This window comes from Mobula birostris, chromosome 1, assembly GCF_030028105.1.
Source record: "Mobula birostris isolate sMobBir1 chromosome 1, sMobBir1.hap1, whole genome shotgun sequence".
Taxonomy (NCBI): Eukaryota; Metazoa; Chordata; class Chondrichthyes; order Myliobatiformes; family Myliobatidae; genus Mobula; species Mobula birostris.
Window position 1 is genome coordinate 234,644,539 of NC_092370.1, and position 144,179 is coordinate 234,788,717.

A 144,179-nucleotide genomic window follows, 5' to 3' on the forward strand; every position below is an offset into this window, starting at 1 on the left:
TATCCCCAGGTATTTGCAATCCTCCACCATGTCCACACTGAGCCCCTGGATGGAAACAGGGGTCACCGGTACCTTAGCTCTCCTCAGGTCTACGACCAACTCCGTAGTCTTTTTCACATTAAGCTGCAGATAATTCTGCTCACACCATGTGACAAAGTTTCCTACCGTAGCTCTGTACTCAGCCTCATCTCCCTTGCTGATGCATCCAACTATGGCAGAGTCATCAGAAAACTTCTGAAGATGACAAGACTCTGTGCAGCAGTTGAAGTCCGAGGTGTAAGTGGTGAAGAGAAAGGGAGACAAGACAGTCCCCTGTGGAGCCCCAGTGCTGCTGATCACTCTGTCAGACACACAGTGTTGCAAGCACACGTACTGTGGTCTGCCAGTCAGGTAATCAAGAATCCATGACACCAGGAAAGCATCCACCTGCATTGCTGTGCTGCGGAGGGAGGAGTAGGGACCTCTCTGCCGTGTTTACCTCAAGGGATCCAATAATCTGCACAAACGTTTTCGGAGAATATCATAATGCAAAAAGTAAAAAAAAATGAATATTTCTGAGAATAGGAGTCCCAGAGTTCTTGAAAGTGAGACTTTTGGTGGTGGAATCAGTTCAGGTGAGTGAAGTTATCCGTACCAGTTCAGCAGCCTGATGGCTGTAGGGTAATAAGTGTTCCTGAACCAGATGGTGTGGGAGCTAAGGCTCCTGTAGCTCTTACCCGAAGGTAGTAGCGAGGGAAGAGCATGACCTGGACACTGAAGGTCCTTGATGATGGATGCTGCTTTCTTTTGGCAGCGCTCCTTGTAGATGTGCTCAGTGGTGGGGAGGGGTTTGCCTGTGACGGACTGGGCTGTGTCCAGCACTTTCTGTAGGACTTTACATACTGGGGCATTGTTGCTTTCATACCAGGCCATGATAATCTCTACTTTGCATCTATAGAGGACCCAGAGGAAACCCACACGGCCACAAGGAGACTAAAAATCCCTTACAGACAGTGGTGGTTACAGATGCTAGTGCTGTAATAGTGTTGTGCTAGCAACCATACTACCAAAAGTTTTGGCGTGGATTGAAACCTGAATTCTATTGATGAAGAACTCTCTACATTGTACCTACCTGCACCATCGGTTCATCAGTGAGATGTCAGTGAAGAAATTAATTGGTTACAAAGATTGGTATTAGTGTTCATTTAAGGTCACCAATTAACTCCACCTCTCTCACCAAAGATGCTCCTTATTATGCTAAGCATCTCCAAGACCTAGTATTTTAGATCTTTAGCTTCCACATTATTTTGTTTTTGCTGTTGCTGTGGCAGGATTCTAGAGTTTCCAGTCCTCCTTGATTGTCCCCACATCTCCAGGAATTGAGTATTAACTTCTTGGAATGTGTGTGAGGCAACGCCAGGAGGAAAATTAAAAAAAAACCATTGTGAAATTGCTGTTGAAAGACTTAGCACTCATCTCATTCTTGTTCAACTTTTCCGTTGTTGTATAAAAGTATTTCAGTTGAGGAACCAAACCAACAAGCCAAGAATGATCCAATCAGGACACAAGGCATTGGAAGGTGAAGCTCTGTTAGATAGAAGGGTTGAGAAATGCCTTCCAGTAAGATTTTGCAACTTGGTCTACCTGTATATCGCCAGATATTGGAAGATACCACCAATGCTATCTCTGCAAAATCCTCCAAGTTGGAAGGAGAAGTGTCTTCTCATAGGCCAACAATGTACTGAGGCTCTGGTTATACTCAGGTGGTTTGTGGTCAGGGCCCATCATTTCCTGACCAACACCACACTCCTGAAAATCTCTCTCCACTGACTTCTGTCACAGGAAGCAATCACCAGGCAGACAGAAGAAGAGATTATACCAATGCTATGCTCAAATGTGCTCAAAAGCTCCTGCAAAAGATCAAATATTTCTCCTGACTCCAGGAAAGCTCCACCCTAGGAGAACTCAAAGTGAAGAAGGAGCTTGTGGGATGATGTTGGGAACCTTGGATCAGGATTAGACAGAAACCCTACATAAACGGCAGATGGATTGGGCATACCGCCCGCCTGCCAAATCCATCAGGCTTCTTCTGCCCCATCCATGGAAGAGTTCCCATGTATTTCTCAGTCAGAATCCACAAAACCGGAGTGGGAGCAGGTCATCCTCAATCCTGCTGGACTGCTGGAGGAAGAACGGTTGGCCAGCCAGTAGCAGGATACCAGACACTCATGGTCATATGATGGCATCTCAAAGTATGTCCAATCAGATTTATCAAGCCTACTGTGGGTGTAGTTTGACAAAGTCAGAATTAACTGGGACTCAGTGGATATGCACGAATGTATGAAGTTGCAGAAAGTAATGGATTCAGCCCAGTCTATCATAGACACATCCTACCCCACCATTGGTAGTATCTATCGGAGGTGCTGCCCCAAGACAATATCATCAGAAATCCCATCCTTCCCAGCCATGACATCTACTTGCAGCTACCATTGGGCAGGAGGTACAGAAACGAAGTCCCACACCACCAGCTTCAAGAACTGTTACTTCCCCTCAACTGTTCAGTTCTTGAATCAACCTGTGCCATGCTAATTGCTACCCGGTACAGTAACACTATGACCACGTTCCACTACATGGGCTATTTTTTTGTTTTAATTGTGTCCTTTCTTGTATAATTTATGTTTAAATTTTGCTTTTCCTGTGAGTGTTGTGTATCAGGTGCTATGTGTCTGTGATACTGCTGCAAAAGGTTTTTCATTGTTCCTGAACGTACAAGTACTTTTGCATTTGACAATGAACTCGACTTTGACTTCTTGGAGGTTCAGGGTTCATGTCCCATTCCAAGAGAGTAGAATACAATTCACCTCAGCCACATGGTGCTGTAGGGGTGCTGCACAGTCCGGGGAGCTGCCCGTAGAGCAGATGTGAAAGGGAGCCTCATTCAAGAGTGAATGGAAAAGATGGCATGGTGCTACAGAAGAGAGTGCAATCTCTATTATTCCCACCACTGCCCCGAAAAACTGACTCTTTATTTCTTTCACCTGTGGTCCCTCAACACTACCTCTTTTGTCAAGAAAACACTGCATCATCTCCACTTCCTGAGGAGACTGAGGCAAGCAAAGTCCCGTCCCCCTCATCTATTCTAACCATTTTGGACAGGAGCACCATCGAGAACGTCCTGACCAGCTGTATCACTGTCTGGCAGGGGAATTGCAAGGCATCTGGCCGCAAGACCCTATGAAGGACTGTAAGGAGCATTGAGTGGATCATTGGGACATCCCTTCCATCCATCTGGGATATCTATCAGGAGCGCTGCATATCCAGGGCCCTTAACATTGTCAATGATTCCTCCCATCTATCCAACAATCTCTTTGACCACCCCCCACCCCCACCAATAGGCAGAAGGTACTGGGAAACAGCTTATTCTCCCAGGCTATGAGACTACTGAACGTCCTGTCACCATTAAGATCTCATCATGTATGAAGCGACCATGGTGTTATGCTGTTTATTTTTTAACTTGTGTTGTAAATGCACCTTATTACTTGTTAACTTATTTATGGTAATATTACTTTATGCGTTGTGCATATAAGTATTATGTACGATGCTGTGCACCTTGGTCTGGAGGAACGTTGTTTCGTTTGGTGGTGTACACGTGTACGGTTGAATGACTTGAACTTCAACTTGATCTATATTATTCACCACATGCTGGTTGATTCAAGTTTTGAAACCACTCCTGCTCCAGCCTACATACAGTACCAAGCCTGACCTTTCATGTCTTGATGAAGGATATCAACCAGAAACATCGACTGTTTATTCCCTTCCATGGACGCTGCCTGACCTGCAGAGTTCCTCCAGCGTTTTGTGTGTGTGGCGCTGCCACTACTAACATCCCAGGCTAACAACTGAAATCAGGCGAGATGGCCTCCATCACTTCTGTAGAATGTGTTGGCAGCATTTCCTCCATTAAACGAGCAATATACTTCAAATCTACATCATCAGCTGTAAAGTGCCTAGCACATCCTGCATGTGCTATAGAAAGACAAAATCCATTTTGGTGCTGACTGACCTTCACTGTTCTCCAATCACTTAACACCTTGCTTCACTCCTTCCCACCCCTTACACCCCCAGCCGACAAAGTCTCCATGATCCTCTCAACAGGTGTGTGCTTCCCCTTCTCTGCTCCTTCTACTGGTCAAGGAGATGCTTGTGAGAAGCTGTGTGATGGGACTAGAGGAGGTGGCAGCATTAAATGCCTTTAATGCTGACGGAGACCTCCACTAATGCACATGCTTTCCAGGGCTCTGCTCTCATTGCAGTTTGCATTGAATGATGCTTGGGAAAATCACCAGGAGAGGCCTAGAAGTCTGACTCATTAACACGCCAATGGGAATCACTTGTGTCAACGGTGACTGAACTGCTTGCGCTCTGAATCAGTTAAATCCAGTCCCTGCAACAGTATCTTCCTATAATTAATGCAAGATTGTAGTGAAGAATACCAGGCAGATTAATACTCAGTGGAAGACACTAATCTCCAGTTGACTTCCTCCTGTCTTCTCTCGTGGCTGTACTGCAGCAGAGGTCACGCTTGATGCTCTATGTAGATTGAATGAGGAGTAGTTTCAAAACTCGAGTCGACCAGCCCATGATTAATCATATAAAGATTTCCAGCTGCAGACGACGAGAGAAACGGAGAGCCAGTTTTAAAAATGAATTTCATTTTACCTATCCCCATTAACACTGGGTAGGGTTTGTGTTCAGGGAGAGAGATTGGCTTTATTTGTCCCATGCAGTAGTGTTACAATCACGGACTCTGCAGCGGGGACTACACACCTGCGCAGGCGAGCTGCACAACGGATTTGACAATTACTCTTGGGAGTGTGCACATTCCAGCTAATTACTGGCAGTATTTAACTCATTTCCTTTTGTTTTAGTCTTGTCGAGCCTTGACCAAAAGCACGGCAACATTTGTACTTCCTGCTTACCCTCGTACTTGTTCGGGCAAGAGGACTAGCATTTCGACAGATTCTGTAATGGGACGGTATTGGTTTAGTATTTTGGCATTGCTTCCAGCTGTGGTGTTGGCAGTTAACTCTCACTTTGAGATTTTTAGTTAATGGCCCTGTTGGCCTAGTGCTTGCTGTTAAAATCCTGCAACAGATCTCATTGAAGTCAGTGAACTGCCGACCCACTTCAGTGTCTCCGTCTCTGCACTTGGGCCGTATCTGAACGTTCTGACATTTACGGTGAAATGTGTCATTTGTGTCAATAACCCAACACCGTTTGAGGATGTCACAGACATAAGAAAGTTTGCAGATGCTGGAAATCCAAAGTAACACACACAAAATGCTGGAGGAACTCAGCAGGCCAGGCAGCACCTCTGGGAAAGAGTAAACAGTCAATGTTTCGGGTCGAGACCCTTCAGTGGGACTGAAAAGGAAGGGGAGATGTCAGAATAAGAAGGTGGGGGGATGGTAGGAAGTAGTACAAGGTGGCAGGTGATAGGTGAAAGGGGAGGGGGAGGGGTGAATTAAAAAGCTAGAATGTTGATTGGTGAAAGGGATAAAGGGCTGGAGGAGGGGAATACAGTTGTCTAAGGACTGGACATCCATAGTGAGGGTAAGTCCAGGCTAAAGGAAATGGTCAAAATGGTGCAGTGGACGCAGGGTGTCCTGGACGTGGGTCCATTGACGCATACAGATGACTTTACCAGTGAGGTTAATTTCTAGCTGAAGTTCAATCCATCGGGAAATTGAGGAACTCCCGTCACATTTGCCTGGTGTCATTAATATGCCTAATGGCATCACCAGTCAGGCAGTTGTGATTGTATACTCTGCATGGATCAATTCAGCAGCACCTCCATCTACAAGTTTGCAGATGACCCCACACCAGTGGGCTAGACCTCAAACAATGACAAGACAGAGTACAGGAAGGAGATAGAGAGCCTAGTGACACGGTGCCATGACAACAACCTTTCCCACAACGTCAGCAAAACCAAACGCCTGATCCTTGGCTTTAGCCAGCGGAACACGTACCCCTGTTTGCTGAGGCAGACATTCAGGTTTATTTATCACATGTACGTTGAAACATACAGTGAAATGTGTCGTTTGTGTTTACTAACACAACTTAAGGATGTGCAGGGGGTAGTCCCCAAGTGTCGCCACACATTCTGGCACCTACATCGCAAGCCATCGATGCTTGGCAGAAGAACACAGAGCACAACAAAATAGACCACAACAAGCAACAAAACCACAACAAAACAAGCTCCTTTCCTCCCTCCCATCTGCCCACACACATGGACAGAACCTCAAATCCAGGACAGACTTCCAGGCCTCCAGCCTCCAGCAGACTCGCAAACTCGATCTGTAAAAATATCACCAATAATTTCTCCTAATCCATCCATATGGACACACGGAAGCTCACTAGCATCTCAGCTTTCTCAGCCAGTCAGGTTTCCTCCATTTTAGACAGATGCTGGAAATCTTGGGCAACTGGCAGAAAATGCTGGAGGAACTCCACAGGTCAGGCAGTGCCTATGGAGGGGAATAAACGGTCAACATTTCATCTCGGTCTGAAGTGCTTGAATGATAGTGAGATGAACTTGCAGGGAATGTAGAGATATGGGCCATGGACAGGCAGAAGGGATTTAGTTTAAATTGGCATTATGCTGTCATTGTAGGCTGAAGAGCCTTTCCCATGTCATAGACTTCTATGTGTGTGTGTGTGAGAGAGAAAGAGAGACAGGGAAAGAAAGATAGAGGGAAAGAGAGATAGAGAGAAAGCAAGAGAAGAGAGAGAGTAGAGAGATAGAATGTTTGCTTCTGTATCTATATAGCTATTGCTTAGAAACATTAATACTCCCTCTACCCAAGACCAACAAGAGAGTGGAATCTTCTGCCGCCTGACCTACACAGTATTTCTGACATTAATATTTTTAAAGATAGACTCAATCAAATCGATTTAGGGGATCTAGTCAAAAAAGGTTATTTTACAATTTAACTCCCATGCCATTCACACCAACTGCGCGTTATAACAGCCGTCTGGCAGTGCTTGCGCAGTACCAAGCAGAAGCAGAAGAAGAGGAAACATTAATACATAGAGGCTGTTTATTCTCCTCCATGGATATTCCCTGACCTGCTGAATTCCTTCATCATTTTGTGTGTGCTGTTGTACATTAATATAATGCAGGGGAGACATTGACCTCCTGTTCAGGACAACAGGTCCTTCCTGTCCACTATCTTGTTCCATTATACTCAACTGAATTTCTCTTCAGTTTCCCCTGTTCCAACACAACCAGTGCTTTCTCTTGGCCAACATCCTCCGGTGTTTGTAACATCCAAGCAAGCGTTCTCTGTATCCTCAGAACTCTCCGGGTTGTAACGTTGCCAGGTGAGGCCCTCTTGTGGTTGGCCATGGATCTTGCAACCTAGTTGTTGGTGCAGTGCCGTCTGTGTCTGACCAGACCAATGCGAGAGTGGCTGCCTCTGTTGCAAAGGCTGCATCTATAAGTGCTCTCAGCTCTGCTGGAGATGCAGCGTTCCGTTCTATGGACTGTTCGTCTTCTCCCACTTGCAAGAATTTTTTTTCTCCTGGCGTAAGGTGTTATTTCAGGATTTTTCTCCACCTGGTGCGGTTGGCTTCAGGTTCCTCTCAGCACTCAGTGTTAATGTCCAGTGCCTTCATGTCCTGCTTGCAGACATCTTTGTAGCACAGTTGCAATCTTTGTAGGCCAGTAGTTCTCTTGCCTGAAGGCAGATCACAGTAGAGGATGTCTTTTGGGAAACAGCTGTCTGACATTCAGCAGATACGGCCCAGCCAGTGCAGCCTAACACTGCTTGAGCAGAGTGTACATAATAGAGAGGCCAGCGTGAAAGAACCACAGCACTTGGTGCTCTGTCTCTCCAGGAGATGCCCCAGATGGGATGAAGGCACCTTAAATGGAAGGTGTTGCGCCTTCTCTCCAGCTTAGCGTATGTTCTCCAGGTCGCGCTGCTGTGCGGCGTTGTGCTGGTAACACAAGTGTTGTACACTGCCATCTTTGTTTTGACTGAGAGTTTGGAGTTCTCCCAGACTCGTGTGGTGAGGCAGGCAAGAACTGTTGTAGCCTTCCCGATGCGCTTGTCGATTTCTACATCCAAGGAGAGGTTGTCACTGAGGATGGCCCCCAGGTGTATGAACTGGTGAACAACATCCAGTTTGTGGTTATCATTGGTAATGATTGATGGTGCCTCCACGTCTTGCCCCAAGACATTTGTCTTTTTCAGCCTGACAGTCAGACCGAATTTCTTGCAGGCCTGGGAGAAGTGAGCCATTAAGCTCTGGAGATGCTGAGGAGTGTGGGTTGTGACGACTGAATCATTAGCAAGCAGCATATCTTAGATCATAACCTGATGCACTTTGATTTTGGCTGTTAGGTGGATAAGGTTAAAGAGTGTGCCATCTGATCTACTGTGGAATAAGAGCGATCAACTCTGAGACTGGAATGTGGGAATGTTCGAGCAATGATGACTGGCCTCTCTGATAGCCTTAAGGCATCGGTGATGTGAGGAAGACTGCTGTAATAAATGAAGAGCTCAAATAATTTCATGAGGACGTAGCCACTCTCCAGGAGATGGGTCTGGCTGACTCAGGCACACTAAAGGAGAAAGGCTGCACCTTTCTCTGGTAAAGGAAGGGCCCTGATGAGCCCAGAGAGCATGGAGTAGACTTTGCAGTGAGAACACGTTGTCAGTGTGTACACTCCCACGCTGTGCTCCACATCTGAGGCAAAGGAACCTCGCAGCCACTATCAGGAATACCCCGAGCAAGGAACACTTGTTTTCATTGCTAGAGTGGGTGCAGATCATGACTCCTGACCCTTCTGTCTCGGTCACTTTGGCGTGGGCAAGATGAACAATAGCGGACAGCAATTGTGGGGTTCTGTACCTACCATAATCAACGTATCACCAACTTATACTTCCAGTCCAAGTTTCAACACAAGGTTTCCTGGAGACACTCTCACTCCGGACACTAGCACCAGCTCGACATGATCCTTGTCGGGCCCTCCTTCCTCGGTAGTGTGCTTTTCACACGTTCCTGCCATAGCACAGACTATGGCACAGGCTACTCGCTGATGTATTGCACATGCAGACTGCAGTCAAAGAAATTCCATTGCACTAAACAAGAAGGGAACCCTTGCAGGGGAGCCAGTAAGTTGTCTCACCTAGATCTGCAAAGTTCGTCGAGAAAGCACTGAGTGCCCAGCAGCCTGGAAACTGACACAGGGAAATGGGAACTTCTGCAGAATACCATCTATTGTTCAGGACAGCCTTAGCTACCTTTGGGATAAAGACCTCAAAAACAAATGACTGGCTTGAAGCCAAACCCAATGAGATGGCCCCTGGCATTGAAGCCAATCGTGCTGCCCTAGCCAAGTATAAGTATTCTCCAACTGAGAGGAATCTACAGATCCTCAGAGCTACTAGAGGTGAAGTTCAGCAGCCTGCCAGACGCTGTGCCAGTGACTACTGGGTCCAGCTCAGTGGAGACATCCAGACCACTGCACTGACAGGCAATATCAGGCGTATGTATGAAGGCATCAAAAAAGCCCTCGGCCCGTCTCAGAGCAGGATTGCTCCCCTCAAATCCATCAATGGGGAAGTAATCACAGACAGGGGCAAACAGGTGGAGAGATGGGTAGAACATTTCTCTGACTTCCAGAGTGAGCACTGTCACCACCTCAGCCCTGGATGCCGTTGAGTGCCTGCCAACGGTGGAAGAACAGGATGGAGAGCTGCTGCGACAGGAGCTCAGCAAGGCCAAAGGCCTTTTGTCCTCAGGGAAGGCACCAGGCAATGACAGGATTTCCCCAGACGTGATAAGCACTGCATGACCACTTTACCACACCACTGCATGAAGTCCTCTGTCAGTGCTGGCAGGAAGGAGCACGGACAGCAAGGCCAGCCAGCAATTTCTAATCCCACTTCTGACACCAATGGGGTGAGCATCTGGTCCGTGATGACAGACGAGAAGAGCTCGTTTATCTCAACTGCCATTTTATTGCACCAAGCACAATAACGGACAGAGCACTGTCGCTCGGAGAGGACCAGCTCAGTCGCATGCAGATGGGGGATGTGATTATTACACACCCCAGTTACAGTCAGGGTGACTCACAAACACACAAGCTAACAACTGTCCGGGTGTCCTCCCCAACACGGACCAGCCATTCCGGCCTGGGTGGACGACGACCCGCTGTAAGAGGTGCTCGACACATCTCCGATGCGCTGCACCGGATGTGGTTCCCTGGGTGGCAGAAGGCAGTCGTGCTGTCCCGCTGGGGTGGGGGGGGAGCCTGCGTGGAGGTGCCAGGGGCAGCACTGTACCTTGGCACTGAAGCCATGGCTCTCCAGCAGGGCAGCTCCAGAAAGCGGACTCGGTGGGGACAGCAACAGCCACCACCGGTCTCCCGGCAGCCCGCGGCTGTGCAGCACGCCCCGCAGCGGCCCAGCGCAACACGGCAGAACCAGGGGCAAGTGGCGGGGCTGCGCTTCAGGTGGCAGCTGCTGACGAGGTAGGCGTCCCCACTTTTGATCACCAGCGGCTGTGCAGCAAAGAGGAGCGTGAGCCTGTGCTGGCCCGGGTGAGGGGGTGGCTGGGCGTGAGACAATGGCCAGAGCAGGCAGAGGTTTCCAGCCTGGATCCAGAGACCAAGGCCCCCCAATCTCTCAGTGTGGCACGCTGGAGGTGCGCAAAGGTTTGCTGTTCTGGTGATGGCGGATTTCCAAAGGCAGCAGACGTCTCCGGCAGCTGGCGGTCCCCTAGGGGCTTCGCATGGGCGGTCGGAGCAGAGGCTGGTGGGGGCCAGCAATTTCAGAGTCACAAAGACTTCGGGCAAACTGTGCCAAATCTTCTATCGGCCTGAGGACAGGCAGGACGTGGAGCTATTCATGCACATCCCAGGAGGGGCTGGGCCGCTAGTCCAGGGCGCCAATATAACAGTACCTGGTGGGGGCCCCAGTATGGGTCTATGGCCCCAGCAAGAAAAGAGGGACTATCTCTAAGATTGGAAGACACTGGATGGGGCTGGAAGAGGTCCTCGACCACATCTCTGATGTGGTATACCGGATGAGATTTCCTGGGTGGTGGAAGGCAGTTGTGCTGCACCGGATCAGCTGGAAGCCACCATTGACCCAGCGAGGCTGAAGGAAGTGACACTCTGGGTGCTCTGCCTCTTGCCTCACCGAACTGTGCTTCCCCTGGGCGGGGGGTGGGGAGGCGGGGTGCTACAGTCACAATCCAGACCCCAGGAGGCAGCGTCAAACTCCACCAGGACTTTTGTCTGGGGTTGTTGGGTTCAGCTGACCTCTCAGGTAGTGACAGTGTGGTGTGGTCGACAGCTCGCCCCAGCATTCCTAGCGGCCAATGCTGTTTATTGTTCTTGTTTTAAAATGTATTCTGGTTATACAGTTGTTCGCTTGTGTGTTTGTGGATCACCCTGCCTGTAACCAGGATGTGTAGTAATCACCTTCCCCGTCTGCACTTGACTGGCTCGGTTCTCAGCAAGCGATAGTGCTCTGTCTGTTATTGCGCTTGTTGCAATAAAAACAGCAGTTGAGATAAATGAGTTCCTCTCGTTTGTCATCATGGACTGAATGTTCACCACAATAAAGTCTATACGTATATGTATGGATGGATGAAAATTAAACAAATTGAACTAGAACTTAGCTTTACTCTGTACTTTGTGGGCACATTATACTGTGCATGGCCCTGGTAGAGAGGAACTGACCAAGTCAAATGCCTCAGTGACATCAATAAACACAATGTAGAGGGACTTCTATCTCTGTACTTCTGTTGGCGGAGAGAAAAAAATCATGCCCACAGTTGACGTTCCAGATCGGACGCTACTCTGTGACCCCGGGTAGACACATTCAACCAACCTCTGTAGACCATTGTCCAGATCAGTGTCCCACATATGGCAAAATTTGCAATGGCTGCGGCAAGATTAATCATTTTTCACGCTGTTGTAAAAGTAGAAAGAAGGAAAATAAATTGAAACAAGTAAAGGGTGTGCTTGAAGATGAGCGTGAGGAATTTTATATCGATGTGCTTTGTAAAAATAAACAAAATAAGAATGACTGGACTATTCCGTTGCAAGTGAATCAAAACAATATTCTGTTTAAACTTGATACTGGAGCGCAAGTAAATTTTCTTGCAGAATCTGAGTTTAATGCTTTAAAGCCAAGACCGAAGTTACATCAGACAAATATAAAAGTGACTGGGTATTCAGATGCAGACATTCCAGTTAAAGGAACATGCGTGGCAATGGTATCATACAAAAATATTGTGCACACGCTTTCGTTTGTGGTCGTGCCAAAAAATGTACAGTCAATTCTGGGTTTATCTGCTTGAAGACTTAATTTGGTGAAAAGAATTTTACTCCTGGATAGCAACACAGAGTCAGAATACAGTGACTTGAAAGAGTATGAAGACTTGTTTAAAGGGCTTGGTTGTTTTCCAGGAGAGCACTCGGTTAAAATTGGCAATACAGTGCAACCTGTAATATATCCATGCAGAAAAGTACCTTTTCCATTAAGTCATCTACTGAAAACAGAGCTAGACAGAATGGAAAGGCTAGGAGTCATAAAAAAAAATTGATGAACCAACTGAATGGGTCAATTTGCTTGTCATTCTTGATAAGAAAAATGGAAAACTGAGGATTTGTTTAGATCCAAGAGAATTAAATCGGGCCATTAAAAGAGAGCATTTCAAATTGCCTACTCGTGAAGAAATTATGTCACAGTTTGCTAATGCAAAGTACTTTAGTAAATTAAATGCATCCTCTGGATTCTGGCAACTCAAATTAGATGAACCGAGTTCAAAGTTGTGTACCTTTAACACTCCTATTGTCAGATATTATTTTCTTGGGCTTCTGTTGGAATTGCTCCTGAAGTGTACCATAAAACCATTCACATGCTGTATGAGCACATTGAGGGCGTGGATACCTCCATGGACAATATTATTGTTTGGGGAGGGGATCATCTAAACAAGAGCATGATGCCAGACTCAGACAAGTCTTTGAGGCAACACGCAAGGCAAACCTGAAATTGAATAAAGACAAATGTCAGCTAGGAGTGACTGAACTTACCTTTGTGGGTGGTATCGTCAGCAAAGAGGGTGTGCTTCCTGGTCCATTGAAGGTTTCTGCTGTTGAGAACATGCCAAGACTGCAATGTAAAAAGGATGTTCAGAGGTTTATGGGAATGGTTAACTACATGGGAAAATTCATACCCAATCTTTCAGAGCAGCTTGCTCCATTGAGGCAGCTATCAAAAGGGAGAAATGAATGGAGCTGGAACTACGAACAGGACAAGGCATGGCAAAATCTCAAGAAAGTGCTCACTAAAGAACTTGTGTTGAAATTTTATGATGCTGAGAGACCCATCAAAATCTCATGTGATGCATCTCAGGCAGGCTTAGAGGCAGTATTATTCCAAAAACATGATCAGGAACGGCTACCAGTGGCATACGCATCTCGTTCATTATCTGATCCAGAAGCAAGGTATGCCCAAGTTGAAAAAGAATTGCTCAGCATTATGTTTGCTTGTGAGAGATTTCATCAGTTTGTGTCAGGGCAATCTATTGATGTTGAAACCGATCATAAGCCATTGATTGCATTCTTTAACAAACCTTTAAGTGACTGTCCTTTGCGAATTCAACGAATGATGATCAAATTGCAAAGATATGCTTTGAATGTGTCATACACACCTGGAAAATTCATGTACACAGCTGACACACTTTCCAGAGCTGTGGATCCAACAACAAAAGACAGTCACAGGGACACTGTTGATGTTCAGGTAGTTGCTCCCAAAAAGTTGGAACTGCTGCGTCTTGAGATAGAGAAGAACAAAATTCTCAGTCAGGTAGTACAAGTGGTGTTGAATGGATGGCCAGATAATAGACATGACTGTACCTCAGTAGTACAAGATTATTGGAACCACAGATTAGAACTGTCTGTTGTGGATGGGATATTGTACAAAGGTAGTAGAATTGTTATACCTAAAAGTCTCCGTAAAGAAATGCTTGATAAAATTCATGAAGGCCACCTAGGCATTGAAAAATGTAAGAGAAGGGCACGGGAAGTGATGTTTAGGCCCAGGATGAATCAAGACATTGCAGAATTGGTGTCTTCTTGTCAAATATGCCTTAACTACCAACCTAGCAACCCTAAGGAGCCACTGCTTCCACATCCTGGTCCTCAGAGACCTTATCAGAAGGTAGGCGTTGATCTCTTTATAATTAACAACAAAGACTATCTATTAATTACAGATTACTACTCATTGTATCCTGAAGTGTGTTGTCTGGGAAGAATGACTGCAGAGAATGTAATTACATGCATGAAATTGGTTTTTTCAAGACATGGTGTACCTGATGAAGTTTTCACAGACAATGGCCCACAATTCAAAGGTGAATGCATGAAACATTTTGCTCGTGAATGGGGCTTTGTTCATACAACATCTAGTCTATTTTTCCCTCAGTCTAATGGATTAGTTGAGAAATCGGCAGGAATTGTCAAGAAACTGATGCACAAAGCAAAAGATAGTGGAAGTGATTTTTATAAAGCCTTGTTAACCTACCGCAGTACTCCACTTGAATGTGGATTTTCACCTGCTCAGCTCTTGATGGGACGCTATTTGAGATCCAATCTGCCAATAGATGAGAGCCTTCTGAGAACAGAGGAAGGTGAACAAGTGAAAAGATGGAAAGATGAACACAAAGCAAAGCAGAAAGTATACTTTGATAGAGGTTCTCGTCATTACCTGAACTGCACCAAGGAGATGAAGTAAGGATGCAAGACTAAATGAACACATGGACACAGAAAGCTACAGAACTTGATGAAGTACAACCCAGATCACACATGGTCCAAACAGAGGAGGGAGCAGTGGTAAGAAGAAATCGCAAAGACCTCAAGAAAGAGCCATCTTCAGAGATTCAGTTAACTGATGCAGATGAGACAAAACATGTAAATAATAACAAGGAAATACAAGATCTGTGTGTACCACTTAGAAGGTCTACTCGTGTTCATAAACCCACAGAGAGACTGACAGAGGTTTGTTGAATTATGTATTTGCTTTGATTAACATTTTTAATTGTTTTTCTTTTTAAGGAAAGGAAGATGCGGTGATATCATGCGCAATGATGTGCCAGTACATGATTGGACAGAGCACTGAGCATGCATGGGATTGCCAGAATCTTCCAGCACGTGGCTAGGTTAAGACGTGTTTGTTTATTACTGTAAATAAAAGTTCTCTAATTCTTCCAGAATATGATTCTTTACTGTTAACCCATGGTACGTTTAAACAAAAGTAACTTAACAAGTGTCAGCGCCGTTGATCGGAAAATTAGGGCTCAATTCCCGCTGCTGCCTGTTTGTATCTTCTCCCTGTGCCCGCACAGATTTCCTCTGGGTGCTCTGGCCTCCTCCCACATTTCAAAGACCCACAGGTTAGGGTTAGTGAGTTGTGGGCATGTTATGTCGACACCAGAAGTATGATGACACTTCCGGACTCCCCACGGCACATCCTCAGACTGTGCTAGTCGTTGACACAAAGGATACATTTCACTGTTTCAATGTACATGCGACAAATCAAACTAATCCTTGGTTCAGTCCTTTCCCACCGACATCCACAACACTTTGAGAGTGAGCATTTTAAAGTTCCTGGGGCCATGATCTCTGAGGATCTAATCTGGTCCCAACATATTGATGCAGCTCTAATGAAGGCAAGACAGCAGCTATATTCCATGAGGAGTTTGAAGAGAATTGTTTTGTCAGCTGAAACACTTGAAAACTTCTATAGATGTACTGTGGAGAGCAAAATCCTGACAGAAAGCCTTAAAATTAGTTAGCTCCATCTTGGGTACTAGCCTCCATAGTACCCAAGACATCTTCAAGACAGGTGCCTTAGAAAGGTGACATCCATTACTAAGGACCTCCATCACCCAGGGCATCCCCTCTTCTCACTGTTGCCATCAGGAAGAAGGTACGGAAACCTAAAGGCACACACTCAGCAGTTCAGGAGCAGCTTCTTCCTCTCTGCTAGACGATTCATGAATGGATATTGAACCGAAGAACACTACCTCACTTTTTAAAAAATATTTATTATTCCTGTTTCTGTACTATTTTCAATTTAACTATTCAACATACAGTGCTTATAAAAATTCCCCCCCCCCCGGAAGTTTTCATGTTTTTTTGTTTTACGACATTGAATTGTAGATGATTTAATTTGGCTTTTCATTGCCATTGATCAACAGAAAAAGACTCTTTCATGTCAAAGTGAAAACAGATCACTACAAAGTGAAATAAATTAATTACAAATATAAAACACAGAATAATTTATTGCATAAGCATTCACCCCCTTTAATAAGACATGCCAAATCATCACTGGTGCAGCCAATTGGTTTTAGAAATCATATAACTAGTTAAATGGAGATCGCCATGTACAGTTAAGGTGTTTCGATTGATTGTAGTAAAAATACACCTGTATCTGGAAGGTCCAACTGCTGGTGAGTCAGCATCCTGGCAAAAACTCCACCATGAAGACATAAGAATTCTCCAAGCACCTCTTTGAAAAGGTTATTGAAAAGCACAAGTCAGGAGATGGCTACAAGAAAATTGCCAAGTTGCTGAATATCCCTTGGAGTACAGTTAAGTCAATCATCAAGAAATGGAAAGAATATGGCACAGGTGTAAATCTACTTAGAAAAGGCCATCCTCAAAAACTGAGTGACCGTGCATGAAAGGGACGAGTGAGAGAGGCTACCAAGAGACCTGTGACAACTCTGGAGGAGTTACAAACTTCATTGGCTGAGATGGGAGACTGTGCATACAACAACACTGCCTGGGTTAATTACAAATATAAAACATGGAATAATTTATTGCATAAGCATTCACCCTCTTTAATAAGACACACCAAATCATCACTTGTGCAGCCAATTGGTTTTAGAAATCATATAACTAGTTAAATGGAGATCACCACCTCCCCCCCCCATGCAAAGGTACGGCAGAGACCGATACAGTTTGGGCACCAACAGTGTCACAGGATTTGCCAACCAACACTGATCATTGAACTTAATGTCAGACTGCCTTAGGGACTCCAGCTCCTGTCTTTTCCCTCGGTGTTCACTCCCAAAGCCTTCCCCACAAGTGGATATAGCCAGAAGGCAGTGGAGGTTTGAGATCAGAGTTTTCCTTCTCCTGGGTGAGCTGCCAACTGCAGCTGAGAAGCCCCATCTGCCTGAAGTGACTAGTTTTAAGGCGCCTGTAACCTAACTTTGCCCCTTCTGCCAGTAGAAACAGTTCCCCCGGGCATAGTAGCTAAGCCTCATGTGATGGCCAGGAGCTGGTTGTCAGAGGCTAGTTGAGATGCAGGCCATCTGGAGCATTTAATAGGTAGTGGGAGCTTGTCCCCATTACCACCCCCCGGCAAAAACAACCTTAAGGAACATTTTTATAGGCACTGTACATATATCTACTTATGTTATTTATTTTTCTTTCTATATTACCATGTGTTACATTGAACTGCTGCTGCTAAGTTAACAAATTTCATGGCACACGGCGGTGATAATAAATCTGATTCTGACTCTGACACTTCTGATGCCTCAATCTTCTCAGTGACATTCAATTCCCTGGCCCTGACCGCCTTGTCTTCACCATGGATGTTCAGTCCCTATACACTTCTATTCCCCACCAGGAAGGCCTCTTTCTTGACAAAAGAACCATCCAATTCCCCTCCACCACCACCCTCCTCCGTCTGGCAGAACTGGTCCTCACCCTAAATAATTTTTCCCTCAGCCCCTTCCACTATCTCCAAACCCGACGGGTAGGCATGGGCACTCGCATTGGCACAAGCTATGCCCGCCTCTTCATCTTCAGTCTCTGTTCAAAGCTTTCTCCGGTTATACTCCCTAACTCTTCCTCAACGTCAATGATGACGACATTGGCACTGTTTCATGCACCCGTGCTGAGCTTGTCAGTTTTATCAATTTTGCCTCTAACTTCCACCCTGTCCTTAAATTTACTTGGTCCATCTCTGACACCTCTCTCGCCTTTTGTGACCTCTCTGTCTCCATCTCTGGAGGCAAACTGTGAACCGACATCTTTTATAAGCTTATCAGATTATCCTGCCCTATCTCTTCCCACCCTATCTCCTTATCTGCAAGTGGCCCAACTGCTACAGCTGCCCATACATCTCCTCCCTCAACTCCATTCAGAGCCCCAGACAGTCCTCTCAGGTGAGGCAACACTTCACCTTCGAATCTGCTGGTATCTTCTATTGTGTCTGGTGCTCCTGACGAGGTGAGGCTCATCGTAAATTGGGAGACAGCTTTGTCGAACACCTCCACACCAACTGCCACAAGTGGGACATCCTGGTGGCCAAACATTTTAATTCTGATTCCCTTTCCCATTCCGATTTGTCGATCCATGGCCTCCTCTTGTGTCAAGATGCGGCCACCCTAAGGATGAAGGAGCAGCACCTTATATTCCATCTGTGTAGTGTTGGCGTGTGGCCAAGTGGTTAAGGCATTGGTCTAGTGATCTGAAGGTCGCTAGTTTGAGCCTCAGCTGAGGCAGCGTGTTGTGTCCTTGAGCAAGGCACTTAACCACACATTGCTCTGCGACACCGGTGCCAAGCTGTATCGGCCCTAGTGCCCTTCCCTTGGACAACATCGGTGGTGTGGAGAGGGGAGACTTGCAGCATGGGCAACTGCTGGTCTTCCATGTAACCTTGCCTAGGCCTGCGCCCTGGAAACCTTCCAAGCCGCAAATCCATGGTCTCACGAGACTAACGGATGCCTATGATGTAGCACCCTCCAACCTGATGGCAGAATATTGATTTCTCCTTCTGGTGAACAAATTCCACCCCCTCTTCCTCTGTTCCCCACTCTCTGTTCACTTCTCACCTGTCTATTGCTTCCCCCGGGTCCCCTCCTCCTTTCCTTTCTCCTATTGTCCTCTCCTATCAGATTCCTTCTTCTCCAGCCCTTGAACTTTCCCATCCACCTGACTTCACCTATCACCTTCTGGCTAGCCTCTTTCCCCTCCCCGCCCACCTTTTTATTCCGGCATCTTCCCCCTTCCGTCTTGAGCCTGAAGAAGGGTCTTGGCCAGAAACGTCGACTGTTCATTCCTAACAATGCTGCCTGTCCTGCTGAGTTCCTCCAGTTTTCTGTGTGTGTGGTTATTCTTTAACTGATTTTTATTTTTAATGATAGACCTGTATGTGACTGGGGCCTTCTGTGACTATCTTTTACTGCTTATTCCCCCGACTGCCAGGGAATGAGTCCACCAATGTGACAAAAATATATACAGTATCCTTGTTCCATGGCAGTGACAAGTAATTCAGCAGGCATCAATCACACCTCCTGCCTTCTCAGCAGGATTCAAAGCAATAAATTATTCCAAAAGTTTAAACTTTAAATCATCTATAAAATGAACAGATTCAACCAGCATTTCAATAGCATAACTCCACATTTATAAGTAAAAACAGAAACATATCCTTAATAATGTGAGATTAAGCAGTTCCTAATTCAATGTGTAAATGTTTACCCTATCTTTTTGCGTAACAGAGCAGGGTTTGGATTCTCACAGGTAACTTTTGCCTAGCTGGTGTACAGTCCAGAGCACTTGAAAGTGGTTAACTTTTAATTGTTACTTCCGCTCTAAAATATGATATTAAAACAGTGATATACCAGCACTATAATAAAGTACAATTAACTGTATTTAATCGGTTTCAGCCGACTGATTCCTCAGTTGAAAAAAACTGCTTGAACTGCTTTCCAAAGTGTAAATTAGCTATGAATAATTGTTTAACAGCTAGTAATTATTTCTGGGTTTCCAGAGTTGATGTGGATCTCTGCCCACACAGGACCTCATTCACTTAAAATCTCCCCCTCACAGGGGTCCCCTCCATTAAACACCGGCACTGGAGTTACATTGAGCAAGGATGAGCTTGTGTGTGTGATTCTTTTACCTACTTCAGTGGAAGCTTTAGGATATAGAGATTTCAAATGATTTAAACTAATAAGGCTTTAATAAAGTTTAATGCAGCCTCTATATTGAGAGGCCACCAGCAGAACATTGATATGAACTTAGTCCACAAGTGTGACCTTGAGTTTGCTGGTCATTTTAAACACAAGTAGTTCTGCAGATGCTGGAAATCCAGAGGAACACACACAAAATGCTGGAGGAGCGCAGCAGGTCGGGCAGCGTCTATGGAGAGGAATAAAGAGTCAATGTTTTGGGCCATGACCCTTCATCAGTCCTGAGTTACTTCTGTCATTTTAATGCTTTGCTCCACTCTCTGCACAATGTGTTTCTCGTGTTCCAGTGCAGTTCAACTTGAGCTCATGTTCCAGCATCTTATCTTTCCACAGTTGCCAACAGCAAAGAGAAAGACATTGAGGCATACAGTAGGTAGAGCAAACAGTGAGCAAAAATATTGAGAGGTCATTTCATGGGCTCATTATCTGTTCAAAAACCTTATGGTAGAGGGGAAGAAGCAGTTTCTAAAATGTTCTTGTATCTCCTGTCTTTCTTTTTAGAAATGGGTGAGGTCCCAGAGGTCTGGAGAGTAACCAATGTTATTCTTCTGTTAAAGAAGGGCAGAAGAGCCAAATCAGAACATCTATTCTTGGGCTACAGTTCAGCATTCAACACCATAATTCCCCCCCCCCCCCCCCAGGCTCGACAAGAAGCTGTGAGACCTCAGCCTGCACCCCATCTTGTACAGCTGGATCCTGGACTTTCTGTCGGATTGCCGGCAGGTGATAAGGATGGACTCCCTCATCTCTGCCCCTCTGACCCTGAACACAGGAGCCCCCCAAGGCTGTGTCCTGAGCCTTCTCCTCTACTCCTTATACACTCACGACCCTGTTGCCATGTCCAGCTCCAATCTGCTGATCAAATTTGCGGATGACACAACATTGATAGGCCTTACTTCCAACAATAATGAGACAGCCTACAGAGGAAAGGTCAACGCTCTGTCACAGTGGTGCCATGAAAACAACCTCTCCCTCAACGTTGATAAAACAAAGGAGTTGATCATGGATTACAGGAGGAATGGAGACAGGCTAACCCCTATTGATATCAATGGGACAGCAGTTGAGAGGGAGAGTAGTTTCAGGTTCCTCGGTGTACACATCATTCAGGATCTCAGCTGGACTGTACATACCAGCTGTGTGATGAAAAAAATGCACAACAGCGTCTCTTTCAAAACTGACGGTTGAAGAAGTTCAGACTTTCTGCAGGGGCAACATGGTTAGCAATCTGCCTGTGTCACTGCCTGGTATGGGAACTGTACCACCCTCAGCTGCAGGACTCTGCAGAGAGTGGTGCCGACAGTCCGGTGAATCTGTGGATGTGAACTTTCCTCTGTTCAGGACATTTACAGCAGCAGGTGCGTAAAAGGGGCCCAGAGGATCATCATGGACTCCATCCACCCCAACCACAAACTGTTTCAGCCGCTACCGCCTGGTAAACGGTACCACAGCATTAAAGCCAGGACCAATAGGCTCTGGGACAGTTTCTTTCACCAGGCTATCGGATTCATCAATACACATTGATCGGATTACATATCTGACTGTACATTGTATCTGACTGTACATACATGTTTACAAAGCAATTAAGTATACAATCTTAGTGTTTGGGCAATTTCCTCCCACACTTTCTTCTTATTGTTTGTACATTACGACGGAGACGCAACGTAAAGATTTTTACTCCCTTGGATGTAAGAATATATAAATAAAAATAAAATGAGCCTTACGTGAGGGATAGGAAGATTATAAGTAATGATTCTTATGGATAGAACCTACTGACTTCTGGAAAGTACAGACATGTGCAAGGGAGGTTGCAATGTACAAGCAATATAGAGAGGAAGGTATTGCTCAAACACTAAGATTGTATACATAATTGTCTCATAAACCTGAAGAGTTTCTTAAGGACGTGACAAAGATTATGATGAGTGTACGGAAGTGGACAATGTAAACATGGTCCTGATGAAGGGTCTTGCCTAAAACGTCAACCGTTTATTCCCCTCCATAGATGCTGCCTGGCTTGCTCAGCTCCTCCAGCATTTTATGTGTGTTGCTCAAGATTTCAAGCACCTGTAGAATCTCTTGTGTTTACTGTGAGCATGAACCATGATAAAGCTGTCGACTTGGTTCCTCATGTTAGACTGATGCAGAAAATTATGGTGCATGGATCAATGGACCCTTGGACAAGATGGTGCCGGTGAACTAAGTTTCCTTAGGTGACATCCTGCAGATAGTCCACAGACCTGTCCATTTCACTTCTTCTATGTCTTCTTTTAGTTTTAAGTGTGTTTCTGGTACTGCTGGGACCTGCGATTGAATGAGTGATCTAGTGCTTTGCTGTCTCTGAGAAAGTTCCGGGAGATGAGCGGACTCGAGGTGAAGAAGTGCAAGCACATGATCGATTCCATTTCTCTCCGATTAAAGCATCCAGGGTTATTGAAACATTGAGGTGAATGTGGAAGGCGAGTGAGTATTCATCGCTGACTACCTGCCTCTAGCTCGCCGCTGCCGGAGATGATGTCTGTATGTGATGTCTCACTCACTCCTAAGGCAAGGCCTCTGCATTCGAGGGGTGTCTCTCTCCCTTGAAACTGTCAGAGGATGTTACCGATATTCTGCGATTTATGAATTGGATTGTGGATTGCAGTTCAAATTGTTCTCTTTCATATTTATGTTTTTATATTCTGGGTTTTTGCTCATTCTTTCTTGCTGCTGTTTGTGCAATTTGTTAGTTTTTTTGTGTGGGGTGGGCTTTGGCGTTTGATGTTCTCATTGCCGTTTGCGTGATTTTTTTGTGTATGGGGGGTTGATTATTGTGTTACCATTGCATGATTTGTTTGTTTTTCGAGTGTGTGGGGGTTGATGTTTCTCCTTGAATGGCCTCCATAGTTTTCTTTGTTTCATGACTATCTGGAGAAGACAAATATCGGAGTTGTATACTGCACACAGGCTTTGATAATAAATGTACCTTTGAACCTTTGGTAGACTGGATTCAAAATTAGCTTGGAGATAAAAGACAGAGGATAATGCTGAACAGGTGTCATTCTGACTGAAGATTTGGGTTCGTGACCAGTGGTGTCCCACAATAATCAGTGTTGGAACGTCTGTTGTTTGTCAAACCATTTGGATAAAAATGTAGGTAGTCTGGTTAGGAAGTTTGCAGACAACATGAAAGTTAGTGGAGTTGCAGACAACATGAAAGTTATGGGCAGAGAAGTGGAAGATGGAGTTTATTCTGGGCAAGTATGCGGAGCTGTGCTTTGGAAAGTTACAATTTAAGTGGAAAATATAAAAGGCAGCATCAATGTATGGGAAGGTCTTTGTTTGCAAGTCCATAGCTGGCTGAAAATAGTCAAGGTGCTGGGTATGAAATTTCAGAAGCCGCATTGCAGTTATATCAAACTTTGGTGAGGCCACATTTATAGTATTGCATGCAGTTCTGGTCACTGTATTACGTGAAGGACGTGGAGGCTTTGGGGAGGCTGCAGAAGAGATTCACCAGCACATGGGCTGGATTAGAGATTTATTTAGCATTACAGCACGAGAAGGCGCTTCTGGGCCTTCAAGCCGTGCTGCACCGATAAACTCCAACAACCCCGATTTAATCCTAACCTAATCACGGAACGATTTCAATGACCAATTAACCAACCTGGTTCGTCTTTGGACTGTGGGAGGAAAACACACGCATTTCACGAAAAGGATGTACAAACTCCTTACAGAGAATGGCAGAATCGAACTCTGAACTCCGACGCCCTGAGCTGTAATAGCGTCGTGCTGACGGCTACGCTACCGTGGCACAGAGAGTTTGGACAAACGTGGATTGTTTTCTCTGGAGCACCAGAGGTTGAGGGGAAGCCTGACTGAAATTTATAACATTGCGAGAGAAGCAGGTGGGGCAAGATAGTCAGAGTTTTATTAACGAGGATGGAGAAGCCAAACACTAGAGGGCATAGCTTGAAAAAAAGAGGGGGAAGGTTTAAGAGAGATTTATATGACACGTTTTTAACATGCAGAGTGGTGGGTGCCTGGGATGTTCTTCCTGCAGGGTGGGGTAAGCAGATATGCTAACAACATTTAGGAATTAGTTAGACAGCCATGTGTACAGGGAGGGAACAGAGGGGTATGGACTATGTGCAGGCAGTTGTGCAATTTAAATTGGCATCATGGTCAGCACAGGCATTGTGGGCCGAAGGGCCTGTTCCTGTGCTGTACTGTCCTGTGCTGTCTGCAGCTTCCCAGACTCAGCAGTACGTCAGATCCTATCCATTGTTTCTATCTGTGCAAAGTGGAAGCTGGTATTGCTTTTGCTGTTTTCACCTCTCCTCACCTCCTTACTATTCCCTACCCCAGTTTTGTTTTGTGCTCTCGTCCCTTATGCCTGTTTGACCCTCGCCTAAGCAGGGACCTTCTCCTTTCCCATTCTCTTCTCTGTACTTGTTTAAAACGTTGACCTGTAGCCCCTGATGAAATTCCAGAAACTTGAAGCATCAGACTGTGCTTGACTTGGTATTGGGAAATGAACATGGTCAGGTGGGAGAGCATTTTGGAGATACTGGTCATAATTCTATCACCTTTACAATAGCATTGGAGAGAGATAGGAACAGACAAGTTAGAAAAGCATTTAATTGGAGTAAGGGGAATTATGAGGCTATCAGGAAGGAAACTGGAAGCTTAAATTGGGAACAGATGTTCTCAGGGAAAAGTATGGAAGAAATGTGGCAAATGTTCAGGGGATATTCATGTGGAGGTCTGCATTGGTACGTTCCAATGAGACAGGGAAGTTGTGTTAGGGTGCAGGAACCGTGGTGTACAAAGGCCTGTAATAAATCTAGTCAAGATGAAAAAAAAGCTTACAAAAGGTTATGTTAGAGATCTATAAGATTATAAGGCTAACCCGAAGGAGTCTAAAAAGGAAATTAGGAGAGCCAGAAGGGGCCATGAGAAGGCCTTGGCGGGCAGGATTAAGAAAAACCCCAAGGCATTCTACAAGTATGTGAAGAGCAAGAGGATAAGACGTGAAAGAATAAGACCTATCAAGTGTGACAGTGGGAAAGTGTGTATGGAACCGGAGGAAATAGCAGAGGTACTTAATGAATACTTTACTTCAGTATTCACTATGGAAAAGGATCTTGGTGATTGTAGTGATGACTTGCAGCAGACTGAAAAGCTTGAGCATGTAGATATTAAGAAAGAGGATGTGCTGGAGCTTTTGGAAACCTTCAAGTTGGATAAGTTGCCGGGACTGGTTGAGATGTACCCCAGGCTACTGTGGGAGGTGAGGGAGGAGATTGCTGAGCCTCTGGCGATGACCTTTGCATCATCAATGGGGACGGGAGAGGTTCTGGAGGATTGGAGGGTTGCGGATCTTGTTCCTTTATTCAAGAAAGGGAGTAGAGATAGCCCAGGAAATTCTAGACTAGTGAGTCTTACTTCAGTGGTTGGTAAGCTGAAGGAGAAGGTCCTGAGATGCAGGATTTATGAGCATTTGGAGAGGTATAATATGATTAGGAATAGTTAGCATGGCTTTGTCAAAGGCAGGTTGCGCCTTATGAGCCTGATTGAATTTTTTGAGGATGTGACTAAACACATTGATGAAGGTAGAGCAGTAGATGTAGTGTATATGGATTTCAGCAAGGCATTTGATAAGGTACCCCATGCAAGGCTTATTGAGAAAGTAAGGATGCATGGGATCCAAGGGGGCATTGCTTTGTGGATCCAGAAATGGGTTGCCCACAGAAGGCAAAAAGTGGTTGTAGACGGGTCATATTCTACATGGAGGCTGGTGACCAGTAGAGTGCCTCAGGGATCTGTTCTGGGACCCTTACTCTTCGTGATTTTTATAAATGACCTGGATGAGGAAGCGGAGGGATGGGTTAGTAAGTTTGCTGATGACACAAAGGTTGGAGGTGTTGAGGATAGTGTGGAGGGCAGTCAGAGGTTACAATGGGACATTGATAGGATGCAAAACTGGGCTGAGAAGTTGCAGGTGGGGTTCAACCTAGATAAGTGTGAAGTGGTTCATTTTGGTAGGTCAAATATGATGGAAGAATATAGTATTAATTGTAAGACTCTTGGCATTGTGGAGGATCAGAGGGATCTTGGGGTCCGAGTCCATAGGACGCTCAAAGCAGCAGCGCAGGTTGACTCTGTGGTTAAGAAGGCATATGGTGTATTGGCCTTCATTGATCGTGAAATTGAATTTAGGAGCCGGGAGGTAATGTTGCAGCTATCTCGGACCCTGGTCAGATCCCACTTGGAGTACTGTGCTCAATTCTGGTCGCCTCACTACAAGAAGGATGTGGAAGCCATAGAAAGGGTTCAGAGGAGATTTACAAGGGTGTTGCCTGGATTAGGGAGCAGGCCTTATGAAAACAAGTTGAGTGAATTCGGCCTTTTCTCCTTGGAGCGACGGAAGATGAGAGGTGACCTGATAGAGGTATATAAGATGATGAGAGGCATTGATCGTGTGAATCGCCAGAGGATTTTTCCCAGGGATGAAATGGCTGCCACAAGTGGACACAGGTTTAAGGTGCTGGGGAGTAGGACAGAGGAGATGTCAGGGGTAAGTTTTTTTACGCAGAGAGTGGTGAGTGTGTGGAATGGGCTGCTGGCAACAGTGATGGAGGCGGAAATGATAGGGTCTTTTAAGAGACTTTTGGATAGGTACATGGAGCTTAGAAAAATAGAGGGCTATGGGTAAACCTAGTAATTTCTAAGGTTGGGACATGTTCGGCACAACTTTGTGGGCCGAAGAGCCTGTATTGAGCTGTAGGTTTTCTATGTTTCTATGTTTCACCACGGCTGCTGTCTGATATGCTGGCTATTTCCCAGCAGATTCATTTCCAATTATTACATCTGAAAGGTTAATGCCACTGTTACAGAGAATCGGACTGTGAATAAACATGTTCTCTAACCTCCAAAGGACCTTGTATTTTAGAATTACTGAACTCATCCACCTTGCCTCAACTTCAATCCATCTCTCCTGTTGAACAATCATTTTCAATGACTCTCTCTCCCTCTCCCTCATCTGAACACTTCATTGTAAACTGGATTTAACAGCTCTAATTTATCCATGCAGGGTCACTAATAATTTCCATTGATCAATTCTTCAGACAGATGTCGTACACAACTGAGCTTGTATACTGTACTCCCACTGTCAACCTAATATAATTATCTCCATTACTATGCTTCACTGCAAATACATTTTTATTACATTTTCTGTACAGCAACTGTTAACCTTAAATGCATCGCAGAATGATGACACTTATCAATTACTTCTGTAGCTCAAAAACATTATTTTTCTAGTGCATCATTAAACACCATGAATTCAACTGCAGTAACTTCGAAAATAAAAACTGAAAACGTGGAAGCACTCTGCAGGTTAATGCACTGTCTGACCTGTTGGGTGGTTAGAACACTGCTTATATTCCAGATATTTTAGCGTCTGCAGCTTTTTGTAGTTGTTTGTGGTTTGTGGTTGGACTCTGCAGTTCATGTTATATGTGTTTCTAGTTTCTGGTTACTCCTTTTTTTATTGCTATTTTGTGCAATTTCGATTGGAGCAGACTAGCTCTGTGGCCTGCAGTCAATAAGCGACACAGCACTATATTGAACTGAACTAAATTGAACATTCCTAGACTGTTTAAATGACTCTATGGCTTGATGTTTAATATTCTGTGTTTTTCACTCCTTTTTTGCCGTTTGCGTGATTTGTTCTTTGTTTTGTGCATTGGGTGTTGGATGTTTTCTTTGAAAAGGTTCCATGGTGTTTCTTCGTCAGGACTAACTGAAAGGAGAGCTAGTAAGAGATTTGAAAGTGGGAGGGGGAGGGGGAGATCCAAAATGATAGGAGAAGACAGGAGGGGGAGGGATGGAGCCAAGAGCTGGACAGGTGATTGGCAAACACGTTCCAAGAAAGGATATATGGCTGTGATAGCGAGTCTGAGTCAAAATGTGGTCGAAAAGTTGAAGAGCCAAAGAAATTACAGGTGGGGAGCAGTGAGCAATGGTTTCACTGATCTCCCGTTGAAGAGAAGATTTAAACTTCTTCAGTGTAGGCGTCACCAGGAGAGGCTTCGCAGTAGTGAATTTAAAAACGCAAACACAAGGAAATCTGCAGATGCTGGAAATTCAAGCAACACACATCAAAGTTGCTGGTGAACGCAGCAGGCCAGGCAGCATCTCTAGGAAGAAGTACAGTTGACGTTTCAGGCCGAGGCCATCTCGCACTGCTCCCCATCTGTAATTTCTTTGGCTCTTCAACTTTTCAACCACATTTTGACTCAGACTCGCTATCACAGCCATATATCCTTTCTTGGAACGTGTTTACCAATCACCTGTCCAGCTCTTGGCTCCATCCCTCCCCCTCCTGTCTTCTCCTATCATTTTGGATCTCCCCCTCCCCCTTCCACTTTCAAACCTCTTGCTAGCTCTTCTTTCAGTTAGTCCTGACGAAGGGTCTCGGCCCGAAACTTCGACTGTACCCCTTCCTAGAGATGCTGCCTGGCCTTCTGTGTTCACCAGCAACTTTGATGTGTGTTGCTTGAAATTCCAGCATCTGCAGATTTCCTCGTGATGGCGTTTCTTTGTTGCATGGCTGTCAGTGGGAAGATGACTCTCAGGGCTGTATACTGCATATATGCTTTGATAATAAATGTACTTTGAACTTTCTGATTTGTAACAGAATCTTCTTAGCTTGCTTCCTCATACCTCCTTGCTGTGTCACTTCCTGATGACTCCAAAGTAGACACCGAAGCATTTTCCCCTTTTCCTGCTGTCCCTTTGAAGTCATGGGCTCAACTGTTCCTCTCCAGTGCCTGCAATGCTGCCAGGACAGTTTCCAATCACTGTGTAATTGGAGTATGAAAACAGAGTGGTTTGACGTCGTTAAATCCATGCTGACGGTGACACCTCTCACAGGGTCTTCAGAACATCTGAACCTCCACGGATGGGTCATGCAGTTCCCTCTCTTAAAGTAACCTGCTCCATCCTGTTTCGTTTCACACCTCATCACAATACCACTGGATGATAGTCATTAAGGTAGGTTACCACATTCTTCATGGGCACTGGTATGGCTGTAGCCTGCTTGAAGCTGGTAGGTACCAAAGTGAGAGATTAAAGATGTTAGAAACATTCCAGCCAGTTGGTTACAGATCTTTAGTCCTTGGCCAGGTACACCGCCTGGGCCAGGTGCTTTCTGTGGATTCACTCTCCTGAAGGATGCTCTTGTGTGGGCTCAGAAAATGAAATCACAGGATTGTTGGGGGCTGAGGGAGTTCGTAAAGGTGCCTCCATGTTCTGTTGGCTAAAGTGAGTATAAAAGGCATTGAGCTCATCTGGGATCTGCTATTGAGTACATCGGCAAGGTGTGCTGCTACAGGAAAGCAACATTCATCGTCAAGGACACCCACCATCCAGGCCATGCTCTCCTCTTGCTGCTACCATTACGAAGGAGGTACGGGAGCTTTAGGTTCCACACCACCAGCTTCAGGAACAGTTATTACCCCTCAGCTATAAGGTTATAGTTACCCCTCAACTATCCTGAACCAGTGAGGATAACTTCACCCACCTCAGCACTGAACGAACCCACAACCTCTGAACTCACTTTCAAGGACTCTGCAATTCACGTTCTCAGTATTATTTATTTACTTATTCATTATTATTTTTTGTATTTGCAAAGTTTGTCTTCTTTTGCACATTGGTTGTTTGTCCGTCTTTGTGTGTAGTTTTCATTGATTCTATTGTATTTCTTTGTTCTGTTGTGAATGCCTGCAGGAAAATGAATCTCAGAATAGTATATGTCGACATGCTGTGTACTTCGACAATAAATTTACTTTGAACTTTGAAAAAAATGTCGGCATGCTGGTGGCATAGTGGTTAAGATGGACTTTTGGTCTCAAAACTTACCACATTATGATCTTGTAATTTATTACTTCCCTGCACTGCTCTTTTTTAGTAGGTTTTACAGTTTAGGATCAAGAATCAACTTTATTTGCTGTATACATTTACGTTTACGGTATTAGGAATTTGCTGTGGTGTGTTGGCACGACATGCAACATATATTCTGCATTGGCACTATTTTACCTCATTCTAGCTCAATGTACTATGTAATGATCTGATCTGTATGAACAATGTGCAAGACAAGTTTTTCACTGTATCTCAGTGCATGTGACATTAATAAACCAGTACCAATACCAACAATCCAGAGAACTGAGTTCAAATCCCATCATTATAGGTCTGGAATTTAAATTTAACCATTCAATTGGTAATGACTGTTAACTAAGTCAATGTATCCAAAGGTGATGTGCCAGGAAAGTAGAGAAAAGATCTAAATATCATGAAATTGTAGGGTTTGAGAATGAGAAGAAGGTTGGATACGGTAAAACCCTAAGTGGTTAAATCTGCTGTCTGTTTTTACTTGATCTGGCCTACAAATACCTCTTGTACTGGTTAACTCTCAAATTATCTCTAAAAATGACAAATGTTGGTTTTGAAGTCTAGACCATCAAAAAATGCCTAAATTGCCCATATGAGGATAGGGGCAGGAAGGTGCAGATTCAACCAGTCTTATTGAATTGCAGAATATAATCAAGGATTGTGCTGCGTTTGGGTTTCTTGTACAGGGCCTTGAAGAGACCAGACCTTGTGTACTGTGTGCAGGCTTGGTCTCTACATCTGAGGGAGGAATTGCTTTCTGTAGAGAGAGTGTGGCAAAGTTTCCCCAGGCTGAATCTTAAACTGGCACTGATACTCCCCACCATTGAGACATCTTCAAGAGCTGGTGTCTCAGGAAGGTGGCATTCATCACTAAGGAACTTCATCATCTAGGCCATGCCCTCTTCCATCAGGAAGGATGTCTGGATGCCTGAAGACCCACCCTCAATGATTCAGAAACAGTTTCTTCTCCATCATTAGATTTCTGAATGGTCAATAAACCATGGAACATTATCTCTTATTCCTTTTTTTCACTATCTGTTTATTTTGTAATTTATAATAGTTTTATGTCTTGGCATTGTGCTTCAGCCACAAAACAACACATTTAAAACAGTGATAATGACATGTGGACAAACTGGTTTACATTGACAAGGACTTAGAAGAAAGCGAGGGAATCTGATTGAAACCTGTTAAAACTAGGTGAGACTGGGCAGACAAGATACAGGAAGATTGTTCCCATTGGTGGGGAAGTTTGCAACCACTTGTCATGGTTATAGAGCCCTTGTGCATGGAAACAGGTTCTTCAGCTCAATGGATCTTTGTTGGGAGAGAATCCATCTAAGCTAGTCCCATTTGCCCACATTGACCCATATCCCTCTAAACCAGGGGTTCCCAACCTCTTTCATGCCATGGACTTGTGCCACTAACCAAGGGGTCTGTGGACAACAGGTTGTGAACCCCTGATCTAAAGCTTTCCTATCCATGCACCTCTCCAATTCCCAAGTTATGGAAAAGTTTTTGAGTAACTCCTAGTGGTGAGGAAGTTGCCTGCAGGATCACAAATACATCCACAGGCTGCTTTCAACACAGAACCTACTGTAGAACATTACAGCATAGTACAGGCTCTTCAGCTCTCAGTGTTCTGCTGACCTTTTAATCTACTCTAAGATCCATCTAATACTTTTTTGCCACATAGACCTCCATTTTTATTTCCTGCCTATGTAAGAAACATAGAAACATAGAAAATAGGTGCAGGAGTAGGCCATTTGGCCCTTCGAGCCTGAACTGCCATTCAGTATGATCATGGCTGATCATCCAACTCAGAACCCTGTACCTGCCTTCTCTCCATACCCCCTGATCCCTTTAGCCACAAGGGCCGTATCTAACTCCCTCGTAACTATAGCCAATGAACTGGCCTTAAGAGTCTCCTAAATCACCTCTACCACCATACCTGGCAGTGCATTTCATGCATTATCACCCTGTGTGTGTAAAGAACAATTCTGACGTCCTCCCATACTTTCTTCCAATCACCTTAAAATTATACATTCTTGTACTATCCATTTCTGCCCTGAGAAAAAGACACTGGTTGTCCACTCTATGTATGGTTCTTATCATCTTACAGATTTCCATCAATTCATCTCTCATCTTCTTTCACTCTGAGAAAAGCCCTAGCTCTTTCAACCTATCCTCAAAAGGCATTCTCTTGGTAAATCTCCACAGCACTCTCTGCAAAGCTTCCACATCCTTTCTATACTGAGGCAACCTGAAATGAACATAATACTCCATTTAACCAGAGTTTGTAAAGCTGCAACATTACACCCAATCCCCCGATGTGCACCACATGCCTCTTAACCATCCTATCAACTTGCGCAACAACTTCGAAGGATTTATGAATGTGGACCCAAGATCTCTTTGTTCCTCCACACTGCTAAGAATCTTGTCATTAACCTTGCACTCCACTTTCAAGTTCATCTTTCCAGTGTATATCACTTCACACTTTTTGGGATTGAACTATTGAACTCCATCTGCCACTTCTCAGCCCAGCCTTGTACTCTGTTTTTTTTAACAGAAGTTCAAACACAACAATACATTATACAATAATCAGGTCTTCATAAACTATTAACAGTTTCAAATTAAAATAGGATTATTACCAGAATTTCAAAGTTCAAAGTACATTTTATTATGTATACTTTACAACCTTGAGATTATATTACATATAGATAAAACCATATACAACACTTTCTAGCCCTGTGCTGCTCATGAAACCAGCCAAGTTCTAATACGATGAATTGAAAATTGAAGGTAATTGTGAATATTCAGCAGGCTTGTTGCAGACATTTAAGAAAAGGCATGGCATTAAATTTTCAAAGATTTAAAAATTTTAAAGATAAAACTACTGCTGATCACGAAGCAGCGGAGAAATTCATTGATAAGTTTACAAAGTTCTTCGCGATGACAATCTAGCACCAGAGCAAGTCTAGAATGCTGTTTGTTTTTACATCTTGCGTAAAACCTAAAAAAAGGAGAATACAAATACAGTGTACTGTGACCTTTTAATCAAAACATGGCATCGTAGGTGAAGACTGAAAGTTTGCCGTTGTTTGTGTTGTTCAACAGCTGATTCAGGTGTTCTGATGTTGCTGTTACTGCTTTTGTTACCTTGCACACATTATATTTTCATTATATTAATGGTATGTAACAATTAAGTTAAGTACATATGTGTAGCAACACACATCAAAGTTGCTAGTGAATGCAGCAGGCCAGGCAGCATCTCTAGGAAGCGGTACAGTCGAAGTTTTAGGCCGAGACCCTTCGTCAGTCCTGACAAAGGGTCTCGGCTTGAAACGTCGACTGTACCTCTTCCTAGAGATGCTGCCTGGCCTGCTGCGTTTACCAGCAACTTTGATGTATGTTGCTTGAATTTCCAGCATCTGCAGAATTCCTGTTGTTTGCGTTTTTAAGGTACATATGTGTGATGAGCAAGTGTAAGATAAAGATTCCTTACTGGTAGCACATAAAGTCAGTCGGAAATGATGGCGATCCCAAGCTATCTTGTTATATGTTCCAAAATCCGAAGCATTTCCAGCCCCAAGCATTTTGGATAAGGGGTACTCAACCTGTACCACTCTCCCTCCTCTTTTACCTCCCTCCCTGTCCCTTTTGAAACATCTAAACTCCGGAAGATCCAGCAGCCATTCCTGCTATGTCTCAGTAAGGGCGACAATATCGTAGGTCCAAATACTGACCAATGCTCTGAGTTCACCAACCTTGCCCTGTTCCTTCTCGCATTAAAGCAGACGCATTTCAACCCATCCAGCTAACTGTATTTGGGCCCTATCCACTGTCTATTCTTCCTCACAGTTTCTCTGCACATTGCATCTATCTTTACAGCAACTGGTCTATTCTCTCACTTGCCACTCTGGTTTCCATTCCTCTGTCAATCTAGTTTAAACTCTCTCCGACAGCTCTAGGAAACCTGCCCGCAAGGACATTATTCTCCCTTGAGATCTTCAGAAAACATGACTGGATTGTTTAAACAGTATTAGAATAAGGGGAGCAATGATGGGCCGGAGAGTAAAGTAGCTATGAATAATTATGATGCCAATTTGTTAGTGAAATGCATTATTCTTACTCAAACAGCTAAACTGATGAGTAATTAATGTCAGTGAAAAGTTTTCAATGAGTATTTAAATTAGACAAATAGAGCAGATACCTGGTTGATTGAAATTCAGAGTGACAGTGGATCTCTAGGTAGTATTGAGGACCAGCTGTCAATGTTTTTTCCTTGCTGAGGAGAGCTAGATTTCCTCTTTACAATATTATTATCTTAATTTTGGTTACTATGTCCGGCATCATCCTGAGCTGGTAACAGCTTTGAGGGAATCTAAATCTGAAGGGGTTACCAAGTGAAAATAAAGTGGGATCCATTCAAGACAGAGGTGAGGAGGGTCATGAAGCTCTGGAATTCTCTTGCTCCAAGAGCTGTGGGCAGTGTGTCACTGACCATATTTAAGGCAGATGCGAATATTGGGAGCTGGGTGGGTGATCCCAGGGAAGGGTCTTGAATGACTCACTGGGGGTGTGAGATGAAAGACCTCTTGTTCTCATCCCATCAGAAACAAAAATCAAAAGTTGCCGAGCACTGTGCACATGGCTGCCAGCACTTGTCCTTTAAGGGTCATCAGTTGGGCCACTCAGCACTTAGTATCAAATGGTGAAGAGATTGCAAGTGTGCTTCATGGCCTTGTACTTGATCTCCACTGTCAGAATGTGTGGTGATAGACGTATTCCTACTTTGCTCATCTGACCCCATCGTTTCATAAAGTGAAATGCTGTAGATTTTCCAAGTTAATACCTAAGCATTATTGGTTGACAAGCCCTAAGGAACTATTGTAGATGAGCACAAGAGGTCAACTTCCAAGGTGAGGTGAGAGTCATCATCCTGCCTTCAAAGGAATTTGGCATCGAAGAGCCTTGGTAGAACTGACCAATGGAGATCAGGGGCCGGAGGCTGGGAAACTAGTTAGCGTGACACCTCACACAGAGGGAAATGGTTATGTTCTGTTGGAAGTCAACCCTGGAATGACACAAGAGGAGTTCCTCAAGAGATGGACCCAGGTTAAATACAAGCAGCTGCTTTATCAGTGGATTTCTTTCTATTGTTAGCTCAGAAACGGGAATGGGCACTGATCGTGGTACATTCTCCACTTCCATCCTGAGCTCATGTTTTAATGGTATCGGTTTACTGTTGTCACACGTACCAAGGGACAAGAAAACCTTTTGTGATGCATGCCATCCAGACAGATTATGCCATAGTGTTGTAGGTGTAGCGGCCAATTCTAACAAACCAATTGCTGCTGCAGGCGACCCCCATGGATTTGTTATCATTCTATGATGCATCTTTCAAACACTCCAGTAATGATGTTCCACAAAGTCAAGCAAATGTATTCAATCCTTTATTGGCAACTAGTGAAACAAACAATCTGGAAACAATGAAACCTAAGTGTGCTTAAGTGTAAGTAAGCGCAACTAGGTGGTCAATAAAAGATATGACATGTCAGTCCCTAGCTCCAAATTGCCCAGAACAAAGCACAAATACGTAACTTAATCCCTTTGCTTTCATCATTCCCTCACTCGTGTGACTAGATATCATAATACATGTAATAAATGCACACACAGAACACAATGCAGATAGAAAACAGAGGCAGTAGAAAGCCAAATGAAGTTCAAGGGGCACAGCTAGGTAGTTTGGGAGAACAGAGTCGATCTTTAGTGTATGAGGGGTCCATTCAAGAGTCTGATAACAGCAGGACAGAAGCTCTGCTTGAGTCTTGTGGTCAGTGTTTTCGGGCTTTTGTACCTTCTCCTACACACACACAAAATGCCGGAGGAACACAGCAGGTCAGGCAGCATCTATGGAAATGAATAAACAGTCAATGTTTCAGGCTGAGACCATTCACCGTGACTAGAAAGGAAGGGGGAAGATGCCAGAATTAAAAGGTGGGGGGGGGAGGAGAAGGAGGATCACCAGAAGGTGATAGGTGAAGCCGGAGGTGCGGGAGTGGGGGCGAAAAGTTGGAAGGCAGCAGAGACCACAGAGAGGGAGCATGTTCACTCCACTCTCTGCTGCACTGAGGCTGAGGCCTGCTCTGCTGCTCTCGGCTGAGGATGCGTTTTCATTCTAAATACACTTTGCTTGCTTTTATTTTTTGCACAACTTGTTTTATTTCTCTCTGCACATTGGGTGTTTGACGATATTCTTGATTTCTTTGTTCTGTGCCTGCCTGTAAGGAGATGAGTCCCAAGTTTATATAATGTATACTTACCTTGATAATAAACGTACTTTGAATTTTGAGCCTGTGAGTCTGCAGGAGATGGGAGAAGAGAGAACGATCAGGGTCAGACGTGTCAATAATTATGTTGGCAGTGGTAGACCGAGTCAATGGAGAGGAAGCCGGTTTGTGTGATGGACTTGGCGTGTATAACAACTCTCTGCAATTTCTTGTGTTCTTGAGCCATCCGGGCAAAATGCTTTCTGTGGTTCATTGATAAAAATTGATGAGGCTTCGGGAACATGCCAAATTTCCTTAGTGGTATTTTAGTATAATAGTATCTTACCTTACTGACAAAGCTGTGAGACTACTGAACTCTCTGCCAGGTCCCACCAAGTATGACAGCACGAGTACTGCATACTGTTACTTTTAGACTTTTAAATGCACCTTATTATTTGTTAATTTATTTATGCTGATTTTACCTTTCTGTTGTGGTTCCTTAAGGTTGTTACAACTGGGGTGGTAATTGGGATAAGTCCCCATGACCTAGTAAATGCTCGAACAGCCTCTGACAACCCAGTCCAGCTCCTGCCCCTCACCTGTGGCTGAGACACTAAGCTCAGCAGAACCATTTCTACTGACAGGAGAAGAGGCAAAGGTGCGTTACTGGCAGATGGGGCCTGTCAGCCCCGGTTAGCAGCTCATCTAGGAGAAGGAAAACTCTGATCTCAAACCTCCGCTGCCTTGCGCCAATACCCACTCACGGGGAAGGCTTCGGGAGTAAACCCCGAGGGAAAAATCTGGAGCTGGAGTCCCCAAGGCAGTCCTACATTGTGTTCAATACTGACCGGCAACTCCTGTGACGCCACTGGTGCCAAACTGTATTTTGGTCTCCGCCATTCCTTTGTGCTGAACAGATGCGTGCAGAGGTGGGGCCTGCTGAATGGACACAGCTTGTTCTCTGTACTGTACTGCCCTGGCTTGTGTATCTAGACAGCTAGGACCCAACATCCAAGGTCGACCTCGGCCTGTGGAGGCCTACCACTACTACTACCACCTTTCTGTTGTGTGTGAGTTATATGTACTGTGTTGTGCACTTCGGTCCGGATGAACACTGTTTCGTTTGGTGGTATACATTATATGGCTGAATGACAATGAACTTGAACTTGAAGGAGTTATCTTGCACTTTTGACAGCATGTGTGTGTTAGAACTGTAGGGCACTGTACAGCCATGAGGGTCCCAGTGAGAGCAACAATGCAGAAGAAATCTGTTTTGCCTTTGTTGGCGACGCTTTCCTCTTTAAGAACTGGTTAGGGGCTCCTCAGCAGCCAAGTGCCGACGGCTGTTTGATCTTAGTCATTGTGGCATGGTGCTGGCCACAAGCTCCATCACCTACACTTTGGAGGCTTGATTGACAGCTGGAGGGGTGTTAGTGAGCACTTGGTTTGCAGTGGGCGGGAGGAAATCTGCTCGGCCTCCCTCGTCTCCTGTGTTAGCGCAGAAGAAATGCTCTTGACAAATTACAGGGCTGTCAGGGCTTACTGGGACAAGTGAAAACAAAATTACACAATCTGAGTTTAACACAGAAAGAAAATGAACATAAAACCACGAGGAGCTTGTCACTAATTGAGATTAAAAGTTAAAATTGTGATTCGCAGCAATTTAGTTGGAAGGGCTATGCCTGACTTGTCAACTTTTATTCCTTCACACTCACTGCCTAATCTGGAATCATACAGAAAGAGACAGCAGAGAAGGAGGCCAATATGTCCATCATCCCTGTGCTGGCTCTGCAGCCAAGTTGTCAAATTCACCCTGCTGCCTGCTTGTTTGCACACAGCCCTGTAAAGTTCTTATTCCTTGTCAACCATTTACCTCATTCCATTTAGAAAGTTGCTATAGAATTTGCTTTAAATTTGTAAGTTGTTTCTTATTGTCACATGTACTGATATATAATTGAAATGTTTTATTTTTATTTTATTTTGAGATACAGCATGCACGCTGATCGTTGCACAGTACATCAAGATCGTACAAAAATAAATAATTTAAAAAAAAATAAGAAATAGGAGCAGGAGTAGGCCATCCAGCCCATTGGGCCTGCCCTGCCATTCAACAAGATCATGGCTGATCTGTCCGTAAACTCAGCTCCACCTACCTGCCTTTTCCCCATAACCCTTAATTCCCCTACTATGTAAAAACCTATCTAACTGTATCTTAAATATATTTAGTGAAGCAGCCTCACTGCTTCCCTGGGCAGAGAATTCCATAGATTCACTGCTCTCTGGGAAAATAATTTCTCCTCATCTACATCCTAAATCTTCTCCTCTGAATCTTGAGGCAATGTCCTCTAGTTCTAGTCTCACCTACTAATGGAAACAACTTTCCTACTTCTATCTTATCAATAGACAATAGGTGCAGGAGTAGGCCATTCGGCCCTTCGAGCCAGCATCACCATTCACTGTGATCATGGCTGATCATCCACAATCAGTATCCAGTTCCTGCCTTATCCCCATAACCTTTGATTCCGCTATCTTTAAGAGCTCTATCCATCTCCTTCTTGAAAGCATCCAGAGACCTGGTCTCCCCTACCTTCTGGGCCAGAGCATTCCACAAATCCACTACTCTCTTATCTATCCCTTTCAAAAGTGTGCAAACTTAAAGCACACGGTATTGGGGGTAAGGTATTGATGTGGATGGAGAATTGGTTAGCAGACAGGAAGCAAAGAGTGGGAATAAACGGGACCTTTTCAGAATGGCAGGCAGTGACTAGTGGGGTACCGCAAGGCTCAGTGCTGGGACCCCAGTTGTTTACAATATATATTAATGACTTGGATGAGGGAATTAAATGCAGCATCTCCAAGTTTGCGGATGACATGAAGCTGGGCGGCAGTGTTAGCTGTGGGGAAGATGCTAAGAGGATGCAGGGTGACTTGGATAGGTTGGGTGAGTGGGCAAATTCATGGCAGATGCAATTTAATGTGGATAAATGTGAAGTTATCCACTTTGGTGGCAAAAATAGGAAAACAGATTATTATCTGAATGGTGGCCGATTAGGAAAAGGGGAGGTGCAACGAGACGTGGGTGTCATTATACACCAGTCATTGAAAGTGGGCATGCAGGTACAGCAGGCGGTGAAAAAGGCGAATGGTATGCTGGCATTTATAGCGAGAGGATTCGAGTACAGGAGCAGGGAGGTACTACTGCAGTTGTACAAGGCCTTGGTGAGACCACACCTGGAGTATTGTGTGCAGTTTTGGTCCCCTAATCTGAGGAAAGACATCCTTGCCATAGAGGGAGTACAAAGAAGGTTCACCAGATTGATTCCTGGGATGGCAGGACTTTCATATGAAGAAAGACTGGATGAACTAGGCTTGTACTCGCTGGAATTTAGAAGATTGAGGGGGGATCTGATTGAAACGTATAAAATCCTAAAGGGATTGGACAGGCTAGATGCAGGAAGATTGTTCCCGATGTTGGGGAAGTCCAGAACGAGGGGTCACGGTTTGAGGATAAAGGGGAAGCCTTTTAGGACTGAGATTAGGAAAAACTTCTTCACACAGAGAGTGGTGAATCTGTGGAATTCTCTGCCACAGGAAACAGTTGAGGCCAGTTCATTGGCTATATTTAAGAGGGAGTTAGATAAGGCCCTTGTGGCTAAAAGGGTCAGGGGGTATGGAGAGAAGGCAGATACAGGGTTCTGAGTGGATGATCAGCCATGATCATAATAAATGGCAGTGCAGGCTCGAAGGGCCGAATGGCCTACTCCTGCACCTATTTTCTATGTTTCTATGTCTCTAGAAGATCTCCTCTCATTCTTCTGAATTACAGAGAGTATCGTCCCAGGCGACTCAATCTCTCCTCATAGGTTAACCCCTTCATCCCTGGAATCAACCTGGTGAACCTCCTCTGCACTACCTCCAAAGCCAGTATATCCTTCCTCAAGTCAGGAGACCAGAACTGCACACAGTACTCCAGATGCGGCCTCACCAGTACCCTGTATAGTTGCAGCATAACCTCACTGCTCTTGAATTCAATCCCTCTAGCAATGAAGACCAACATTCTGTTTGCCTTCTTAATAACCTGTTGTACCCGCAAGCCAACTTTTTGCGATTCATGCACAAGCACTCCCAAGTCCCTCTGCACAACAGCATGCTGCAATCTTTCACCATTTAAATAATAATCTGCTCTTCTATTATTCCTTCCAAAGTGGATGATCTCGCATTTACCAACGTTGTATTCCATCTGCCAGACCTTGGCCCATTCACTTAACCTATCTATATCCCTCTGCAGACTCTCCACATCCTCTAAAATTTGCGTTTCCACTCAGTTTAGTGTCATCAGCAAATTTTGCTACGCTGCACTCAGTCCCCTCTTCCAAATCATCAGTGTAAATGGTAAACAGCTGCGGGCCCAGCACCGACCCCTGTGGCACCCCACTCACCACAGACTGCCAACAGGAGAAACACCCATTTATACCAACTCTCTGCCTTCTATTGGTTAACCAATCCACTATCCATGCCAATACACTTCCTCCAACTCCATGCATCCGTATCTTATTTATAAGTCTCTTGTGTGGCACCTTATTGAATGCCTTCTGGAAATCCAAGTATATGATATCCACTTGTTCCCCTCTATCCACTGCACTCATTATGTCCTCAAAGAACTCCAGTAAGTTTGCCAAACAGGACCTGCCCTTTCTGAATCCATGCTGCGTCTGTCTAATGGAACCACTCCTTTCTAAATGTTTTGCTATTTCTTCCTTAATGACAGCTTCAAGCATTTTCCTGACTACAGATGTTAAGCTAACTGGCCTATAGTTGCCCGTCTTTGCCTACATCCTTTTTTAAAAAGTGGGGTGGCATTTGCTGTCTTCCATTGCCCAGAGTCTAGGGAGTTTTGATAAATGATTACCAACACATCTACTATAACCTCCGCCAATTCCTTCAGCACCCTGAGGCCCTCTAGTTTGCTCATCAATATCCCTTTAGTGACAGTGATTTTATCGAGGTCCTTACTTCCCATTTCATTCATAACATCCTTCTTTGGCATATTAGATGTATCCTCCACCGTGAAGTCTGACACAAAATAGTCGTTAATGCCTCAGCCATTTCCTTATCATCCAATATCAATTTCCCCTTCCCGTCTTCCAAGGGACGTACGTTGACTTTAGCCATCCTCTTCCGCTTTATATATTTATAAAAACTTTTGATATCTGTTTTTATATTTTGTGCTAATTTACTTTAATACTCTATCTTCCCTTTCCCATTTCTTGTTTAGTTGTTCTCTGTTGCTTTTTAAAGTTTTCCCAATCCTCCAGTCTCCTACTACTCTTTGTGACTTTGTACACATGAGCTTTTAATTTGACAATATCTTTTATTTCCTTAGTTATCCAAGGCTGGCTCTCTCCACACTTACTGTCCTTACTTTTGACTGGAATATACTTTTTTTGAGCACTGTGAAAAATCTCTTTGAAAGTATTCCACTGTTCCTCAACTGTCCTACCAAATAACCTGTGCTCCCAATTCACATTAGCCAACTCCTCCCTCATCTCGTTGTAGTCTCCCTTGTCTCAGCATAATACACTAGTTTTAGATCTAACTACTTCATCCTCCATCTGAATGTGAAATTCAATCGTACTATGATCACTCTTTCCAAGAGGATCCCTGACTACAAGATCGTTAATCTTACCTGTCTCATTGCACTAGACTAGATCTAAGATGGCATTTTCCCTTGTAGGTTCACTAACATGCTGCTGAAGAAAGCCATCACGGATGCATTCTATGAAGTCCTCCTCAAGACTTCCTTGACCAACCTGATTCATCCAATCTATGTGGAAGTTAAAATCCCCCATGACAACTGCCGTTCCATTCTTACAAGCCTCCATTATCTCTTGGTTAATCACCTCTGCCACTGCAATACTTTTATTAGGTGCCCTATAGACAACACCCACCAGTGATTTTTTTCCTTTACTATTCTAAACCTCTACCCAGACGGACTCAACATTCTGCTCCATAGATCTTATATCGTCTCTCACGATGGCCCTGATCTCATCCCTAACCAAGAGCACCACCCCACCTCCTCCGCCTTCCTGCCTATCTTTCCGTATTGCATGGTACCCTTGGATATTTAATTCCCAGTCATCTCCACCTTGCAACCAGGTTTCTGTAGTAGCCACGAAATCATATGCCTTGGTACTGATCTGTGCCACAAGTTCACTAACCTTGTTTCTAATACTACGGCCATTTAGATAAAGTGCCCTTATACTCGTTGTCCTTTTAGAATCTAGTGACCTATGGGACTTTTGCTTTTTACTTTTATGCACTCTACTCTTACTATTTTCTTCACTAACTCTAGCTTTGGTCTCTGCATCACTTCCCTCTTCTCTTCTGTGTGGGTTCCCACCCCCTGCCATATTAGCTTAAAGCCTCCCCAACAGCACTAGCGAACAATCTCCCTAGGACATTGATCCCGGCCCTGCCCAGATGTAGACTGTCCGGATGGTACTGGTCCCACCTCCCCCAGAAGCAGTTCCAACGCCCCAAGAATCTGAAACCCTCCCTCCTGCACCACCGCTCAAGCCACATATTCATTCTAGCTATCCTGCTATTCCAACTCTGGCTAACACGTGGCACTGGTAATAATCCTGAGATTATTACCTTTGAGGTCCTACTCTTTAATTTATCTCCTAGCTCCTTAAATTCAGCTTGTGGGACCTCATCCCGCTTTCTTCCTATACCGTTAGTACCTACATGCACCATGACAGCTGGCTGCTCACCTTCCCCTTTCAGAATGCCCCGCAGCCTCTCTGAGACACCTCTGACCCTTGCACCCGGAAGGCAACACACCAAACGGGAGTCCTGTTTGCGGCCACAGAAGATCCTCCCTATTCCCGTTACCATGGAATCCCTACCACAACAGCTCCACCACTCTTTTTCTTGCCCTCATGCGCAGCAGAGCCACGCACAGTGCCGTGATCCTGGCTACTGCTACTCCTGGATCCTGGCTATCCTGACCGCAGGATACTCCTGTACTGCCTTCCTGCTACTACTCTTCCTGTTGGTCACCCATTCCCTATCTTTCCTTAGATCCTTAAACTGCGGTGTGGCCAACTCACTAAATTTGCTATCCGCAACTTTCTCAGCATCTCGGATGCTCCAAAGTGAGTCCGTGCACAGCTCCAGTGCCACCATGCAGTCTATCAGGAGCTGCAGCTGGACACACTTCCTGCACACATAGTCTTCAGGGACACTGTCAGCCTCCCTGAGTTCCCACATGTCACAGGAGGAGCATGGCACGGGTCTGAGCTCACCTGCCATGTCAGAGCAACGGATGTTAGTGGGAGAGGACCACGAGAGAAAGGGAAGAGCCCACTGGGGAAGTCGAAGACTGTTATTTGTGAATCTCAGCGTATCAGTTCTTTGCCAAAGCCCCGTTTCAGCCAAAGCCCTCTCACTCTGCTACACTCTCTCTCCACTGCCCGCTCCAAAGGCTGCCCGCTGTATATGGTGATCTTCTTTTTAAACTCTTCCTGCTCTCTACTAGCTGACGTCACGCGCCTGCGCAGTTTTGCTTCTCTGTACCCTGAGTAGTAAAATAACTTTTCTCTGAAAATCCTTTTAGGCGTTCCACTTGGAGCCTTCTTAGAAATAGAAAGTGCCTACACAGGTTGATAGTGTGGTAGAGAAGGCATATAATTTCCTTGCCTTTAATCTCCTTCCCTGCAAACTTAAAGAAACTGAGTTCAAGAGTTAGGAGGTTTTGTGAAGCTTTATAAAACTCTGGAGTAGAGGTTCCCAACCATAGACCCCTTGCTTAATGGCATCATGGCATCAAAAAGGTTGGGAAACCCTGCTGTACAGCAACACACACAAAATGCTGGAAGAACTCAGCAGGTCAGGCAGCATCTATGGAAATGAATGAACAGCCAACGTAAAGATGTGTTTGGTGGTAGGGTCCCGTTGAACATGGCAACCATTGCAGAGGATGATGTGCCAGATGTGGAGGATTATGGAGTGATATGTGAGGACCAGGGGAACTCTATCTCAGTTAAGGTGGTGGGAAAATGGAATGAGGGTGGTTGTCCAGCATCCGCAGAACCTCTTGTGTTTGTAAAACTCTAGTTAGGCCCCACATGGAGTATTGCACTCAGTTCTGGACACCCCTTTGTAGGAAAGGTGTCAAGACTTTTGAGAGGGGTGCAGAAGAGGTTTACCAGGACGCTGGCTGGATTAGAAGGCATGTGCTATAAGGAGAGGTTGCACAAATTTGTGCTGTTTTCTTGGGGTGGCAGAAAGTGTGGGGAGATCTGAAGGAAGTTTATAAGGTTATGAGTGACATAGATAGAGTAGACAGCCGGTATCTGTCTCCCAGGTTTGAAATGTCTGATGCTGTAGGGCATGCATTCAAGGCAAGAGGGGGCAAATTCAAAGGAGATGTGCAGGCAAGTTATTCTTTTTATGTAAAGTATACTGAGAGTGGTGGCTGCCTGGAAGATGCAGTCAGGGTAGTGGAGGCAAATATGATTGAGGAGTTCAAGAGGCTCCCAGTTAGACATATGGTTGTGCAGGAAGTGAAAGGTTAGACATATGTAGTCAGAAGGGATTAGCTTAGCAGGGCATTTGATTACTAATTTAGTTAGGAACAACATTGAGGGCCAAAGGGCCCATTGTTGTTCTGTACTGTTCTATGCTCCATGTTATTGTGAGTCTTCAGGTTACTGAAGTGTTTCAGCTGCTTGAAATATTTGATGTAATGTTGAAACATTTGTAAATGCAAAAAATGAAGCAAAAAATTTTACTTCAACTCAACTCCCTGCGCAGCAGAGAGAACTCATTAATTATTCATGCTGTTTTAAAGGCTTTTGTTTCTGGTGTCAGTTCAATGAGCAGCAAACGACAGTACTCTGTCCTGATAATAAATCTCCGACTCTTTCCTTCCAAACCCTGGCCTGGCAGCTCACTTTGAGAGGTAGTAATATTGGTTCAAAGCACGTCAATCACTCAATCATCCAATTGGCAAACACGCCCTGCCAAGGCAGCAGACTTTTCAAATAAACTGCACTTGGAACATTCCTGTCATAATAGGGAAATTAACTTGAACAGTTCTCTCATTTGGGTACAGTGAGTGGGTATGGGGCAGTAAATAAGACACTGGGTTATTTATCCCAGGTTTAGATCTGCTCAGACACCTGTTCCCAGTAAGAGTTGTGTGCGTTGGATTTCTTCATCTGATCCTACATTCTTCTCTGAGATCGTCACCTCCTCAAGGCTTGTGAGTTCCTGAGATCATGAGAGTGATGTTGTTTGGAGCTAAGCTGCTGGTGGGGCCACCCATGGTGGTAAGGTCAAGGAGGTTCTAGACAAACAGCAAACCAACCAAGACCTCAACAAGTATACCTGCAAGAAAATGAATCTCAGGGTTATATATGGTTACATATACTGTTTGCATTTTGATAATAAATGTACTTTGAACTTTGAAAAAGCATCAGAAAAACAAAACTACAAAATTATATGAGAAAGTACACTCTCTTCTAAAGAAAGCATAAAAACTATTCTCAACCAACTAGATGACATTCTATTCTAGCTCTTGGTGGGTACTGCACCTGACTGAGGTGGCAAATTCTCACTACTATCTGCTCCTTTGTGCCTTGTAGGAAAGTTAGCTCCAGTTTCCCAGCCAAATATTTAGCCATATATCAACAAGCCATTTAAAAAAAGGCTGCAATTACACTCCAGCCAGCCACAGTGTGGATGGTTGGGTGATTCCACTGTCAATCCAAGCTGGTGACTAAGCTGCTGAAAGTGACTGAGACTTCTGTTTTGTAAGTATATTGTATATTACTTTCTCTGTAGAAATTATCCTACTTTTACTGGGAGAGGTTGCTGTACTTTGTTCTCCTTGTTCTATGAATGGACTGCTTACACCGGACATCAAAGATTTTGCTTCCTGAATTCTTTTAGAGCATAGAATAGTACAGCACAGTACAGACCCTTCAGCCCACAATGTTGTACTGACCCTTAAACCCTGCCTCCCATATAAAACCCCACCCTAAATTCCTCCGTATACCTGTCTAGTAGTCTCTTAAACTTCACTAGTGTATCTGCCTCCACCACTGACTCAGGCAGTGCATTCCATGCATCAACCACTCTCTGAGTAAAAAACCTTCCTGTAATATCCCCCTTGAACTTCCCACCCCTTACCTTAAAGCCATGTCCTCTTGTATTGAGCAGTGGTGCCCTGGGGAAGAGGCACTGGCTGTTCACTCTATCGATTCCTCTTATTATCTTGTACACCTCTATCATGTCTCCTCTCATCCTCCTTCTCTCCAAAGAGTAAAGCCCTAGCTCCCTTAATATCTGATCATAATGGACAGGTATGTGGAGGAATTAGACAGGTATATGGAGGAATCTAAGGTGGGAGCTTATATGGGAGGCAGGGTTTGAGGGTTGGCACAACATTGTGGGCCGAAGGGCCTGTACTGTGCTGTACTATTCTATGTTCTATGTTCTATGTTCATACTCTCTAAACCAGGTGGCATCCTGGTAAATCTCCTCTGTACCCTTTCCAATGCTTCCACATCCTCCCTATAGTGAGGCGACTAGAACTGGACACAGTACTCCAAGTGTGGGCTAACCAGAACTTATAGAGCTGCATCATTACCCCGCGACTCTTAAACTCTATCCCTTGACTTAGGAAAGCTAACATCCCATAAGCTTTCTTAACTACCCTAACTACCTGTGAGGCAACTTTCAGGGATCTGTGGACAAGTACCACCAGATCTCTCTGCTCCTCCACACTACCAAGTATTCTGCCATTTACTTTGTGCTCTGCCTTGGAGTTTGTCCTTCCAAAGTGTACCACCTCACACCTCTCTGGGTTGAACTCCATCTGCCACTTCTCAGCCCACTTCTGCATCCTATCAATGTCTCTCTGCAATCTTCGACAATCCTCTACACTATCCACAACACCACCAACCTTTGTGTTGTCTGCAAACTTGCCAACCCACCCTGCTATCCCCACATCCAGGTTGTTAATAAAAATCACGAAAAGTAGAGGTCTCAGAACCAATCCTTGTGGGACACCATTAGTCACAACCCTCTAATCTGAATGTACTCCCTCCACCATGACCCTCTGCTTTCTGCAGGCAAGCCAATTCTGAATCCACCTGACTAAACTTCGCTGGATCCCATGCCTTCTGACTTTCTGAATAAACCTACCATGTGGAATCTTGTCAAATGCCTTACTAAAATCCACGTAGAACACATCCACTGCACTATCCTCATCTATATGCCTGGTCACCTCCTCAAAGAACTCTATCAGGCTTGTTAGACATAATCTGCCCTTCACAAAGCCATGCTGACTGTCCCTGATCAGACCATGATTCTCTAAATGCCCATAGATCCTATCTCTAAGAATCTTTTCCAACAGTTTTCCCACCACAGACGTAAGGCTCACTGGTCTATAATTACCCGACTATCCCTACTACCTTTTTTGAACAAGGGGACAACATTCGCCTCCCTCCAGTCCTCCGGTACCATTCCTGTGGACAAGGAGGACATAAAGATCCTAACCAGAGGCTCAGCAATCTCTTCCCTCGCCTCATGAAGCAGCCTGGGGAATATTCCGTCAGGTCCTGGGGACATCCGTCCTAATGTAGCTTAACAAGTCCAACACCTCCTCTCCCTTAATATCAACATGCTCCAGAACATCAACCTCACTCATATTGTCCTCACCGTCATCAAGTTCCCTCTCATTGGTGAATACCGAAGAGAAGAATTCATTGAGGACCTCGCTCACTTCCACAGCCTCCAGGCACATCTTCCCAGCTTTATCTCTAATCGGTCCTACCTTCACTCTTGTCATCTTTTTGTTCTTTACGTAATTGAAGAATGCCTTGGGGTTTTCCTTTACCCTAGTTGGCAAGGCCTTCTCATGCCCCCTTCTTGCTCTCCTTAGCCCCTTCTTAAACTCCTTTCTTGCTACCCTATATTCCTCAATAGACCCATCTGATCCTTGCTTCCTAAACCTCATGTGTGCTGCCTTCTTCCACCTGACTAGATTTTCCACCTCAGTTGTCACCCATGGTTCCTTCACCCTACCATTCTTTATCTTCCTCACCGGGTGTACTTTATGGACTTTGGGCTGCTAATCATGAAAATAACCATGAAATTTCCCTATTATGCACCATTTTTATGAAATTGCCAATAGTTGTTATTTCAATTCTTAATTCAAGTTGGAATAACTGATGCCAAGATTAAGGAAGGCATTTTTGTTCATACACAAATCAAACAGGTCATTAATGACAGGGAATTCAAAGAACTTCTAGTGAGACTGGACAAAATCGCATAGGAGGTATTTAAGGATGTTGTTGAAAATTTTCTTGGCAACTACAGAGCACCAAGCTACATGCAGCTGCTTGACAACACACTTCAAACATACAAAACCATGAACACATCACTAAAGATTTAATTTCTGCATTCCCATTTAGACTTCTTCCCTGCAAATCTTGGCACTGTCAGTGATGAACATTGTGAAAGATTTTACCAGGACATTGCGGCCATGGAGAAATGGTATCAGGGCAAATGGAATCCTTCAATGTTGGCTGATTATTGTTCGACACTTAAGGAAGAAACATCAGACGCTGAGTACCAATGAAAACTATCAACAAAACATTTTAGCTTAGTTGAACTATTGCAAAGCATCTGCACTGTTAGGCAATTAAACACATTCTATTCAATAAAATTAATTTCTTGTTTCTCCAGATTCCTACAGGATATAAGTAGTCCAAAATTATATTTGTGTCCAGCTTCAAGGTCTATCATAAACAAAAAAACATTTTCTGAGGAATTTTGAAAAAATTTGTTGGCTGGTGTAATCCTTCACATGTGCTTTGGCGAAGGCTGTGCGGACTTGCTCAGGCATTTGTTGCATGAAGAATTCTTTAAAAATAAAACAAGGGTGGTTATTTCCCAGGAGAGACTGCAGGTGGTCCATTAGCTCCAAGGGCCTAGCATTCCCTATGCTGGGCAAGGAGAGCAACTGTTTGCCATCCTCGGCTCTGATAGACCAAAGGTCTGTAATAGTTGAGTTTGCAGCATACCATGCTGATTGCGTTCAGACAGGTGTTGAAGCAGACTCACAACTCTCGCTGCTGTGGAACTACTGAGTGACGCTACTACATAGTAACATCTGGCATCGACCGTGGAGATTTCTCGCTGTGCAGATTGGCTTCGGCTTGTACAAACTAAGTGACGGCATTTTGCTCCCCAAACTCTGGCAGTTTCAAAGTGACTGTGTTGGCCGCCGTGTTGAATAACTCTGGAATCATCCTAGAGCATCGGATCACCAATGTAGGTTTTTGTAAGTAAAATGGCAGAGCCGTTTTAAGTTTAAGGAAAACTGTAACAGCTCCTTTATTGTCAACAAAACACAGAACATAAAGCACGGTAAAAAAACTTCATGTCATGATGACGTTACATCAGGCCAGCTGTTTACAGTGAACTCCAACTCCATGTCAGTGGTTGTAAATTATGCATATGTTTCCACCCATTACATTACCCTACAAAAGTACTGCCTCCAACATGTTCTCGGGCTGTACATTCCCGACTCAAACTATACTCTGGGAAAAAATGTTCTTCCTCTAATCCTTCTCGCCCTCTTGGCCAAGCCTATGCACTGTGAATCTCCAATTCAAGCTCCTGCTGAAACCCTCTGTAATCAGTTTCTCTTTGTGCCTGCAAGTCTCTTAATTATACTCAGTGCTGTTGTGTGAAAGAGATTCCACAAGAAAATCACACGGATGATCTCAAAGGCTCAAGAAAAATCGAAACAAGGAAAATCACAGACACAAGGGTTTCTGCAGATCCTGGAAATCCAGGGCAACCTGATGACTGGCAAACCATCTCTGGGGCCCAAATCCCACAGCTCTTCCAGTTAGCCTCAGAGAAGGAGAAGCAGATTTCAGTCAAACTCATTGATTGGCCAAAGGCAAATAAATAGTCTTTCAGTCCTTCTCCCTTCCTTTCTGAATGTCCAGAAATCATTTTCCTGTTCTTCCTCAGCAGTGCCTAAGATAGACAGATATTTTCAGTGAATGGTGAGAATTGATTTCTAGCCTATTTGTTTTTCGTTTTGCAAATTTGTTTTATAGAAATGTTTAATGGGAACATGAGGGAAAACTTCTTCACTGGTGAGAGGGTGGATTAGCTGCCAGCGAAAGTAATGGATCCAGCTTTAATTTTCAGCACTTGAAAGGTATTTTGAATAAGTACGTTTGTACATGGATTCGAAGGGTGCAGGTGCAGGTCAATGGGACTAGGTTGGCATGGACTAGATGGGCTGCAGGGCCCGTTCCTGTGTTTAAGACTGTGACTTGTCAGAGTTTGCTGTGAGCAGAGTGGTTGTGAAGCCTTTGGATTGCCAGAGTGACATGACAAAAGGCTGGAGTTGAGCCCAATAATAACTAATAAACTGGTTTCTCCCCCGTTTTCATAGCTAAATGAGAAATGGCAGTGAGCAAAACAACCTTTTAGTCAGGTAACAGGGTGGTTGGGCAGTCTTCGTTGTCATAGTGTTAGATTTTATTCTGGTCCAGATACAGCAGAAACTTTCCACCTGAAAGAAATGAAGAGTCTCGAATGAGTTGGCTCAGTGGCCTAAGATTTGTTCATCTGGGTTGGAGCTTTATAAACTTAAGGATCTGACAACAGATTGATTGATTGTTTATTTAAAGATACAGTGTCTGGCCCATAGAGCCATGGTGCTCACCTATTTCAACACCAGCCTAATCACAGGGCAGTTTACATTGACCAATTAGCCTACTAACCAGTATGTTATTTTTTTGAATTGAATTAAATTGACTTTATTTCTAACATCCTTCACATACATGAGGAGTGAAAATCTTTACGTTACGTCTCCATCTAAATGTGCAATGTGCAATCATAGTAATTTATAATAAATAGAACAGTCAATGTAATATAGAGTACACTCAAATCAACGTGAGTACATCAGTCTGATGGCCTGGTGGAAGAAGCTGTCCCGGAGCCTGTTGGTCCTGGCTTTTATGCTGTGGTACCGCTTCCCGGATGGTAGCAGCTGGAATAGATTGTGGTTGGGATGGCTTGGGCCCCCAGTGATCCTTCGGGCCCTTTTTTCACACCTGTCATTGTAAATGTCCTGGATCATGGGAAGTTCACAACTACAGATGCGCTGGGCTGTCCGACAACTCTCTGCTGTGTCCTGCGATTAAGGGAGGTACAGTTCCCATACCAGGCAGTGATGCAGCCAGTCAGGATGCTCTCAGTTGTGCCCCTGTAGAAAGTTCTTAGGGTTTGGGGGCCCATACCAAACTTCCTCAACTGTCTGAGGTGAGAGAGGTGCTGTTGTGTCTTTTTCACCACACAGCTGGTGTTTACAGACCACGTGAGATCCTCAGTCATGTGTATGCCGTTTGAAGTTCGAGCATCCAGAGGGAAACCCACATGGTCACAGGGAGAATGTATAAACTCCTTACAGACAGGTGGAATTGAACTCTGAACTTCGACGCCCCGAAGTTCAGAGTATTGCGCTAACCACTTTCCTACCATAGTGCCCATAGTGCTCATATCTGTATCTGTACCAGTGACAAAGGTGAGATAATGTATTGCAAAGACCCAGCGAGCCAGAATCGCTCAGGTCAAATAACTGACAACAAAGTCGATTGTATAGTGTGTTGATATTTACTCAATAACACTGGACAACAAAATTTTTTAAAAAGTGTTGTTTCCTCAGAATTTTTTTTCTTTGTGATAGACCACTTGAAGCTAAACACAAATATAATTTCAGACTACTTGTATCATGAATGAATTTGGAGAAACAAGAAATGAACTTTTATTGAATATAATGCATTTAATCGCATAACGGTACTGACGCCTTGCAATAATTCAATGATGTTAAAATTGTTTTGCTGATGATTTTCATTTATACTCAATTCTGAGGCTTTCTCACTTAAGTGTCCAACAATAGTCAGCCAGCATTTGTCATTTTTTCAGCCCATTTCACCAGATGGTCCAGATGGTTGCAAGCTTTGATAGTCTTCCTCACTGTCAACTACACCCTAAATCTTGGTGTCATCACAGATGTGCTGATCCAGTTTACCACATTAAGGATGTTGATCTAGATGACAAACAGTGACAGACCCAGCTTCGATTCCTGCAGCATCACAGGTCTCCAGTAACCATCTACAAACACTCTTTGGCTTCTTCCACAAAGCCAATGCCTGTTCCAATTTACGACCTCATCTTGAATGCCAAGCGACTGAACCTTCCTGACCAACCTCCCATACAGGACCTTGTCAAAGGCCTTGCTAAAGTTCATGTAGACAATATCTGCTGCTTTCCTCTCCTCAACTTTTCTGGTCACTTCCTAAAAACTCTGTAAGATTGGTTAGACATAACTTACCATGCACAAAGCCAAGTTGATTATCACTAATCGTCCCTGTCTATCTATATCCGGTCTCTCACAATATCTTCCAATAACTTTCCCACTGCTGATGTCAGGTTCACAGGCCGATAATTTCCTGGCTTATTCTTAGACGTTTTCTTAAAAAAAGGAAGAACATTAGTTATCCTCCAGTCTTCCAGCACCTCACCTGGGGCTAAGCATGTTTTAAGTATCTCTGCTTGGGCCCTGCAATTTCTGTACCAGACTCCCACATGGTCTGAGGGAACACATTGTCAGGCCCTGTGGATTTATCCACCCTAATTTGCCTCAAGAAAGCAAGTACCTCCTCTTCTGTAATCTGTAAAAGGTCCATGACCTCAGTGCTGTATCCCCTCACTTCTATAGACTCCATGTCCGTATCCCATGGACGTAGAGTCTATAGAAGAGGATTGCAAGGGACAAAATTGGCCCTCGCAAGGTCAGAATGGTAATCCATGTGTGGAGCCAAAAGAGATTGGGCAGTTCTTAAATGCAATTTTTGCATCTGTATGTACTCAGGAGATAGACTCAGAGTCTAGTATATTAGTAAGACAAAGCAGCATCAACTTTATAGACTCTATACAGATTACAGAAGAGGAGATGTTTGCTGTCTTGAGGCAAATTAAGGTGGATAAATCCCCAGGGCCTGACAAGGTGTTCCCTTGGACCCTGTTGGAGGCAAATGCAGGAAGTTTCAGTAACTTGGAGAGATATTTAACTCAATCTTCGCGATAAGTGAGGTGCCAGAGGTTTGGAAGATAGGCAATGTGGTTCCGCTGTTTAAGAAAGTTTTTAAACCAGGAAACTATCGGCCGGTGAGTCTGACAGCAGTAGTGGGAAAGTTATTGGAAGGTATACTAAGGGACTGGATATTTGAGTATTTGGATGGATAGGGACTGATTAAGGATAATCAGCGTGGCTTCGTGTCTGGTCGTGTGGGACCTCCTGCGCGATGGCAGCAGCGAGAAGAGAGCATGGCCTGGATGGAGTGTTCTTGATGATGGATACTGCTTTCTTGTGGCCGCGATCTTGGAAGCGTGCTCAATGGCGGGGAGAGCTTTGCCTGTGATGTTCTGAGCTGTATCCACCACTTTTGCAAACCTAGCAATTCAAGAGCTGAGCAATCTTTTTGGATTCTGTGGCAGTCCCTGCTTCCTGCAGCCCTGGGCCACGTGCACCAGAATCCTACACCCTGTCGAAGAAAACATTCTTCCTCAGATGCCCTGTAACCATCCTGCCCTCTAGTTTCAGACTGTTCGGTGAGAATAACTTTTCTTTTAACCACCTATCCCATCCCTGTCCAGTCCCTGCCACAGAGGACATCAGTCACTGACATGACTTGGGCATCAGTCTAATTGCAGCACTTATTGTCCGTCCCTGTTTGCCCATGAATATAGGGGATAGTTAAGAGTTAACTACAACCCGTCGGCTGCCACAGTAACATAGCGGTTAGTGCGATGCTATTACAGCTTGGGGTGTCAGAGTTCAGAGTTCAGTTCCGGCACTTTCTCTGAGGAGTTTGTACTTTCCCCCTGAGAACCATGTGGGATTCCTCCAGGTGCTCTGATTTCCTCCCACAGTCCAAAGATGTTCTGATTAGTAGTTAATTGGTCATTGCAAATTGCCCTGTGATTAGGCTGGTGTTTATTAGGTGGCTGCAGCTCACTGGGGCAGAAGGCTTGTATCTCTAAATAAATATAGTGGTGAATCTGGTGACGTGTGTAGGTTAGAGCAGGTAAGATTTCTTTTGTTGAAGGGTATCAGTGAACCTGGTGGTTTTGTTTACAATAATGATTACTCTTCCAGAGTACAGGATTTCCTAAATATTTCACACTCATTCCATATTGATCCATTGAATTCATGCTCCCCAGCTGCTGCTGTGAACTGGCTTCTGTCTCTGTATCAATAGGCCAGGACGTAAGTAGTGAGTAACTTTAACTCCCTGCCCCTAGCCTCGAGCATCTAGGGTTAGAAGTGCTGGCATTGGAATGGGTCCAGTGGAGGCTTATGAAAATGATCCCAAGAGTTAATGTATGAGGAGCATTTGATGGTACTGGACCTATACATGCTTGCTGGAGTTTAGAAGAATGAGGAAGGAATCTCATTGATCATCATTCACAACACGCTGGAGGAACTCAGCAGGTTGGGCAGCGTCCGTGGAAACGATCAGTCAACGTTTTGGGCCGGAACCCTGGCTCGATGATGTTTTCCTCATTCTTTGTTGACTGGTCGTTTCCACGGATGCTGCCCGACCTGCTGAGTTCCTCCAGTGTGTTGTGAGTGTTGCTTTGACCCCAGCATCTGCAGATTATTTTGTGTCATTGATCATCATCATAGCTTGTCACACCAGACAGCCAGCCACTCTAGTGTTGTGTGGTCGATGTTGAGCAGGCCAGTGTCAGCTAACTCAGGTGAGAGTGGGCAGTTGCGCAGAACGTGTTCAATGTTCTGCAGCCTTTCGCCACACTCACAGGATTTGCTGGTCTTCAAACCCCACTTCACCATATTGTCTCCCGTCCTACAAACTCCCGCTCTCGCTCTGTTGAGAGTGCACCACTTCCGTCTGTCAAGCAGCGCCTCGTCTGGCAACATTTCTGTGGGGTCTTGCACTGTATTTTTTGGTGGGGTTCTGGTTTCTGTTTGTTGCCGGAGGCCAATCCTGTGTGTTTGGGGGGATGTTCCGTGCGGTAGTTCCTCCGCTGTAGCAAAGCTTTTCCTCCATTTCAGGCGGTTGGAACCTGGCACATGATGGTTTAGTGGGTGCCGTGGATCCGAGTTCTGTTTACCTTTTTCAATTTTTGTTGTAGTGTGTCTTCGGCTCTCTGGGGGAGCAATGTCTGCAAGTCTGTAAACCATTTTAGTGGGTGTGGGGAGCAGTGTGGCCATGATTATTCGGCAGGCTTCGTTAAGCAATGGGTCAATTTTCTTTGCATGGGCTGATCTGCCCCACACAGGTGCACAGTATCCTGCAGGTGCATAGCAGAGTGCTAGGGCAGTTGATCTAAGTGTGTGAGCACTAGCTCCCCATTTTATGCCTGCTAATTTTTTCAAGAGAGAATTGCGAGAGCCAACTTTCCCTCGGAGCTTTTGGATGTGGGTGGCAAATGAGAGCATCCTATCCAGTGTCACGCCCAGATAAATTGGAGTCAAATGGTGTTTGAGCTCCTTCCCACACCAGAAGATCTTGAGTTTCCAAGCTGCTTCTCAATTCCTCAGGTGGAATGCACACACTTGAGTTTTTGATGGATTTGGGTTCAGAGACCATTTTTCATAATACTACTTCATTGCTTCGAGGACTGCTGTAAGTCATGCTTCAACTTCTTGGAAGGAGTTAGCTTGTGTTGCTATGCATAGGTCGTCTGCATAGATAAACATGCGTGCGTTAGGAAAACTTGGTTGGTCGCTTGTGTAAACATTAAATAGTAGAGGTGCCAAGACCGATCCTTGTGGTAGTCCGTTCTTTTGTGGATGCCACCTACTCTTAATTCCATTCATTTCTACATAAAATCTGTGATTTTCTAGGAGGCTTCTTATTACTTTTACTGTGGTTTCATTCTTTAACATTTTAGAGTCAAGTACACAGACACCTGTCATCTCTGGGAGGGAAGTCACATGCTTCTTCATAAGCTATCTTGAAGGGGGCCAGGATGGCAACGCTTGGTTGTTGGTAGGTAGGGTTAATACCTGACTTTCAAGAGCACTTGTGAGTTATGTTCCGACTGGACTTAGTCTTTAAACTGCTGGAGAACAGTGTGGAAAGAACAGGTGCTGTTTTCTCCCGGTAGGGAATAGTTTTTAGTTCCAAGTGCTACTGCCATGTTTTGTCACCCTGCAACCTTATCCTTCAATCCCTTTGAATTATGGAGGACAGCATGTGTATAAATGTCTCTCTCCAGCAGACTTCATCATGATTCCAGTATTTCTATTATTTTTTAATGATTCTTAATTGTACATATGATTTTTTTGTGTTCTATCACTGAGCAGAGTTCTCTTTGGGAACTAGCTGACTTGATCAGCATTTCTGATCTGGCTATTGTTCATGATTGCACTTAATAAAAAAAAAAAGATAATTTCAGTAGAAGGCCTCTGTGATTCACAGTGTCGTATGCTGCTGATAAGTCAATGAATAATGCCCCTGTAATTTGTTGCATTTCAAAGTCATCCTTAATATACTGGGTTAAGCTCAGGACTTGACTGCAGCAAGAGCAGCCTGGCCTGAACCCGGCTTGGTCTAGTATTAGAAGATCTTTGACTAAGGGGGATATTCTTTTCAGTATGAGTCTCTCGTAAAGTTTATAGAGGGTGCAGAGCAAGGAAATCGGTCTGTAATTTTAGGAATGTTGGGGTCTTTACTGGGTTTTAGGAGAGCAACAACTTTGGCTCTTCTCCACTTTTTAGGTATTTTTAATGATCTTAGGCAACAGTTAAAAAGGGACAGAAGCCAGTGGAGTGCTATAGTTCCAAGGTGTTTAAGGAATTCATTAAGAATCCAATCTATGCCAGCAGCTTTGTTGGATTTTAGCTGAGAGGCTAGGGTGAGAGGTGGGAAGTTGTTATTCCCGTTTGAGAGAGCTGACTCCATCTCTTGATTTTGCTTTTTCCTTTGTCCCCGTTCCTTGTTATTTGGTCGACCATTTGGTATTAGTTGGTGGGCGACCTGATTGGGTGTTACGGCAGCAATTCTCTGTGGTGGTCTATTGTCTGAGTTGAGTTTCCAAGCAGTTGCCCATGCCTTCTTACTGTTCTTGGTCATGTCTGTGTTTTCTATCAGTTCCTGGCAACGCTGTTGCCTCTCTTGGCTCAGTAGGGACAGAACTGACTCTCCCATTTCAATTGTGTTTTGACCAAACGGGTCTTGGTCATATAAGTTGACATACTCATCATAACTTTGCTTGATATCACTAGTCAATCCCTGAATATATTTGGTTCTGCAGCCTCTAGGTATGTTCTGCTGCGCTACTTTCCAGATTAGTCGGACAAATTCATCATAATGATCAGGTTCTGGTGGTATGGTATCGATATGTCGATCAAGGGATTCTGCGAAAGATGTTCAATTCGCAGGTTAAATCTTAGTAGGTACTTTGACGGTACAGGTCTCAGAACTGGAAGGGATTCTACCTGGACTGGATGGTGTTGGGATTTGGGTATATGTTAGAGAAATATTCGTGTGAAGAGTTTGGAGCTTGCTGAAGTAACAAGGCAAGGTCTAGGTTGTATCCTTTTCTCTATCTGGCACTTGTGAAGGCAGGGGTGTCCTTTGACTCGTATAGTAGCTCAAGGCTGTTGCTTAGAGCCCATGATACAACTTCTTCTCCATTTGCATCGTCATCTTCGTATCCCCAGTTGGTGTTATGGCTATTAAGGTCACCAATAATGAGGTACATTTTGTCCTGGAGGTCTAGGTTAGGTGGCCACATGAATGGTTCATTAGGGGGTTTGTAGACCCTACCAAATATTGAAAGGTCTACAATGAGCCGATATGCAGAAGATGTTTCCGATAGTGGGTGAGTTTAGAACCACAGGGCAGAGCCTCAACATACAAGGACATCCCTTTAGAAAAGAATTGGAAAGGAATTTCTTTAGCCAGAGGATGGTGAGTCTGTAGAATTCATTGCCACAGATGGTGGAGGTTGTCATTGGGTATATTTGAAGCAGGGGTTAATAGGTTCTCAATCAGTAAAGGTGTCAAAGGTTACAGGGGGAAGGCAGGAGAATGGGGTTGAGAACAAAATGATGGAACAGACTCAATGGTTCGAATGGCCCAATTCTTCTCTATGTCTTATGGTCTTACAGAGCTCTGTATGGCTGGAGAAGATTACTGACGGAGCTTGGGATACGGCAATGGGATATGATAAGGTTTAAAGTTGAGATGCTGGTGACTGCGAGTCAATAGTTGTCAGTGAGCTAATGGATGAAGGGAATGGAATCTGGAGCCAGTAAAACTGTATCCATGGAGTAGATAAGAAAGAATGTCACACATCACTGCTGTTTCAGTGAAGTTAAAGCTTCACCAGTGGTGATTGCATGGTAGTGTGACCAGTACATTTGCTGGGATAATGGGGAGAGGGTTCTGGTAATTATGCTAACCCACTTTTATCTTCAATCCACAGAATTGCCTTAAGGTGGGCAGTTCCAGGAAGGAGAACTCAAGCTTATTTACAAGCTGGGCTGTGATCACTTCTGTTCTAAATTGACCTGTGAACTCGTCATACTTCAGCCTCTGCCAGTGTACCAGCTCATCTTGTCCGTGTCTGACTGAAATCATGAATTCTCATAAAACGAAAGAAACACTTGCTTCACCTGCTGTGATTACTGTGGAATTTCAGCTCCAAAGCTCCTTCTCCTTCTCCTTAGCAGAGATCACAGTATAATCTCAAGGCAAACCTTCATCTTCATCCACCTCAGACATCTGTCTCAATGGTGCAGAAAATCTATTGGCTGCCGATTTAATTGGTGCTGACTAAGTCACAGCAGAGTGTCTTTGTGTCTTTCCCTCTACAGATACATGTACACATTCTTGTCTTGTCTGGGAGTTTCAGGGGCAGAACACAATGCTGCTGACATACAGTGTGAATGGAGTGACTGATATGACTCTTGCGAAGCTGTCCCCACTGAGGTTCTGGAACTGTTTGGGTTTCTGAACCAGCTCTCGATGTCCAACTGTCAGCCAGTACCATTGTGTACACCAATAGATGGAGCCAAGACTCTGGGAGATAAATGGACAAGGATTCACATTTCTGTGGGACCCTGTTTGTGTGGTTTTGTCCATGTGTTGCATCATGTTTTCACCCTGCCCCTGTACTTGAGTCAAACTGAGCGTGTTGGCAATGGCGGATTTGAAATATGGAAGGAAACACTGAATTCAAATGGGTCAAGGACAGTGGAAGCAGGCAGATCAACCATCTTTATTCCTGTCATGTGCTTGGAGATGGAGGCTGCCATTTTGTGGAACTGTTCTACGTCCTCTATTTTGTGAGATGAAGTTGCTTTGCTTTCAGTGATTTAAAGACACAGCGATGCTTCAGGTAATCTGTAGGACAAGAGATAATTTCCAAATAAAAAGTTATTTTTGAGATGTTCTTTGGTTAAATATAATATGCAGCTTTGTGAATGTTGGGGTTGGTGCCTGCCTGGAGTGATTTGGGCTTGTTGCTGATTGAGAACAAAGAGCCATAAATTACCGATTGTCACTTGCTGGGAAGAGGGCAGTATATGGATGCTGGCCTGGAGCAGAGCCAATAAAATGATGTTAAAGGTCAGACACATGATCTATAGCCAATGACGTTGGATGCTATATTTGAATTGATAAGAAATGAATATAAAAGCAGTCACTTCGATTGCGCTATCAGCAATAACTCTGGAGAATCACCATCTTGAGGAAGAACCCCCAAGCCAGGGGCTGGGAGAAGGAAGGATCGATTGTATGGCCAATGGGGATCCCCTATTTTGGTGTTACCAACTGGAAACGTGGTCTCAGTGTGTATTGGTACAGAAGGGACAACAGAGTTCATGTTTGAGTTGTTGGCTCAGGTTATGTTGTTGTTTGTGCAGAGACAATAAAGTGTGAGCTTTGATTAATTATGAGTTGCATAGAGAATTTCCTAACCTAGTTTCATTGATGAAGGGTCAACAAGTGTAAGGCTCAGTGATCCAGGAACAGCTTCTACACCCCTGCCACCTGACTTGAGTCCAGCCTCTGCTCATTTGCAGACTTGTCCTCTGTTGCTTCTAGAATGAACTGCTCTGAACCTTGCAATCTCCAAACTCTGCTGCTCCACCCCATAGTCTGGAGTTATGGAATATAGCAAATAGTAAATTCAACAGCAGTCAGTCTTCAGATCTGAATATGGACCATAGATTGAATTTAAATGCAGCTCAGAACAATGGTCTTCCTGGAGCTGCATTTTGGGTAGTTTGCAGAACAGTAAACACCCCATTGACCTGAGGTGTCTCCATATACATGAATGCAATAAACGCCCTAATCACCTGTGATGTCTGCATATGCATGAATGCAGTCTGACACAGCAGTGATTAACACTCATTTTGTGTGTGTTGGTACAAAGACCTAAGTATTTGAAAATTATATGTAACTCAAAAGAAGCATTATGAATGCAGTGTAACTATAGAAATTGTCCCATTGTTACCTTTGCTTTTTAACATATAAAAATGTGATGTAACAGTGGGGCAGGGAGCCTCTATCCAGAGTGACTCCAAAGGCTATCAGCTTGTGTGTGTCAAATAAAGACTATTATGCTACCAGTATCAGGTCTCTCTAGTGGCTTTCATTGACAGTCACAGCACCAACCTCTATCTCACACTTCATCTTGAGTTCAGTCATTTACAGTGGCTCTTAATTAGGGGGATCTCATTGAAACCTATCAAATATTGGAAGTCTAGATAGAGTGGATATGGAGAGGATGTTTTTTATAGTAGGGGAGTCTAGGACCAGAGGACACAGCCTTGGAATACATGGGCATCCCTTTAGAACAGAGATAAGGAGGGATTTCTTTAGCCAGAGCATGGTGAATCTGTGGAACTCATTGCCAAAGGCAACTGAGGAGGCCAAGTCATTGGATATATTTAAAGCAGAGGTTCATAGGTTCTTGATTAGTACGAGCTTCAAAGGACATGGGGAAAAGGCAGGAGAATGAGATTGAGAGGGACAACAAATCAGATGTGATGGATTGACCGAGCAGACTTGATGGGCCAAATGCCTAAATTCTGCTCCTATGTCTTATGATCTTATCAAGCAATGATACAGCTTCAAAGTTCTTGCCTTTGTTTGACAGGCCCTTCCTGTTGCCGTGCCCTACCCCAGAACAATCAGCCTTTGGATTATAGAATCAGTTCCTTAACTGTTTTTAAATTTAATTGCATTAAAATTCATTCTTCTGCCTTTAAGAAAGGCCCTTGGTCAAGGTACAATGATATAAATCACTGCCCTGGATGGGAGAGGTTCTGGAGGATTGGAAGGCTGCAGATGTTGTTCCATTATTCAAGAAAGGGAGTAGAGATAGCCCAGGAAATTATAGACCAGTGAGTCTTACATCAGTGGTCGGTAAGTTGATGGACAAGATCCTGAGAGGCAAGATCTATGAACATTTGTAGAGGCATAATATGATTAGGAATAGTCAGTATGGCTTTGTCAAAGGCAGGTTCTGCTTTACGAGCCTGATTGAATTTTCTGAGGATGTGACTAAACACATTGATGAAGGTAGAGCAGTAGATGTAGCATATATGGATTTCAGCAAGGCATTTGATAAGGTACCCCATGCAAGGCTTATTGAGAAAGTAAGGACGCATGGGATCCAAGGGGGCGTTGCTTTGTGGATCTAGAACTTGCTTGCCCACAGAAGGCAAAGAGTGTTTGTAGATGGGTCATATTCTGCATGGAGGTCGGTCACCTCAGGGATCTGTTCTGGGACCCCTACCCTTCGTGATTTTTATAAATCACCTGAATGAAGAAATGATGGGAGGGGTTAGTAAATTTGCTGATGACACAAAGGTTGAAGGTGTTGTGGATACTGTCAGAGTTTACAGTAGAATATTGATAGGATGCAAAACTGGGCTGAGAAGTGGCAGTTGGAGTTCAACCCAGATAAGTGTGAGGTGGTTCATTTTGGTAAATCAGATATAGTGACAGAATATAGTATTAGTAGTAAGACCCTTTGCAGTGCGGAGGATCAGAGGGATCTTGGGGTCCAAGTCCATGGGACATTCAAAGTTGCTGCGCAGGTTGACTCTGTGGTTAAGAAAGCCTTCATCAATTGTGAGGTTGAGTTTAAGAGCTGAGAGGTAATGTTGCAGCTATATAGGACCCTGGTCAGACCTCACTTGGAGTACTGTGCTCAGTTCTGGTTGCCTCACTACAGGAAGGAGGTGGAAACCATAGAAAGGGTGCAGAGGAGATTTACAAGGATGTTGCCTGGATTGGGGAGCATGCCTTATGAGAATAGGTTAAGTGAATTCAGCCTTTTTCCTTGGAGCAACGGAGGATGAGAAGTGACCCGATACAGATGTATAAGATGATGAGAGGCATTGATCGTGTGGATAGTCAGAGGCTTTTTCCCAAGGCTGAAATGGCTAGCACGAGAGAGCACAGCTTTAAGGTGCTTGGAAGAAGGTACAGAGGTCTGGGGTAAGGTTTTTACATGGAGAGTGGTGAGTGCGTGGAATGGGCTGCTGTTGATGGTGGTGGAGGCGGATACGATAGGGTGTTTTTAGAGACTCCTGGACAGGCACATGGAGATCAGAAAAATAGAGGGCTGTGGGTACCCCTCGATAATTTCTAAGGTAAGGACATGCTCGGCAGAGCATTGTTTCTAAGTTTCTGTCTTCCGACGCGTAGCCATGCTCAGTGTCACAGCCGTTGGTCTGGTGGCCTGGGTTCATTATGACACTGCTGAATGATAGAATCTTGGGGGGTGGGGGAGGTTGGGTTGATGGCAATGTGAGGAGCATAAAATGGCTGGGGGTAGGTGTGGTGTGAAAGTGGGTGCTGGCTGGGTGGTACTCAGTGGGCCCTAGGCCCCGCTTCTTTGTGAATCAAGTTCAAATCCCACCCGATCAGCTCATGAATTCAAATTGAACAGATTAAATAAGGTGAACAGCACATTTAATGCATAGTTGTTCAAGTCTTTCTGGTTCACTAACATTCTTCAGGCATGGAAATCTGCCATCATTATCAGGTCTGCAGACATGAGTGATTCTTAACTGCTGCCTGAGCTTGGTGGGGCGGTGTGAAAGAAGCTTTGGATACAAATGCCATGATATGCCACTGATTCATATTCCATCGATAAAGGATAAAATAATTCAGCCTTCATGCCACCATCAGGTAGTGCTGCTGCCTCGTAACTCCAGTGACCTGGTTTTGATACTGGTCTCCAGTGTTGTGTATGTGAAGTTTGTACATTTCCCCTGCATTGATTCCTTCCGTGTGTTCCGGTCTCCCCCAACATCCTAATTATTTAATTGGGGGCTGTAAATTACCCTGGTGTGGGTGGGTGGGGAGCGATGTGGATGTGCGCGAGGGTGGGTCATAAGGGAAGTGGGAAATGGCACAGATCAGATTGCTCTGAGAGCTAACATAGACTCAATGGGCTGAACGGTCTCCTATATGATGACAAAATATGATTAGTATTAGCTTATTATTGTCACATGTACCAAGATACAGTGAAAAGCTATTATTGCCTACTGTTCATATAGATCGTATCATTACACAGTGCTTTGAAGTAGAGCACGGTAAAAGAATATCAACACTAAATGAAGTATAACGGTTACAGAGAAAGTGCAATGCAGGTAAATAATGAAGTGCAAGATCATAATGAGGTAAGGTCAAATATCCATCTTACTGTACGAGGTCCATTTGAGAGTCTGACAACAGCAGGTTAGAAGTTGACCTTGAGCTTGGTGGTACGTGCTTTCAGGCTTTTGTATATTCTGACTGATGGGAAGGGAGAAGAGAGAACGTCTGGGGTGAATGGCGCCTTTGATTGTGCAGGCCGCTTTATTGAGGCAGCAAGAAGTGTTGACAGAATCTATAGAGGGAATCTGGTTTCCATGATATGCTGAGATGTGTCCACAACTCTCTGCCATTCCTTGTGGTCACGTGCAGGGCAGTTGCCATACCAAACCACTGTGTATGCAGATAGAATGCTCTCGTGGTGTGCCAGATCGCGGTTAGTTTTGATCCCTGGGATCTTTTAGGGGTTCAGGAATGAGCGAGCAACTTTGATTTATTGATTCTTCATGATTGTTTATTTTAAAGTTTAAACAAATGTACAGAGCATTTTGAAACTAATTGAGGAACTGAAAAACAAAGCAGAGATTCAAGAGATTCAATAGATTCACTATGACACCTTTGAAAAATTTATCACCTTTATACTTGAAATAACAGAAATTCCTTAGATAAGAATAAACCAATCAAAAATTACACAATCATAGCACGTGGGTAACGTGCGGACACTGAGCCAATGAATAATGAAAAAGTCTATGGAACTGCTGTACTGTCTTCTGCCAGTAAGTGGAGATGAATCACTACACACTGTGAAAAATAAAAGTGTGTTAAAAACATCAAATTGTCGGAAATACAAATTATGTCAGTAAAACTATTATTTTAGAATTGCATTAATTTAACTGACATCTTATAAAAGTACAAAAAAAACAACCGATTGCAACAGGTGCAACAATAAAAATTGCTAAAGCGGCAGAAGGTTCAAAGGTTCATTTTATTGTCAAAGTTTGCATGTACAATACAACTCTGATATTCGTCTTCTCCAGATAGCCATGAAATACAGAAAAATCCCGTGAAAGAAAAGACATCAAACCCCTCCCGCACGAAAAGGAAAAAGAAACAAAATTCGTAAACACCATACCCTCACCCCTCCCTCACAGAAAAGCTAACAGATCGCATACACGGATAACAGCGGCTGGAACATGAAACCCCAAACCCCAATCCCCTCCCTCGTTCAAAAAAAAGTGATAATAACATCAAACCCCTAAGACCCCTCCCTCGCAGAAAAGAACACTGACAATAGTATCAAGCCCCCCAACCCCCTCTCTCACACACAAAAACAAGCAGTTCACCCACGCAGATAACCAAACAAGAACATCAGACCCCAAATCTCCAACCCGTTCTTCTCACAAAAACTAACGTATCACCCACCTGGAACCCAACCTGCCAATCAGCATCAAGAAAGAAAGCACAGAAAACTGAAGGAGTGCGTATAAATCACAGTCCAATAATCACATAAATCTTAGAATTTCAAAAACATTCTCCCTTCAGAATGGAACTCAGTCCTTCTGTGAAGAGTGATTGCCGTGACCCTGACCTGCAGCCTTCCGAACGCTGCCAACCTGTCGCTTTCCGACCACCACCGATCCAGCTACCCCTGTGTTGACCCAGGGTCTCCATGGAGAGTGGCCGCTGACCTCTGCTTCATTCAGTCTTTCTTAATGTTTCAAAACAGAGCTGATCATGACCCCGTGCCCTGTCTCTGGTCTTCTCTACAAGGCAGCTCGCGGTTCTCTCTGGGAATAGCAGAGTGCTTAGTCATTTGATTGACCTCAAAACTGCACGTCACAGGCTCCAACAATTTCTCGAACACAATCAAGGCAAAATGAACAAGCAGAAGGTGTGAAATAACAAACAGAAAAAGTGAAATAATTGAAGAGATTGGCTATCTGAAAGGTGTCACCTGAGGAATTGCTATTTGCTGGCGCCATCTTGACTGGAAGTGAATAGGGACATGCCAAGTTTCTTTAGCCTCCTGAGGAAGTAGAAGCATTGATGAACTTTCTTGGCCAGGCATTAAGGTGGTTGGACCAAGACAGGTTATTGGTGATAGTTGCTCTTAGGAACTTAAAGTTCTTAACCTTAACATCGTTGATGTAGATAGAGCAAGTGCATGGCACCACTCCTCCACTCCCCCTTCCTGAAGTGTATGATTGGAGTCATTGTCGTCGTCAGGGAAACAGACCCACTTTGGCCCACTGAGGCCATGCCAGTCATAAACCACCCATTTATAGAATTCTCCTTCTAATGCCCCCTCCACCAGATCCTACTCAAACCTACACATTGGGGGCAATTCACGGCAGCCAATTAACCCAGCAACTTGCGTGTGTTTGGGACGTGGGAGGAAACCAGAGACCCCAGAGGAATAAACACAAGAGATCCTGCCGAAGCTGGAAATCCAGAGAAACACACGCAAAGCACTGAAGGAACTCAGCTGGTGAGGCAGCATCTGCAGATTGAACAGTTGACATCTTCAGGATCAGAATCAGAATCGGGTTTATTATCACCGGCATGTGACGTGAAATTTGTTAACTTTGCAGCAGCAGTACAATGCAATACATAATCTAGCAGAGGGAGCGGAAAATAATAAAGAAAAGAAAACATAATAAATAAACAAGTAAATCAAAATAGATTATTTTAAAAATGTGCAAAAACAGAAATACTGTATATTAAAAAAAAAGCGAGGTATTGTCCAAAGCTTCAAATCATTTGAAGGTTAAAGTTAATCTTGGGCTGAGACCCACCAGCACCCAGAGGAAACCCACACGGTGACAGGGAGAATGTGCAAATACAGACTGCACCCAAGGTCAAGATTGAGCCTGGGTCTCTGGTGCTGTGGGGTTGTGATTATAGCAGCCATGATACCCTGCCGCCCAGAATCAACTTTAGTTACCTGTCCTACCATTGTCTCATAATGGTCCTTGGGGTGCATTTACTTCATTAAGGACACTACAGAAACTCAGCTTGCTAATGTCTATGTTGCTTCACCAGGGTCAGTGTTTGCTCAGTGGTTGTAAGCCTTTGAAGCTCAAGTTCAAGTTCAGGTTTATCGTCATCTGACTGTACATATATACATCCAAATGAAACAATGTTCCTCCAGACCGTGGTGCACCCACAAGTCATATATCATACAAAGCATGTAAGACAAAATATTAACACAAATATGTCAATGAAATATAATTCAAATGCATGTAGTGTGCAGCACAGGTAAACATTAAATAGTTAACAGCTTGTTGTCCTGGTGATAAACCTCAGTGGTGGCGGGATATTCATTAGTCTCACAGCCTGAGGGAAGAAGCTGTTACCCAGTCTGGCAGTCCTAGTCCTGATGCTCCTGTACCTCCTTCCTGATGGTAGTGGGTCAAAGAGACTGTGGGATGGGTGGTTGGGATCCTCAACAATGCTTTGAGCCCTTCATCTGCAATGCTCCTAGTAAATGCAACAGGTTGAGAGGGGGTCTCTGGGGACCCTCTTGACAGGTTTTTTCCTTGTGTTTTATCCCAGTGTACTTTTATCTATGAGTTCTGTATTTGTGCACCTGTATTTGTGTCTGTTCCCACATCTGTCTCATTCTGTGTTAGAACAAGGATGATTTGTGAAATATTCATGTATCAATGATGAGGTATTAATGAGATGATGAAATATTAATGGGACCATCGTATTAACTTGCAGTGAAGTGTGATATTAATATGGCCATCTGATATTAATGTGATGGTTCTGTTTATGATACCAGCAATGATTGCAATATAATTGTGATTTTGAAATTAACGTGCTGATGCTGTGTGTGATATTATAATGATGGCATAATTTTATTGGGGAGATGATGGGAGAGAATGGTTTGTGTGATATTACTGGTGATAAATCAGATTGAACTGTAATGGATTGATTGTGAGAATGTTGCCAAAGCGCATGTGGCCATTTGATCCTGTTATGAGTAGTTTGGACTTCATATCAGCGGAAGTTCCTCTCTTTTTGCCTGGGCCTTCAAGTGCACATGTTTTCATATCAGCGGGCATGGTTCGTTGCACCCGGACAGTAAATTACCCAGCATATACATAACTCAGTAAAAACATTTAATGCTACTATGTTGTCATTTCCTTCTCTGCGCATGCATAACACAGGAAACCAAGGACTGGGAACAGCTTAGAAGACCAAGGAATTTATTAAGATGAGGAAAGTAGAATATGAGAATAAGTTTGCAGAGAACATAAAAGCTTCGGTAGATATGTGAAGGGAAAGAGATTAGTGTAGATAAATGTAGACTGCTCACACTGAACAACAGGGGGAATTTAGAATGAGGAGCACAGAAATGGTGGGCAGTTGAACAAATAACTTGGTTTCTATTTTCATAAAGGAAGCCTGACTTCATAGAAACGTTAGAGATCCCATGGTCCAGTGAGATGGAGGAACTGAAGAAAAGTGGTATTAGGATGGGAATTAATGGGCAAAGGCTAATACATAACTAGGGCCCAATAGCCTACATTCCCACGCACTTGAGATGCAGTCCAAGAAATACTAGACACCTTGCTAGACATTTTCCATTATGAGACCATAAGACATAGGAGCAAAATTAGGCCATTTGGTCTGTTCTGCCATTCCATCATATCCTGCTCAACCTCATTCTCCTGCCTTTTCCCCATAACCTTTGATGCCCTGACTAATCAAGAAGCTTTTACTTTTTTTAAAATGAGGAACAAGCACTTTCGGCCTTTTGAGCCACGCCATCTAGCAATCCTCCAATTTAATCCTAGCCTAATCACTGGGCAATTAACCTACCAACCAGTACAGCATTGGACTGTGTGAGGAGACTGGGAAACCCAGAGGAAACCCACATGGTCACAGGGAAAATGTATGTAAGGGGTTTCTTTTTTTTATGTCACTGCGTAGTCTACTTAAAATGGCTTCTTTGTTATGTTATAATTGAAAGGGCTTCTTTGTTATGCTAACTGCTGAGAAAGTCCTCCCGCTAGCCATTTGTTTTAGATTATCTATTGACAAGAGGATGAATGAACCAATTGGATTAGTTGTTATGCTTGTGGTATGTCTGTAAGATATTGTATGCGTGGGGTTTTGGGGCAGAAGGCGGGAGAGGGAGACAGAGGATGGACCAGGTGCTGTGAGTCCATTAACGGGGTCGGACCCCGAGCGGGGCATTCGGTGAGGAGAGGAGACAGAGACGGACTCATGTGGAGCGTCCGGTCGACCACTGTTGTTGGTCCCAGGCGGCCGGTCGAGGTGATCCGAGGGGTCGCAGGGTGAAAAAGAAGGGCTCTGAGCTCCAACTGTTTGTGCACGAAGAGATTGAACTTTGATAAGTGTGGTGCCTTTTAATTTCCTTTTATATTTTATTCTCTATTAATTATATAGTTCCAGTAATATCTATAAACTGTAAATCATTTAATCGTATCTGGTGTATTGTCTGTTATTTGGCTGGGGTGAGGTACATCACACAGCATCCACACCAACTGATTCCCCAGTTTGGCGGGGCCGAGGGCTGTTTCCCTAGACGACAGCGAGCTGAGCGACCCTGAGGCTGAGCAGGGGGGCTACATGTACAAGCTCTTTACAGGCAGTGATAGAAATTGAACCCAGGTCAGTAAAACATTGTGCTAACCACTACGCTAACATGCTGCCTATCAAACTTCACTTTAAATATACTTCACAGCTGTCTTGGCAATGAATTCCACAGATTCACCACCTTCTGGCTAAAGAAATTCCTCCTCATCTCGGTTCTAAATGGAAGCCCCTGTATTCTGAGGTTGTGCCCTCTGGTCCTAGAATCTCCCACTATAGGAAACCTCCTCTCCATGTCCACTCTACCTTTATACAAACTTACTATAATTACTCAATATCAAACTTACTACAAGTTTTTCAGCATATAACTTGCCGAGCGGATGGCATTTTCTGAAGACTTTCAACAAACTTCCACAGAAAGAGCTTGGCATATAAAACTGAAGTACATAGAATTAAAGTCGGCAGACATAAAAGACAGGAAGAATAAATTGGTCCTTTTCTGTGCGGTAAATGTGTTTATTGGGTAGTGGAGACAAGGTTCAGTATTTCACAATTACATTAATGTCTAGGAGAGGGAATCAAGTGTGTTATTTGCATAAAGCTGTATGGAATTGGGACCATGTGGAGGATGTAGAGAGTCTCTAGTGTGATTTGGACAGACAGAGTAAGTGGGAAAATACACTACTGATAGAGTAATAATGTAGGCCATCCACATTAGTGGCAAATCAGAAAGGTGTCTGAACTTAAGCATCTGTTGATGAAACGTAAACCATAAACACAAGAGATTCTGCAGATGCTGGATATCCAGAGCAAAAGCACACCCAAAATGTTGGAGGAACTCAGCAGGTCTGACGTCATCCATGGAAATGAATATGCAGTCGATGTTTCAGGTCAAGACCTTTTATCAGGACTGGAAAGGAAGGAGGAAGATGTCATTGTACAAGGAAAAAACAATAACAGAATTCAGAATATGATGTCACACTTACTGAACAACTGCAGTGCAGGTAGACAATAAGGTGTAAGTCCATAACAAAAATATCGTGAGGTTGTGAACCCATCTTATCGCACAAGAGATCCATTCAGAACTCTTATAATGGTGGAATAATGCACTCCCTCAATTGCAAGTTTAGCCTTTCTTCAGTGATGAAACCAGAACTGTCCATAATAAGACCACAAGATATAGGAGCAGAATTAGGCCATTTGGCCCATCGATTCTGCTCTGCCATTTCATCATGGCTGATCCAATTTTCTTCTCAACCCCAATCTCCTGCCTTCTCCCCACATTGCTTCATGGCCTGATCAAAAATCAATTAATCTCTGCCTTAACTATACAAAAAGACTTGGCCTCCACAGCTGCTTGGGACAAAGAATGCCACAGATTCACCACTCTCTGTCTAAAGAAATACCTCCTCATCTGCTTTCTAAAAGGACACCCTCTATCCTGAGGCTGTGTCCTTTGATCTTAGACTCTCTCGCCATAGGAAACATCCTCTCCACACCCACTCTATCAATGCCTTTCACCATTTGATAGGTTTCAATGAGGGCACCTTCATTCTTCTGAATTCCAGTGAATCCAGGACCAGAGCTATCGGATGCTTTTCATTTCACAAGCCATTCAATTCTGGAATGATTGTCGTGAACCTCCTTTGAATTCTCTCCAGTTTCAGACATCCTGGGGCCCAAAACTGCTCACAGTACTCTAAGTGAGGCCTCACCAATGCTTTATAAAATCTCAACATTACATCTTTGCTTTTATATTTTAGTACTCTTGAAATGAATGCTAACATTGTATTTGTCTTCCTCACCACAGATTCAACTTGCAAATTAACCTTTAGGGAATCCTGCACAAGGACTCTCAAATCCCTTTGCACCCTTGCTTTTAGTATTTTCTCTCCATTTAGAAAATAGTCAACCCTTTCATTTCTTCTACCAATGTGCACGACAACACTGTATTCCATCTGCCATTTCTTTGCCAATTTTCCTAAACTGTCAGGTTCTACAGCCTCTCTACTTCCTCAAAACGATCTGCCCCTCCACCTATTTTCATATTGCAACAAAACCATCAATTCCATCATCCAAATCATTGACATATAACGTAAGAAGAATCAGTCCCAAAACAGACCCCTGTGGAACAACACTAGTCACTGGCAGCCAGAAAACACTCTCTTCATTTCCACTCTTTGCCTCCTGCCAATCAGCTGCTGCTTTATCCATATTAGAACCCTTCCTGTTATACCACGGGCTCGTAGCTTGTTCAGCACCCTCAAGTGTGGCACCGTGTCAAAGGCCTTCTGAAAATCCAAGTACACAACATCAACCGATTTTCCTTTGTCTATACTGCTTGTTATTTCTTCAGAGAATTCCAAAAAATTTTATCAGGTAACGTTTTCCCTCGAGGAAACAATGCTGATTATGGCCTATTTTATCACGTGCTTTCATGTTCCCTGAGACCTGATCCTTAATAATTGACTTCAACATCTTTATAACCACTGAGGTCAGACTAACTGGCCTGTAGTTTCCTTTCCTCTGCCTCTCTCCCTTCTTGAAGGGTGGAGTGACATTTGCAATTTTCCAGTCTTCCAGAATCATTCCAGAATCTAGTGATTCTTGAAAGATCATTACTAATTCTTCCACAATCTCTTCAGCTACCTCTTTCAGAACTCTAGGTGTACACCATCTGGTCCAAGTGACTTATCTACCTTCAGTTCTTTCAGTTTCCCAAGAACAGTCTCTCTAGTTATGGTAACTACACTTCATGCCCCGTGACACTTAGGTCTTCTATCGGTAGTGTCTTCCATAATGAAGACTGATGCAAAATACGAGCAGTGACTGATAAGTTTGTGGCCTAAGGTAGAAGGAGTCATTTTAGAAAACCTAGCACATTTATTTTTCAAAATAGTCCCCTCCTGCCTTTACACACTTAGTCCAGCGGTCATGGAGCATACGGATCTCTTCTTTGTAGAAGTCGGCATCGTGGACCTTTAGAAAGCGGTCCACAGCAGGGGTGATTGATAAGTTCATGGCCTAAGTAGAAGGAGATGAGTTATACAGCTCTCGTTACATGCACTGGCAGTTCAACTCTTTGAGTGATTATGCAGAAAGTTTGAAGTTTATAACTCATCTCCTTCTACCCAATGATTCAACACCTTCTAACCCTATGTCATGTCTTTTTAATGATTTGATTTCTTTTACCAACAGAGCAACACCACCCCCTCTGCCTTCCTGCTTATTCTTTTGATAGAATGTATATCCTGGACATTAAGCTCCCAGCCTCGTTCTTTCAGCCATGACTCACTGATGCATCCAACAATCTGTAATACCTGTCAATATGTAACTGTGCTGCAAGATCTTCTACCTTATTGCATATACCACATGCACTCAGGTACAACACTTTCAGTCCTGCATTCACCCTTTTCAATTTTGTTGCACCATGCTCAACCTTTTGATTCCTAACTTTGTCTGAGGTCTTACTAACATCTGCCTCCACTATCTGTCCACTAACTGTTCTGGCACTCTGGTTCCCATCACCCTGCAAATCCAGTTTAAACCCCACCGTGCAACATTAATAAACTTTCCCACTACGATATTATTCCCCCTTCAGGTGCAAACCGTCCCTTCTGTACAGGTCCCACCTTTCCTGGAAGAGAGACCGAAGATCCAAAAATCTTATGCCCTCCCTCCTACACCAACTCCTTAGCCACATATTAAACTGTATAATCTTCCTAGTTCTAACCTCACTAGCACGTGGCACAGGTAGCAATCCTGAGATCACAACCTTGGAGGTCCTGCCCTTTAACTTAGCAGCTAACTCCCTGAACTCCCTATGCAGAACCTCGTCACTTGTCCTTTCTGTGTCATCGGTATCTACATGGACCATGACTTCTGGCTGTTCACCCTCGCACTTTAGATTGCTGAGTAATGATCCAAGATATCCTGGACTTTGGCACTTGGGAAGCAACGCACCAACCGGGAATCTTGTTTTTGCCCACAGAACCTCCTGTCTATTTTCCTAACTAATGAATCCCCTATCACCACACCATGCCTCTTCTTCCTCCTTCCCTTCAGAGACACAAAGGCAGACTCAGTGCCAGAGACCTGACCACTGTGATTTTCCTCTGTTATGTTAACTCCCCGACAGTATTCAAAGTGATATACCAGTTGTTGAGCAGAATGGCCACAGGGGTACTCTGCACTGGCTCCTTAACCCCTTTCACCTTCCTGACTGTCACCCTGTTTCCTGTGTCCTGCACCTTGGGTGTAATTACCTCTCTATATGTCCTATCTATCACTCCCTCTGCCTCCCAAATGATCTGGGGTTCATCCACTTCCAGCTCCATCTCCTTAATGCAGTTTGTTAGAAGATCCAGTTGGATGCACATCTCACAGTTGTAGTAATCAGGGATACCGGAGGTCTCCTTGCATTTCCATATCACACAAGAGGAGCATTGCACTATCCTGCCTGACATCTCTACTGTCCTAGCTGAGATATAAAGAAGAGAAGGAAAAAACTTGAACTTTTCTTTCCTTTGCTTTCTCTGAGTGAAGCCTCTCTTCGCTGAACCTCAAAGAGCTAAAGCCTTACGATCACCACTCTGACAATGTCCACTCAGTTGATGGCCGCTGTGCTTTCCCCTGCCTTCCTTTAATTTGCTCTTACTAATCAATCCCAAACACCCATTGGTTGTTGGTCAAAGCTCTTTATGCTGCTGCAAACTGCTCCTGCCTTTTACCCTTGGGCAGTGGACCTGTTTAAAGTCCCTCCTCTCCAAACTTCCAATGTCTGCATTGGCCGCTAGTCAAAGCTCTAAACTAGAACTAATAATGCAGACGTGGTCTCATCAGTGATCTATATAATTCGATCAAGATGTCTCTAGTCCTTTTGCAATTAATTATCACTCTGCAATGTGACCGGTGCAGAATGCATATGCCAGTGACATGTATGCTAATGTTACAGACACTGTCTGCTCATATTTGTTTCTCACCAGCTCCCTGGTTCTAGGACACACACACAAACACACTTTACCCATATACTAACTCTTTGTGCTGTATGTGACTGTACGTATTGTGTTTTGGACCTTGGCCCTGGAGGAACGCTGCTTAATTTAGCTATATACATGTGTATAGTTGAATGAAAATTAAACTTGAACTTGTAAGCAGTTGCAATTTATACATACACACATGCTTTCACAGACACATTGGAGAACTGTTCCTGTGCATATGACAATGAACCCGACTTGACACTTGGGCATACCAACACGTACGGTTGCACATAGGGAAAGAATTTCCATGCAGATAATGGAATAATAAAGTACATGAAAGCTTAACTGGATGTTGGAACTGAAATCCAGCTCTGAATGTCTGTTGACAGACTGGAGAACACACATACTCAATCAGAATTTCTATGGTTAGTATTCAAAATCTGTGACCTCGGTGTCAGTGCTGAGCAGATGCGAGTTGATAATGAATTTTATCTGTTTGTGCACCTGGGGCTGTTGCAAACTGAAGCCAACAATTGGTCCTTTTCAGTCCTGACTCAAATGTCATTATTTAAGCAAAGCGAGTTGGTTTAATAGAGGTGTACAAGATGATAGGAAGCATAATTAGGGAGGATAGCCAGAGGAGCGGCTAATACGAATGTCCATAACTGTAAGGTGATAGCTGGAAGTTATAGGGGGGTAGGGGGAGAGGGGTGTCAGAGGTAAGCTTTTAAATAGAGAGTGGTAGGTGCCTGGATGGGAGAGGCAGATACATTGGAGACATTTAAAGTCCCTTAGGTAGACACATGGATGAAAGAAAAATGGAGGGCTATGTGAGAGGGATGTGCTAGAGCAGGGGTTCCCAATCTGGGGTCCACATACCCTTTGCTTAACAGTATTGCTCTATGCCATAAAAAAGTTGGGAATCCCTGGATTGGAGTGATCTCGGAGTAGGAATTCTGATGGGACAGTCTCGATGCAGAAGGACGTTCTCAATGGAGGGAAGTCTTGAATGATCTCTTAATCTCTCAGTCTCATCATGGCCTTAACACCTTATTAGTCAACCTGCACTGCTCTTTCTGTAGTAATAACATGATATTCTGCTTTCTGTACTACCTTGATGTTTTTATATATATGGAACAATCCACTTGGACATAAAGATTTTACATTGTATATTGGTACATGTGACAGAAATAAACCAATGGCCAGGTCTGGGATCATGGGTCATGGTGTAAGGATATTGGAGGTCATTTAAGACCGAGAGGAGATGTCTCTTTACCTGGAGAGTGGTGAACCCGTGGAATTCACTTCTATAGAAGATAGTGAGATCAAATCATTACACGTATTGAAGAATGAGGTTGTTACAGTTCTAATGATATCAAGTGATGTGGGGAGAAAGCAGGAATGGGACATAGTGTTTGGATAACCAGCCATGATCAGATTGCATAGACGAACAAGCTTGAAGGCTGAATGGGCTTCTCCCTCATAGTTCACATTTTTAATGTAAATATTAAAAATTTAGAAAACATTTCTTTGAACTGAATCCTGGAGAGGTTAGTGAGCAAGAACAAGTTGACAATAGGGAGTTAGCAAACCCTCAGTGATGTATTGGGGAAATGCATAATGAACATAAAACAGATGAAAGAAAGGTACTGAAATGGTTGGGAAATCTAAAGGAGAAGATATTGAAAAGGGAAGGAAAAGAAAATGCATGAACTACTCAGCAGATCAGGCAGCATCCATGGGAGAGAAACAATTACAATTCAGTTCAGTGACTTTATATCAGAACGGGGAGAGGTTAGAGATAGTTCAAGTTCAAAATAAGTGTATTATCAAAGTACCGTACGTAGTACACTCAATAGCCACTTTATTAGTTACACCTGTACACCTCGTTAATGCAATTATCTAATCAGCCAATCCTGTGGCAGCATGCAGACATGGTCAAGAGGTTCAGCTGTTGTTCAGACCAAACATCAGAATGGGGAAGAAATGTGATTTAAGTGATATTGATTGTGGAATGATTGCTGGTGCCAGATGGAGTGGTTTGAGTATCTCGTAAACTGCTCACCTCCTGGGATTTACACACTCTACAGTCTTTTGAGTTTACAAAGCAGAAGTTCTGTGGGAGTATTTCATGACATATGCCAGTGATGTTAAATCTGATTCTGATTCTGATAATGCCTTGCTAATGGGAGAGGTCAGATGAGAATGGCCAGACTGGTTCAGGCTGTCAGGAAGGCGACAGTAACTCAAATAACCACATGTTGCAGAAGAACATGTAGGAATGCATAACACGTTGAACCCTTAAGTGGATGGGCTACAGCAGCAAAAGACCACACACATTCACTGGGCGGCCACTTTATTAGGTACAGAACTTTCCTCAATCCCATTTTATTTACTTGTGCACAAGAAGAACAGCGTGACCCCTGTCACAACGAGTTGAAATCTGAAAGGAGAAATGTCATTTTTATGGAGAATTGACCAGCAGTTACAAATAGTGATCAATTGGAAACCTTGTATATGTCAAATTCCTTATTTGCAGGATCAATCATCATTCACGATACAAGTGCTAAAAATCAACAGAAACTACAAGCTAACGACTGATGTTAGTAAAGTAATTGTCCCTTGGTTAGTATGTGTGTTTTACATCCTTCAGCTACATTCTTATCTTGTCTCAGTAGGCCAAAATGACCCTGGTTCTCTGCCGTGCAAAGGGAATTTATGCTTTTTAAAGATGATTCTTACCTAGGTTGACTGCACATTATCTAATTAAACCTTGCCTTGCCACAAGTTCCAGATATGTATCTATTTGAGCACCTCGGGAGTGCGGCAGTTAGCGAAGCTGTTACAGCTCGAGGTGGTGGAGTTCAGAGTTCAGTTCCGGCCTGTCTATAAGGGATTTGTACGTTCTCCCCGTGACCTCGCAGGTTTCCTCTGCGTGCTCTGGTTTCCTCCGAAAGTCCAAAGACGTGCCAGTTACTAGCTTAATCAGTCATTGTAAATTGTCCTATGATTAGGCTAGGATTAAATAGGTGGGTTGCTAGGCAGCGTAGCTTGTTGGTCTGGAAGGGTCTGTCCCACGCTGTATCTCTAAATAAATAAATAAATTTAAATGCTGCTTAAGTTGTAATTGTACCACTTCCTCTGGCAGCTCATTCCCGGTACTCACTACCCTCTGCGTAAAGAAGTCACAGTGCTGGAAATCTGCAACAAATCTGTACAGAAGTTCAGCTCCTCTTCCTTAGACCTATGTGAGCTCTGCTGGGGCAGTGTCGGAGGGAGGGGGCAATCAGCTCAGACTGAAAATGGGAGCAGAATTAAAGTGATAGGTGGCTGGAAGTGCAGGGGCACCCATGTATACTGAACGGAGACACCTTGTATCCCAGAAATCTGCAGAGGGAGTCCCATAGAGTAATACAGCATGGAATCAGGCCCTTTGGCCCAACACACCCATGCTAGCCCTATTTGTCTGTACTTGGCCCACGTCCATCTAGACCAGGGGTTCCCAACTTGGGGGTCCATGGACCTTTCGTTTGATAGTAAGGGTCCATAGCATAAAAAAGGTTGGGAACCCTTGCTCTAGACCTTTTCTATACACATAACTACCCAAATGCCTTTTAAATGTGATCTTACCCACCTTTTCCCCAGCAATTCAATTCCATATATACATCAATCTGTATGTGAAAAAGTTGCCTCCCAATCCCCATGCAAGTCTATGTCACCTTCATTCTAAACTCTAAGAAGTACAGAGCTGAACTATTTAATGCATTTTCATAGGTTTCAGTCAATTTTATGAGGTGCTGTTTGGTTGGGGGGGGAGGGTGGTAATATTTGTTTGACTCTGTTTAAATGTAGATGTGAAATAGTTGACCAAGTTTAATAGATTCCAACAAACACAGTACCATTTCTCTGATATGACACAAATTGCCCTATTTACGTGGCAGAAGATGAGCTTCAAACACCATTATCATGTTTTCATTATTTGTAATATATGTTGAATGATTCTGAACAGCTAAGTAGTTTTCTGACAGAGAGGTAGGCAGATGTTCCTTGCATTCATTTACAGCCTCTCAGAAAGCTTTACAGAGCCTGGCACATGAGTAATTGTGCTGTTCCTTAAGCCATTATCTATCCTTTCCTGCTTTCTTTTGAGAAGATGCATCACTATAATAATTTTTCTTTTTTGGACAAGGGCGCTTAGAAAGGTGGGGGTTCAGCGAAAGGTACATCTGTCAGGAAGACACGGCCAGTGCTGTGCAGTACTGAACAGGACCCTATTATTGCAAATGGGAACACAAATTAAAGCGTGAAATTAAATGGGGACAGAGGCAGATGGATGGGCTGCTTCACACACAAGAGCAGTAACACCATCATCAGTATTAACAATGTTAACAAATATTCAGGCTGTCCCTTTGTTTGTCTATTATTATGTATTATGATGAGGAGGAGGTCTGGCCGCTGCACACGCAGCACACAGGCCCACCGGCATGTGGACACGCCCTGGTGCTGGTGAACCAGATCCCCAGCCTTGCGGGCAGCCTCGGGAGAGATGGAGGCTACAGGAGTAAACCCAGACAGAAAAACCGGAGTAGAGTACCTAAGGTGGCTGGACATCATTGAAGATCCTTCCGACGTCTCCTGCAGCCAAGCTGGTGCCAAACGTATTGCTTCACTTTCCCTTGGACTATATCGGTGAGGCTGAGAGGTGGATCTTGATGGCATCCCAGGATCTCCATACCTTCGGCCCAGGCTTGGGCCCTGGAGAGGTCACTCCAGAGCTGCTACTCCCTTGTCCTCTGAGACAGACAATGTCAACATCATCATCACCATCATCAGGTATTGCACTATACTGCTGCCGCGATCACAACAAATTTCACCACGTGTGCCTGTGATATTAAACCTGATTCTAGCTCTGAATATTTGAAGACATTTGTAAATAGATTTTATTTGCAAGGTGGAAAATACACAAAAGTGTCATTTGACATGGTAACCATACCTCCACAATATTGTAACGACCAGAATCAAGGGGACATCGGACTTAGTTAGAGATACAGGTAACAGGCCTTTCCGGCTGAACAGGCCCGCGGCACCCAATAACACTCATGTGACTAATTAACCTACTGACTTGTATGCCTTTGGAATGTGGGAGGAAACTCACGCGGTCCTGGGGAAAACGTACAAACGCCTTACAGACTGCGGCAAAAGTGTGCTCCGGTCACTGGTGCTGCAGCAGTGTTAGGCTATCCGCTAGGCTACCATGCCACCCCCACTGATAAGAAGGAACAACTACCAAAAATTGGAGGTGGAGTGGAAGGTGCTCAGGAAGCTTAATGGTCTGAGGGTGGATAAATCTCCTGGACCTGATGGAATGCACGCTCGGGTTCTGAAGGAAGTAGCTGGAGAGAATGCAGAGGTATTAACAACAATCTTTCAAGAATTGATAGATTCTGGCATTGTACCGGATGACTGGAAAATTACTCTGCTGTGTAAGAAGGGTGGGAGGTAGCAGTAAGGAAACTATAGACCAGTTAGCCTGACATCAGTGGTTGGGAAGTAGTTGGAATCAATTGTTAGGGATGAGATGAGTACCTGGAGGCACATGACAAGATAGGCCAAAGCCAGCACGGTTTCCTGAAAGGAAAATCCTGCCTGTCAAACCTACTGCAATACATTGTGGAAATTACAAGCAGGATAGACAAAGGAGATGTAGTAGATGTGATGTACTTGGATTTTCAGAAGGCCTTTGACAAGGTGCTGCACATGAGGCTGCTTAGCAAGATAAGAGCCTGTGGAATTACAGGGAAGTTACTAGCATGGGTGGAGCATTGGCTGGTCGGCAGAAAACAGAGTGGGAATAAAAGGATCCTATTCTGGCTGGCTGCTGGTTACCAGTGGAGTTCCACAGGGGCGGTTTTTTACGATGCTTTTTACGATGTACGTCAATGATTTGGACTATGTTATTACTGGATTTGTGGCTAAATTTGCCAATGATACAAAGATAGATGGAGGAGTGGGTAGTGTTGAGGGAACAGAGAGCCATGCAGAGAGACTTAGGTAGTTTAGAGGAATGGGCAAAGAAGTGGCAAATGAAATACAATGTTGGAAAATGTATGGTCATGCACTTTGATGGAAGAAATAAATGAGCAGACTATTATTTAGATGGGGAGAGAATTCAAAATGCAGAGATGCAAGGGGACTTGGGAGTCCTTGTGCAAGATACCCTAAAGGTTAACCTCCAGGTTGAGTCGGTGGTGAAGAAGGTGAATGCAATGCTGGCATTCGTTTCTAAAGGTATAGAATATAAGAGCAGGGATGTGATGTTGAGGCTCTATAAGGCACTCGTGAGACCACACTTGGAGTATTGTGTGCAGTTTTGGGCTCCTTATTTTAGAAAGGATATATTGACATTGGAGAGGGTTCAGAGAAGATACACACAAGAATGATTCCAGGAATGATAGGGTTACCATATGAGGAACGTCTGGGAGCTCTTGGGCTGTATTCCCTGGAGTTCAGGAGAATGAGAGGGGATCTCATAGAAACATTCCGAATATTAGAAGGCCTGAACAGATTAGATATGGCAAAGTTATTTCCCATGGCAGGGGATTGTAGAACTAGAGGGCACGACTTCAGGATTGAAGGATGTCTTTTTAGAACTGAGATGCTGGGAAATTACTTTAGTGAGAGGATGGTAAATTTGTGGAATTTGTTGTCATGAGTGGCTGTGAAGGCCAAGCCACTGGGTACATTTAAGGCAGAGACAGATATGTTCTTGATTAGCCAGGGCATCAAAGGGACTGGGGAGAAGACAGGGGAGTGGGGATGACTGGAAGAATTGGATCAGCCCATGACTGAATGGCGAAGCAGACTCAATGGGCCAAATGGCCTACTTCTGCTCCTATATCCTATGGTCTTATGGAAAGCTAGTTCTGCTGCCTGTAGGAATGAATGTGTGCTTGTACGTCAGAATTCTGAACTTAATAATACTGTGAGCTTGTTTGGGTATAGGTGTGTCTATCAGATGGGCGATTGTAACACAAGACAGATGTAATAGCAACAATAACAAAAACAACAGTAATGATAAAAGGAATATGCTGGCCAGTGGTGTAGTGGCATCAGCACCGGACTTTGAGGTGAATGGTCCCGGGTTCACATCCGGCTCGACCCTTGCACGCTTTCCACCTGTGCTGGGTTGAGTGTCGAGCTAGCAATTCGGCCTCATAAAATACGGACAAAATGCTAAGAAAATGGCAAAAAAATGCAGCCTGATGCAGCACAAGGCATGGAAAGAAACAACAATAATAAGAGAAATAGTGAAACTGGAACAACGTCAGCAAAAGAAACAAGTAGTGATAAAAACAACAGTAATAATGATTGTAACAGTAACAGTGAATGTAGCAACAATGGCATCAGTAATCGCAATTAATAACAACATCACCAGTATTAGTAATAGCAACTACAACACAGTATTACTAACTGTAATACTAGCAGCATCAGATTAGATTAGATTAGGTTTATTTATCCCATATACAGTACTGTGCAAAAGTCTTAGCAATGTATATGTAGTTAGGGTGCCTAAGACTTTTGCATAGTACTGTAGTAATTTTACGTATTGCACTGTACTGCTGCCACAAAAAAACATATTTCATGATATATGAGTTATGATAAGCCTGATTCTATATGGGTCTCTATTGTGGACTGGAAGCAGGGAGGGTCAGGAATCATGGTTGGGAAAAGGGGAAGGGAGAGGCGAGAGAGTGGGAAGCACCAGAGAGACATTCTGTATCGATCAATAAACCAATTGCTTGGAATCAAATAATCTTGCCTGATATCTCAGAGCTGGGTGTGTCTGCAGCCATACCACCCACCACCCCTGGCTCTCCTTCTCTGCCAACTGTCCCACGCCCCTCCCGTGGCACTCTACCCTCTCCATTCCAAGAATCTTTTGCTCCCACCAGATATGCAGTGAAATAAGTTGTTTGCTTCAATGACCAGTACAGTCCGAAGATGTGCTGGGGGCAGCCCACAGGCGCGTCATGCTTCCAGCACCAACATAGCACCCATTACTAACCCTAACCCTGTATGTTTTTGGAATGTGGTAGGAAACTAGAGAACCCGGAGGAAGCCTACTTGGTTAATAGTGAAAACATTGACTCGTCAAATCAGGAACATCTGGACAGCAAAGGTGCATACCTCAGGACAATCTTTATCAAGCACAGCTCAGCATTCAATGTCATCATCCCCTCAAAACTAACCAATAAGCTCCAAGGCCTTGGCCTTAATGCCTCCATTTACAATTTGATCCTCAATTTTCTTACTTGTAGACCCCAGTCAGTTTGGTTTGGCAACTGAATCTCCTCCAAAATCTCCATCAGCACAGGTGCACCACAGGGATGTGTGCTTAGCCCCCTGATCTACTTGCTTTACACCTATGACTGTGAGGCTAAGCACAGCTCTAATGCCATATTCAAGTTTGCTGACAACACCACTGTTGTGGGCCAAATCAAAGGTGGTGATAAATCAGGGAGAATGAAAATTTATCTGATTTGTGTCATAGCAACAACATCTCACTCAATGTCAACAAGACCAAGGAACTGGTTGTAGACTTCTGGAGAAGGAAACCAGAGGTCCATGAGCCAGTCCTCGGAGGATCAAAGGCGGAAAGGGTTATCAGCTTTAAATTCCTGGATGTTACTGTTTCAAAGGACCTGTCCTGGACCCAGCACGTAAGTGCAATTATGAAGAAAGCACAGCATCGCCTCTGCTTCCTTCGGAGTCTGTGGAGATCTGGCATGACATATAAAACTTCACCAAACTTCTAAAGAAGTGTAGTGGAGAGTGTTTTGACTGGCTGCATCATGACGTGGTATGGAAACACAGAAAATCTTGCAAAAGGACAAATGCTTATCTACATGAAACACTATCATAAGAAAGCAGTGTCCAACATCAGAGATCCCCATCAACCAGGTCATGCTCTCTTCTCACTGCTATCGGGTAGATGGTATAAAAGCCTCAGGGCTCACACCACCAGGTTCAAGAATAATTACTATCCTTCAACCATCAGGGACAAAAGGGAATAATTATACTCATTTGCCCCTTCATGGAAATGCTCCTACAACCAATGATCTCACTTTAAGGACTCATTATCTGATTTTCTCGCTATTTATTTGTATTTGTATCTGCACAGTTTGTTGTCTTCTGCACCCTAGTTGATCTTTCATTGATCCTGTTATAGTTACTGTTCTACAGATTTGATGAGTATGCCCGTAGGAAAATGAACCTCAGGGTTGTATATGGTGATGTATATGTACTTTGATAATGAAAGTTACTTTGAACTTTTCAATGGCAGGAATTGGACCTCGATCGCTGGTGCTGTAAAGTGCACGCTAACTGTGTAATAGTGGCAGCCACAGCATCAGTAATAGCATTAGCAACATCAGCACCAATAGTTAGTAATAACAGTAAAAACACAAGGTAATAGCATTAACGGGGAACTGTAACAGAAGCATCATCAACAATACTGGTAATGCGAGCCTTTATAACTCCAAAATATTTGAAAATAGTCATAGTCATAGTCATAGTCATACTTTATTGATCCCAGGGGGAAATTGGTTTTCATTACAGTTGCACCATAAATAATAAATAGTAATAGAACCATAAATAGTTAAATAGTAATATGTAAATTATGTCAGGAAATAAGTCCCAGACTAGCCTATCGGCACAGGGTGTCTGACCCTCCAGGGGAGGAGTTGTAAAATTTGATGGCCACGGGCAGGAATGACTTCCTATGACGCTCTGTGCTGCATCTTGGAGGAATGAGTCTCTGGCTGAATGTACTCCTGTGCCCACCCAGTACATTATGTAGTGGATGGGAGACATTGACCAAGATGGCATGCAACTTAGACAGCATCCTCTTTTCAGACACCACCGTGAGAGAGTCCAATTCCATCCCCACAACATCATTGGCCTTACGAATAAGTTTGTTGATTCTGTTGGTGTCTGCTACCCTCAGCCTGCTGCCCCAGCACACAACAGCAAACATGATCGCACTGGCCACCACAGACTCATAGAACATCCTCAGCATCGTCCGGCAGATGTTAAAGGACCTCAGTCTCTTCAGGAAATAGAGATGGCTCTGATCCTTCTTGTAGACAGCCTCAGTGTTCTTTGACCAGTCCAGTTCATTGTCAATTCGTATCCCCATGTCCACACTGACCCCCTGGGTGGAAACAGGGGTCACCGGTACCTTAGCTCTCCTCAGGTCTACCACCAGCTCCTTAGTCTTTTTCGCATTAAGCTGCAGATAATTCTGCTCACACCATGTGACAAAGTTTCCTACCGTAGCCCTGTACTCAGCCTCATCTCCCTTGCTGATGCATCCAACTATGGCAGAGTCATCTGAAAACTTCTGAAGATGACAAGACACTGTGCAGTAGTTGAAGTCCGAGGTGTAAATGGTGAAGAGAAAGGGAGACAAGACAGCCCCCTGTGGAGCCCCAGTGCTGCTGATCACTCTGTTGGACACAGTGTTGCAAGCACACGTACTGTGGTCTGCCAGTCAGGTAATAAGGAAAACAAAGGAGTCCGAAATAGGATTTTTAATTTCATTTTACTTCTAGTGAGGCGTGCACGTATCACGCGGTGGTGTGATGATGTATGCCATTTACATACTTTTATATATAACCCACAATGCATTATGTAACCATCAAAGAATGCTGAATCAAACAATGTATTTACAATATTACTGAACTATTAAATACACAACAGATAACAGGAACAACAGCAGCAACAAAAATAATAGTGATAACAGTAAAACAACAACTTGCATCTGAGAGAACCGTTAACATCATGAAATATCCATGAGTATACAAAATTAATCTTGTCATCTGTCCACATTTGAATATCGTAAACCAATATTTTGTAAGAATATGATGCTTACATATACAAAGTAGATAGAAATTATTTGTTTTGATCCATCATCTAGGCATTGCCTCACATCTATATCACTTGGTGCAGACCCCCTGGTCCATTCACGCTGTGGTTCTTGACCTAGACCAGGGTTTCTCAATGGGGGTTTCACGAGAGATTGTGATAAAAAAGAAGCATTGTTTTATGAACTTCATGCAACGTCTAATGCTACCGTTCGCAGTGGTGGGCAGTGACTAAGCAGCCCTGTTAGCAATCTCGGTACAGGTCACTCAGTGCAGTATGGCAGTGTGCAGTAAGACTTGGTTGAGTCCGTTCTCAGGTTTTGATGTGAGATAGGGGAGGCCATTGATAATTGGTGAGCGCTGTATTGCACAGAGGGGAGGATCGTAGGCTGATGAGGAGCATGAAGTGCATTTTCCAGGCATTGAATAGACTCACCCAAATTTATATTTTATTATCCCAGGTTTTACGGACATGTCTGACGGTCCAATGTGGCAATTTTTGAATTACAATTTTCTGAGTCATCTTACTGCTCCAGTGCAACAATGGACACAAAAAATCTGTCTTTACAGTGAAAAGACTTATCAATGGGTTTTACATGGACGGGTGATCTAAGTTGTCCTATTGCCTAGTCTGTGGCAAACAACTTACAAATGCAGTAGTGGTTCCCACAGAAATGAAAAAGATTTTTAACTACAAATCACTGCCATATGACACATAAAAGTGCTGATTATTTTAAACATCTATTGGAATCTCAAAACAAACAGAGTAAAGATTTTGTTAATAAGGTCACAGTCAATAGAAGTATCCAGGAAGCAAGTTACTTAGTAGCAGAACTTATTACCCAGAAAAGGAAAAATCACACAGATGGTGAGAACCTAATAATGCCAGCATGTAAAATTAGAGTGGGTAAAAAGCTCGGACAAGATGTAGTATGAGAGATTGAAAAGGTTTCATGCTCATTGATGATGATGGCTGGTTCTTCACTTGTGAAGATCAGGATGGAAAAAGAGTCCTCAGGAGTGATGGTATGATCATTGGTGACCATAGAGGCCAGTTCTGGATCTGCAGACTCTGGGACAGTAGGGACGGGGGAACAGCTGGGATGTGGCACTTGGGTAGTAGGATCTTTGCTGCGTCCCCTCTTCTCTTCAGCAGTCGCTCCTCTGGATTCCTCAAAATTCATGGCTACTCTGTGGATCAGCGTTCTCCGGTGGTCTCTGTCACAAGCCGGCTGCTGCCACTTGCTGACCTCGATATTTTCCAGAGGGAGCTGCTGCTTCAGTTGGTCTTTGTCCCTCTTGCATAAGGCACCATGATCTCTCTTGCCCTGAGGGAGTTCTCCATAGAGTATTGTTTTCGGTAACCTGGAGCTGTCCATGGGAGACACGTGGCCTGGCCGGTGGAGCAGCTAGAGTAGCAAAGTGGCTTCAGTGTTGGAGACTTGATCCTGCCAGCTGATACCCATGATGGAGTGGAGGAAGTGCTGATGGAAGTGTTCGAGCAACCGGATTTGCTTGTGGTACGAGACCAAGGCTTCAGAACCGTATAGCAGTGTTGTGATGATGGTAGCCCTGCACACCTGGATTTTCGTGGACAGTTGCAGCTCGTGGTTCTTCCGCACATGTTTCTGGAGGCGCCCAAAGGCACTGCTGGCTCTGGTGAGTCGATTGTCAATGTCCCTTATTACCGTAGCGTTGTTGGAGATGACGCTGCCCAGGTAGGTGAACTGCTCAACCGTGGTGAGATGGTGGTCATCAATGGTGATCCGAGGTTGGCTGTAAACACCACGAGGTTTTCTAAGGGTCTTCTAAGAGACTTCTGGATGGCTACATGAAGCTTAGAAAAATAGAGGGCTATGGGTAGAGGGCTATCCTCCCCTGATGGAGGATCATGGAGATTCAGACGGACCGTTAACCCTAAAGCCCTTGCAGCCTTGGCGAACTGTGACTGCAGCCTGCAGTGTGTCCTCTGCGTGCGTGGGAAGAGCACAGTCATCCTCATATAGTAGCTGGAGAGTGGGCTCTTGCATGGTTTTTGTTGGGTGAGGAGGCGGCTACTCTCAAACAGTACGATAACATAGAAGCATAGAAACTTAGAAAACCTACTGCACAATACAGGTTCTTCGGCCCACAAAGCTGTGCCGAACATATCCCTACCTTAGAACTACCCAGGCTTTACCCATAGCCCTCTATTTTTCTAAGCTTCATGTAGCCATCCAGGAGTCTCTTAGAAGACCCTATCGTATCCCCCTCCACCACCGCCGCCGGCAGCCCATTCCACACACTCACCACTCTCTGCATAAAAAGCTTACCCCTGGCATCTCCTCTGTACCTGTTTCCAAGCATCTTAAACCTATGCCCTCTCGTGCTAGCCACTTCAGCCCCGGGAAAAAGCCTCTGACTAGCCACATGATCAATGCCTCCATTATCTTGTACACCTCTATCAGGTCACCTCTCATCCTCCGTTGCTCCAAAGAGAAAAGGCCAAGTTCACTCAACCTATTCTCATAAGGCATGCTCCCCAATCCAGGCAACATCCTTGTAAATCTCCTCTGTGCCCAGTCACTGTATTGATGACATGTCACATGATGTTGAAGAGGTTTTCTGTGACAAACAGAAAAACAACAGCTTCTCTATCCAGGTTGATTAGTCAACAGAGTTCACAAATAAATGTCATGTTGTAGCATTGGTAAGATTTGTAAATTATGGTGAAAATCAAGAAAACCCTTTCCATTACAAAGAGATACCTGAAACAATCAAAGGCCAAGATATATTTAATGTTTTGTCTTCATTTCTGGAAACAAAAGGTCTGCCTTGGAAGAACTGTGTTGGCATCTGTACTGATGGCTCCATGAGAGGTTTGGTTTCTCTTGTAAAAAAAGAAAACCTTGGTGGTGTTTCAACACACACAGCTTTCTTCACAGTGAGGTGCTGATGTCAAAACCTCTTGGAGATGAAATGAGAAAAGTTCTGGTTGATACTACAAAAATGGTTAATTTTATTAAATAAAGAGCAGTTGACTCAAGAATGTTTAACTTTGTGAGCTGCAGTCTGATCATGCACTCAAGATGAGATTTACTGAGCTGCCCCTGGACAAGATCTGCATTTCTGTGAAAGAAGAGTATCCTGCCATTCATAAGACAGCAATGAACATTTTGCTGCAGTTTTCAACTTCTTACATGTGTGAGCAAGATTTTTCTTTCTTAACAAGCATCAAGAGCAAGGATAGAAATCGTCTCATTTCAGTTGAAGGTGAAATCCTTGTGCGCTTATCTTGCTCAACCCAAAATTGAGTATTTGTGCAGCAAAAACAAGCAAACGTTTCAGAAGCTAGGCCTATATCTGAGCCTGATCATGTCATTTAATACAAAAATGTTTTTTCAAAGTCTTATATAAAATTGAGTCTAAAGCTATATTTCATTCATATTGCTCTGGTTTATGGTCTTTAGTAGCTTTCATTCAACATTGTCAGTAAGTTTTCACGTTGTAAACAGCATTAATTAAAATCAATATACAACCTTTATTTAAATTAAATCTACCAAGCCTACCTTTAGAAAAATTAAATCAAACTTTGGCTAAAGCCATTTATTTAATAGAAATCTATGATGTTTGTGTAATGAGGTTTTTTTTTGTAATTCAAATTTTTATTATTATTTACTCTTATTTTACAAAGCAGCACAGCATATCATAGAGCAGATAGAGTACAGTGTATTTATACAGCCGTCCCATAACAGGAAAACAAATAAAACTTAGAAGCAGAAAGAAGTTCTAATTTAAGTTTAAATTAACATACAACCAAAATTGATCCCATGTGTCTTGACCTTTTCCCTCACTGTTAATTCTTCCCAACATGTGTTCATATGATGAAATCTTAATCATTTCCTCAGTCCATTCCTTCACAGTGGGACATCAGGGTTTTTTCCAGTTTTGCAATATAATAAATGAGTTTTTAAAATTTATGAAAGTAAGAGATTAATTTTAAGAAAGGTAAGCTAAGCTGAACTACCTTTTATTTCAAAAGAACATTGACAATTATTTTCGGATTATTATATCTACAACTACACAGATTATATCTATACAGATCATGCTAACACACTGCGAGCTGTGGATATAATAATTTTTACGCAGGAGTTCCCTGGGACCTGAAAATTATTTCAAGGGTTCCTCCAGGGCAAAAAGGTTGAGAAAGACTGACCTAGACAGTGAGGTCTTGTCGTGGACCCACCCCCACTTCTCCCCGATAGCCAATGACAGGAAGCAACACTTGGGTTGGACTTGCCGTGGACCCGTCCCCACTTCTCCCCGATAGCCAATGACAGGAAGCAACACTTGAGTTGGACTTGCCATGGACCCGCCCCCATTTCTCCCTGAGAGCCAATGAAGGAAGGAATACTTGGGTTGGACTTGCCGTGGACCTGTCCCCACTTTTCCCCGATAGCCAGTGACAAAAGCAACACTTGGGTTGGACTTGCCGTGGACCCGTCCCCACTTCTCCCCGATAGCCAATGACAGGAAGCAACACTTGGGTTGGACTTGCTGTGGACCCGCCCCCACTTCTCCCTGAGAGCCAATGAAGGAAGGAATACTTGGGTTGGACTTGCCGTGGACCCGTCCCCACTTCTCCCCGATAGCCAATGACAGGAAGCAACACTTGGGTTGGACTTGCCATGGACCCGTCCCCACTTTTCCTCGCTAGCCAATGACAGGAAACAACACTTGGGTTGGAGCTTTTCCTCCCACCGGAGTCACTGAGACTTTAAGAGTTTTTAAACCTCATACCATGACACTTAAAAGCTAAAAAGTTCATTGCAATTAAAATGTTTAATATTTAAACCATGTTAAAACACTAATAAATACTTTTTAAAGATTTAAAGTAAATAGAAACTAAGTAACATCTTTATCTTCCAAGTGGGGGAATCTGCATTCCGGTCATACTGGGGAATTCCAGTTCCTTCTGCCTCAGCCACAGGCCTGAATTACACAGAGAAGGTCAGCCCCCTTGCTACCGTTCGGATGCTTGCTCTGCTTCACCCATGCAGCGTACAATCCACCCCGGCTCACCAGATCTGAAGAGCTGGTTAAACCCACCCACTTCATTTCCCTTGCTAGTTAAAGGCTCTCAGGTGAGCTAGAGGTGCCAGACCTGTGAGGAGGAGGTGGTTGATGGCCGGCTGGCAAAGAGCCTGTGTTGGTTCAAAGATGACACAAAAGTTGTAGGTGTTGGGCATAGTCTAGAGGGTTGTCAGAGGTAATGGCAGGACATCAATGGGATGCAGAACTGGGCTGAGAATTGGCAGATGGAGTTCAACCCAGTTAAGTGTGAAGTGGCTTATTTTGCTAGGTCAAGTTTAATGTAATATAAACACAAAATAATCTGCTGATGCTGGGGTCAAAGCAACACTCATAACACACTGGAGGAACTCAGCAGGTCGGGCAGCATCCATGGAAACAATCAGTCAACGTTTCGGGCTGGAACCCTTCGTCAGGACTCTAGAGGGAAGGGGCAGAGGCCCTATAAAGAAGGTGGGGGGAGGGTGGGAAGGAGAAGGCCGGTAGGTTCCAGGTGAAAAACCAGTAAGGGGAAAGATAAAGGGGTGGGGGAGGGGAAGCAGGGAGGTGATAGGCAGGAAAGGTGAAGAAGGAATAGGGTAAAGCACAATGGGTAGCAGAAGGAGGCGGAACCATGAGGGAGGTGATAGGCAGCTGGGGGAGGGGGCAGAGTGAGATAGAGATAGGGGAAGGGAGGGGGAGGGAATTACCAGAAGTTGGAGAATTCTATGTTCATACCAAGGGGCTGGAGACTACCTTGTTAATATAACATATATATTAATGGTAAGACTTTTGGCAGTGTGGAGGATCAGTGAGATCTTGGGACCCATGTCCATATGACATTCAAAGCTGCTGCACAGGCTGACAGCGTTGTTAAGAAGGTGTATGGTGTGTTGGTCTTCATCAACCATGGGATTGAGTTCAAGAGCCGTGAGGTAATGTTACAGCCATATAAGACCTTAGTTAGACCTCATTTGGAGTACTGTGTTCAGTTCCGGTCACCTCACTACAGGAAGGATGTGGATACTATAGAGAGAGTGCAGAGGAGATTTACAAGGATGTTGCCTGGATTGGAGAGCATGCCTTATGAGAATAGGTTGAGTGATCTTGGCCTTTTCTCTTTGGAGAGATGGAGGATGAGAGGTGGATAAGATGATGAGAGGCATTTATCGTGTGGATAGCCTGAGGCTTTTTCCCAGGGCTGAAGTGGCTAACACGAGGAGGCATAGTGATAAGGTGCTTGGAAATAGGTACCAAGGGGATGTCAGGGGTAAGTTTTTCATGCAGAGAGTGGTGGATGTGTGGAATGGGCTGCCGGCGGTGGTGGTGGAAGCGATACAATAGGGTCTTTTAAGAGATTCTTAGATAGGTACATGGAGCTTAGGAAAATAGAGGGCTATGCGGTAGCAAAATTCCAGGCAGTTTCTAGAGTAGGTTACATGGGTCGGCACAACACTGTGGGCCGAAGGGACTATAATGTGCTGTAGATCTCTATGTTCTACGTTCGTTCACTGAGGCAAATGTAAGTGCAGACCTTATTCTTATAGCGTCTGCAAGGTAAAGGCTTTTGACCAGCAGGCCCAAAGGAAAAAGAGGTGGATATTGGGTTAATCAAGCAAACCCATTGTGAGACAAAGACAGGGATGGTGATGTGAAATCACTTTGGGCTGAGCTAGCAAGGGAACTAAGACATTGGTGGGGGGGGAAGTCTGTAGACACTGAAAATGTGACCTTTCTGTAGGTCAAAACATAAATGAGGAAACCTCAAGGGCACGTTTGATGGAAACTGCAATTATCATGGAAAATTTTTAAACTTTGTATTGATGGATGAAGCAAACAGGTGAAGGCACCATAGAAGAAGAATTTGTGGAATATGCCAGTAATTGCTTTGTAGAGCAGTAAATGGTGGAATGACTGCTTTAGATTTGGTCTTCTATCATGAGAAAATGAATCTTGAGAGAAAATTTGCACACAGTTTTAAAACAAACAGTAGAAGTTTCCATAGATATATTAACAGGAAGCGGACAGCCAAGGTAAATGTGGCACCTCCAGAGAATGTGGCGAGTGAATTAATAACTGCAAACAACTAGAAGGCAGATACGCTGAATAAATATTTAGTATCAGTCTTCACTGTGGAAGCCATTGCCAATAATCCTAAAATATCAAACAGGATAACTTCAAATAACATGGTAAAGCTTACAAAAATCCAAATTACAAAGGATAAAGCATTGGAGAAACTCAAGCGTCTAAAGGTGAACAAGTCGCCAGGGCCCAGTTGATTGCATGCTAAGGTCCACTGCAGAGATAGTGGACCCAATGGTTGAAATTTTTTATAATTTGCTAAACTCTAAGAAGCTACCAGAAAATTGGAAAACAACCAACTCCCTTGATCAAAAAAAGAAGGAAATTGGAAGGTAGGGAACCGGAGGTTAGTTTAACAGCTTGCATTGTTGGCTCTCTAGCATCTTAATAATCAGAGGAACTAATAAATTATTTAAGAAAGCTGAATATAATTAAGCTCAGTCAAGGTGGTTTTATGAAAGGTAAGTCATGTTTGATGAATTCACTTGAATTCTCTGAGGGCATAAAAGGGAAAGTAGATGGAGGGGATCATGTCGATGTAATGTACAATGTTTGTACTTTGATGTCCAAAAGGTGTATGACAATGTGCCACATAGGAGGCTGGTGCATAACTTAGAAGCCTGTGGTATTGAAGGTAGTGTGTTAGAATGGATGGAAAACAAAACTGGATGTTTCATGGGAAAAAAGTGAATTGGAGTAATTGTTCATGATTTACATTAACGATCTGGAGGAACGTTTCCAGATATGCTGACCAAAGAAAAATAGGTGCAAGGCTATGCTGTAGTAAGTCTTCTATGATTGTGAAATGGGTAATAGATAGATTAAATGATTAGATTAGATTATGAGGACACGTAGTCCTCTTTTATTGTCATTTAGTAGTGCATGCATTAAGAAATGATACAATGTTTTTCCAGAATGATATCACAGAAACACATGATAAACCGACTTAAAAACTAACAAAAACCACATAATTATAACATATAGTTACAACAGTGCAAAGCAATACCGTAATTTGACAAGAACAGACCATGGCACGGTAAAATTCTCAAAGTCTCTTGAAAGTCCCATCATCTCACACAGACGGTGAACCTCCAGCGCCGCTAACTTGCCGATGCAGCATCCTGGAAGCATCCGACCACAGTCCGACTCCGAGCCCATCCGAAAACTAAAGACTGGAAAATGGAGTTTCACATGAGCAAGTGTGAGGTCACACACTTTGGTAAGACAAATCAAAAGGCAAAATTATTATCTAAATGAAGAGAGACTGAAAATGATCGAAGTATAGAGGGATCAGTGTGTTTTAGTGCATGAATCACAAAGGCTAGCTCCATCAAGTGGTTAAGAAGTAATCAGCTGATGCTTTGGCCTTGTTGCAAAAGGGGTTGGAATTTAAGAATAGGGAGGTTACTTTGCAATGACACAGAATATTGGTGAGGCCACACCTGGAACACTCTGCACTTTTCTGGTCCTCTTACCTAAATGAAAAAGATCTAGTGACATTGACAATTCGACTAAAGAGATTCACCAGGGCTAATTCCCGGGATAAGAAGGTTGTTTTATCAAGAGAGTGAAAAAGCAATTCCAATTGAAGTTAGAGATGGAATTGGATGTGCGTCAGCTCTGGCAGGGTTTGCAGGCCATTACATCCTGCAAGGCAAAACCTAACATCATGAATAACCGTAATGCTTTGTTCCCAGATGAGCTCAAAGCCTCTTATGCACACATTGAAAGGGAAAATAAAACTACGTCTATGCAAATCGCTGCAGCATCTGGTGACTCTATGATCTCTGTGTTGGAGTCCCATGTCAGAACATCTTTCAAGAGGGTGAAACCTTGCAAGGGATCAGGTCCTGATGGTGTACCTGGCAGGGTACTGGAAACCTGTGCCAATTTAACTAGCAGGAACCTTCAAGGACATCTTCAATCTCTCACTGTTTCAGTTGGAGGCTTCCACCTACTTCACAAGAATGACTATAATACCAGTGCTCAAGAAGAACAGGGTGAGTTGTTTCAACGACTATCAGAATCAGGTTTAATATCATCAGCATATGTCATGGAATTTGTTAACTTTGCAACAGCAGTACATTGCAATACATGATAGTATGGAAAAAATATAAATAAGTAAATTAATTACAGTAGGTAAATATATGTATATTAAATAGTTAAATTAAAAATAGTGCAAAAACAGAAAACAAAAAAAGTGAGGTAGTGTTCATCGGTTCAACGTCCATTTAGAAATCGAATGGCAGAGAGGAAGAAGCTGTTCCTGAGTTGCTGAGTGTGTGCCTTCAGGCTTCTGTATCTCCTACCTGATGGTAGCAATGAGAAGAGGGCACATCCTGAGTGATGGGTGAGCCTTAATGATGGATACCATATTTCCGAGGCACTGCTCCTTGAAGATGTCTTGGATATTATAGAGTCTAGTACTTAAGATGGAGATGAATAATTTTATGACTTTCTGTAGCTTCTTTCAGTCCTGTGCAGTAGACCCCCACCCCCCAATACCAAACAGTGATGCAGCCTGTCAGAATGTACAGAAGTTTTTGAGTGTTTTAGTTGACAAACCAAATCTCCTCAAACCCCTAATGAAAAATAGCCATTGTCTTGCCTTCTCTATAGCTGCATTGATATACTGGGACCAGGCTAGATCCTCAGAGATCTTGACTCCCAAGAACTCGAAATTGCTCACTCTCTCTGCTTCTGATCCCTCTATGAGGGTTGGTTCATGTTCTCTCATCTTACCCTTCCTGAAGTCCACAATCAGCTCTTTGGTCTTACTGACGTTGAGTGCCAGGTTATTGCTGCGACACCACTCAACTAGCTGGTATATCTTGGTCCTCTATGCCGTCTCATCTCCATCTGGTTGTATCATCAGCAAATTCATAGATGACCTTTGAGCTATACCTAGCAGTCATAAGTATACACTGAATAGAGCCGTGAGCTAAGCACACATCCCTGAGGTGTGCCGGTGTTGATCGTCAGTGAGGAGGAGATATTATTACCAATCTGCTCAGATTGTGGCCTTCTAGTTGGGAAGTGGAGGATCCAATTGCAGAGGGAGGTACAGAGGCCCAGGTTGTGTAGCTTATCGATCAGGATTGTGGGAATGATCGTGTTCAATGCTGAGCTATAGTCAATGAACAGCATCCTGACATAGGGTTTTGTGTTGTCCAGGTGGTCTAAGGCCAAGTGAAGAGCTATTGAGGTTGCATCTGCTGTAGACCTATTGTGGTGATAGACAAATTTCAATGGGTCAGGAGTTGATTTGAGCCATGACCAACATCTCAAACCAGTTCATCACTGTACATTTGGTGTTACTGGACAATAGCAGCTGACTCTACTCTACTTGGGCACTGGTATAATTGTTGCCCTTTTGAAGCAGGTGGGAAATTCTGACCATAGAAATGAAGGGTTGAAAATGTCATTGAATGCTTCCTCCAGTTGGTTAGCACAAGTTTTCAGAGCCTTACCAGCTACTCTATTGGGGTCTGCTGCCTCGTCAGGGTTCACCCTCCTGAAAGACAACCTGACATCAACCTCTGGGACAGAGATCACAGGGTCACCAGTGCAACAGGGATCTTCTCAGCTGTGGTTGTATTCTCCCTTTCAAAGCGGGCATAGAAGGTTTTGAGTTCATCTGGTAGTGAAGCATTGCTGCCATTCATGCTTTTGGGTTTCACTTTGTAGGAGGTAACATTCTGCAAATCCCATCAGAATTGACGTACATCTGACGTCGCTTCCAACCTCACTCGGAATTGTTTCTTCGCTCTTGAAATAGCCCTCCACAAATTACAAGCAAGAGAAAATCTGCAGATGCTGGAAATCCAGGCAACACACACAAACTGCGGAAGGAACTCAGCAGGCCAGGCAGCATCTGTGGAAAAGAGTACAGCTGACATTTCGGGCCGAGACCCTTCTGCAATCATACCTGGTTTTCTTGTATGGACCTGGGTCATCAGACTTAAATGCTACAGATCTAGCCGTCAGCAGACGACGAAACTCCTGGTTCATCCATGGCTTTTGGTTTGGGGATGTACAGCAAGTTTTCGCAGGCACACACTCATCCACACAGGTTCTAATGAAATCAGTAACAATTGTGGCATACTCATCCAGATTTGAAGATGAATCCCTGTATACAGCCCAGTCCACCAATTCAGAGCAGTTGGATTCACATTGATTGTAATGAAGTACTTTGAGAGGTTGGTTATAACCAGAATCAACTCCTGCCTAAGCAAGGACCTGGAGCCACTGCAATTTGCCTATCACCACAACAGGTTTACAGCAGATGTAGTCTAACTGGCTTTGGATTACCTGGACAATAGCAATACATCTATTTATTGATTATAATTTGGTGTTTCACACCTCAGTATTAATCAACATGGGTCTTTGTACCTCTCCCCCCCCTCCACCCACCTGAAACTGGATCCTTGAATTCCTCATTGGGAGACCAGAGTCAATGAAAATCAGAAATAACATCTCCTCCTTGCTGACTGACCATCCACACTGGTGCATCTCAAAGATACATGCTTAGCCCACTGCTCTACTCTCTCTACACCAACAGCTGTGTAGCTAGGCACAGCTTAAACACCATCTATAAATTTGGCAATGACACAACTATTGTTGGCAGAATTTCAGATGGTGAGGAGGAGACATACAGGAGTGAGATAGATCAGCTGGTTGAGTGCTGTTGCAGCTGTAACCTTGCACTCAATGTCAGTAAGATCAAGGAATTAATTGTGGACTTCAAGAAGGGGAAGTTGTGGGAACGCACACCAATATTCATCAAGGGGTCAGCAGTGGAAAGGGTGAGCAGTTTCAAGTTCTTGGACGTCAACATCTCTGAAGATCTATCTCTAGGCCCAAAATATTGATGCAATAACAAGGGAATCTGTGGAGACTTGGTATAACACCAAAGACTCCTGCAAATCTCTGCCAATGTAACGTGGAGAGCATTCTAACTGGTTGGATCACTGCCTGGTATGATGGGGCCACTGCACAGGATCGTAAAAAGCTGCAGAGAGTTGTGAACTCAGCCAGTTCCATCATGGCCACTAGCTTCCCCTGCATCAAGGACATCTTCAAAAGGCGATGGCTCAAAAAGGCAGCATCCATCTCTAAGGACCCACATCACCCAGGACATGCCCTCTTCTCATCGCTACCATCAAGGAGGAGGTACAGAAGCCTGAAGCTTCTTCCCCTCTGCCATCAAATTTCTGAACACTTGAACACTATTTCATTTTTTTTCTTTATTTGCTCTCGTTTTGCACTTCTTATTTAATTCTTAAAATATATTTCTTATTGTAATTTATAATTTTAAAATTATTATGTATTGAAATGTACTGCTGTGACAAAAGAACAGATTTCACCACTGAAGCCAATGATATTAAACCTGATTCTGAGAGGCTGAACAACTTGTTCAGCTCCCATGAAGGGTATTGATCAGAAACGTTGACAGTTTATTCCCCTCCATGGATGCTGGCTGACCTGCTCAGTTCCTGCAGCATTTTGTGTGTGTTTACAGGGATGCTGTTACTAGTGAGAACGTCTTGTGTAAAGCAGTGTAACTCCAAGATAAGGTGCTAGTCACTTAAAACAGGTATGTAGAAATTTCTTCTTGTAAAGGGTGGCAAATTTCTGGAATTCCCTGCTGTGGTTAAGCTGGATTATTAGAAGTACTTAAAGTGGAGGTGGATAAATATGTAGACTAATTCAGATTCTGATTTATTTATCAGATTTACATGTGTCATTTGTGTTAACAACCAATGCAACTTAGGGAAGTGCTCGGGGCTGCCCACAAGTGTTGCTACACATTCTGGTGCCAACACAATCTGTCCACAATGGAATCGAGGAGTGTGGAGAAATGGCAGAGACTGGGCACAGACGCCATGATCACATTAAACGGTGTTGACCTTCTGTGCTCCTGAAGTGCATCCTCTACATTGGTGAAAACTGTCGTAAATTGGGGGACCGCTTCGTCGAGCACCTCTGCTCCATCCGCCAATAGTGGAACTTCACAGTGGCCAAACAGTTTAATTCCATTTCCCATTCCCGTTCCAACATGCCAATCCACGTCCTCCTCTTGTGCCATGATGAGGCCACCCTCAGGGTGGAGGAGCAACACTTTATATTCCATCTGGGTTGCTTCCAAACTGATGGCATTAATATTGATTTCTCTTTCTGGTAAAAAGATTTTTCCCTCCTCCCCCTTCTATTCCACATTCTACCCTTTTACCTCTTCTCACCTGCCTATCACCTCCCCTGGGTCCCCTTCTCTTTTCCTTTCTCCCATGGGTCACTCTTCTCTCCCATCAGGTAACTTCCTCTGTAGCCTTTTATCTTTCCTACCCATCTGGCTTCACTTATCACCTTCCAGCTATCTTCCTTCCCTTCCCCCCTCCACCTTTTTATTCTGGAATCTTCCCCCTTCCTTTCCAGTCCTGAAGAAGAGTCTCATCTGCAAATGTTGACTGTTCACTCATTTCCCTAGATGTTGCCTGACCTGCTGATTTCCACCGGCATTTTGTGTGTTTGCTTTGGACTTCCAGCATCAGCAGACTTTCTTGTGCTTTGAATTGTTACTGTGCTCGTGTTCTTGCGTCCTTGCTGCACGCGATTGTTCTTCAGTAATAAAGGCTGATGGTGAGCCCTGGGGAATGTGGACTGCTGCCCATTCCTCATGAGTCAGCACTCAGCAAAGGCAGACTTCAGCAATGAGATTCACCTCCGCTTTCAGAGCACCGGCATGGCTGGAGGAAAAGGATATTTCACTATCAAGATCTCAGTCTTGGCATAAAACACATGATCTAGCAGGCAGCAGTGGTCCGTACCATCCCATAAGCTTCGCAGACCTGCTGTAGGCTTCACAAGGCACTGGTGATACGCCACAAATGTTGCCTCTGCAAAATCCTTCATATCCGCTGGAGCATAAGCGAAGATATGTCAGTAATCCCTCCCTGTTTAACGTCCCAGAAGCGAGGCCCATGTTACACTCAGTAGGCACTGTAGCACCGGCCATTTTGCTTCTATCCCAGTGCCAGACTCCTGCCCATACACTGTATATGGAGCTCTGTCATGGGAAGAGATTATGAGGTCCACAGAGGAAAGGGTTTATGGACGTGCTCAACCTATCCTTGGAAAGGTGCAACATATAACAATTATAGCACGGAAACAGGCCATCTCGGCCCTTCTAGTCCGTGCCGAAAATCCTGGATCTCCCTGTCCTTTGACTTCCTGAGGTGGAGAAGGATGATTCAGTTTGGTGTTGAGAGCCAAAGCGGTGTCAGAGGCACAAAGAAGTGCCCTGTAAATGGCAGGAGTGCAAGACCGCACAAACCACCCAACTACCTGTCCATCAGTCACCCGTGTGGGTCTGACGATGGCCTCATCGTGCATCTCAGCATCCTACAAAACTGGAGCCGGGGGAAGTCGGGGAAACACACACTTTGAGGGTTCAGTGGCAGAAGGACTGAGCAGCTTCAAGATGCTGGGCACCGATATTTCAGAGGAGCTATCTTGAGCCCAAATCATTAATGCATTGATGAAGAAGGAATGTCAATTCATGAGGAGTTTGTGGAGATTTAGTATAGTACCAAACACTAGCAAATTTGTAACGATTTACTGTAGGGAGCACTCTGACTGGTAACATCACAACCTGGTACGGAGGGTTGTAGTCTCAACCAGTTCCATCATAGCCAGAGCCCTACATCAGAACCAAGGACATCTTCAAAAGGCACTGCCTCAAAAAAGTGGCATCTATCATGAAGGACCATCACACTCCAAGATATGCCCTCTTCTCATTACTACCATCAAGGAAGAGGTACAGGAGCCTGAAGACACACACTCAATGTTTTAGGAACAGCTTCTTTCCCTCCACTATCATGAACCCATAAACCTTTGTTATTCGACATTTGTGCTCTTTATTTTTGTAACTTGCAGTCACTTTTATGTCTTGCAACACAACAAATTTTGCAACATACAATAAGCCTCATTCTGATTCTGAAGGAGGCTGAGTGAGATTGGGGCCTTGAGCCTGGAGAAGACACTGATAACCACTCCTCAGTCGTGCCAGAGGATGGAAGGATTCTGCAGTGAATCTTTTGACTGTCGACAAGTTGTCTGATGATCAGGCAGCCACAATGCTAATTTTTCTCCTCTCACTGTCTACTCTTCTCCCCAACCTTGGTCTCAACTCCTTCCCTTATGTTCCTTCTTTAAGTCAGGTCAAGTTTATTGCAGTGCACACAAGTACAGTGAGGTAAATATATTTTGTTTTATTGAGATACAGCGCGGAATAGGCCCTCTTGGCTCTTCATGCCGCACTGCACAGCAACCCCCAGTTTAACCCTAGCCTAATCCTGGGGCAATTTACAATGACCAATTAACCTGCCAACCATTATGTCTTTGGACTGTGTGAGAAAACCCATGTGGTCACTGGGAGAACATGCAAACTCCTTACAGACAGCGGCAGGAAATGAAACCGGGTCTCTGGCATTGCAAAGCGTTGTGCTAACCATTACACTACTGTGCCACTACCAGACAATGAGAAGTCCCACTTGCAGCAACATCACAGGCATGTAGCTATAGACAACACAGAATATACATTGTACATAAAATTATGTAGTGACAAGAAAAAAATGACCAGGCACAAGCAAGACTTTGGTGCAAAAAAGAAACCACCGTTGAAGATAGGTCCATTGTAGCACAGGAGGTGGTCTGTGGTGTTCCTAGAAGCTTTAGTGTTGCAAGAGGATAAAAGGTAGTGGCCCATTGTTAGAGTTGTGCGGGTTCAGGAGATTGATTGTTGTAGGAAAATAGCTGTTCCTAGAGCTGGTAGAATATGACTTAAGGGTTCTGTACTTCCAAAGAGAAGAGAGAATGACCTGGACAGAGGGGATCCTGGATGATAGATGCTGCCTTCTTCAGGCAGTGCCTCCTGCAGTTGCTGTCAGTGGTGGGACAATCAGTGTATCTGTTGGACCTGGCTGTGTCCTCTACTCTTTACAGTCTCTTGTGTCCCTGTGAGTTGGAATTTCCATACCAGACCATGATGCAACTAGTCAGGATACATTCAATAGTGCACTTGTAGAAGTTAGAGTATTCAATGACATGCCTGCTCTCCCTGCGATCCACCCTGCATCACACTGGGTTCCTTGGTTTGGGTGGATGTCTTCTTCTTAGGCAGTCCCTCAGGAGTGAGAATGATTCCCTTCCACTCTGGTTTTAAGCAGGCTGATAAGTCTGACCTGGGGACCATGGTCTCTTCCACAGGCAGGGCAGGAGGTGCCAACAAAGGCAGGCAGGTGGTTTGTAAGGTGCCCTGCTCCTCATGACGGACTGTCCCTGTGCTGCTGGTACATTCTCAGCACCATCTCGCGCGCTGCTTCTCCACGAGGTGCCGCATTTTCACACTGCCATTGCCTCCGTGCATGCTCAAATGACACATCCCGACCCCCTGAGGTTTCATTTGCAACTGGTAAACAAACTCAAAGTCATTAACAAAGGTCAAGTACCTCCTTCCCTGGTGATAACGTTGATTAATTTTCCTGATTATGTCTGCAATTTGATTGCCCGGATTAATAGGCTGTCAGTGGGGAACCAGGAGAGGAAAAGTCCTTGGCCATTAAGTGGTAGATAGATGCTTGTTAATCCAGTGGGGGTTGGGGACTGATTGTTGCATAGTTGGGGGCCACAATAAATCCTTGGTGACTCATTTTAAATAAAAGTAGAACATATATAGTAAGTGGTAAGTCACTAAGGAATGCTGATGAGTAGATCGACCTAGAGAAGTCCATAGTCCATAGAAAGTGGAATCACCGGTAGATAGGATGATGGAGAAGCAACATGACTTGCTTGCCTTCATCGGTTAGGACATAAAATATAAGAGTTGGGACTTTACAAAGCACCAGGTAAATCACACTTGGAACATTGTGTACTATACTGATGGCCACACTATAAGAAGGAAGTGATTTAAGCTGGAGAGAGTGCAGAGGATATTTATCAGTATGAAGACTGTTTTGGGGAAATCTAGTTAGGAGGCAGAGGTCAGACCTGACAGAGGTATATAAAATTATACAAGATGTAGATAGTCAAAATATTTTACCATGGTAGGAGGATATAAAAAACCAAGAAGGCAAATGTTTAAACTGAGATGAAGGAGACTGCAAGGGAGAATTTATTGTACAGCGAGTGGTTGATATTTTGGATGCACTGCCAGCGGAGGTGGTGGAATCAGGTACAATCATATATTTAAGAGTCATTTACACTTAATTAGACAAGGCAAAGAGAGAGATATGGTGATAATGTGGGCAAATGTGGCCAAAAGGTCAGCATAGGCATGGTGGGTTGAAGGACCTTTTTATTTGCTCTTTATCTCTATGACTACTATTGAGCAAAAAGGTCAAAAGGGGCTCAGAAAACATTCTGGCACATGACCAAGGAAATAGTTGTGGACTTGTTTTTAGTCATTACTAGGACGTGGGTGTTGTTGGCTCGAGGAAGTGGATGACATCCGAGGCTGGTGAAGAGGGTAGGTTCATGTGCGATATGAATCATGCAGAGGTCCATCCAAGGGAATGTAGCAGATAACTACTAAAGGATATGAGGTGGATATAGTGTAGTAGATTTTTAAAAATTGAATCCCATTTTCTATGGAGGGGCTGTGACATATGTTGCATAAGCCAGATCTCTGGGTCAAAAGTAAACTATTGCATTTTCTGTAAAATAAAGACAGAAAAAAATTATGGAAATATTCAGCAGGTTTGGAAGCAGCTATAGAGAGTGAAACAGTTGCTGACTTGAGATATTTCAAAATTTACAAAGACGATGATAGGTTAAAATGGGTAAGAGCAGGGGTTTGCAAATTTTTTATGCCATGGACCAATGTCATTAAGCAAAGGGTCTGTGGACCTGAGGTTAGGAAACTCTGTGGGGTCTCCATTGGTCGATGAATTGTTAATAGAACTGGAGAAGTTTAACTGCACTAGCTTTGGAACCAGACATGCTAACAGCACTTGAAAGGGAATCTGATAGCTATTGAATGAGAAAAATAAGGCAATGATTTGAGGGAAGGCAAACAGTTTGAGATTGAAATAGACTCCTCCAGTTGAAGGGTTAGTACACGTACAGGAGCAATAGGCTGAATAGACTCTTTCTGTGCCTTCATTTAGCAATTTTATTTGGGAAGTGGTGTTGGTTGCAAGGCCAGATTTCATCCATCATTGCTAATGGCTCCTGTAAAGACAATAGTGAGGTGCCTACTTGAACTGTTGCGACCCTAGTGAATATAGTCCCTTATTGGTATTGGAAAGGGAGTTGTAGGATTTGCCCAGTGATGATGAAGCTTTGGCGATCCAAGAGGACATTGCTTTGTGGATCCAGAACTGGGTTGCCCACAGAAGGCAGAGAGTGGTTGTAGACGGGTCATGTTCTGCTTGGAAGTCGGTGACCAGTGGGGTGCCTCAGTGATCTGATCTGGGACCCCTACTCTTTGTGATTTTTATAAATGACCTGGATGAGGAAGTGGAGGGATGGGTTAGCAAATTTGCTGATGACACAAAATTTGGGGGTGTTGTGGATAGTGTGGAGGGCTGTTAGAGGTTACAGCGGGATATTGATAGGATGCAAAACTGGGCTGAGAAGTGGCAGATGGAGTTCAACCCAGATAAGTGTGAGGTGGTTCATTTTGGCAGGTCAAATATGATGGCGGAATATAGTATCAATGGTAAGACTCTTGGCAGTGTGGAGGATCAGAGGGATCTTGGGGTCCAAGTTCATAGGACACTCAAAGCTGCTGCGCAGGTTGACTCTGTGGTTAAGAAGGCATATAGTGCACTGGCCTTCATCAATCGTGGGATTGAATTTAGGAGCCAAGAGGTAATGTTGCAGCTATATACTATATAGAACCTGGTCAGACCCCACTTGGAGTACTGTGCTCATTTCAAGTCGCCTCACTACAGGAAGGATGTGGAAACCACAGAAAGGGTGCAGAGGAGACTTACAAGGATGTTGCCTGGATTGGGGAGCATGCCTTATGAGAATAGGTTGGATGAACTTGGCCTTTTCAGTTCAGTTCAGTTTTCATTTATTGTCATTTAGAAATGCATGCATTAAAAAATGATACAATGTTCCTCCAGAATAATATCACAAGAAAATACAGGACAAACCAAGACTAAAACTGACAAAACCACATAATTATTACATATAGTTACAACAGTGCAAAGCAATACCATAATCTGATAAAGAGCAGACCATGGGCACGGTAAAAAAAGAGTCTCAAAGTCCCGATAGGCTCATCATCTCACGCAGGCGGCAGAAGGGAGGAACTCTCCCTGCCATGAACCTTCAAGCGCCACCAACTGGCCAATGCAGTACCATTGGAAGCACCTGACCACAGCAGACTCTGAGAACGTCCGAAAACTTCAAGCCTCCGACTGGCCCCTCCGACACAGCTCTCCGAGCACCATTCTCTGCCGAGCACTTTGACCCCGCCCCGGCCGCCGAGCAACAAACAAAGCCGAGGACTCGGGGCCTTCTCCTCCGGAGATTCTGGACCACACAGTAGTAGCAGCAGCGAAGCGAGCATTTCAGAAGTTTCACCAGGTGTTCCTCTGTGCTCTCACGTCTGTCTCCATCAAATCAGGATTGTGCACGGCACCCTACTTGACAAATAACAGACATCACCATCGGAGTGGCCGCTGCGAGCTGCATTGCATCACTATCTCCCTCTCCCTCTTTCACTTGGAGCGACGGACCATGAGAGGTGACCTGGCAGAGGTGTATATTATGATGAGCGCAATTGATCATGTGGATAGTCAGAGGCTTTTCCCCAGGGCTGAAATGGCTAACACAAGAGGACACAGTTCTAAGGTGCTTGGAAGTAGGTACAGAGGAGATATCAGGGGTAAGTTTTTTACGCAGAGAGTGTGTGGAATAGGCTGCTGGCAACGGTGGTGGAGGCAGATACGACAGGGTCCTTTAAAAGACTCCTGGACAGGTACATGGAGCTTAGAAAAATGGAGGGCTATGGGTAACCTGAGGTAATTTGTAAGGTAAGGACATGTTTGGCACAGCATTGTGGGCCAAAGGGCCTGCATTGTGCTGTAGGTTTTCTTTGTTTCTATGTTTCTAATATGAGATATACAGTAGTTCAGGAAGTAGGTATGAAGGGACTGGGAAAGGAGAGATAGCATAGAGTTGGGGCATGAGGTGGTAAGTTTGGTAGGCCAAGTGTAGACAGAAACAATGGACCTATCAAGACAGCACTGTTTGTGGATTAAGGTAAGAGATGGAAGTACAAGGTTCAGGTACTCATGGGTTGGAGACTGTGGAGGGTATATCTCCAGATGTGATGAGATCTGTATCGGTGTTAAGAGACAGTGGTCTGATGTCTGTGGATGGAATCCTAGTCAGAAAGGTATGAGGAAGTGTCTGATAGTTCCTGTCTAATGTCTGTAATATAGCAGTAAATCCAGCAGACTTCAGCACAGATCGGCATAGACTAGATGGGCTGTAGGGCTGTTTTGTGCTATGACTCTGTGGCTACAACAGACTTTTACAGATGGATTGTAGCATGTATTCTGACTGATTGCCTTCCAGCTGGTATGAAGGCTCCAATGCACAGGATCAAAAGAGTCTGCAGAGAGTGATGGACACAGCCAGCACTAACACAGGTACAACTCTGCCCACCATCGAGGACATCTTCAATAGGCGGTGCCTCAAGAACAAGGCATCCATCGTTAACGAATATCACCAGCTGGGACATGCCCTCTTCACATTACTACCATTCAGGAAGAGGGTTCAGGAGCCTGAAGACCCACACTCAATGTTTAGGAACAGTTTCTTTCCCTCTGCTCCACCAACCCATGAACTCTACCTCACTATTCCTCTTTTGCACTGTTCACATTTTACTTTACTTACTTTTAGTTTTAACTTATAATAAATTTTTTATGTCTTGCATTGTCTGGCTGCCACAAAACAACAAATTTCATGACCTATGTTAATGATAAGAATCCGGATTTTTGATTCTAAACAGTACTACCTTGTCTATTCATGACCTCTCCCTTATGTGGATCCACTTATCACCTTCTTTCCAAATCAGATTCTGCATCTGCCTCCTCTTGTGTCACCACTTATCACTTTTTCGCCTCTGTCAACCTCCTCCTTCTCCCGTCCCTTATGGGCTCCACCTACTTCCTCCCCCCACCTTTTCTTTTTCATCTTTATCATCTACTGTCTCGTGTCTTCACCCATGCCTCTGCCTTATTGTCCCATCACTTCCTTGTTATCTGGCAGCTCCAGCCTTGCCCCTCCTTCCTCGCCTCTCCATACTGCCTCTGTCCCCTCCACACTCTCAGTCCTGATGCTGAAATGTCAGCCATCCCTTTGCCTACATGCTGCATGACTCACCGAGTCCCTCCAGAGTTTGCTTTTCACTCCGGATTCCAACATCTTCCATCTCTTGTGTCTTCTTAAATAAAAATAAATGCTTTAAGTAAACACTGAAGGTTGGGTTGTTATTGCTTCTAACTATTAGATAATAATTGAAATTTCAGAATCTATCTGCCTATTAAATATTTGAACAGTGGATGTTAACAAGCCCCTGAGATGAGCTGTGCAGAGAGATCAGGCTGTTTGGATCTCTAGAGCTTATGCTCAGAGCAAACACTCCTTGACAGAAGAACAATTCTTCTGCAGGACAAGGGAGTACACTTTGCAAGTCCGATAAGGCAGTGTCACATGCATAAATGCATTTACAAATAATAGATGCTCACTAAACACATTCTTTGACGCTCTGAAGGATGAACAGCTATAATGGTTTTTTTAAAGAGCTGGCTAGAATTTTTACAGGTAAAGATTATCATTACAGGAGACTTTTTCTCTTCTTCCATTGGGCAGAAGATACAAAAGCCTGAAAGCACATATCATCAGGCTCAAGGACATCTTCTACTCTGCTGTTACAAGACTATTAAATAGGTCCCTAGCACGATAACATGGATTACTGACATCATAATCTACCTTGTTATGATCATGTGTGATAGACATTTGCTTTTATCTCAGATTTCCTAAGCTTGCTTCCTAAAAAGCAGCTGCCATTTGAAAGGTCACAAACAGCTGCAAGTAAACTTCCAACTATATTACTTTGTTTAACTTCAGGTTATAAATGGAAGTCAATCTTCGGTTCTTAAATGGAAATGGAAAGTAGCTTGAAGTTAAAAAACAACTTTGCAGACAGGTTCTGTGTTTTGAAGATGCTCTGTTTGTAAAGAGTCACTGCATCTCCTTTGTTATTGCTTAAGAGTATAGTATGTGACAATGTGTTGTTTCAAACAGACAAGCTGACTCCTAAGTTGCTTAGTTCAAGGTAGCTTGTAGAACAGATGGATAATATCATTTAGTATATCAATAATTGATGTGTTTATAGTTGGAAGAGTTATGTACTCAGAAGTTAGCTTTACAGTATTAATAGTAGCTAGCTAAAATCTATATCTCCAAAAATGCTTTTAGACTATTTGTGTTAAAAGGACATCAGAGGAAATATTACATCCTTGTGAAGTCACTCAAATGATTGGAAAGGGTTGTTATGTACCCCTCGGGTTCATATTTTCTGTGGACTGTCACCTTAAAACGTTGGGAGAATGGTATTGACTTTTGGACACTCTTTAAGCTGCTCCAGAGAGAGAGAGAGAGAGAGAGAGAGAGAGAGAGAGGTGGAGTTATTTGATGGACAATCAATGTTATAGTCTCTCCGCAGCTAGTTTTGAATGTAAAAGGAGACACAGATACACACAGTTAGAGTCAAGATGGATTCGGTCAATGGAAGATACCAGTGAGTTGGTCGCTGGTTTAAACTTTCAGTAGCCCAAAACGGGTGAGTTGAGATCGATCCTGAGTATTGATAAATGACTCTCACAAGTTTTCTGCAACTAGAACAAGTTTGCAGGAAGAGAAAAGAGGAGAGATAGGTTTGAAACAGAAGAAACCTAGTGACAAAGAGATCACTGTTTGGACTCTCTCTCTAATTTCCCGTGAGGGTGAGTTTGTTTCCATTCGACTACGAAAGTGTGATTGTCACTTAGTTAATCCATAGAAGTGGGTTCTCTGGTGGGGGGAAAACCTTTGTGAATACCACATGTGTATTTACCCTTTGTCTGGGTATGGTAGTTCACTGAAGAAAGGCACCCCGTTGCAAATCACTGTTGGAGTTACTTTGTATGTCGTGGAACGGGATAGATGACTATCACGATGTGTGTTTGGGGTAACCTTGTGGAACCTACCAGTGTGTCAACCTTTGCCTGGGTGGTGGTTCCCTTGAAGAGGGTCCCCTTTGTGATAAGCTACTGTTGGTGATAATCCATACGTGGATACTGTTGGAGTACCCTGTGTCCGCCTCTTTGAGATGTCCCGTAGCTGAATTCGGATGTGGTACCAATTGTGTTGAAAGGGTGTTCGTTGAAGATCACTGTCTGTGTTATTTCATGTGTGGAGTGGAACAACTTCGGAGATAAAACCTACTACTATTGTTATTTTGTATTAATTAACCTGTGCATCTGAACTGAAAATTTTTTTTTTTACATACCATCGTAAGACCATATCAATTACCAACTAAGTTTGAAGAAGTTTGGGTTTTATATTTTCACACCTTTATATGCATAAACTCTGCTAACCTGTTTGACTTATCTAGTTTTATATTACTGTATAGCGTAGTTACTAATAAGGTAGTGTTAGCTAACAGAAAAACAGACTCCAGGTGTGTTCCATTTCTGCTGGTTCTTTTAACCTGTTACAGGGTATGCAACAGGGTATAAGTGTAGAGAGCAGTTCAGGTTCATTGGGAATGGGGTTAGGTCATCAAGAAACATGGAAGAGCTCGAATCCATTTTTCCAGCTTTGGTTTCTGTGAAGGACAACTTGTTTGTTTATAGGAATTGTACTTGTGATTTGGAAATCCTTAATCCTTTGTGTTTGAGAAATGCTTTGTGCTTTGGAAATGGCTTGTGGTTTAGAAATGGTTTGTAGTTTTCATCTTAGAGCTCTATGTGCCTGTTCAATTTCAATTGACCGATCTCCCTCTTCCATTTGCAAATTTTCCGGGATCCATCTTTGAAAAAATTCTATTGGATTATCTCCCTCTATACCTTCTTTAAGACCAACAATCTTATTATTATTTTGCCTACTAAAATTTTCCAGCACATCTACTTTTTCCCACAACCGGCCTCTTTCCGTTTTCCAGGCAAGAATATCATTTTCTGTTTTTTCCATTCTATCGTTCTTTCCAACTTGTTAAGTTTCTTATCCATTTTCTCCTGTATTTTGATCACTTTATCATACCTAATCTTCATGTTTTTAAAACCTCTATTTTTATTCCAATATCCAGACAGTCTTTCTTTCCTTTTTTTCTTTTTCTTTCTTTTCTTTTAGGTAGGGGTATGGATCGGGGGGGGAAGGGTTAATGGGAGGGGAGGAGGGTAGATATTATTATTCCATGTAACCAAGTTTGAAAACTCAATAAAAAAATTATAAAAAAGAAGAAATGGTTTGTAATTGGGAACTGTTTAAGATAGAAATCCTTTGAGTTTTAAATGTGTTTTAAGAGTGTTGTATGAATTTAATTGTGTATCACTGGAAATAAATAGACAATAGACAATAGGTGCAGGAGCAGGCCATTCAGCCCTTCGAGCCAGCACCACCATTCACTGTGATCATGGCTGATCATCCACAATCAGTATCCAGTTCCTGCCTTATCCCCATATCCCTTGATTTCGCTATCTTTAAGAGCTCCAGCCATCTCTTTCTTGAAAGCATCCAGACAGTTGGCCTCCACTGGCTTCTGGGGCAAAGCAATCCACATATCCACCACTCTCTGGGTGAAAAAGTTTTTCCTCAACTCCGTTCTAAATAGCCTACTCCTTATTCTTAAACTGTGGCTCCTGGTTCTGGACTCCCCCAACATCGGGAACATGCTTCCTGCCTCTAGCGTGTCCAATCCCTTAATAATCTTATATGTTTCAATCAGATCCCCTCTCATCCTTCTAAATTCCAGTGTATACAAGCCTAGTCGCTTCAATCTTTCAGCATATGACAGTCCCACTATCCCGGGAATTAACCTTGTGAACCTATGCTGCATTCCCTCAGTAGCAAGAATGTCCTTCCTCAAATTTGGAGACCAAAACTGCACACAGTACTCCAGGTGTGGTCTCACCAGGGCCCTGTACAGCTGCAGAATGACCTCTTTGCTCCTATACTCAATTTCCCTTGTTATGAAGGCCAGCATGCCATTAGCTTTCTTCACTGCCTGCTGTACCTGCATGCTTACTTTCAGTGACTGATGTACAAGAACACCTAGATCTCGTTGTACTTCCCCTTTTCCTAACTTGACTCCATTTAGGTAATAATCCCCCTTCCTGTTCTTACCACCAAAGTGGATAACCTCACATTTATCCACATTAAACTACATCTGCCATGCATCTGCCCACTCACCCAGCCTGTCCAAGTCACCCTGCATTCTCATAACATCCTCCTCACATTTCACACTGCCACCCAGCTTTGTGTCATCCGCAAATTTGCTCATGTTACTTTCAATCACTTCATCTAAATCATTAATGTATTTGTAAACAGCTGCGGTCCCAGCACTGAACCCTGCGGTACCCTACTGGTCACCGCCTGCCATTCCGAAAGGGACCCATTAATTGCTACTCTTTGTTTCCTGTCAGCCAGCCAATTTTCAATCCAGATCAGTACTCTGCCCCCAATACCCTGTGCCCTAATTTTGCCCACTAATCACCTATATGGGACTTTATCAAAGGCTTTCTGAAAGTCCAGGTACACTACATCCACTGGCTCTCCCTTGTCTATTTTCATAGTTACATCCTCAAAAAATTCCAGAAGATTAGTCAGCATGATTTCCCCTTTGTAAATCCTTGCTGACTCGGACCTATCCTGTTATTGCTATCCAAATGTGTCGTAATTTCATCTTTTATAATTGACTCCAGCATCTTTCCCACCACCGATGTCAGGCTAACCGGTCTGTAATTCCCTGTTTCCCTCTCCCTCCTTTCTTGAAAAGTGGGACAACATTAGCCACCCTCCAATCCAGAGGAACTGATCCTGAATCTATAGAAAATTGGAAAATGATTACCAATGCATCCACGATTTCTAAAGCCACCAAGTACCCTGGGATGCAGACCATCAGGTCCCGGGGACTTATCAGCCTTCAGACCCAACAGTCTATCCAACACCATATCCTGCCTAATATAAATTTCCTTCAGTTCATCCATTACCCTAGATTCTTTGGCCACTCTTATATCTGGGAGATTGTTTGTGTCTTCCCTAGTGAAGACAGATCCAAAGTACCTGTTCAACTCGTCTGCCATTTCCTTGTTCCCCATAATAAATTCACCCGTTTCTGTCGTCAAGGGCCCAATTTTGGTCTTAACTATTTTTTTCCTTTTCACATAGCTAAAGAAGCTTTTACTATCCTCCTTTATATTCTTGGCTAATTTACCTTTGTACCTCATTTTTCTCCATGTATTGCCTCTTTAGTTATCTTCTGTTGCAGATGCAAATTTCAGTTCAGATGCACAGGTTAAATGAAGTGTGTTTTAAACTACTTTGTCAGTTGGAAGTATCTTCTCCTTGGTTGGGAGGGGATTCACTCCTCAAATAGTGGGTAGTGGCAGCTAAGCTTTCCATGGAGAATAAAGCAGGGGAGAGAACTTGATTTAAAGATTGTGTAGTTACAGTATAACCTCCCTTTAGTGAGAATATTTGTGCTATCTGCTGTATACTGGATACGGCTTCTGGTCTTTTTTTTGAGTTTAGAACTTCACGGTCAGCAAACCCAACACCATCACACTTGCACATTGCCTATCTACACTTCTCTTTCTCTGTAGATGTATTCTTCATTGTTATTGTTTTACCTTGTTCTACTTCAATGCACTGTGTAATGATTTGACCTGAATGAACAGAATGTGAGACAAGCGGTATCTCAGTACATGTGACAATAATAAACCAAAACCAATACCAATACTGAGAATTTTGTGTTCACGCCTCAGACTGGGAATCGAGTCTACAAGCTTTTGACTCAATAGCAATAGCTGAGTCACATTTGATTTTAAAATTGGTAAATAAATTAGTTTATTATTGTCACATGTATTGAGCTTGTTACACTTTATTTTGTATTATCACTGTCTCCTTTGTTTTACCTCAATGCACTGAGTAATGATTTGATCTGTATAAACAGTATGCAAGACAAGCTTTTCACTCTGTCGTGGTACACGTGACAATAGTAACCGATTCCAATTCAATTCCGACTCCATCTCTCTATTGTCTTATAACTTAGACCAGAACTTTTCCACAAGTTTTCTGCCTATGTAATCTTCACACGGTTTGATTGGCCAGGTGGAAACACAAAAGATTGGAAATACTGGAATGTGGAGCAACACACATAATGCTGCAGGAAATTGGCAGGTCAGGCAGCCTCTCCAGAGTGAAATGGACAGTTGATGTTTTAGATTTACCACCAGATCTGAACTATAACCTTACTGGTTATAAAGTCATAGAATACTATAGTACAAAAACAGGCCTGTAAGCCATCTGATACAAGCCAAACTATTATTCTGCCTCGTCCCATTGACGTGCACCTGGACCATATTCCTCCATACTGCTCCCATCCAAGTATTTATCCAAACCTCACTTAAGTGTTGAAATTAAACCTACACCCACCACTTCTCTGGCAGCTCATTCAACACCCTCACCACTCTCTGAATGAAGATGTTCCCCTAAAATATTTCACCCTTCACCCATATCCAGTGACCTCTAGTTCTCGTTTCACCCAACCTCAGTGGAAAAAGTCTCTATGAAGGATAGAAGCATCCTTCATAATTTTATATACCTCCATCAAATCTTCCCTCTGTCTCCTACGCTCCAGTGAATAAAGCCCTAACCAGTCAACCTTTCCCTATAACTCAGGTCCTCAAGTCCTGGCTGCATCCTTGTAAATTTTCTCTTTCAATCTTATTCGTATCTTTCCAGTAGATAGGTGACCAGAACAGCATTTAATACTCCCGATTAGGCCTCGCCAACATCTTATACAACTTCAACATAACATCCCAACTCCCTGTACTAAATACATTGATTTATGAATGTCAATGTGCCATAAGTTCTCTTTACAACCCGATCTACCCAGATCCCTCTGTTCTGCCGCATCCCTCAGTTCCCTGCTTCTCGCTGTGTAAGTCCTGTCCTGGTTTGTCCTCTGAAGTACAACGCCTTGCACTTGTCGGCATTAAATTCCACCTGCCATTGTTCAGTCCACTTTCCCAGCCTGTCTAAATCCCACTGCAAGCTTCCTAGCTGTCCATTACACCCCCAGTCTTGGTGTCATACATAAATTTGCTGATCTAGTTTATCACATTGTCATCCCGATAGTTGATATAGATGACAAACAGCAACAGACGTAACACCAATCCCACTAGCTGCCAGGCCCCAGTCAGAAAAGCAACCATCTACTGCCACTCTCTGGCTTCTTCCATGAAGCCAAGGTGTACTATCTCATCCTTAATGCCAAGTGACTCAATGTTCTTGACCAACCTACTATGCAGAACCTTGCCAATGCCTTGCCCATGTAGACAACATCCACTGTCTTTCCTTCATAAATGTTCCTGGTAACTTCCTCAAAAAACTCTATAAGATTGGTTAGACATGGCCCACCATGCACAAAGCCATGTTAACTATTCTTAATCAGTCCCAGTCAATGCAAATACTTATATATTTGGTCCCTTAGAGTACCTTCCAATAACTTACTCTCTACTGACGTTAGGTTCACCAGCCTGTAATTTCCTGGCTTATTTTTAGAGGATCTGTCCTGGATCCAGCATGCAAGTGCCGTTACATAAAAAGCACGGCATCACCTCTACTTAGAAGTTTGTGCAGATTCAGTATGTAAGAGTTTTATATGGTGACATATGTACTTCGATAATTAATTTACCTTGTTCTCCTAACCTGCCCAGCACCTCCCCCTGGTGCCTCACCACCTTCATTTCATCCCTAGTCCATTGTCCTCTCCTATCAGATTCCTTCAGCTCTTTACCTCTTCCACCTATTATCTCCCAGCTTCTCACTTCATTCTCTTCCCCCGCCCAGGCACATTCCCCCTCACCTGGGCTCACCTTTCACCTGCCAGCTTGTATTTCTTCTCCCTCACCTTTTTATTCTGGCTTCTGCCCCCTTCCGTTCCAGTCCTGATGAAAGACCTCAGCCTGAAATGTCGGCAGTTTGCTCCCCTCCACAGATGCTGCTTGACTTGCCAAATTCCTCCAGTAGTTTGTTTGTGTTGCTTGAGATTCCCAGAATCTCTGGTGTTTGTGTATGATTTATATCCTCTGTGTTTTCTGTATCTACGTGCCTGTGGTGCTGCTGCGAGCAACTTTCCCACTGTACTTCGATCTCACCACGGCTGGCAATGAACTTAACTTGAGTTAGTCCCAGGCCGAGTTGTTTCCGTGGGGGTGAGAGAGGTTTTGTAATTGCTCTCAGTAACCCTGAGCAAAGAATGGAAATGATCAGTTCTGCTGTTCGCTCCGGCCAGAACCACAGTAGATTGTGTATGGGTGTTGCGTCCGAGGCAAGTTACAGCTCTGATCAAGTCAGATAACAACATGACTTCAGAGCTACTTGTAGTAGAAGGGGTTAATTGGGCAGATTTTACAGCAATGTGCCTTTTAACTCTCACATGCTGAGGCCAATTTGTAAGAGTAGGGGAAATTAATACATTCATATCAAATGAATGTGGAGTCTCTCAATTAGTCTGTGGTCCAAAGTTTAAAGTAAATTTATTATACAAGTAGATATATTGAATGTCACTGTACACCACCCTGAGATTCATTTTCTTGTGGGCATTCACATTAAATACAAAGAAACACAATACAGTCAATGAAAATCCACAGAAACATGGATAAACAACCAAAGAGAAAAAGACAACAAACTTTGAAAATACAAAAAGAGAAAAGTAGTAATAATAAATAAATGAGCAATAAATACCATGAACTGTTGAGTCCTTGAAAGCGAGTCCTTAAAAAAAGAGTGAATGAACTGCTGGCACAAGTGGTGCATGCAAGCTCGATTTCAACATTTAAGTGAAGTTTGGAGAGGTAAATGTATGGTAGGGGTGAGGAGGGCTATGTGGGATTCAATGCAGGTTGATGGGGGTAGGCAGTTTAAATGGTTTCAGCATGGACTAGATGGGCCAAAGGGCATGGTTCTGTGCTTTACTTTTCTATGACCCTATGACTCCATGAGTCCAGAGGTTGCCCATAGAATGTGGAATTAGTTTAGTGTTGGGGTGAATGCAGTTATTCTCTCTGGTTCAAGAGCCGGTTGGTTAATGGGTAATAACTTCTTGATCTTGATAGTATGGGACCTAAGTGATGGCAGCAGTGAGAAGAAGGCACGGTCTGGGTGGTGGGGTTCCTTGACGATGGATGCTGCTTTTCTGCGACAGATATGCCCAATGGTGAGGAGGGCTTTACCCATGATGCACTGGGCTGTATCCAGGCTTTTCTATTCTAGGGCACTGGTGTTTCCATACCAGGCTGTGATGCAGCCAGTTAGTATACACTCCACTGCACACCTATAGAAGTTTGTCAAAATTTTAGATGATGTGCTGAATCTGCACAAGCATCTAAGAAAGTAGAGTCAATGAGAACTCAAATAGCCAGCCAACATCTGATGTATCTGTTTAAAGTGGTGTTGAGTGGTTGTGAGTGACACACTGCATGTAGTTTCTTTTCTCTGAGAAGTCTTCAATACAGCTTACATATAGTGAAGAATGCTACGGTATTTACGATGATGCCTGGTGATTTGAAGATGATAGCACTCCACTTTTAGTGTACGGGCATATGTTTCTGGAGGATCTCAGTGTAAACCACAAAGACTTCCATATGTGACGACTAGCTCTTTCAAACTTCCTTTGAATTCCGTACTGCTCCTGAGAGCCATGACAATTGCTTGCTTAAGCTTTATTGTGCTTGCTAGCTTACACAGATTTTTATCACATTCAAAGGCGAGGGATTTTAATGCTGAATAAAGGATATTCTCTGCTCATCATAAACCTAGTTGGAGCCAACATCAGAATCAGGTTTATTATGACATTAGTTTATGATTTTTAGTTGTACCAAAATACAATGAAACACTTGCATACTGTTTATACAGATCAGGTCATTACACATTACAATAATGTAAAACAGTAACACTGGAGGATAGAGTGTAAAAGCTGCTGAAAGAGTGCAGTGCAGGTAAACAATAAAGTGCAAGATCATAACAGGGTAGATTGTGGGGCCAAGAGTCCATCTTATTGTACAGGAGGCCCATTCCAGAGTCTGACAAGAGGAGAGAAGCTGACTTATAGAATGGGTTGTGAAATTTGTTGTTTTGAAGCAGAAGTACAGGGCAAGACATAAAAACCACTGTAAGTTAAATTTTAAAAATTAAAATAATAAATAAATAGATAAATAAACATACATAAATAGTGCAAAATAGGAAAAGTGAAATAGTGTTCATGGACCATTCAGAAATCTGATGGCAGAGGTGAAGAAGCTGTTCCTAAATAATTGAGTGTGTTTTTTGGCTCCTGTACCAACTCTCTGATGAGAAGAGGGCATGTCCTATGTCCTAGCTAGTGAGGATATTTATTGATGGATACCACCTTCCTGAGTCACCACCTTTTGAAGATGTCTTCAATAGTGGAGGGGGTTAGACCATAGAAGAGTACAGTATGGTACAGTACAGGCACTTCAGTCCACTATGTCATGCTGACTTTTTAACCTACTGACATCAATCCAACCCTTCCTTCGCACATGATGCAGCAGAGTTTATAACCCTCTGCAGGCTCTTTCAATCCTGTGCATTGGAGCTTCCATACCAGGAGGTGATGCAACCAGTCAGACTGCTCTCCAACGTACATCTGTAGAAATTTGTTAGAGCCTTTGGTGCTGTACCAGATCTTCTCAAGCTCCCAATGTTGCAGCAGAAGGCAAAACACAAAGAAGCTAGAGGAACTGCAGCACAGTTGAACTTTATTCAGTCTACTGCAGAGGAATCAATGTGTGCCATTGTGTCAGGACTGAAGATTCTGGTACCAATGGCTTTCATCAGCGTGCGTGAAGTGAATGTCAGTCATGCTTGTTACTGTCTGCCTCCTGCAGCAGGGTTGCTTGAAGCTGTTAAAAATAGAGAACTCAGCTGAGATTGGACCTGTGTCTGGGACTTCAGCTCACATTCTCTTACTTCCCATTCTCTTCCCTACTCTCTTGCAGTTTGAGTTATGGAGAAGACTTGATGGGCTGAATGGCCTAATTCTGCTCTTATGCCTTATGGTATGATATCTCATGAGAAGTACACAGCACTTATTCAATGCCCCAGTGATGCCAGAGTCAAGCAAGAACTGGTTGCCTTGGTAGTGATAATTTTCTCCCCTTCGTTCTGCCACACCTTATCACCTCTCAAACTACGAACAAATGTAACTCTGCTGCAAGTCACTCAACCTGGGTCCTTAGTTGTACTTGGAGTAGAAAGGCAGGTGTTACTGTCAACAGATGGAGAACTTGCATGAGAGGCATGGAATTCCTGTGGATACTGAAATACATGGATTGCCAAGACTCTCTCCACTGAACGTATTACATTCCAAAATCAGTCTACATTTTCTGCTGCCTTGGAAAGCCACCAACAAAATGACAAAGCTACTGGACTTCTTTGAAGAACTAACAAGCAGCATAGACAAAAGTTGATCAGTGGACGTTGTGTACTTGGAATTTCAGAAGGCCTTTGACAAGGTGGCACACATGAGGCTGCTTAACAAGTAGAGAGCCCATAGTATTACAGGAAAGATACTAGCATGGATAAAGCAGTGGCTGATTATTGGGAGACAAAGAATGGGAATAAAGGGAGCCTTTTCTGGTTAGATGGCAGTGACTAGTGGTTTTCCACTGGGGTTGGTGTTGGGACTGATTCTTTTTATATTGTATGTCAGTGACTTGGATGTCAAAATTGATGGCTTTGTAGCAAAGTTTGCAGATGATACAAAGATAGATAGAGGGACCAGTAGTTTTGAGGAAGTAAGACACTACAGAAGGACTTGGACAGATTAGAAGAATGAGCAAAGAAGCGGCAGATGGAATACTGTGTTAGGAAGTCTGTGGTCATGCACTTTCATAGGTGAAATAAAAAGATAGACTGTTTTTTGAATGGAGAGAAAATTCAAAAATTTGAGGTGCAAGTGGACTTGGGAGTCCATGTGCAGGATTTCCTAGAGGTTAATTTGCTGGTTGAGTCTGTGGTGAGGAAGGCAAATGCAATGTTAGTAGTCATTTCAAGAAGACTAGAATATAAAAGCAAGAATGTAATGTTGTGGCTTTATAAGGCACTGGTGAGGACTCAAGTGGAACATTATGAGCAGATTTGAGCCCTTATCTTATATATAGATAGATAGATATACTTTATTAATCCCGAGGGAAATTTGGTTTCGTTACAGCCGCACCAACCAAGAATAGAGTGTAAATATAGCAAAGCAAAAAAAAAATCTAGAAAGGATGCGCTGAAACTGGAGAAGGTTCAAAGGAGGTTCATGGAAATGATTCCAGGATTGAATGGCTTGTCGTATGAAGAGCGTTTGATTAACTCTGGGCCTGTACTCATTAGAATTCAGTAGAATGAGGGGTAACCTCATTGAAACCTATTGAACGTTTGTGGGTGTGGAGAGGATGTTTCCTATGGTAAATAAGTAGTGCAAAAATAAAAAAATTACAAAGTAGTGAGGTAGTGTTTATAGATACAATGTCTATACAGAAATTGGATGGCAGAGGGGAAGAAGCCATTCCTGAATCATTGAGTGTGTGGCTTTAGGCTCCTGTACCACCTCCTTGATGGTAGCGATGAGAAGAGGCATGTCCTGTGTGGTGGGGGTCCTTCGTGATGGATACCTCCTTTTTGAGGCATCGCTCCTTGAAGATGTTTTGGATACTACGGAGGCTAGTGCCCATTACAGAGCTGACCAGGTTATGATCTTCTGTAGATCTTTTTCCCATCCTCGATCCTGTGCCATAGCACCCACCCCCATGGCGACGTTAGAATGCTCTCCACTGTACATCTGCAGGAATTTGTAAGTGAACATTAAAATGGTTAAATACTTAAAATGAAATTATCTAACAAGCTATTTATATTGAATGTTTTAAACTTCCAAGCAGTAATGGGTTCTGAAATGACGAAGCACAGCTGTGAAGATATACTTGTGAAGAACTGTTAGATCAATGAACAGTGGGGTGCAACTTGATACAAGTGGCTCAGGAAACTAATTACTGGATTTCTACAGACAATATAACAAGTACAAGCACATGGAAGATCATTAGAATTTGAGATGGGGCCTGGGGAAGTTTCTGTGAAACTGCAGCTTTAGGGATGGCAATTTAATGGATCACAATGAACAAATGTAGTGTCCTTCATGGTCTTGCAATGGATGGCACCAGGCAGGCGCTGTAACATGGAACCCACAACAACCTCTTTGCAGACAAGCATCCCCCACAGACTGCAGTGGGAGAATGATTTGATAATCTGTTTTCTGCAGTGTAGACACTGGCCAGGACATCTTGCTCCTTATTGACAGCGGCAATTGGATTTTTTTACGTCCACCCGAGAGAAGGTTGGCAAAGCCTTAGTTCAACACCCTGTGATGCTGCCACACAGCCTCAGTACTCCACTAAAGAGTTGGCTTGAATGTCTGTGCTTTGATTCCTGAGTATAAACCCACATTGACACCCATCTCAAAGGTGAGAGCATCACCAACTGAGTCATGGCTGGTACCCACTACCAGTACCATCATTCCTGACACTAACATATTCCACCCTTAGAGTGATTTGGTCATTCATCACAGTGACAGCCCCTTTCACCCATTTCATCCATTCCACGTTGCCTATACCCATCTGCCCTCATTTAGCCCATAGCCCTATAAACCTCTCCTCTGTGTACTTACATTACCTAAATGGTTCTTAAATGTTGCTAATCCCCCACCACTACTTCTGACAGATCATTCTGAATACACACCACCCTTTGCACAAAGATGCCTCTGATATGCCTTTTAAATCTCTCCTCTATTGCAAGGGAATGAAACTCAGGTCACTGGGTTGAAAGACCAGCACTCTACCCCTGAGGATTGAGAGTGAACTCAATTGAAGAAACCACAATGCAGACAGGAGTTGATGTGCAGATTCAAAAGCAAGTTTTACTTTCTTTTAGCTGACATGCGCAAAAAACAGGCAACCAGTCCAACTCAAAGGGGCAGTAATCCAAACGCAAGTTCAGTAACCTTGATACACAGTTAAGATTCAGGAATGGCAGGCAGTAAGCAGACATCATAAAACACAGAAAAGACAAAAAAAAAAAGAGGCTCTTGCAACCTACAAGATCACACTTTAAGACTGTGAAAAGCAAGGCGCAGGAAGCAGGGTTTAAATACACAGACGTTAATTGGGAACATGAGCATTAAATGATCAATAACAAGAGAGTCCAATCAGTTCTGAAAATATCCTTGGGGAACTATAGAACAGCGGTCCCCAACCACCGGGCCGTGGACCGGTACCAGGCCGCAAAGCATGTGCTATCAGGCCACGAAGAAACGATATGAGTCAGCTGCACCTTTTCTCATTCCCTGTCACGCACTGTTGAAGTTGAACATCGGGTTGTCAACTGTCCCGTATTTGCCGGGACATCCGTACATTGGGCTAAACTGGTTTGTCCCATACGGGACTGCCATTGTCCTGTATTTCCCCCGCTAAGGTAGAACGTTCCTATGAAACAGTTCGTGCCGAAATGGCGTAAAGCGAAGAAGCAATTACCATTAATTTATTTGAGAAAAATTTTTGCGCATTCCCAGACCCAAAAAATAACCTACCAAATCATACCAAATAACATAGAACCTAAAATAACAGTAACATATAGTAAAAGCAGGAATGATATGATCAATACACAGCCTATATAAAATAAAAATAATATATGTGCGGTATAGTTGGGAAGACTAAGGCAAAACTGATTTGTGGGAAAAAAATCGGCACGTATGCGCATGCGCACGTCACATATGTGCACGTCACGCATGCACATACAGGTGCCCGCGCAAGGCTTCATGGTCATGGTAGTCTTTCCTGGGGTAAACACAAGTGTCCTGGGATTTGACTGCTATTTTTGGCCCTTATTTGGGAGTGAGAAAGTTGGCAACCCTAACTGTAAAAGACATGTTGAGGTGAGTTTAACCCCACTTGAACACCGGGGGGTGGGGGGGGGAGTGGGGGGTGGACGGCCGGTCCGCAAGAATATTGTCAATATTAAACCGGTCTGCGGTGCAAAAAAGGTTGAGGACCCCTGCTACAGAACATAGAACATAGAATAGTACAGCACAGTACAGGCCCTTCGGCCCACAATGTTGTGCTGACCCTTAAACCCTGCCTCCCATATAATCCCCCACCTTAAATTCCTCCATATACCTGTCCAGTAGTCTCTTAAATTTCACTAGTGTACCTGCCTCCACCACTGACTCAGGCAGTGCATTCCACACACCAACCAATCTCTGAATAAAAAACCTTCCTCTAATATCCCCCTTGAACTTCCCACCCCTTACCTTAAAGCCATGTCCTCTTGTATTGAACAGTGGTGCCCTGGGGAAGAGGCGCTGACTGTCCACTCTATCTATTCCTCTAAATATCTTGTATACCTCTATCATGTCTCCTCTCATCCTCCTTCTCTCCAGAGAGTAAATCCCTAGCTCCCTTAATCTCTGATCATAATGCATACTCTCTAAACCAGGCAGCATCCTGGTAAATCTCCTCTGTACCCTTTCCAATGCTTCCACATCAGGATCTGTGGACATGTACCCCCAGATCCCTCTGCTCCTACAAACTACCAAATATCCTGCCATTTACTTTGTACTCTGCCTTGGAGCTTGTCCTTCCAAGGTGTATCACCTCACACTTCTCTGGGTTGAACTCCATCTGTCTCTCAGTAATCTATGACAATCCTCTAAACTATCCACAACACCACCAACCTTTGTGTCATCTGCAAACTTGCCAACCCACCCTTCTACCACCACATCCAGGTCGTTAATAAAAATCACGATAAGTAGAGGTCCCAGAACAGATCCTTGTGGGACACCACTAGTCACAACCCTCCAATCTGAATGTACTCCCTCCACCACCACCCTTTGCTTTCTGCAGGCAAGCCAATTCTGAATCCACCTGGCCAAACCACCCTGGATCCCATGCCTTCTAACTTTCTAAATAAGCCTACCGTGTGGAACCTTGTCAAATGCCTTACTAAAGTCTATGTAGATCACATCCACTGCACTACCCTCATCTATATGCTCGATCATCTCCTCAAAGAACTCTATCAGGCTTGTTAGACACGATCTGCCCTTCACAAAGCCATGCTGACTGTCCCTGATCAGACCATGATTCTCTAAATGCCCATAGATCCTATCTCTAAGAATCTTTTCCAACAGCTTTCCCACCACAGACGTAAGGCTCACTGGTCTATAATTACCCGGACTATCCCTACTACCTTTTTTGAACAAGGGGACAACATTCACCTTCCTCCGATCCTCCGGTACCATTCCTGTGCACAACGTGGACATAAAGATCCTAGCCAGAGGCTCAGCAATCTCTTCTCTCGCCTCGTGGAGCAACCTGGGGAATATTCCATCAGGCCCCGGGGACTTATCCGTCCTAATGTATTTTAATGACTCCAACACATCCGCTTCCTTAATATCAACATGCTCCAGAACATCAGCCTCACTCATATTGTCCTCACCGTCATCAAGTTCCTTCTCATTGGTGAATACCGAAGGGAAGTATTCATTGAGGACCTCGCTCACTTCCATAGCCTCCAGGCACATCTTCCCACCTTTATCTCTAATCAGTCCCATCTTCACTCCTGTCATCCTTTTGTTCTTCACATAATTGAAGAATGCCTTGGGGTTTTCCTTTACCCTACTCGCCAAGGCTCTCTCATGCCCCCTTCCTGCTCTCCTCAGCCCGTTCTTAAGCTCCTTTCTTGCTACCCTATATTCCTCAATAGACCCATCTGATCCTTGCTTCCTAAACCTCATGTATGCTGCCTTCTTCCACCTGACTAGATTTTCCACCTCATTTGTCACTCATAGTTCCTTCACCTGTCTATACCTGCCCCTCCTGCCCAACCCTGGAATATACTGGAGTCCTAACACTTCTGATCTTAAACCTATGTCTTCTTGTTTCTAGCACCCTGTCCACAGGAGGAGACTATGTGTTTTCACCCCGATCATGCTCCTCATGATCTCAGGTCATTCCTCAACCTCCTACAATATCGGGAATAAAATTCTAGTTCACACAGCCTCCCCATTTAATTACTCCAAGTCCAGGCGATATCCTGGAAAATATTTTCTGCACTCTTCCTTGTTTAATAACATGTTTCCTATAGCAGGACTGCCAGAAATGTACACAATACTCCAAGGGAAACCAGCGTTTTATTTAACTGCAGTCTACCTTCCCAGCTCCTATACTGAAATGCCCTGACTGATAAAGACCAACGTGTCAGATACCTTCTTCACTACCCTCTCTACCTGTGGCATTGCTTTCAATGTGTCTTCACATGCAAAATACACAAATGTCACAATAATGCTGCTTCATTGTGGGTTGATGGTGTGTATCACACGCCTTTCTGTGCACGTGGTTTTAAATACTATGTGCTTTTGAGTGCATGCATTTGTATGTACATCTGTGTCCGAATAGCATATCGCTGCATATATTCTTGTATTTATCCTTGTGGTTATTGTTACTGCTTCAGTGCATTTCTCTTCTCTTTAAATCCTTCCTGTCAAGTCTGGCTACAGTATCTAGACCTCTCTTCTCCCTGGAGTTCACTGGCATGCCTACCTCAGACAACGGGGGGGCACAGAGACAGGAGGTATTCGAGCCATGCCTCTGTGAGCTCTTAGCAGGAATGGACTTCGCTACCTCCAGCTACTCTGGAGATTTTGATGCTGGCAGACATCCTTGCTTCTCCGATGGGCTTCCTCCTGTTGCACAGCATTAAGTCAGATGCAGCGCAGTGTATCAGATCAGCCTCTTGATGCCCCCAAGAGTCCCACAGCCCACTGAGAGATCTCCGAACTCTTCCCAGGCCATATGCAATAAAGAAATCACAGCTGTGCATTATGATAGTATAGCAGTTAGTGCAATTGCTTCACAGTGCCATCGGTCACCGATCCGGGTTTGATTCCTGCCGCTACCTGGACGTTCTGCCTGTGACCGCGTGGGTTTCCTCTGGGTGCTCCAGTTTCCTCCCACATTCCAAAGACGTACTGTTATGGTTGTGAGTTGTGGGCATGCTCGGTTGGTGTCAGAAGAATAAAGAAACTTGCAGGCTGCCCCCAACACAATACTTGGACTTTGTTGGTTGTTGATGTAAAATGATGCATTTCACTGTGTGTAGAACGTAGAATTGACTTTATTTCTTACATCCATCGCATACATGAGAAGTAAATATCTTTACATTACGTCTCCGTCTCAATGTGCAATGTGCAATCTATAGTAATTTTTATAAACAGTATGCACAACAGCACAGTCAATATAGCATAGAAATACGATTGTATCAGCGTGAATTAATCAATCTGGCCTGGTGGAAGACGCTGTCCCGGAGCCTGTTGGTCCTGGCTTTTATGCTGCAGGACTGTTTCCCAGACGGCAGCAGCTGGAACAGTTTGTGGTTGGGTGACTTAGGTCCCCAGTGATCCTTCAGACCCTTTTTATGCACCTGTCTCTGTAAATGGCCTGAATAGTGGGAAGTTCACACCTAAAGAGGCGCTGGGCTATCCACATAACTCTCTCAGAGTCCTGTGATTGAGTGAAGTACAGTTCCCATACCAGGCAGTGATGCAGCCAGTCAGGATGCTCTCAATTGTGCCCTGTAGAAAGTCTTTAGGATTTGGGGACTCATGCCAAAATTCTTCAACCATCCGAGATGAAAGAGGTGCTGTTGTGCTTTTTTCACCACACAGCTTGTATGTACCGATCACGTGAGGTCCTCAGTGATGTGTATGCCAAGCAACCTAAGACTGTTCATCCTCTCAACCCCAGGTCTATTGGTGTCAATAGGGGTTAGCCCATCTCCATTCCTCCTGTAGACTACAAACAGCTCCTTCGTTTTTGTGACATTGATGGAGAGGTTGTTTTCTTGACACCACTGTGTCAGGGTGATGAGTTCTTTCTGTAGGCTGCCTCGTTATTATTTGAGATAATCAAATGTAGTATTGTCAGTAATTTTAATTAGATTAGAGCTGTGGGTGGTGACACAGTAATGGGTTTACAGAGAATAAAGGAGGGGGCTTAGGACACAGCCCTGAGGGGCACCTGTGTTGAGAGTCAGAGGGGTGGAGGTGAGAGAGCCCACTCTTACCACCGCCAGCGATCTGACAGGAAGTCCAAGATCCAGCTGCACAAGGCAGGGTGAACCAAGGTCTCTGAGCTTCTTGTCAAGCTTGGAGGGAATTATTGTGTTGAATGCTGAACTGTAGTCTAAGAACAGCATTCTCACATAAGCATCCTTCTTCTCCAGATGAGTAAGGACAGTGTGTAGAGCTGTGTTTTGATGTTTTGATGTACAGGTAACAAATAAAGCTTATTTTTATTCTTTATAATCTTTAAACACAAAGACAAATTGCAGCTATTTCCATAAAACCAGGAAAAGGATCCTTAGTAAACTTGGAAGATAGGAAAAGGATACCCAGATCCTTATGGCTCCTGGAATTTCTCTACCGCTCTTTTTGTATCTTACAGATGAGATGTTAAGCTAGGCCACTATAATCTACCAGATGGGAGTGATAAATCTCAAGGCTCTATTTCAACGGAGAGCAAGGGTTTCCCTCTTTTGTATTGATCCGTGTTCATTCCTCAATCATGTACTGTGACTGATTGGTATGGAGGCTCCAATGCATTGCATCACAAAGGGCTGCAAAGTGTTGTAGACTTGGCCAGCTCTATCAGGAGCACAATCTGCCACCATCAAAGATATTTCCAAGAGACAGTGCTTTGAGAACGCGGCATCCATTATGAAGGACCCTCACCATCTGCGACATGCCTGCTTTGTATTACTACCATTGAGGAAAGTGAAGACCCACGCTCAATGATCCACAATCAGCTTCTTCCCTTACACCATCAGATATCTGAATGGTCCAAGACCTCATGAACATTATCTTGCTATTTAATTTCTTTGCACTATTAATTTATTTTTTATAGGCTATAGTAATTTTTTTGTTTTTGCACTGTACTGCTGAAATTTCACATCATATAAGTTAGTGAATAAATCAGATTCTGGTTCTGATACTGATATCCCTGCAGCAAGTTATCTGGTTATTTTGATGTCTGGGAGTCTGTTGTATACAGTTTGCCCATTTTCCTATAACATTGACTGTATTGCCAAGAGCCCTGTTTAAGATGCAGAATGCTTTGAATTTTCTAAAAAGGATGCGAACTTGTGAATGATATTATAGGAAATTTGCGTCTTTTAAAAAATATTCTCTGATACATCTGGTTCCTTTGTAAAAGTCAGCTTCAAGGCACAGTAACACTAATATTCTGCAGACTCTTAAAAAACCTCTCCCACCTCCTTAGTTAACCTGAATTCTAAATTTATTTTCACAGTTGATCAAGGAAAATAATCTTTCACTCTGAATACTGACTGCAAATTTCCCCTCAATCCATTCTATTATGGGAATGCTATATTACTTTTTTAAGCATCTCATTATAATTAAAAATTCTCTCCTCCATTGCCATCCTTTGAATCATGTGACATCTTATTTTCTATACCCTTAATCTTTTCTGGAATGAGTTATCTAAAATGGTCATGGACCGTTCAGATATCTGATGACAGAGGGGATAAAGCTGTTCCTGAATCACTAAGTGTGGGTCTTCAGACTCCTGTACCTCCTGCCTGATGACAATAATGAAAAGAGGGCATGTCCCATATGCTGAGGGTCCTAGGCGATGTTCTGAGCAATTCTTGCATAGTTACCCGCTCAGTTCTCTGCAGAACCAAAACCCTGTCGTTGCCTTTTCCGTCATCTCCCATTCTCAACACAGTTTGTAAAGATCCTCATATGTGCACTCTGTTCCTTTTCTCTGAGTTTTTTACAGCTGGTGCCCTGCTTACTTTCTCCAATTGTATCACTTTCTCCTGAATTGGTGAAAATGAGGGACTGTGATATTATTCCCCAATGCCAGAAGGCAGAGATGTCAGGAAAAATCTAAGGGATTTTTATATACTGTAAAGAAATAAGATCTTACAGAACATAGAGAGATAATAAATAATATAGCAAATGTTATTCTTGAAAGCTATGTCAGATCAGTTGAGTTAGGACCTGACATGGGGTAGGGTGCATTCTTCCTATTGGCGAGGTAGAATTAAAATCCCCCTCTTCATTATAAAGACAAAAAATGATGGAAATCTGCAGCCCAATACATTACAGACTTATCCCCCCCCCAACATCATTGTAAATATCTTCATGAGGCACTGCTTCAAATTGGCTGCATCCATCATAAAAAATCCCCACCATCCGGGCGATGCCATCTTCTCCCAGCTAAAATCAGGCAGGAGGTACAGAATCCTGAAGTCCCACACCATGAGCTACTTCCCTTCAAACACTTCACCCTTGAACCATCCTGCACATCCCTAATCACTATCTCAGAAAAACAACATTACGGCCACTTAATTCCCATTCCCATTCCCATTCCTGTTCCGACATGTTGGTCCATGGTCTCCTCTTGTGCCAAGGTGAGGCCATCCTCAGGGTGGAGGAGCAGCACCATATATTCCATCTGTGTAGCCGCCACCTGATAGCATGAATATTGGTTTCCCCTTCCAGTAAAAAATAATCCTTCCCCTCCCCTCTTCTTCTACTCTCCATTCTGTCCTCTCACCTGCCTATCACATACCGCCAGGCCTACGCCTCCTTCCCTTTCCCCCATGGTCCATTCTCCTGTCCAATCAGATTCCTTCTTCTCTAGCCCTTTATTGTTATGAGGCTTTTGAATGTTCCCCCAGTACAAAGAGGTAGACTCTTGACCTCACAATCTACCTGTTCATGACATTGCACCTTATTGTTTCCTTGCCCTGCACTTGGTCCATTAACACTTCATTCAGCATTTTGTTATTGTACTACCACAATGCACCAATGTAATGAAATGATCTGTCTAGGTGCCTTGCAAGACAAAGTTTTCACTGCACTTAGGTACATGAGAATAATAAACTAATATTCCAATTTACTAATTAATTGGCCGCCCAGGAATCAATCTTCACTGTTATCCTGTTAACTGCAGGTTTATCCTTCCTTATGTATAGAGATGAGAGACATACACAGTACTTCAGAGCAGGCTTTGCAGTCTTTTTTATGCCATTAAGTAAGGGGTCCATGGGCTCCAGTTCGGGAACCCCTGCTATAACTGGAGCAAAAGTCTCAGTGGAGGCAGGCCCCAGGTTATGGCAATTCTCAGTTCCTGAGAAATGTTTGTAACCCGGAGTTGGAAATGAGCAAACACATTGTGTTGTGGAGGATCAGAGAAGCAGCTGTGATGGGAGAGCGAGCAGGCATGGGAAGAATTACACTGACCGAGTGAGTGAGTGAGTGGGCGAGGGGGTCTGATCCCAGCTCTGTCCAGCTCGGCCTCGCCCCCACATATTGTGGCTTGTGGGGTGGGAGTGGGGAGTGGGGAGGTGATAGTTGTGACAAGTGGAGGGGAAAGGAGACACAGGGAAGTGTTCCATTCCCACTTGGCAGCAGATGCCTACAGTCCCGCAACACCCAGCAAATCTATCCCCACCCATTCTGGAGCACCTCAAGGATGCGTGCCTCGCCTACGGCTCTGTTCTCTTTACAGTTATTACACGTGTAGTCACAGCTCAAATATCACCGATAAACTTGCTGACGACACCACTGCTGTTGTCAGAATCTCAGAAAGCAAAATGTACCGGAGTGAAATGGACACATCAAATTTGCTGGTGAACGCAGTAGGCCAGGCAGCATCTCTAGGAAGAGGTACAGTCAACGTTTCGGGCCGAGACCCTTCGTCAGGACTAACTGAAAGAAGAGCTAGTAAGGCAGATGCTGGAATTTCAAGCAACACACACAAAAGTTGCTGGTGAATGCAGCAGGCTTACTAGCTCTTCTTTCAGTTAGTCCTGATGAAGGGTCTCGGCCTGAAACGTCGACTGTACCTCTTCCTAGAGATGCTGCCTGGCCTGTTGCATTCACCAGCAACTTTTATGTGTGTTCCAGCATCTGCAGATTTTTTCATGTGTGCAGGAGTGAGATGGATTGGCTCCACTGAGGACATCTTCAAAAGGCAGTGCCCCAAGAAGATGGCATCCATCATTAAGGACAAGCAGCATCTAGGACATGCCCTCTTCTCAATACTACCATCGCGGAGGTAGTACAGGAGTCTAAAGACCCACCCGCAATGTTATGGGAACAGCTTCTTCCTTTCCACTATCAGATTTCTGTAAAGTCCATCAACACTAGCTCGTTATTCCTCCATTGCACTATTTATTTACTATCTACTGTAACTGTTATTTTTTTAATGTTTTGCACTGTACTGCTGCCACAAAATGACAGATTTCAAAAAAATTCTGATTTTGAAACTGATTCATCTGTTGCTGCACAAGTTGACAGGGTTATTAAGAAGGCAGTTGGTGTGCTGGCCTTTATTTATCAGGGAGCTGAGTCCAAGAGCCGTGAGGTTATGTTGCACCTCGATAAGACTCTGGTTAGACCTTACTTGGTATATTGAGTTCAGTTCTGATCACATCATTATAGGAAGGATGTGGAACCTTTAGAAAGGGTGCAGAGGTGATTTACCAGGATGCTGCCTGGATTAGAGAGCGTGTCCTATGAGGATAGGTTGAGTAAACAAGGGTTTTTCCCTTTGGAGTTAAGCAGGATGAGGGGTGATTAGATAGAAATACTCAAGATGGCTTCCCTATACACTTGTGCCTCGGCTCCTCACATTAAAAACTCTATTAAGGGAATCCTCCCTAATATCCTGGATTAAGTCCCATGACAATCACCAACTGGAGAGGTGGCGAAGGGGGCAGGATTGTGAGGTCTAATAACACACCAATAGATAACTCCTTAGGAGAACATGATACCCAAATCGAGTGATTGCACTACAAGATGGTAAGAGGCTGAGGTTGGGTGGATGGCCAGAGACTTTTTCCTCAGGGCAGAAAAGGCTAACACAAGGCGGCAGCATTTTAGGTGAATGGAGGAAAGTATAGAGGAGATGTCAGAAGTTAGGTAATTTTTCCACAGAGAGCGGTAGGTGCGTGGAACACCTTTCCAGGAGTGGTGACAGAGACAGTTACATTAGGGAGATTCAAGAAACTCTTAGATAGGCACATGGATGATGGAGAAAATGGAGGGCTATGTAGGAGGGGAGGGCTAGATTGATCTTGGAGGAGATCATAAGGTTGGCACAACATTGTGGGCAGAAGGACCTGTACCGTGCTGGGTTCTATGTCCTCTGTATATACTGGCTGTCCATAAGTGGGCTGTTGTTAACCTGGGTGGACCTTAACCTCTTTTAATAGAAATCAACATACAGGCTTACTAGCTGTATGTTGGCCACTTTTTTAGGTATCTCCTGTCACAATAGGTTGATAGATCGATAGACAGGTAGATAGATAGATACATGTATACATACCAACACTCAATGGTCATTTTATTAGGTACCTCCTGTACCTAAATAAGTGGCTACTGAGTGTATGTTTGTGGTTTTCTGCAGCTATAGCTCATCCACTTCAAGGCTCAACGTGCGGTGCATTCAGAGATGCCTTTCTGCATATCACGTGTGTAATGTGTGGTTATTTGTGTTACTGTCACTTTTGAACCCACCTGGCTATTCTACTCTTACCTCCCTCATTTACAAGACATTCTCACCCACCCATCTGTCACTCACTCAACGTTTTTCTGTTTTGCGCACAATTCTCAGTAAACCCTAGAAGTCTATTGTGTATTTAAGGCGGAGATTGATAGGTATCTGAGTAGCCAGGGCATCAAAGGTTATGGTGAGAAGGCGGGGGAGTGGGACTAAATGGGAGAATGGATCAGCTCAAGATAAAATGGCAGACCAGACCTGATGGGCCGAATGGCCGACTTCTGCTCCTTTGTCTTATGGTCCTATGGTCTAAAATCCTGGGAGATCAGCAGTTTCTGAGGTACTCAAATCACCCAGTGTGGCACCAACAATCATTCCAGGTCAAGGTCTTGCAGATTACATTTCTTCCCCATTCTGATGTTTGGTCTGAACAACAACTGAATCCCTTGACCATGTCTGCATGCTTTTATACATTGAGTTGCTGCCACATGATTGGCTGAATAGGTATGTGCATGAACAGGCAGGTATACAGGTATACCTGATGAAGTGGCCACTGATTGTATGGTGTGCGTGCTGCACCTTTTGATGTTGCCTGTGCAAGGAGAACCAGTTCCTCAGGATTTTATCACTTGAAACATCTCCCGCTTTAAAGAATACTCAACTGTTTCATTTTCTCCATGTCATGCATTAAAAGTCAAGGTGACAAGGCAAACTGTGATTGCCTTTTGACAGCTAGGGAGAGGTTTTGAGAGTGATACTTCTTTCCAGCATAGCAAATGGCTCTGAAATAATTACAGTCATAATGCCTATCCCCTCACAGATGTCTCTCGACTCACTGAGTTTCTCCAGCAGATTGGTTGTTCCAAGTTCCAGAATCTGCAGCCTCTCTCGTGTCTCTGTGAAGTAGTTGACAGTGCTGAGTTTGCCAAACCATCTCAGAGCAAGCTCACCCGATGAGATAAAAGAGCCACATATTGCTGTCTGTTCCCAGGATGGCTGGGATTGGAAGTAACAGGTATAGATGAGTTGGTGTTAGAAGAAGATAATAAAACAATAGAATTGTGGGCAAAATGTGATGTGATAAAACCACAAGCCATAGAAGCAGAATTAGACCATTTGTCTAATTGAGTCTACCCCACCATTTGATCATGGCTGATTTATTAACCCACTCAAATGCATTTTTCCCTTCTCCTGTAATCTTTGATACCCTTCTTCTGACGATACAACCATTGTTGGTAGAATCTCAGGTGGTGACGAGAGGGCGTACAGGAGTGAGATAAGCCAACTAGTGGAACAGTGCTGCAGCAACAACCTGGCACTCAACGTCAGTAAGACAAAAGAGCTGATTGTGGACTTCAGGAAGGGTAAGACGAAGGAACACATACCAAACCTCATAGAGGGATCAGAAGTGGAGAGAGTGAGCAGCTTCAAGTTTCTGGGTGTCAAGATCTCTGAGGATCTAACCTGGTCCCAACATATCGATGTAGTCATAAAGAAGGCAAGAGGCAGCTATGCTTTATTAGGAGTTTGAAGAGATTTGGCATATCAACAAGTACACTCAAAAACTTCTATATATACCGTGGAGAGCATTCTGACAGGCTGTATCACTGTCTGGTATGGAAGGGCTACTGCACAGGACTGAAAGAAGCTGCAGAAGGTTGTAAATCTAGTCAGCTCCATCTTGGGCACCAGCCTACAAAGTACCCAGGACATCTTTAAGGAGCGGTGTCTCAGAAAGGCAGCGTCCATTATTAAAGACCTCCAGCACCCAGGGCGTGCCCTTTTCTCACTGTTACCATCAGGTAGGAGATACAGAAGCCTGAAGGCACATACTCAGTGATTCAGGAACAGCTTCTTCCCCTCTGCGATCGATTCCTAAATGGACATTGAAGCTTTGGACATTACCTCACTTGCTTTCAGTAAATAGTATTTCTGTTTTTGCACGTTTTTAAAAATCTATTCAATATACATAATTGATTTACCTGTGTATTTATTATTATTATGTTTTATTTAATTTATTTTTTTTCTCTCTACTAGATTATGTATTGCATTGAACTGCTGCTGCTAAGTTAACAAATTTCACAACACATGCCGGTGATAATAAACCTGATTCTGATTCTTACATATCAAGAACCTATCAACGTTTGCTTAAATATACCCAATGACTTGGCTTCCATGTCCGTCAGTTGCAATGAATTCCACAGATTCATCACTGTCTGGATATGGAAATTCCTCCCCATCTCTCAAACAAGAGAAAATCTGGAGGTGCTGGAAATCCAAGCAACACAAACAAAATGTTAGAGGAACTCAGCAGGCCAGGCAGCATCTGTGGAAAAGAGTACTGTTGACATTTTGGACCAAGACCCCTTCAACAGCACCGGAGAATAAAAGATGAGGGTAGAGTTAGGAGGGGAAGGAGAAACTTGAGGTGATAGGTGAAACTGGGGGGGGGGGAATGAAGTAAAGAGCTGGTAAGTTGATTCATGAAAGAGATACAGGGCTGGAGAAGGGGGAGTATGATAGGAGAGGACAGAAGGCCATGGAAAAAAGAAAAGGGAGCGACACCAGAGGGAGGCGATGGGTAGGCAAGGAGAGGGAAATGGGGAACGGTGAAGGAGAGGCGGGAGGCAATTACAGGAAGTTTGAGAAATTGATGTTCATGCCATCAGGTTGAAGGCTATCCAAGACGGAATATAAGTTGTTGTTCCTCCATCCTGAGTGTGGCCTCATCAGGACGGTGGAGGAGACCGTGGATGGATATATCGGAATGGGAATGGGAAGTGGAATTAAAATGGGTGGCTACTGGGAGATCCTGCTTTTTCTAGCAGGCAGAGCATAGGTGCTCGGTGAAGCGGTCTCCCAGTCTAGGTTGGATCTCACTGATATACAGGAGGTCACACTGGGAGCACCGGACGCAGGATATGACCCCAACAGACTCACAGGTGAAGTGTTGCCTCACCCGGAGGGACTGATTGTGGCCCTGAATGGTAGTGAGGGAGGAGGTGTAGGGGCAGGTGTAGCACTTGTTCGGCTTGTGAGGATAAGTGCCAGGAGGGAGATCAGTGGAGAGGGGTGAATGGACAAGGGAACAAGGGAGTCACATAAGGAGCGATTCCTGTGGAAAGCAGAAAGATGTGTTTTGTGGTGGGATCCGGTTGGAGATGATGGAAGTTTCGGAGAATTATGTGCTGGATGCAGAGGCTGGTGGGGTGGTGGGTGAGGACAAGAGGAACCCTATCCCTGGTAGGGTGGCGGAAGGATGGGGTAAGAGCAGACGTGCATGAAATTGAAGAGATGCAGTTGAGGGTAGCATTCATGTTGGAGGGAGGGAAGCCCCTTTCTTTGAAGAAGGTAGACATCTCCTTCGTTCTGGAATGAAAAGCCTCATCCTGAGAGCAGATGCGACAGAGATGGAGGAATTGAGAAAAGGAGATGGCGTTTTTACAAGTAACAGGGTGGGAAGAGGTATAGTCCGGGTAGCTGTGAGAGTCCATGGGTTTGTAATAGACATCAGTAGATAAGCTGTCTCCAGAGAAAGAGACAGAGTGATTGAGAAAGGGGAGGGAGGTGTCGGAAATAGACCAGGTAAATTTGAGGGAAGGGTGGAAGTTGAAGGCCAAGTGTATGGAGTCGACGAGTTCCACATGGGTGCAGGAAGCAGCACCAATGCAGTCAGCTACGTAGCGTAGGACAAGTGCAGAACAGCCACCAGTGTAGGCTTGGAACATAGACTGTTCTACACAGCCGACAATCAGGCCGGCATAGCTGGGACCCATGCGAGTGCCCATGGCTACACCTTTTGTTTGAAGGAAGTGGGAGGAGCCAAAGGAGAAATTATTAAGAGTGAGTTCAAGTTCCGCTAGGCGGCAGAGAGTGGTAGCGGAGGGGAACTGGTTGGGTCTGGTGTCCAGAAAGAAACAGAGAGCTTTGAAGCCTTTCTGGTGGGGAATGGAAGTGTATAGAGACTGGCATCCATAGTAAAAATAAGATGACGGGGGCCAGGGAACTTGAAATCGCTGAAAAAGATCCAGAGCAAGTGAAATGTCACGGATGTAGGTAGGAACTGAACTAGGGGGTATAAAACAGAGTTGAGGTATGCAGATATGATAGCAAGTTCCTTGGCCCCCATCATCTTATTTTTACTATGTAAGTCCAGTCCCTGTACACCTCCATCCCTTGTCCATTTGTCCCTGCCCACTGATCTCCCTATTGGCACTTATCCTTGCAAGTGGAACAAGTGTGACACCTGCCCCTACACCTCCTCCTTCACTGCCATTCAGGGCCCCAAACTGTCCTTCCAGGTGAGGTGATGCTTCACCTGTGAGTCTGTTGGGGTCATATACTGTATCCGGTGCTCCCCATGGGCTTCCTGTATATTGCTGACACCCGACATAGATTGGGAGACTGCTCCGCCAAGCACCTACTCTGTCTGCCAGGAAAAGTGGGATCTCCACTGTCAAGATGAAGCCACACTCTGCTTGGAGGAACAACACCTTATATTCTGTCTGGGTAAGCTCCTAGCTGATGGCATGAACATCGATTTCTCAAACTTTCTGTAATGCCCCCCCTCACTCTCTTTCACCATTCCCGATCCACTTTTCCCTCTCTCTGCCCATCGCCTCTCTCCGGTGCTCCTCCCCCTATTTTCTTTTTTCTGTGGCCTTCTGTCCTGTCCTGTTAGATTCCCCTTTCTCCAGCCCTGTATCTCTTTCACCAATCAACTTCCCAGCACTTTACCTCCCCCTGGCTCCTGGTTTCACCTATCACCTTCTGGAGTTTCTCCCTCCCCTCCCCCCACCTTTTAACTCTACCCTTCATCTTCTTTTCTCCAATCTTACTGAAGAGCCTCGGCCCGAATTGTCGACTGTACTCTTTTCGATAGATGTTGTCTGGCCTGCTGAGTTCCTCCAGCATTTTGTGTGTGTTCCTCCTGATCTCCTGATGCTTTTATTGAATCAGAATCAGGTTTATTATCACCGACAGATGTTGTAAAATGCATTGTTTTGTGGCAGCAGTACAGTGCAAGACATAAAAAATTACTAAGTCATGGTAGATTGACAGATAGATAGATAGATACATGCATATATACCAACACTTAGTGGCTATTTAATTAAATACTCCTTGTACCTCATAAAGTGGTCACTGAAAATACGAGAGGTGATTGATAAGTTCGCGACCTAAGGTAGAAGGATTCAATTTTAGAAAACCTAGCACATTTATTTTTCAACATAGTCCCCTCCTACATTTACACACTTAGTCCAGCAGTCGTGGAGCATAAGGATCCCTTCTTTGTAGAAGTCGGCGTCTTAGACCTCCAGAAGTGGTCCACAGCAGGGGTGAATGATAAATTCATGGCCTGAGGTAAAAGGAGATGAGTTATACAGCTCTCGTTACGTGCATGTACAGTTCAACTCTTTAAGTGATTATGCAGAAAGTTTGAAGTTAATATCTCATCTGCTTCCACCTCAGGCCACAAACTTATCAATCACCCCTGCTGTGGACCACTTTCTGGAGGTCCAAGACGCTGACTTTTACAAAGAAAGATCTGTATGCTCCACGACCACTGGACCAGGTGCAAATGTAGGAGGGGACTATGTTGAAAAATAAACGTGCTAGGTTTTCTAAAACTGACTCCTTCTACCTTAGGCCACAAACTTATCAATCACCCCTCGTATGTCCGTGGTCTTCTGCTGCTGTAGCCCATCCACTTCAGGGTTATATGTACTTCACTCTCCTGTCAGTTTGCACCAGACTGGTCATTCTCCTCTGATCTCTTTCATTAACAAGGTGTTTTGGCCCACAGATCTGTTGCTTTTTTTTTGTTTTTTGCATTGTTTTCTGTAAACCCTAGAAAGTGTTCTGCATGAAAATCCCAGGAGATCAGCTGTTTCTGAAATTCTCAAACCACCCTGTCTGGCACCAACAATTATTCCTCAGTCAAAGTCACTTAGGTCACATTTCCTCCCCATCCTGGCTTGCTCTAAACAACAACTGTAACTCTTGACCATGTCTGCATGCTTTTATGCATTGAGTTGCTGCCACATGATTGGCTGATTAGACATTTGCATTAAGGAGCAGGTGTACAGGTGTACCTAATAAAGTGGCCACTGAGTGTAGATTCTTAGAGAAGAAGAGAATTGCCGAGCTACTGTTCATGGGCTGTTCAGAAATAATTGCTGAGGCTTGCTCAGTTGTTTCCCACTGCTGTAGTTCAGTTGCTTAAATTAAATCAGGCTGGTGTTTCGCGAGGGATGTCTCATCACTGAATGAGGTTGGATTGCTATTTTACCCCCTCAATGCATCTCGCTTTCTGCTGCAGTTAATGTATTATGATATGGTTTGCTTACACGTTTGAAATGCCACCACCAACGTGTGGAACAGTAGTGCAAATTGTTCAGACTCTCCACCACTCTGGGTGCCCACAGAGCCAAGATCCCCTGAGAAAAGCAGACAAAGCAGAGAGCTCAGATTGTTTCATGTGAGGTGTCATTCATCAGGAAATAATGAGATATGCAGCAAACTACTTAAGTAACTGGAGCCAGAATCCATTCATTAATGCGGTCTAAAGATTGCAGATGGACCTGTAAAGTCATAGATGAGGGAATTATTTTATGTTATCTGGGCTTTCTCAGCTGTTGTTTGGCAGAGCTGTCATGGCATTAACAAATGGAGCGTGCAGATGGGTATTTGGTCTGTACAGAGACTGTGCAAGTGTCTCTCTGTAAGAAATTCCCTGCTCTCTCTCTCTCTCTCAGCTTTATTTGTCACATGTACTCTACATCGAAACATTGAAACATAAAATGAAGTGCATCGTTTGCATCAAATCAAATCAGAAAGGATAGCACTAAGTACACTTCTGGCACCAATATAGCACGCCCACGATGTACTAACTCAGTCTAATCCCTATGTCTTTGGAATGTGGGAGGAAACCGGGGCACCTGGAGGAAATCTACATGGTCACGGGGTGAATGCACAGACACTTGACAGGAAGTGGCGGGGTTTGAACCCTGATCAATGCTCACTGGTGCTAGAAAGCAGTGTGCTAACCACTACACTACCCTGCTGTCCCCACGCCTCCCGCTTTCAGGACAACACCCTTCTTGATGACGGGTCTCGACCTGAAACATCGACTGTTTATTCCCTTCCACGGATGATGCCTGACCTGCAGTGTTTATCCAGCATGTTGTGTGCGTTGCTTAACATTTCTGGCACTTTAAGAATCTCTTTTGTCTCCCTCTTTCTCTCAGTTGGAGGGTGAAATTGCACATTGTACAGGAACACATCCTTAGGAGAGCTCCTGCCCGTCCTGCTCATAGAAACATACAGGTTAGGAACAGGCCTTTTGTTCCATCTGGTCTATGCTGGCAAAGATTTCCATCTAATTTAGGCTTATTTCCTCAATCTGGCCAATATCCTTCTAAACCTCTCCTATCCTAGCACCTGTCAAAGTGCCTTTTAAATATTATTAATGTAGCTGCCCTTACCGCTTGCTCTGGCAGCTCATTCGCACCAACAAAACTCTGGGTGAAGAAGTTACCTGCCAGGATGCTCTTGTCAGGAAATGTAGAGGAAGCTTGGCAGAAAAGCAGAGCAGTGGAGTAAACAATAACTTTAATAATGGAATGTAAAATAACAATGGGATGAGGGGCCACAAAACTGGAGAGAACAGATATTAAATACAACTGGCAACAAGGTAACTGACTGGGTGGATGAGTGAACGAGGACTGTGGGTGCGAGCTGGGGTTAGATAAGTTGCAGCTGATGAGGAAGAAATGAGTGGCAGGTGACTCCCATTAGCTGGGTGGAGACTGGGAGGAGCCTGCCTGTGCAGACATGAAACTTATTAAATCTCTCCCCTCTAACCTTAAACCTGTGCCTTCTTGATTCCATAGGCCATAAGACCAAAAAAATATAGTAGCAGAATTAGGCCATTTGGCCCACTAAGTCTGATTTATTTTCCCTCTCAACCCCATTCTCCTGCCTTCTCCCCATAACATTTGAAACCTTGCTAATCAAAAACCTATCAACTTTTGCTTTGAATATACCCAGTGACTTGGCGTCCACAATCATCTGTGGCAATGAATTCAACAGATTCACCACCACTGGCTGAAGAAATTCCTCCTCATCTCTTCTATTTCATCCTTCTATTCTGAGGCTGTTCTCTATAGTCCTAGATTCTCCTACTAGTGGAAATGTTCTCTGTACATGACTCTATCTAGGCCTTCCAGTTCTAACACTAGGGAAAAAAAATGTCTGCATTCACCCTATCAAAACCCCTTACGATTTTATACACCTCTATAAGATCACCTCACATTCACTTATGTTCTTGGGAACAAATGCTACCCAGTCTTGGTTCTACTCTAAAAGGCTTGCCCAATCTCTCCTGGTAACTAGGTCTTTCTTAGTGGTTGCTTGTATCTGATTCTGGGCACTGAGATCTTCACCTCCTCAGAGTCCAGGCATGGGAATCCATCCCCTGAGATGTCACATACTTAAGAGGTGATGGCATTAGAAAGCTCTTATCTGCAAAGACCTTGTCCACCTCACTGCTCTGGGCATGGTGGTGGTGCTGAAGCCTCTCTGTCCACAGGTTTCTAGGCAGGTGAGCATTTTTTTCCCAGAGCCTGTAGAAGTGGAGTGTAAGAGTGAATGCACAGAGTTGTGAGCACAGCCCAATCCAATACGTAAATCACCCTCCCCTTCACTGGCTCCATCTACACTTGCTGATGCCTCAGAGAAGCATCCAAAAAAAGGATCTCTCCCATCTCTCTTCTCCCCGTCTCATCTGGAAGAAGGTATAAAAGCTTGAGAGCATGAACCACTAGACTCAAGGACAGCTTCTATCCCATTGTTAATAGGACTCTTAAACAGACCTGTCATACACTAAAAGATGAACTCTTGATCTTCTCGTCTACCTCATCATAGGCCTTGCAGTTCATGTGTCTACCTGTACTGCACTTTCTCTGTATTCTACTTCATTCTGTTTTTTGCTTTTTACTGCCTTAATGTAATTATGCATAGTGTGATCAGTTTGGATGGTATGCAAACAAAAGCTTTTTACTCTATCTTGGTATGTGTAACAATAATAAACCAATAGCAATATAACTACCAAAACCCAATGAATGAGTGTCTCATTTGATGAATGAAGGCAGCAGCTGAGAACGTCCTGGTAGCTACGTGGACACTGAACGGTCAACAGTTTGCTTTGAAATTGCATGTCCCAATGCCGGAATAGTGCCCTGTTAAACCTCAATGCGGAGAAGAATGCAATGAGTGAAGTGTGCTTCAGGCTCCTCTGAGATCCAAAAAAAAATCTCCACGGTGCTGCCTAACCTGTTGAGTTTCTCCATTATCTTCTTTGTTGGCCTATTTTCCCATTCCCATCAGACAGTCACAGTTCCGTAGCAAGTCATGAGTAGGGACCTTAACATGTCATCGTTTGCAGGTACTTATTTATCTGCCCTTAATGCAGTGGCCAACGTGTGCGGAAGACCAGAACCTCTTGTCCAGTTTTGATGAACACTGGAGGGCGTCAGTGGTGAGCTCATGTCTCCGTAATGTTCATGCTCCTACCAGGGGCAAAGTCAAAGTACCTTATAGCAATGAACACCTTGTCTTCCTTGACGTTGGTAGAATAAGTGATAGGCAACACAGGTGCCAATGACTTGAACAATGAGAGCTGTCAGAAGCAACTGGATAGGATATGGGAGATGGACCAAATGGCTTCTAGCATCTCTGTGAGGTTCCCCATATCTGTACCTAATCTGGAGATCAGCACATAGATATTCAACCTCCAGAACACACTTACAGATCAGGGTCTCAGTGAAGTGAGGAGTTAAGGTCCAGGTCATTTTCACTATTGGCACTGAGATTTTTCTCACAATTCAGGGAGTAGCTGAATTCCAAGGACTAGGAAAGATCGTTGCTTACAGGTTCTAGCCATGTAATTATTTCCTGGATACAGCCCTTCAATAAGTTCTAATTGCCATCTCTAGTTAGTGCAGGAGATTGAGTAGAAGAGTGAGAGTATTGAGAGTACAGAGTTTGTACGTTCATTTTAGAATATAAAGCAAGGCTAATGGGTTTAGAGAACCTTGGTTTTTGAGTGCTATTGAGGCCCAGTTCAGAAGTAGAAGAGATGCAGAGCAGGTATAGGCAGCACAAAACAAATGAGGTACTCAAGGAATATTAAAAAAATGACGGAGTACACTTAGGAAGGACATCAGAAGGGCTAAAAGAAGGTATGAAGTTGCCCTATCAGACAAGGAGAAGGAGAGTCCCAAGGGCTCCTACAGATTCTAAGAAAGGCTAGCAAGAGCACAAAGATAACAAGAAACAAAATTGGTCCACTTGAAGATCAGCGTGATCACCTATGCATGGAACCAAAAGAAATGGTGGAGATCCTAATTGAATTTTTTACATCTGTAGTTACTCGTGAGATGGACACAGAGTCCAGAGAACTGAGTCAAAACAGTAGTGGGATCATGGGCTCTAGCTTGATTACAGAAGTGGAGATACGGGAGAAGCTGGAGAAGTGGTAATAGATAGTTGCTTCTCTGTCTGGAGATCTATGACTAGTGGTGAGCCACAGGGATTGGTGTTGGGTCCATTGCTGTTTGTCATCTAGATCAGTGATTTGGATGATAATGTAATAAGCTAGATTAGCAAATTTGTGGATGATGCCAAGATTGGAGGCGCAGTGGACAGTGAGGAAGACTATCGCGGCTTGAAGACGGATCCGAATCAGCTAGAAAAATGAGCTGAAAAACGGAAGATAGAATTTAATGTAGACAAGTGCGAGGTTTTGCATTTTGGTAGGACCAACCATGATAGGTGTTACACAGTGAATGGTAGGGCACAGAGGAGTGTGGTAGAACAGAGAGATCTGGGAATACAGGTACATAATTCATTGAAAGTGGCATCACAGGTAGATAGGTTTGTAAAGAAAGCTTTTAGCACATTAGCCTTCATAAATCCAATGGACTGAATAGTCTGTTTCTGTATGAATAACAATATCCTGGTATTGATGTGCATTCAAACAGACACAGAAGGTAATGAAAATGTGTGAGAAAGGCAGATTTTACCTGGATTAATAGCAATCTCTGTCAGTATTTACTAAGTCATAGATACAGACATTCGTATCTACAGCGGAACATAGTGTCAAGGTGATGCAATCCATAGAAATTAAACAAATCTACGTAAATTATAGATGAGTCCTCAGACGAGCTGAGTGTCAGATATTAACTGGCTTGTTATATGGGTCTTGTATCAGTATTTTCTGAATCTAATACAAAGTGACGACTGGGGCCAACTGTGAGGGCACAACTATCTCTGTGTGAGGCTCCCAAAGCAAGATATCAACCATATTGCGCCTGAAAAAGAACATGTCTTGTTACCTCAAAAGATTTAAGCCAAAATGTCAATAAATCATGGCAAGCATGTTGAATAATTACAGGTAAAAACAAGTTTCTGTCCAATCTACCTGTCTGGTGATTCCATAGGAATGTACTGAATGCTGCTGCTTCACTGTGACCCCAATTAGTCTATCAGCAGAAACCCATCTTGCTGAGAGTCCCCAGTGTTAGACGGATCTTCAGCCAGCTCAGATTTCTTGTCACATGTTCATTCCTTGAAATGCGGATCACGGCTTACAGAATGTAAAAGGTGCATGACCATTGTACAATCATTTTACTTTAATTTACTGTGTTTAATAATCTATGACTGAACCTATCGAATATTGAAAGGCTGAGATAGAGTGGACATGGAGAGGATGTTTCCTACAGTAGGGGAGGGTAGCACCAGCGGGCACAGTCTCAGATTAGAGAGACGCCTCTTTTAGAACAGAGATGAGGAGCAATTTCTTTAGCCAGAGGGAAGTGAATCTGTGGAATTCATTGCCACAGGCAGTTGTGGAAGTAGTCAATGTGTATATTTAAAGGTTCCTGATTAGCAAGGGCGTTGGAGGTTATGGGGAGAAGCCAGGAGAATGGGGTTGAGAAGGATAATGAATCAACTATGGTGGAATGGCAGAGAAAACTCAGTGGGCTATATGGCCAAATTCTGCTCTTAAGTTTTATGGTCTTATGTATTTTTATTAAACATTTTATATACTTTAATATAATTTTTATCTAAAAATGATATACACTGGATATAATAGTTTTATTTTAAAATTGATATTACTAATTTCAATAGCTTTTCAATGTCCTTAAACTTAAAACTGTTAAATTCCTTGATGGTTTTCACAGAAGGTAACACCCTACCTCCGGTTTGTCGAGGGCAATCAGGGTATTCCGCGATGAGGGCCTTAGGACCAAACTGCCTGAGACCTTGCCAAAGAAGATGGGTAGCATGGTGGCACAGCAGGTAGAACTGCTGCCTCACAGTGCCAGGGACCCAGGTTCGATTCTGGCCTCAGGCATTGTTTTGTCATGTTGCACGTGACCCAATGGATTTCCTCAGGCTTTTTTTTGATTGGTGTTTACATGTGACCCAATGGATTTTCTCCAGGCGCTTGTTTTCCTTCCTCCCACGTTCCAAAGGTGAACTGTCCCCATGATTACGAGAAGTGAGGGAGAAATCGAGCAGGAAATGGAAGTCAATTCAGCGAAAGTGGTGACGGGCCTTCCATGGCTGGCAGGTACAAGTCTGGAAACGCATTGAGGATTAGTGCAACATACAGGATGCTGGAGGAACTCAGTGAGTC